The sequence below is a fragment of the Anarhichas minor genome, unplaced genomic scaffold (assembly GCF_050575085.1).
Source record: "Anarhichas minor isolate MPS153535 unplaced genomic scaffold, ASM5057508v1 ptg000010l, whole genome shotgun sequence".
Taxonomy (NCBI): domain Eukaryota; kingdom Metazoa; phylum Chordata; class Actinopteri; order Perciformes; family Anarhichadidae; genus Anarhichas; species Anarhichas minor.
This window is the reverse complement of record NW_027466456.1, coordinates 3,339,903-3,463,462: the sequence shown is the minus strand read 5'-3', so window position 1 is coordinate 3,463,462 and position 123,560 is coordinate 3,339,903. Positions and strand designations below refer to the sequence as shown.

Here is a 123,560-nt window from a genome sequence, read left to right as displayed (position 1 = left end):
CTTAACCAAACCAAGTTGTTTTGTTGCCTAAACCTAGTTTCCTGTAAAGACGAAAGTTTATTTTGAAATATCATACGAACCGTTTTGTGAGGATACTTTTTGAAAGGGTGGAGCTGGGGAAGAGTGAGGCTTCGTGGGAGACGGTCCCGATCCGTGATTCTCGTTAACAACTGTGCTATTAATTGAGATGCTACTTTCGGCTAGCCATAATCATGCTTGTTTGTACGACCTACCGGAAAAACAAGGTACAACTCAACTCATGTTCCGTCAGATCGGTGTATTATAATTTAGAAAAACAGTCGAAGGGCAATTACCCCAGGATTTAGAGAAACAAAATCCCGTTGGAAACTGATTGCGGCGCGGATGTCAACCAGACCATCATCTAACACCCACATATTGGCCAGCAGGAAGTCACAATTAACCGCATAGCAAGTCCTATTGTGTCCGGAATTGCTTAAACAATTCTCCAAAAGGCACCAACACAGCAGAGAGGTACATTTTAGTGACTGAAATCATCTGAGACTACGCCGAGCAGACAGCTAGCGGCTGTGACGGCACCAGCCTTTAAGCCTTAATATGATTTAAACAGGTGAGTTGTATAAAAATGTCCCCCCCCCCCCCCCTGCCCCGTACAGTTGTCATGAACGGGAAAATTTGTTATAGAGACTAAAACCGTTTTTTGTACCAGGCTGTAAACATGTTTCTGCTGTAAAGTCGGGCATTTTAACATTAGAGCCAGCCTCAAGTGGTCACTAGAGGAACTGCATTTTTTGGTTTCATTTTTTTCTCTCCAGAGTTTGCCGCTTGATTTGAACTCGCCACAAACAATCAACTCACCCCTGGACTCATCTCCTTTATCGAGCCTTCACATTTAACACACAACGGTCCAAGCATGATGGGAAATGGTGTTAACTATACAAAACATGAATAAACATTAGATTATTTATTAATTGCCATCCTTATCTCAACGGGTATCATGTGACATATTGAATAAGGCTATGTTCCGAGGCTGCATTTTTAGGTACGTGCCTTATTATAAATGTCAGTGGGATTATGAATGTATGAATCTTTGTACGTCGATGTGTTCGAGTCAAATTTGCTGTTGGGCCCCTGTTGCTTCAGACTTCCCATCAAGTCCAGTGCAAACAGCTCAGGGGCTTTCATTCACATTGGATACGTGACCAGCCTCAAAGGATGTTAGGCTGGATTTTCCACACTGCACAGCCGCTGACGTACCCTCACACTGTGAAGGAACCCCCTCTGCAAAGTCAGCATTGGCTCACAGTTGAGGTGTCCTGCTCAGCGATTGGCTGACGGACAATGACGGGTGACGGAGGAAATGCACAGGATGATGCAAAAGAGTGAAACAAACACAGAGGAGAGACTCCCCCCTTTCCCCCAGCCTGTTCACTCTGCAGTCCGTCAGTATGAAGCGCATAGTGATGTGTATTAAATCAGTAGACTGACAGGGATTTCATAGAAGACAATATTTGATGTTATGAAAATCGAGTTCTTCAAAGTTAATAAATGAAATGATGTAGCTTGAGGCAGAAACAGAGTGCAGACTGTTACATTACACCTCCTCCTTATTGCTTTGTCTGGTTGTTCTTCTTCATTGATTTTAAGGAATATTAAATAATCATTCTTTGACAATTGTAATTAATAACTCGACACTATTTTGGTCAGGATAATAATACACTCACATGTGCATGCATGCATACTGCGTGTAAGAGCCAATTAATCATATTTATATTGGGTAAAATTGTTTGTGTTGGCATGGCATATTACATTACTTTTTGTATTATCCAAGTTTGTATTAAGTTTTAGTAAATAGTGCCATAATGCAGTTTTTTCTGCGCACATGGCAAAAAAAAGGGTTCAGGTTTGGATTGCAAACAAGCTTTTCACCGTGTTTAGCTTGTGGTGACGTAGTCTGATAGAGTGATAACCAATGTATTACATTTGGAACGTAAAGTCGGTAGCGGACCGGAGGAGATGTAACTTTGTCACGTTGTAATGGATCTTAAACAAATCCTTGTTCAGGTTTTCCCTGGCTCCTGTGAGTAAATTGGGTCTTCGCAAAAAGGTTTTAAAATAACTTGAACACGAGTCAGAACTCGGATTCCTTGCAGACTAAGTGACCTATGAACTTGGAGCGTGGTAAACCTTCACCACACTGTGTCTGGGTGACTTTGCTCTCTGCATCAGGAGCAGCAGTCTCCATCTCGTCTACCAACACTCGCCTCAACGTGACCTTGATAAATCGTCTGCATTTCCCTCCTAGCTCTCTTCTAGACTTTGGCCCCGCAGCTCAAGGCTACAGGCCAGTCCGATAGATTATAAAGGTGCAAAGAAGAAGACAGACCCTTTGTAGATCACCGGCTGGATTTGGCTTTTCTTTCCAATTAATCTGGAGGAGGTGATAAGGAGAGGCAGGAAATCAATACGAGCCTAAGCAACAGAGAAAAAATGAAATGAGATTCATGAGAGGGAACCTTATCTGCGATCCGTTCCCACGCCTCGATTAACGACCATCCCCTTGAAATAAAGCGAGTTAGAAACACTTTTAGCTTCATTCATTTATTCACAGATTGGAAAACAACCCTAAAATAACACCTTTTTTTTTTTGATAATTTGGTCCCTCAAGGCTCAATTGATTTGGATCAACAAAAGCATAAAGTCATAAAGAAAGCGCGTCTTTTTTTTTTTCCTTTGAGAAATTAAGCGGTTTACTAACAAGCAAGGAATACAGAAATACTACTTTAAAAAGGGATAAATCTCACAAAATCTCATCACAGCATCCTAGCACGACTCTTAAAAGTACAAAAACCTCTAGTCGTACCAACGTTTCGACTTCTGCATTTAACAAATGAGCAGTAACTATGCATCATTTTTGCACCGCAATTCTGAGAAAACATGAAGATTTTGTACTAAAATGTTAACTCTCATGCAGACCTACACACAGCTATGCATCAATGCATTTGACAGGCTACATGGTTAGTACGCAAACACCATTATTTTTACCACAGTGTCCCCAGTTGTACAGCATCTGTCTAAACCTAAAAGAGGACGTCCATTTAGTCTAGCTCTTGTGACATTGTGCTTGTATACACAGCAAAGTTTAATCTTTGTACACGCGTACGGAAAAGCAACCTTTTGTGGCAATTTCTCTTTAGGTTGTTGCTGTCGTCATCTCGTATACTGACTCAAGACGTTTGATCTGTGGGGAACGCAGCCGTCTTCCCTTTCGTCCAGCCCTGTCAGCATTTGCAGAGTAATTAGTATCATCGGGGACGCATCAGTTCCATCATAACTGAGAGGGGAGGATTTCATTTCCTTTCTGCTGATTATCGCCGTCTTAAAAAGAAAAAGTCGAGCACATAGTGTTTCTTCACGGTGGATTATTGTGATTGGGGCCTGTGTGAAAGAAAGGATAACAAAGAAATAGAAATACAGAACGCTTCCTTCTCTACTCCTTATTTGAGTTCACCCCTTTTTATCTCATGTCCTTGCTCTCCTAATGAGGAACGCAGCATCTGCACTTATCCACAAGAAGAGACTCCTGTCACGTGGCGGAGAGATATCTAATCTGGGAAATCATCATCACACCCAAACAAAGAGAGGAGGATAACGTTTGTTAACCCCCTTCATTTTCTATTCAGGGATTTCAATTTACTGCGAGGTAATAGCCTCAAAAGAATGAGGAGAGCGAGACGGGGGATGAAAGGCGGAAATCCTTCTCCTCACGATTAATATTCAACACCATCTTGTGCAGTGGCTTCCCTCACTGCACGTGGGAGAGACGGAAAAGCCCAACAGCCCCTCTGAGAATGAGACCTTATGAGCGTGACTGGGTTACAATCAACCTGCTGCTGCTGACGACGTAAAAAGCAGAGATCTTGCGAGCAAAAAATGTAATTCTGGCTTTCTTCGCCCACAGGACATAATCTGCTGTCCGGGTTTCGTTTGAACGGCAGCAGCGGTTTGTTTGAAGCCGAACAAGAGGCAGAAAAAAAAACAAGTGGGCTTAACTACAAACGTCTTTGTTCGGTCTGGTTTTATAAGCCGACAGGAAGCGAAGCCCTCGGCCCCCCGAGGGAGGCATCTACTGCACTGTCAACTTTCTCAGGAGACGGAGAGGAAGAGGAGAATGTCAGATGCGGACAAATAAAGCCTGTTCTCAGAGCCCTCATGCACAAGAAAGCATGCCTCTCTTATAAATTCAATAAACACCAAACGTCTGTGAGGGCAGTTATCTCGTCTCATAGCTTTAATGTAACTGCCCACCTCATGGCTGTGAACTTGTGCACAGGACTGAGTGTGTTCCGCCTATTAGGTCAGAGGTCAATGTCGGTGATGCCCAGAGTACAAAGAGTCGTAGTTTATGGAGATTATCGTCATATCTGTGACTGATGAAGAGTCATGATACCAGAGTGGGCTGCCTGGTCTGATAGTTCTGAGCCCGTCCTCTTCAAACCTGCCACACTCCCACATTTCATTGTCATTTCAGCAATGCAGACGTACAAAAATATTTTCAAAAAACTGGTTAAACAAGCTAATTAAAAAATAAACAACACAGTTGTCACATAGCTGAGAAGCATTTTTCAGTCGAATAAAAACAACAAACGACCAGTCAGACACTCAATGAGGACAATCAAAGGATAGCTTCCTTTTTAAGAGATCACGTAATTATAACTTTTCTGGCCTTTGCTAACTGCTTCATTCATGTCCCAACTATCTCAACCAGTGGTTCCCAACCTTTTTGGCTTGTGGCCCGTTAAAATCGAGTCCTAAAACCCAGAAATGAGTCAGCATTTTGGCACTCTGTGTCGTTCCCTCGTCTCTCCTTAAATAATGTTTTGTTTTTTTGTCAGATGCCTGAAATAAGGTATGTGGTGAACACAAGCTGAAGAGATTTAGACGTTTTCTTCTACGACATAAAATGCTTCAGTAAATATCCCTCTCGGGAATTTTGACGCTTTTATGCGTCTTTAAAAAGGCGGTTGCTAACAAGCGGATAAATAAAACGACTAAAAGGTCGTCACGCTGACCAATCCACCTTTACTCGTTGTGTTTAGACTCGCGCACATGGGTCTGTGGTGGCGTTTGTTTATAGCCTAACGTTGCATTCAAACGTGTTCGTGTCTTAAAGTTGTGTTTGCAAAAGAGCTTATTTTCTGCAATAATCCAAAAAACAATGGAAAAATCCCATTGGCTAACATTCAGGTTGGCCTACAAAAATACATCATTGCTGCAGCACTGTATGGGCCTAATGCAGCAACACTCTTAAATCTCTCTTAATTGCAGCATCAAAGACTTCTAAGCAATTTAGAAGCTGAACGCACACAATATCGTCCAAGGGGTTTTTATTGTCTAAATCAGGATCAATGGACCAATAATATTTCTTTAGCCCAGAAATGTAATAATTATTATTTAATAATTATTATTCCATTATGTTTTTTTTGTGGTCCTCAAATTTAAAACTTGTGTCCCTGCGATTGAAACAAACAATTTGTGGACTGTGAAAATAAGATCTTTTTTTTTCTTATCTTGGTGCTCTCGACCGATTGTATAATTAGCTTTTAGCTAAGACAAAAGCTAAAATTATAAAACATTGGTGAATCCCAGAATTCAACGAGGGCTGACAAAATAAGAACAAATCGTGGATACGAACAAAAGAAAGAAGAAATTTGTTTTTATATTGTTTCCTGGCTGCTAATGACTTAAAGGCCTCCAACAATTGGAAAAACAATCCACCAATCAGAGGTTTTTTAGTGATTAAGAACTGGGACGTCACTTTCCTGCAGAGCTACATTCAGGAAAAATGGCGTAAAAATTGCCAAAAGATGGCAACAAGCATGGATGAGATTGACGTAGCTATACGGGGTCCGAGGACACAACCAAACCAAATATAACTGCTTGTAATAAAAACATAAATCACTTTAATCATCTCAGACTTCTCTTGGGACCCCCACAGGTTGGGAACTACTGATCTAAACAACCAGTGTGAACGACTTATTAAAAGGACGGTTCCCCCAAAAACCGTTGTGAGCAGTTGCATGTAGGAACTATTTTCTTTCTTCTGAACTACACCCAGCAACCGCATCACAGCGCAGAGGGGAAGCGTGCCTCTACTCATGGACGAGAGGCTCGTTGTTTCCGACACACGGCAACTCACACCAAAACAATCCAGACAGATAAATAACACAACAGTTAAGACGCATACGTCGTTTTCATTTGGGGGTGAACTGTCCCTTTAAATTTGCCTTACAAGGCTTTGATTAACTATTCAGGTATTTTAGATCATTTTGTAGCTCATTAATAGTGAGAAAACTACTTATTTTCCACTAATGCATGATCAAAGACTCGCTGTTGCGTCCAGATCTGAAGCTTTCTACTCATCTAATAGCACCTTGTTTCACAGTGGATCAACAAGCACCGAGGCCATATTGGCGTCAGTTATTCAAACTGGAGAGCAGAGACAGGAAGGCAGAGATGGACATAGACTACAGACACAGAAACAATTAATGAGGAAGCAATTATTACAAAAAGCATATCATTGTTTGATATGTTAGCTCTGTTCGTCTATTATCTTGCATTGGATCTTTCTTCCTCAATGAAAAATGTAACAGCTTTGTAACGGCACGAGGAGAGGCTAGCTGCGTTTCTAGTGGACCATCTAGTAAGATGATTTAAAGCACGCCTCCAATTCAAAACACCATTCAAGCTGCACACAGAGAGACGATACAACCGAGGCGAGACAAATCAAACAGAAAGGAAAGTGTGTATCAGCAGGAGTGAGGGTGACGAGGAGGACGACTGGAGCCCTGCTACACTGGGCTGTGGTCCGGAGAGGCGCGTGCGGCCGTCACCGTCACGCACTCAGCATCTGTGTCCTTGGTCCTGCGGAGGCCCGTGTACAGCCTGTCATCCAGGTTAGCAGTCAGTTTGTCTGTGAGCTCTGCTGTGATGGTCTGAGGGCCGTAGCCCGAGGAGTCAGGCGGCTGAGGGGGCGAGCGCTCGTCCGGGGGCTCGGGAGGGAGTGCAGGTTGTCTGCTGTCCTCCTGAGGGTCGAGGTGCTCACCGGAGGGATGAAGATGTAGTGGGGAAGAGGAGGTGTTGTCCTCAGCGTCTCTGACAGAGACACCCTGCTCCCCGTCCTCGCCCCCGGTCTTTGTGGTGGTTAGCTTTACCTTTGGAGTGTCGGGAGTGCTGCCGGTCCCCTCGCTGGTCTCCTCGTCGGGAGCGCTGACGATGCGGGGGAGTGTGCTGTGGTAGCTTGTGTCCAGCGGGTAGTTCACACTCTCACCCCTCCTGAGCGGGGCCCGGAGTCGGTCGAAAGAGGACTGGAAGTGCCTGACACCCGGGTCGCTCCACTGCTTGTGGCGCTGCCACTGCTTGCGGAGGTGGATTCTGGACCGGTGCTTCTTCAGCGGCGACTCCTGCTGGTCGTACTGAGGGTCGTGGCGGAGAAACTCGTGGAAGAGGGCGTCCGTCTTCTCGTCTATGCTGTAGTCTCGCCGGTGCAGAGCCAGCGGTTGAGGCGAAGGCTGCGCGGCCTCTCGAGGTGTGAGCATCTGACCGTATGGGACCCAGCTCAGTGAACCAGCACCTGTTTCTATGGAAACTCCTCCGCTGGCGCCCAACAGCAATTCGTCCTCCAGCTCCTCCTCAAGGAAATGAGACTCAAAGCTCTCGATAGTGCCGGTTCGCCCCGTGTTGGTAAAGTGGTGCCTTTTTTCGTGGGCAGTTCTGTCCTTAGGGCTGCCGCTGCCGCTCCCAAACAGTCGCAGGTCTTCTGGACCGCGAGATGGAGCGTCTATCGACGCGTAGCCGCTGTCCATCTGCAGCAATTTACGAGTCCCCGTTTCTGCGTCGCTGCCCCCTCGCTCTGATTCAGTGCTTTCCTGTTTCCTCTTTCTTCCCTCCTTCGCCCGCAACCTCTCATCCATATACATCGAAATGTCCTTGTCATCCTCTCCACCCTCTGCCTCGTCCCCTAAATCCTGGGACTGGTAGCTAGGGAGCCCTCCTCTTTCCGTCTCCGTGCGCCCGCCCAGCGAACACACACTCTCAGCATCACTGCAGACGGAGTTCCTGTCATTGTTGCTGCTCTGGTCAGAGGCGGCGTATTGTTCCAGTGTCGCGCGAAGGCTCCATAGGTCTTGGTAAAGTGTCTGGGGGTCCTGGGGATCTGGGGGGTCTGCACCGTCCCTTCTTGCCAGGGAGAGTGCTTCGTCTTGGGGATCAGGGGACAGGCCAATCACCCCTGGTCCTCCATGGCTGCAGCTGGGCTCCACCATCACCTCTACCTCTACCCTGTAGCGTGCACACAGGTGTGGCGAGACGAGATAAAAAAAATGAAAAATAGTTAGGAGAGAAGGAAGGGGAGAAACACACGGACACGCAAAACAAGCATCAATGTCAGAGCATTTACCTGAATAACACATTCATCTGACATATGACTGTGTTCACACCGCACAGAATGGTTTTCATGACTTGCAATGGCTGGTGTTGCATGTCCTTAAACTGAATTTAGCTGAATACTGATGCCATGCGGGCTTGAAAATTCCCAGAAACCCCCTGCTTTCATCAGCAAATTTAAAGCATACACACAGTGCTGTAAGAAACAACTAGAGTGATATCAGCAGAAGCACTGCGGCTTCCAGGAAATTGCTTTTCAGCAACAAAATCTGCAAACATACACAAGAAATATTGATTTTGTTTAATCTAATAGTTAGTGATGTAAATTCTACTAAGGGAGATTGGTTATTTTTGTTTATAACCTCATATTGGGCGGAATCTGCGTTGCTATAATTGCAAACTTAAAATAACAAAATCTCAGTGACCCTTGCCCTTTTTTGCGGACATCATGACATTATCAGACCATGTCAGCGATGGAATGGTTTCCTATGCCAGAATAAACTCTGCGTCCCGATTCTCCACTTCACTCTCCAAATAATAAGTGCACTCTGGGAATCCCCCACATCTGGCTCCGAATCGTGAAAGTGGTTCTTGTTTACAGGGATCTCATTACATGCAAATCAGCCTGTGGTTAAATACACAGTAGTTACATAGCATGTTGTGTTTTGATTTAATTAAATTGGATAGAAAAGAGGACCGCTTTAAAGCATCCTTTTCTATATTGTTCAATGATTTACAGATTAGTTTTAATTTGATTGTATCCCTGCTCATCTGGCATGTTAACACAACCACTTTGATTTTTTTTTTGCGTCATAAAAGCTCACTTTTATCTTCAAGAAATGTGGTGAAGAATTGGGACTTTAGAGCCGTATCTTACTGTATAACATTATCATACGTTTTCTAGCTACAGTAAAGAAAAAATGAGTGCAAGGCAGCAAAGCAGTGAACGAAATGAATGGCAAGGGAATTAAAGATACCTGCCGAGGGAGGGGGGTGGGGTGGAAGGAGTCGAGAGGAGGCGTGTCGATGGGTGGCTGGGACAGTAGGCCGTGTCCTGGGTGCGGGCGAAGTACTGGATGAGGTCTATGTGGCGGGCGTCGTTGTCGTCCTGGTCCATGCTCTCGCTGGCGGCTCGCTGCCGCTGGAACTGCCTCCTCGTCGGAGAGCCTGGCTCGCAAACAGACACGGGGAGGGAGCAGTGAGTTGCACACGTTGCGTTAGCAGCAGGCAGGACTGACGAGACACTTAATTCAGGAGAAAGCTTCCATCAACTGTTGAGGTTTCTGAGGGGATTTTGTGATCTTTTTACTCGATCCCTCGGTAGGATCGGAGGACTGAGCTTGTGGGAAGCGCAGGGAGAAGAAGTGTGTTTGTGCAGGATGAAAGGGGATCGGCAGGGAGGGTTTGCTCAGGGGCTCAAAGTGACTTGGAAGACCAAACTTTACGCCTCTGAGCCATCTGTCTTGTACGTGTGTGTGTCTGTGTGTATTTACGAGTCTTAGCAGCCAAAAAGGCATCTCATAGTTGGTTGCTGGAGCCCCCTGCTTAACGGTTGTCTGTTCGCCACGAGGGAACATTGACAGAAATACTAAATAAATAGAAGAAAATATATCTAAGAAAGAAACTGCCAAGAGAACAACTTTTCTTTTCTCAGTTATGAGAACCACAAAGAATTGTTGCACCTCCCTGCTGCATTGGCACAGAGTGTTTCTAAAAATATGAATATCTATCTAATATATATATAAATCAAGGATCCATTACCTCTGGTGTCCAGACTGGAGGCTCTCTGGCTGCTGTCCAGCTTCCATTTCTTGATCTTGAAGTAGGGACTGGCCCCCTCCAGGCTAGCATGGCGCCGCAGTTTAGTGAAGAACTGCAGCACGGGCCCCTGGCTTCCTGCGCCGCCGCCAGCATGAGGGGCACCGCCGCTCCTCACCGTGGCCCCTTCTCCGACACTGATGCTGCTGCCTCTGCCCCGGGGCCCCGCTCCCATCATCTCGATCTGAGAGAGAGAGAGAGAGAGGGAGAGAGAGATAGATGTGGTCAGAAAGAAAACCTGCCAAGACTGGTGGTGTGTGTTTAATCCCTTCTGACAGTGATGTTCCACACAGGCTTCCTTGTTTACCCATCAACCATCAATCTTGTTGGTCCTCCCTCAGGCTCCATGACCCTCTGAAGTCCTTACGTATGACTCACTGGTTGACTGGCTGCTCGAATAGCCGTTTGGTGTACTGAGTGACTATCTTGAGAAAATTCATCACTCTACAAATGATTAGCTCAACACACTTCTTACACACTGCATTTTTCCAATACACAAGCTCTTACAGGTCATTTGTATGCACACTCACAGTAGCTGTGCACTATTTAAAATGTGTTTCACGAAGAGAATCACTGTGTGGCATGCCAAACTTTAGGAATATATTCATCGTCACTGTTACTTGGTGCTAAATATTTGACAGCAGTTGGAGGCGACTTACAGAGCTGGAGATTGGCTCTTTAGTGCCGAGAGCAATAGTGTTCCCACTGAAGCTGGTGTCCACCACAGAGTTGAGAGCGTCTCCAGGGAGGGCACAGCTGGGATTGACACTCAGGCTGGTTAACGCTGTTTGCGGTAGAGGGCACAGCATCGGCTGAAGAGAAGCACACATAAAAAATAAAAGATCCCTTTTGAGTCAGTTGTTGAACACGCGTGTTATTCAGACTATAACAAATACAGCCAAGCAAGGTAGCGCCGCTTCCGCAGTTTGTTGTCATGTTTACGTGAAAGCTATGAATGAACATCATGTCCAGATCCTTTCTCCAGCTGTCGGCTTTGCAACAGCGATTGAACATCTGAATGGAAAATCAATGTGCACAGCCTGTTGAAATGAGCATGCAGAGCGTTTGGTAGATACATGTTCTTGCCCTGACTTTCTAATTAACCCCAGTCAAGACAATCGATGCATCAGGACTAAAAGCAGGTTAAAGGCCCTCACCTGGAAGATGGAAAGGGCCGACTTGGTGACAGGGCGCGCCGTCATGGTGATGCTGTTCTCAGCCGAGTCGCACTCGTGGATAGTGACTATCTTGAGGCCCGGGGGAGGGATGTGGAGGTGTGTGAGCCGGGCGTTCTTCAGGTGGTGAAAGTCGCCCTCGGTCAGAGTGTACCTGGAGAGAACGACACAGAGTTACAGGGGAAATATCATGCTCAATTTCCTTCCTTCCTTGTGATTGACAGGCCGCTACCTCAGTCGTATACCGTCTCTACGTCTCTCATCCGCAGTCCAAATATGGTCACTTCAGTTCACTGCCTAAAGAAACCAAGATGGCGACGGCCAAAATGCCGAACCTGAGGCTTCAAAACCGCAGTAAACAAACCAATAGGTGATGTCACGATGACTGTGCCCCCTTATAATATACCGTCTATGGAGAAAACCTGTATTCACCTTCTGTCTGAAACGCTCCGTTTTAGCACCCGTCTCTTTACGCGACCCCTCCCGAAAAGGTTATTGATCAGTGCTTTCAGGTTCCTTGGAAGCCCTGACTGCTCGTTTAAAGCACAGTTTCTTAATACGAACTGTGTTCTCCGTGGATGGAGTGTTTTGATACTTTCACAGTATCTATATAGGACCTAGACCTGCTCTATCATAAATAAATACAAAATAAAAAAACACATGGAAATCTCACTTTCTACAATATGTCCACTTTAAATACAAAGCACTAAAATCCGTGAGAAACAAGTCGCATTCACTCTGGATAAGTTTGAAACCATGACGCTTATCCTTAAGAGGCAAACAGCTATGGGGAAATGTCTGACTGCAGACCCATCACAGTTGCACTGGATTCTGCAGTTAGCCTCACAGAATAATTCCTTTTGAAGTGTTTGCACATCAGGCTCCCGGCTTTAAGAGAAAAGCAGGGTAGTGAAATAATGAGAAGGGGTGAGAACTCTTTGTGTCGACAGCAGACTTAATGCATTCTGGATTCATTGTTAACCCTTAACTACCACAGAAGAGAGATGGACGCAGTTAAATGTGTGAATCCTTTGATCACAGAGAGGTGAAGTAAAGCTGGAGTGCACGGATGTCAATGTGAATAAAAAGCATTTTCTAAATGTGTGCCTCTGTGTTCGCTGGCTCTCTAACCTGCGGCCCTTCTCCTTCTCCTGGGCCTTCTTGCCGTGATCGAAGAGCGCAGCCTCGTTGAAGGAGACGCGACGGCCCATGGTGCCCGTGGAGAGGAAGCGCTCGGTCTCCTGGTTGTGAGAGCTGGCCATTGACAGGCAGTCGGACTCATCCACCCTGATGGTGATTTCTACCAGAGACCCAAGAGGAAAGAGACAGAGGAGGCAGACAGAAGAGGAAGAGCGAGAGGTTATTGTTATTAGTGACACGGCTCTGACAATGTTGGTCAATCTGCTCCAGAATGAAATATCTCAACAACATTCATGGTCCCCAGAGGATGAAGCCTACTGACTGTGACGATCTCCTGACTTTTCACTCTTTCAGTGAAATACAGAATACTGACAAACGACCAAAAACCCACAAAACTGCACCTTGTGTTTGGTGCCAGTTAGAGAACGTTACCATGCTAACACTAAAACTAACAGGGTGAACATGGTAAACATTTTTCATGCTAAGCTTTAGCATGCTAGCATTGTCACTGTGAGCACGTTAGCAGTACAGCCTCAGCTGCAAGCACGGCCGTAAGACTCTTAGGCGGGGTTGCACCAACAAGGATTAATAGATTCTAAGATCAGTTCTACTTAGTTATCAAAACTAGGTATAAAATGGGTAAATACAGATTGTAAACTAAGCAGAGCTCTGTTGCCCATTTAAATACCAAAATTAAAGAGTTTAATCTATATGGAGATGTTTGCTTTCCCAAATTAAAATAAATAGATGTATACATTTGTTGGGAACTAGTAAGTGAGCAATAACAGAGGGGCGGAAAACAGCTGCTCTGTATTCCTTAACAAATTGTTACGTTGTTGGTAACTAGCTAGCCAAAAAGTCAGTTAGTTAGCCTAACGTTACTCGTGATGGGTCGGCAGAGAAGCTCCAATTTATCCTCCTTTGAGAACAACTTGTTGGCCGAATCAATGGAGCAATATGGCCAAATAATGGAAGATATAGAACTGTTTTCACAGTATTGACCAATCTTTCTGTTCAGCTCCATCACAGTTTCCTTGCTGAATTGGTATCTTGAGAGAAATTCAATAGCAACATCATAAAACTCAATTGGGTTGAGTCTGTCCCTTAACTTTCTTTGAGAAACTGGATTATTTTGTTCAAACCATCTCAATAAGGCAGCCAATGTAAACGTTAAACCTCCTCAAGTGTAAGTTTAAAGTTAATACTGGATTGCATATTAAATTGGAGTTTAAAGTTTTGGTGCAGCAGAATTAAATTTAATCTGAGTTTAGAGTAAAAAACAAATTGCTTTTTGAACAGAGGCTTAAATGTAATCTTTCTTAATTCTAATTCAGTTTTCGAAGTTTTGTGCTACATGATTTAAAATTACACCATGATTTAAATCGGGTTTAAAAATAATCTTTGGTGCTACCAAGCTCTGCTATTGTTTTTCCACATATTGTATGCCCACCTAATAGGTGATGATTTATCTAATATACTATAGGATTACCATAGCTCTTCTAAAGTCTGTAACTGTGGTTCCCTGGTGACATAAAGGTTCAGGGCACCAACCACGAACCACAACGTCCCCAATTCAGTTCCAGCTGGGGACTTATGTTGCATGTCCTTCCCCATCTCTTTCAACTGTTTTTCATACCCCCCCCCCCCAAAAAATATTTTTAAAAGTCACAAGTGAAGCATCTGACGTTCAGACACCTCTGTGGAGGGCGAATATGGTAATATGGCAAATTGCTGACTGACAAAACTTAACAAAAAGCCTTACAAAAGCAAGTTTGGTGCCAAACTGATGCTTCGTTTTCATAAATCATTTTGCATCCGAGACATTCGCTTGTCCGAAAATGTCAAAATGCATTGCAGGAGTGGCACAGCTACTTAACCTAATTGGGTCGAGATCACAATTTTTTTTAATGGAGAAGACATTACACATTTGTGCTGACGCGCTAAAAATATCCCCACTTCCATCAATCCAATCCCTCCATCTCCCAGCCTGCCCGTCTACATGACTCTTCCCTCTCTCAGTTACTCGTCTCATCATGTGTTCCCTATCCCCCGCTCCCTCTTTGTCCATTTCTCTCTTACCATGGGTGGGCTGAGACTCCTCCACGTAGGTGGTGTTGGTTTTCTCGGGGTCATCGCTGGCGCTGAGGCACACAGAAACATTCAGATCAATGCTGTGACATGATTACCCCCAGAGGTCCGTCGTTCATCTGTTGAAGCCCCTCGGATGGTACAAGGCTTCACGATCAGCTGCGTTACTGTTTGACCGCTCTGTTTTGTGTTTAAAAACCCAAATCATATGACTTGATGTCCACCACGCTGTTTTGTCTAAATGTCTGCCTGGCTGGCTGTATAATCATTGCCGGTAACTTGATAACCCTCGGGGCCACGGGAGCTCTTGGATTGATAAAGCATGGTGCTTTATTGAATTGCACGCTTCCACTCATCTTTAAGGGCACAGAGAAAAAAAAGACACAAAAAAGGTCACATTGTTTCGAGGACGAAGCACGTATACTTCTTTTAGTATCTTCTGTAAACCCTCCGCGTTTCAACTTATTTACGCTGATTCATACAAGCTTCTTCATGCCCAGAATTTACACTATTAGGCGGAAACAAGAAACTGAAAGCTCCTCCCAGATATTTCTCTCTCCATCTGATTTCTTTGTGCAGAGATATGACTTGCATGTGTGTGTATGTGTGTGTGTGTTTGTGTATGTGTGTGCTTGTGAGTGAGTGAGTGTGTGTGTGTACGCGTGTGTGGGTGTGAATTGACTTGAGGGATTTTTCCGTCCACCCAGATCTGTGCTTCTTCTTGTCTTTCATTTCCTCTGTGGCTCCCGCTTCCTCACGCTGTGTGTGTGTGTGTGAGAGTGTGTGTGCGTGTGTGTGTGTATTCCCCGTGCACACACAGGGCTGGGTACCAATGCGAGATTAATCAACGCCGATGGCTGCTATGAAATCTCATTACACTCATCATTTGTACCAGTCTGCCCGATTCTCCCCTGCTCTCCCCCTGCAAGCATCGCCTTTTCTCCGTGCTCTCTGCTTATCTGCATCTAGCTGGTGCGCTCTCATATATTCAAGTGCACTTGATGATTCGTGCCGCTGTGGAGAGGGACAAAGCGTCCTGGAGGGGTAGCCATGTTGCTGCTGAATAAACACAGATGAATCGCTTATAGACGAGCGTGAATGCTGAATGTTTTTCCAGCAAAGTTGGGGGGGGGGGGGGGGGGGGGGTCCTGACACTCAAACAGCTGACATGTCTCGTGAGTGAATGCACTACGTTGTCCTGCATTAACATGTGTCTCTTTGGGGTTACATCATGTTTTCTACAACCTACTGCAATACAGCTTTTTTGGTTTGGGAGCAGACCGGATGATTCCACAGGAAGTTGTTAGCTTTGTCTTCAGCTGAAAGAGCCTCATCTATTATGCAAGTTTACAGCCCTGTCTCCTAAAAATTACGTTCATATACAACAGAGCTGCATTGGGAATAACATTTCCAGGGAAACCTATTTTGGCGTAGATGCTAAAGATAAGGCGTCTTTTTTTTTTTTTTTTTGCAACGCACCTGGCTAAGCATGGCCCTCCTCGACAGCAGCGACGGTAGGCGATGAGGAAGACGGTGATGAAGATCACTGTTCCTACCAGGAAGACGGAGAGGATCACCAGGAGGAGCACGTAGCCATCCTGCTGCTCCTCGGCCACGAAAGGGATCTCCTGGGAGACACAGAGGAGGGCAGAGATGGATACATAGATTATTAGAGACACCTGTTCACCTGCAGTGAAAAGAGGTCTACATATGTAACTTCAGTGCACGGTGCCGACAGGTCTGTTAACTGGTTATTGTACAACTCTGATTCATGAGTAGGCAGAGAGGGGAAGTAAAGTAGATATAACAGGAGGAGAGGTGGGTGACCTCCTGCGCTGAGTTTGGACATTAAGTGCGGTGCTTTAAAAGGGAGAGCGCAAGTAAAGCAAAAAGCTTCCCACATAAGCATCAACTGATATCCTCTCTGAGCTGAGGGAGAGAGGCAGAAACATGTTTAAACTCAACGAAAATAGCCTCAAATTTGAATTCTGACACAATGCGTTAGTCGCGCTAAAAATGCCGCTTTCCGTTTGAACGGATTTAAACTGAAACGCCGTCTGTAGTCAAATTTGGACCCAACCGACCCCGTCCACAAAATCCAACATGGCTGCTCCGCGCATCAACAGTAAAAAAGCTGTCGTAATATGCTGTTTACTAGTTTTCTGTCTTACATGTGTCTCATTAAATCATTACATGCTATGGTGTTTGCACAGGAAAAATACCACCGTAATGCGTTGTTATCAACTAGTATCGCTAACAATAGCTAACCTGGCAGGAGAATGCCCCCCCCCATTCAGTTTTCAGACTTGTACTGGAATGTAGTGAACTCATTCTCAGCTCTGACTTCCAATTTCGGTGGTAAAATGCAGCATTAGCCCATTTATAAGATCTATATATATATATACACACAGTTGTATTTCAATTTAGATTCAGAAGTCACATTTTTGTAAGACAGAGGGACAATCTAATCTATTTAGCAAGATTTATGTTTTTATGAACAAATACATTTCCTCTTAGCCGTATAAATAATGTGGAATTCATATAGTACACAAGTTTATTATTAAATCACCCATTTTCTTGATTTATTTATTTCCTTTAATAAGTTGAAATTTGCTTTTTAATCCAATTGTATCATTGTTCCTTTGTGCAGATGTAGGCAGAAGAGAGATTGAAATGGTTTAAATAAAATGATAGATGGCAGCACGAGTGGGAGAGTAGAGAACAGCAGCACGCCTTGTTCTCTCATGGAGTACCACCAGTGGCGTGACAGCCAACGTTATGTAAAGAAAACAGAGGACCCTATAGTGTCCATAGATCTTAAACAGTTTTTTGCTGAACTCTCACCAAGTGTTGAAAGCGCTAGACTACGACGTCACATTTTAATTTCTCTGCGAGGGGAAATTAAAGCTGAGATTAGATCAGAGATTTAATTACGCCAGGTCCAGGTCAGGATGTTCTCTATTAGCCAAGTCAATCGGCCAGAAGAGAATATGAGGGGGAAGTATGGTTCTGGTGGTGAGCTGGACACAACACACACACTAACACACTAACACACACACACACACACACACTAACACACTAACACACACAGGAAGTTTGAGGATAAGCCGGTGGTGAAAGGCAGACTTACTGTGGAGTTTTCTGGTAGGATGTTCCAGACGGTAGACTCATTGCTCATGGTCCAGGCCAACTAGAGAGTCCCCCTGAGAGATAACACACACACACACACACACAGGAAATGGCTGTTACCAGAGCTGGTTATCAAACCACAAAGTTCACCACCAGAGATATTGCTTTTTAACTGTGTTAATAACAAATCCAGGCGTAATGCACATGTAAACATAAAACAACACTTCTCTGAATTCACAAGAATAAAGCACGCTCTGCTGTCCATTATTGATGCCTGATGCCTGATAACGCGCTGTATGATGCGATAGAAGACGCTTTAGAAAAAAAAAACATCTCACAGTCGTGAAAAGACTGGTGCAGAAACCAAATACGTGTGTGTGTGTGTGTGAGAGAGAGTGTGTGTGTGAGTGTGTGTATACGGCGTGTGCTTGTGCGCATGTGTCGAATCCCACGGAAGATGCAAATGCCAGCATCTCGGCTGCAAATCATCACCCGTAATTCCATATCGGCCTGAAGGCTCTGTACCTACCTCCCACACACACACACACACAACAGAGAGAAACACCAGCTCTCACTAAACGCTGGCTCCAGCAGCTGAGTTCCACTACCGCTGCTGCTATGCGTTTGCTCCTCCACATCATAGCCATTAATACAGCTACTGCTGCACCAAACGCCCACCCACGCACACACTCTCTCTCTCTCTCTCTCTCTCTCTCTCTCTCTCTCACACACACACACACCCTCACACACACACTCTGGATAGAGCTACTCACCCAGCAGGGTAGGAGCAACATGCCAGCAGCACTCAGCGCTCCTTGCTCTCCTGCCAGTCACTGCAGCACTCAACTTCAGCACCACAACCTGTAAGCTATTGCCAAGCTGTTTGCTTCCAACCTGTGTAACTCCCCTGCATCTACCGTCCAAGCATGAAAAACCAACAACAACGAAAAATACACAGTTACGGGAAACACATCAGGCTGTGACCAGCATGCTTCCCTTTGCAGTGCTGTACCACATCCTGCTTTCTACCAGCCCAGCGTCTTACCCTGATGGAGGGCAGTGCGCAGCAGCAGCTCTGGATATGTGTGTGTGTGTGTGTGTGTGTGTGTGTGTGTGTGTGTGTGTCAGGCTGTGGCACAGGAGTCTCCTCCTCAGCTCCCTTGCTGCATCCTCAGCCCAACACCAGCCGACTAAGCAACAGTGTTTTCACGACCCCCCCCCCCCCCCGTCCCCCTGGCCCACCGGCCTCGAGGCGACAGGACGGCAGTGCTGGTGACAAGCACACGGCACAACGATTTGGTTAATTATTCAGTTTGGGTAAATAAGTTTGGCATTACATAAGTGCCTGCTGCATTCAACACGTGCACTTCAAAATATATATATATATTTATATCACTGACAGGCTTCCTGGTCCAGTCTGTTTCAGTGGTGATGATAAAATACTGTAGTTCATCACAAGGAATGACACCAAACAGCTGCCTCACTATATTGATTAAATGCAATAATAAAGTTAGATAAAAAAGATAGAAAATGATCCTCTGTTGCTAGGCTTTAATACATATAAGGAGAAATAATCATATTTGTGAAAAGTGTATTGTAAATCGATGTAGCCTGCTACTTTGTTGAGATTTGCTTACTACCATGGTGTTTCTAACCCTGAGGATTGCTCTCTTGCTGGCTTGATGGCAGATGGTGAGACACGGGGTCCCAGCGATGGATCCAGTCACGCTTAACCACATTTCCGTCTATCTATGCCAGCTGCATTACTGCTATATGTACTGTGTGTCGGTTTCGCTTCTATATTTAGTCCCATGATTACAACACCTCCGTGGAACAAAATATGATTGTTTAATGTTGGAACTTGTAATAACCTGTTGAAGATCGGAGGAAAAAAAAAACTGTTGCACAAAAGAAAACATCCCGTTTTGTATTGCTTGGTACAGCAATACCCCCCCCCCCCCCCCCCCGCCCCGCCTCCCCGGAACAAAATAATGAGCTTCGTCTCCGGCAGCTGTTTCCTCATGGAGGTTTGGCTGATACGATCGTTTGCAAAAAAAGGCAAAATCACTTCACATTGCGTGATGAAATGAAGCCGATGGTAAACTTGGATGAAAACCAGCTACGCTCCGCGCAGCGCAGCGAGGTTAATAAATATGCCATCTTGATACATTTCACACAGGCGCTTCTGATTTTCACCAGTCCGGTGACACCGACAGAAAAAGGTAGATCACGACTTGAATAGGTTCTGAATAGGAGCAGGCATGCGGCAATAAAAAAATAAAATAAAATAAGAAGAAGGTAGCACTCACCTACTCAACTGGCCGGGTCCATGCAGGGTCCGAGGTGGGCAAAGCCAATAAACATGAAACTCCTCTGTGGACACTTTAATGTGGATTTTTAACGCTAAAAGTATTTATGAATGAAACCCCACTGTTTAAGACACGCCCACCACCCAGTCAGAGGCGCACTACGTGACGCGAGGAGTGAGGTAAAGCTGCGTGATTGAAGGGTTTCTCCAAATTAGCCCGATGGTCAAGTCAGTGTTTCGGTGAAGGGAAGCCCGAGTGTCTCAATGAATGTTAACTATATTTCCTGAAAATACATTTTAGCACTCTTTTTTGTTGTTGTCTTCTTTTACTGATTCATTTTGCATTAGGTGTCACTCGCTTGCACGTGTGGAAAAAATGGTGAAGCACACCAAGTGCAGAAGTCTGTTAGTCTGTCTGTGTGTGTTTGTGGTCTTTGGTGCCATTCAAGTGGCACATAAGAGAGCAAAAACTCCCAGAATAAACGAGTGGGTCCCTATTTGTTGCCTGTGTAGCACATAACACATCACGTTGGCGCCATCTACTGGTGAAGTGAGCTCAGTAGTTTCATACACGAAAAACAATGTACATCATCTCTGCCTTCCACATTTTGACAAATGAGCTACTCTTCCCCAAATGTTGCTCCCATCATCTCTCTAAAACAGGGGTGGGCAATTATTTTTCCCAATGGGCCACATGAGAAACAGGGACCGTTGTGGAGGGCCGGACCAATAGAACTCAATCCTGCTCAATATTACTCCACCTCTTTATAAAAAGCAGTACATTGTATGGTTTTGATAAGCTGCGAGTGGTGGAATATAACTAAGTATATTTGCTTAAGTACTGTACTTAAGTACACATTCAAGGTACTTTACTTAAGTATTTCCATTTTATTCAACTTTGTACTTCCACTCCACTACATCTCAGAGGGAAATATTGTACTTGTTACTCCACTACATTTGTCTGGCAGCTTTAGTTAGTTACTTTAAACATTATAATTTTTTAAACCCTTCCTAACTACCCACAATTAACAACAGTGTATAAATAAGTTAAAACGAGCTCCACCTTAAACATCTGCAGCAGGAATAATGATCCAAAAAATATACATATTTAATATCCATATATAATAATAAAACACTGACAGGGATCAGTGTTTTTGTTTTTTTCAAAAGACTACACTACCCTGCATCCTTTGCAACTAATAACCAACCTGAACCGCGTTCATCTCTCAAAACATCTGTTGTTTTTCAAAAGACTACACTACCTAGCATCCTCTGCGCCACCGTAAAGCTTTATGGGTAGGTTTCCAACGTCCTTGTCCTACCGAGCGCACACCGACTGCCTTCACGCAAAGGGGCTTTGAGGATCTCTGTCATTCGCTTGAACTTGAATAAAAATCTGATTTTCAGACATGATGGCAGCAAGATTTCTCCGCCGTTCCCTCCCCGTGCTGAGGCACGCTCGCTCCTACGCCGAGGCCGTGTCCGGTGCCCCGCAGATGTCCTTCACATTCGCCTCCCCGACACAGGTAAGCTAGCTTTGACGTTAACGCTAATGGCGAGGCTTCTGTGGGGCCTAGCTAGCTAGACGGCTAACTGTTGTTTCTCGTTGAAATGCAAAAACAAAAACATGCCTCCGGGTCATTTGGAGGTGTTGTATTAACATGCGGTGTTGTAGTCATTGCTAGTTGTAGTATTATATTTCATGCACGCGTGCAGACAGTCAGTTAAAGATTTAGCTCAGCTAACGTTAGCTAACGAAGTTCAAGCTAGCTGTCATTCACTGTCTTTGACCAGCAGTGAGGCAAAGAATACTTTGCGAAACAATATCACTCTTTTCCAGATGGATAACTGAGTACATCATGTATGTAAATGTTTTAAAATGTGTGTTAGTTTAAGAAGTACTCAATTGTGAAACGGACACTTAGCAACGTTGCGTTTAATGCTCTCTAACCTTGAGGTTCATGTCTCTGTACTAAATTCAGTCCAGTGTCATCTTGCTAACTTAGATCTCCTCTTCCACACAGTGCTGCAGGTCTACTTCACATTCTGCTGCAGACCTGATGTATTTGATCCAGTAAAAAAAACAAAAAACATTACCACCAAAATTGTGTGTATTACTTTGCATAAAACGTAAATTGAAAGGTGACAGCGAGTGGGTTGTATCATTGATGCCGCTCTGTTGTAAATTCTACATTTTGGCAGCTGTATCTGTGATCTGTCACTATTTCTTAATGGCAAACTGTTTGCAGGTCGGTCCATAAGTCAGTGAATGCATCGCTCCATCTTCTGTCTCCACTCTCCAGGTGTTTTTCGACGGGGCCAGTGTGAAACAGGTAGACGTGCCCACACTCACCGGTGCGTTCGGTATCCTCCCCGCCCACGTGCCCACCCTCCAGGTGCTCCGGCCTGGTGTTGTAACGGTCTTTGGTGACGACGGCTCTGCTGCCAAATTCTTTGGTGAGATTTTACTTTCCTAAAACAAATGTGAACGACTAAGGTCAGTTTACATGAAGGGCCTAAACCAAATTTTCCTGCTGGTAAAATGAAACATGTATTCCTTCAATGCCTCCAAACAGTGTAGGCAAACAATAGCCCATAATGCATTATTACACATTATTTTAAAAAGAAACTAACATATCAGATCACCATCTATAACATGCTCTTACAGTAGTTACTATGTTGATCTCTTTTCTTCTATCCAATGTGCCTCTCGGCTCAACATATTCAAATGTCTAATACCTGCTCTGACTAGTCATGAAAGATCTTCGTGATGTCAGTCTAGAGATCACCAAAATTCTGCCCCACTTTCTGTCTAGCCCCCCACATTTTGATTTAAGTGTTTTGTTATTGATCTTTCTGAAAAGCTGAAACATGATGCATGCATTATTCATTCCGTCTGCTAAGCTAATTTCTGAGTTCCGCCATTTTTTCCCAAACAAATTCAACAGTAGATGTCGATGAAACATAGAATGTAAAGCAATTACACAGTAGATGAACAAACCCTCAATGAGAGAGTTCACTGTGTAACAGAAGCCTGAGAGTGAGGCAGGGTATCCTGGCTCTATAATGCACATTGCATCATTGGTTATAAAACACAGTGAAGAAGACTGTATGTTGGCATGTCTAGTTACACTGTTGTGTGTGTGTACGCAGTGAGCAGTGGGTCAGTAACAGTCAACGCTGATTCTTCAGTGCAACTGCTCGTTGAGGAGGCTGCTCCTTTGGACCAGCTGGACATCGCTGTGAGTATAATGTCAACATCACTCCACACTCGCATGCAAACTAGATCGGCCTCTGCGCTAATGTTGGTCAGAATGACCATAAATACCACCAGATAATAAAAATCTGTCTATATTTTCTTTGAATTAGTGTAAACCAACACAGTTGATGTCACTTTTAATATATCTACATTTTTGCTCTATCAAAATGAAATACATTTATCAAACATTACATGTTGTCCATATACTTCAACATGATCTGCACGACTGAGTGTGTCGACCTACATTCATCCACACACAGGAGGAGCTTATAGAGCTGAGACAATGTGCATGTAATGAAAGGTTTGACAGAGGGTCATGATAAAAAGTTTGACTTGTAGATTTAGGGGAGAAGCACAAGTTTCCATGCAGCCTTATATCCATGAAGTTATATTAAGTATGGTGCTTTGCTTCATTTAAACATGAGGGTAAGACCTTGAGTGACTTACTTTAAGCCACCTTAGGGTAAGTCACTTCAGTGTAAGGGAAGTAGTCAAGGGGCTCAACAGTAATGGTTCCCAGTGGCACTAAATAGCCAAACATGCACCCCAGTCACTTCAGCTGTATGTGAGAGGAGATTCAGCTGACTAAGCAGAATCAAGACAGACTGGAGGTCGTCTCTGATAGCAGAGAGGATGGACAAGCTGATGTTGGCATCACTTGAGGGATCCACAATCCAAGACGTCAGCGCTGAAGGGCCAAAAGATCTGTGGTGGGAATGAGCACAAGGGTCCAGATAAGCAAGCAGCCAGTGACTTCCGCGATTAAAATAGATTCAAATACTGTAAAGTATCAGATCAAACTACAAAAAAGGATGTTTGGTAACTGTAATAAAACTTGTATTCTTTATGTCATCTTTTATTATTAAGCTGACATATGACTGCATGGTAACTTTAACTACTCAAAATATAAGGGGATTGAAAATGGAAACCATATATTCAGTTTCGGCAGACACAAGCTGATGCCAGGTCGGCCTCGAGTAGTCATCCAAATGGAGCAGCTAAATATAGTTACAGGCTCCATCATGTACGAGAACATCACAATGAAAAATCAATCCAGAAAAGTAGGAGAGAAGACGATAAAACGTACGGCGGTAAAATGAATCCAAATGAAAAGGCATAAGCACACAGGTTTTTTTTTTTTTGTGCAACCCTGTATTTACCTTAATGATTTCAACCCATGGTGATGGCATTGACCACTGTTTAATGGGCTATGATGATCCAGTGCTACATATTGTGAATGAGGTAGTAGCCATAAATGCAAAGGATCGATATTTGTGGCTTTTATTGAGTCACAACGACAGCCTTAGAACTTGAGGACTGAGAGTCAGAATATCACAGGAAGCCTTCTTAAAAACCAAGAACAGTATCTTCTACATGTATTTATGCTATGAAGCAACAGTGTGTTCACTCAGTATAATATGTCCTTTTTAATCCCGTTTTGAGAAACTCATTCAAACTTTTGATTTCCTGTTTGTTCTATTGCATTTGAAATGTAGACCTTTTGATTCATTGTGTTTTAGAGGCTGGTGGTTTTTGTCTATTTAAAAATAGACTTTAAATTGCTCCTAACCGTCGCTTCACAAAGCCACCGGTGATCCAGCAGCCATTGTCTTTGTACCCGTTAGCCTGTAAGCTCTGTTCTGCCGTCAGCTCTGAACTTTGATTTCACTGCGGATAAAAAGATTAATTTCTCCTTTTGATATAATTATGATGGTGTGTGTGTCACGTTTACACCTGCAGGGTTTGGCTTCGTATCATTCGTTTAAAGAGATGATAGTATCTTCCCTTCAAAGATCATTTAAAGTATATTTTTGTCACAAACTGTACAGAGAAATAATTGCAGCTGTGTTGCATCGAGCAGGGTTACAGTCAATTCTTCATGGATCTTCTAGTTGACTGACATTTGTGTGATTGATGTCCACATCCGATTTGTTGAGGCCTGCATGAGTTCCTCTCATTTTGATCCTTTCTGCTGATGAGCACCTCCCAGCCGATGATTATCCGTCTGATGGCCGCTGCGGTTGGACCCTCGATGTTGAGCCCTTGTTTAAATGTCAGTCTTGTTAATGCCGCGCTGCTTTATTATGAGCCGTCTCTCTTTGACCTCGGGCAGTGCCAGTGTCACTGTCAAGTTGACTCCGTAGCAGTAAATTAGTTATTTCTTCCTCGTTGTCCTCTGCTCTGCGGTGAGAATGCACATGGGCCCACGCTGTTAATAAGGAGGGAAAGGTCAGTCACTGTTGAGTTATAGCAGATGTGTCAAATCCCCACTGGGAGACCTTTAACTCCCAGCTATGTTTGGCATTTCTCGTCTCTAATCACTACCGTGACAAATGGAGCTTTCATAGCAAAGAGGCAGTGGGGATCTTCTCTGCTTGTCTTCGTCCCCACTTTTGACTCGTCGTCGCTCAGCCTCGCTTTTCTGACTGTCACATCACATAAAAAAGGTTTTTAGGATGAGCTTTGCAGGCTGGTTCGTGGCTACGTTTGGACTGCAGGAAAATCCCTTTTGTTTCTCAAATCCGATCTTTAGGACGGGACTGTCCGCTTTGTTCTTTGCAAGTGATTGCAGACTTCACGGGTTGCTGTGGTCACGATGTAGGTGTCAGTAACTACGTAGTGACGCTGATGACGCGGCTTTCCAACGAGGAAGCAGGAGCCTGTTAAACATTGCAGAAAGTAAAAGTGCCAGCAGATGATTTATTTTGCCGTCTGTCCACGAACTGTTGTTTCCCTCCATAGCGTCTGCTATGGAGGGAAACAACTAAAAAAAGAACTGGCAGTCAGAACAGGGCAACAAAACTATATCTGAATTGTAGGCTTTGTCATTTGCTTTCCTGTTATGATTCTCATTGTGACACTTTCTATTTTTAGGCTGCCAGGGCCAACCTGGAGAAGGCCCAGTCCGACATGGCAGGCCTCTCTGACGAGGCGGCGAGGGCGGCGGTTCAGATCAGCATAGAGGCCAACGAGGCCATGGTCAAGGCTCTGGAGTAGACCTGTGGTACGACATCTCGGCTGATCATCACAGACGTGTCCTGTTAATTAGTTTAACCCGACAGCGTAGTGACGCATGTGCTCACAGTTGTTAATGGAGTCGAAAATGGAAATATTGATGACAAATTACACTGAGTCACTGTGTCTCTTTCCCCCCCTCCTCTAGGTAATCTTTTCTCTTTCTTTGATGGAAATTAATGGTCCATCTGTTTCCAGCTCTGTCACGTCAGTGTCCAGAAGAGTCCATGCTTGCTTTGTACAGTGGAGGAATTACAAAATAAATTTATTTGGAAGTACCTGCTGGTGGAGATTGTGGTGTTTTCTTTGCATCTGTCCCTCTCCTGCTGCTTAATGATGATCATATGTACTACTGATGCACAAAGACAACTGACTGCCAGAGAATTGTATAATTCAGAACAGACCCATGTGGTACGAAAGTAAAGCTAATCAGCGTGACTTATAGCAGACACACACACACACGCTCTCTTCAGGAAGCTCTTCTCATTAAGCAGACTTGCCATGGAAAGTAAACGCAAATTATGTGGAACTTCTGCGCCAGTTTGTTTGCTATGTAGTGAATGTTTCTGCCACTTGGGGGCAGCAGATACCCGCAATATATTTCTTTTGCACCAGAGCATTTCAGGTAATCCCATTTCTATTGTGCTTCTCTAACCACAGTTTCGGGGAAGGAAGTCTCACTGTATTTGTCACATAACTACTGCTGGAAGTGATTTCGGGGCAACTCCTTTTTAAAAGAAGCATCCTCTTTCTGAATGCTCTGCTCTGGTGAAAGCTTAGTCACTTTTAAACGTTGCTTGTGGTTAGGGAGTTATTTGGAACTCTGTCGCCGCCTTGATTTAAATGAGCTGCCAGCGCTGGTTTGTTATGAGTGATGACCTCAGGACTCGGTGACAAAGCCAGGAAAAGTACTCCGCTGCCGGTCGTGTGGAAAGCCGGCCGGGGCCTTTCTCGTTTCATAACCACAGGTTTCAGCCCAGACTCCAGGAGGCGCCGACCTCACTCGCGTGCCGACTTGAGGCCGTTCGGAGCTTAAAACCGCAACCGGTTGATTCTGAATGTCAAAACTCTTGAGGGCCTTTTAACAAGTGCGAGCACATTGTGAAGTATCGGTGTTTACACAGAAATGCGCTCGTGACTGCTGCTTATGTTTTCTTAAAGCCGCATTATATGCATTAATTAAGGTCTGACTTCTCACTTCAAAACGGGACGAATCCAAGGAGTTTATTTTCCAGTCGAGGAAGCAAATGCGCCTCTGTAATCAGTGAAGACGAATAACGGCATGTTTTATGACCGTTGAAGTATCCTTTTCCATTGATGGCACGTGCTGTGTAGACTTGCAGGCCGTGATTTAGCTCAGTAACCATTAATAAAAACAAAACAAAGAAAGAACTACTTCTCAACACCTCTTGCACATCCTGCTCTCTGTTCTCCTTTCCAGTCTGTCTGTCTCTTTCATCAAACCCTGCTCACCCCAGCTGCACACACACACACAAACACACTCATCAGTCAGCCCTCGAGGGGCCTGGAGACGTGAGTAACACTTCAGACGGAGGAGATGAAACGGGCCTGTCAAAACCACCAGTTCTTTAATCCAGATTCATGATACGGGATGTTGAAACCAAGCGCCACTCCATTCTCTCTCTCTGCTCGATGCCACTCTCGTTGAAAGGCAGATTGGAAAATGACCATGTGCTTTCCACACTTCCACATGCGTGCTCTTGTTTCGCTCAGCTCGAGTTGCAGGACTTCCACGAAGATTCTGTGATTGAGGAACAAGGCTGCTTAAGTGTGCGGCACATCCAGATTTAGTTTTTGTGTACTGAGTGCATTTGTTTTGGGACAAGGAAATGAATCACTATATTCATCTTTTCCTCTCAGCTGTTTCCATCAAGAACTGTCACAAGCTGCCTCCGCCACGCATCCCTAATGAAGCCAACATCTCATAAACGAACCGTCTGACCCGAGAGCTGAAGTGCTGTTCACTGATATAGAAGCGATTAAGTGCTGTACATTGATATCGGACGATGGGTATCCTATGAGGGCCCTCACTCCGGAGCCACTTGTTGCTATTTCAGGGCTCAAGAGGCCTGCAGTAATAAGTCACCGTCTATCTCCCGTGGATGGCCACGTGCTGTAATTAAAAGGCCTCGCCGGGAGTGAATAACACGATGCACGTGATGACAATCCACGTGTCATCTTTAAATGGTACTCTCAACACAAAGCCACTCCCAGCTTTGCGAGAGCCTCATTGGGCTATATTTACTGAGTCGACCATAGTGGGAATAAAGACCGGCCCGTGTGAATCATCATCATTTAGGATGATAGTTCTGAAATGATGGCTGAGCAGCGTGTTCACCCGTCTTTGAAAGAGGCCACGACCATAAAGGTCTTTGGTGTCACCGGCAGCTGAACAATTTAAAGCTCAACAAAGGTAGTGGTGTGGGGTGGAAACAGTTTGTGGATAAGATGCTTTATTGTTAAACACAACTACATTTGGTTTGGCACCAATCCACTCCAGGTATCAGATAAATATATTAGAAAGAGGGGAAAATATACACGTCTACATATACATAATTATGTAAATATACACAGAAAGAATGACATTCCCATCTGCCTCAGCTGTAGCTTGTGTTTTGTGCTAATTAGCAAATGTTAGCGTGCAACCACGCTGAGCTAAGATGGTCAACGTGGTAAACTTTACCTGCTGTCCATCGTCACGTTAACGTTGCCTTTGTGAGCATGTTAGCATGCTGATGTTAGCATTTAGCACTGCTGTGCCAAAGTACAGCCGCGGAGAGCTGCTAGCGTGGCTGTCGACTCTTATAGCTCCTTGACAAACGATTTATCGATTATTTAAATCGTGGGCAAATCGTTTCACCGCCGCTCATAACAGGCAATCTGAAGGTGTCTCCTTCGGGCTCTGGGATGTTTGATTTTCACTGTTTTCTGACATTTTTTAGACTAAATGTTTATTCAATTAAACAAGACTGATGATAAAAAAAAATGGCAGCCCAAAAGGAGCATAACAAAAATACGACAAAATACAGTAAAAATTAAAATAGAAAATGGAAGTAATTAAAAACTGAGCTTCCCCGTTCATTAAGTCATCAGGGGATAGTTGGGCTTGTTCCCAGGCATCTGACGCTGTATCGTTAAGAGCTCACAGTCAAGTTGTGGGCAATAAAATTAATCATAAAGCCAACGGAAAGAATCGAGGCACATTTTTCTTTCTGTACCAACATGAAACACACACACACACACACACTGGCTGTGAGACAGCGTGATATTTCCCTGCATGAGCGTCTTGATGCAGGCTTAGTCACCGGCTGTATGGATCGGGGGGTATGGAGCGGCTTTAACCTCGTCAGACTTGAAAAACAGATGAGAGTCTCTTTGCGGACACTCAAAAACCCAAAATCCTCTTCATCTCTTTTATATCGATGCTCTTGTTAGCCTCGTGAAATCGTGGGACACACTCCACACCCACCCCCGTTGACATTTCACTCCTCGTGTTAATGATAATTCATGCAGCTGACAGCATTGGGAGACCTGTTAATTTATCAGGCACGATTATGTAGAAATTAACCAGTGTAATAGGTGAATAATAAGAGAGTTATGCATGAGACGGGGAGTGACAGATGACACATTATGATAGGGATCTGTTTGTTACACAGGTGCTGTGACTTGTCAAAAACGCATCAAAGGCACCTTTGATTGAAAACAAAAGGTATGAGGTCACATATCGGGTTACTCATTTACAGGAAGCGATGTCCTGTTCGATCAATCAGCAGGAAAAACTACTTTTTGCAGCGGGCCTGGTTTGTCCTGTTTTTCTATTATCTGAGCTGTTTACACGCCCGCTTACTACTTGTCACGTTGAATAATATTGAAATTGAAATTTTTGATCATTTGCAGAGAACATAATTCCCAGTGGTATGCAGGTGGTAGGACTACGGGATATTGAGAGTGGCAAATTACAGACCTAAGACGGAACTGAGAGGAAATTAAAGATCTGGAAAATTGAAATGCGTAGAGCGACGAGCCAGCTATGACTTTGGGGATGGCAATTTTCCACACTCTGAAGTGCACCAAAATTACACATATCATCCAGCGCGCATAATCATCTGCCTTGGAACTTTAATACCCTGTGGATGTCACATGGTACGGATGCACAGACTCTTTTCGTGGGTTCTTTTTTTCTGTGTGCGAAAACTGCATTTCCACCCGCGAGGTACGGTCAAGCGCGGCTAAGTGTGCATCAAGGGGGCCGAATTGAGGCTCCGTGGCGGTAAGGCAGGAAGAGAGGCGTCCAGAGAGCGGAGCTGATTGAAGTGCTGACCTTTTGGTGGGACTGTGTAAAGAGGGGGCCTGCAGACTCTCAGTCAGCTGTCAGATTCTGCATCCAGCCTGGTAGTAGGAGTAGGGCCCTGACACCAGCCTCCCACCACTCTGCCCTGCTTGTGTCATCCATCCCTCCATTCTTACAGCCTTCCATTCCACACAAACACCCACCCACCCTCGAAACACACACACTCACAGACACACAGACACACACACACGGCCAGGCACCGCCGCAAACACTCACCCAGACGCAAAAAAATCCACACAAACACAAACATTTTTCAGCTTGTGCCAGCTAGGTAACATTTCTACAAATAGCAGTGTGGGCATTTGGGAGAAAATCGCAAAGCCGCAAACAGAGCCTGCTGTAGGGGTGAGATAATCAGCTCTGTGGTAACAGCAAATGGCCCCTGAGTGGCAAGGCAGGTAATCATTGCACCGAGTGTTTTTTTGTGGGAGAGGAGAAGAGTGCTTTTCCAAACCTCGTGCGTGTGCCCATGCATATTCACACAGAAATGAGCAGCCAATTTAAAGACATGCTGGTATAAAAAACGACCAGTATACTCATCTGTTCGCTTAATTACCATGTGCATACATATGGATGGTGTGTTACTGCATATCTAACACCTACACCGGCTCTACCCCAAATAACAGTAAAAAAAACAAAAACAACCCAAAATATACATTTATGCAGCGATAAAACATGAAGCTGTTCCTGTTTGTATTACCGGTACAACTCTAAAGAGACACAAAAAGGTCTCTGTTGTGTTCAAAGCTGCTCTTCAACTTCCTAGATTTACATAAGCGGTGAAGAAAAAAGAAAAAAGCTGCAGATTTGCTTGAATCATGCTTGGAGCTATTCCATAACTGGTCTGTTTCCAGTTTGGAAATGCTTTGATGATCTTCACTCAATTACACATTACCAAAGAAAAACATCCTCTCTTCCATTTTTTTTAAAAATTGTAAATTAAAGGCTCTAATTAGCAGATTTGCGAGGTTTCACGCACATTTTGGAACATTACGCATATAAATGGAAACTAAAAGAAGCAATGGCTGTCAACAAAAGGCACTGCAAGTGGAATTTAATCTTCCCTTGATTGAATAACTTGAATAAAGAACATGAAAAAGATCATGTGAGAAAATAGAGGATGACGCGAGGCTGACTCCAGCCCGAGACAGATGTGTAAAATATGTGTCTTTTCCAAGAAGTTGCTGACAATGGACAGTGTGACTGTTGACGGCATTCCAACAAGAGGTGCCACATGCTCGAGGGTTCAGAGGAGTGCATCAACAGGGTGGGACCCAACCTGTGTGTACGGTTCACCGTGAGGGTGGAAAGCAATGATGGCGCCGATAGAAGTGGGAGATTTCAAAAAGGAGTGTCGTGGTAGAAGGCAAGACAAGGTCAGGCACACACACACACACACACACACACACACACACACACACACACACACACACACACACACACACACACACTCACTCATACTGGTGCTTCAAGGAAGTGAGATGAGAACAGCGTGGCCTTTCATGCCCCTGCTGACAGTGTGCACAGATCCATGTTTAGTCAGAAGGCGGTCACGAAGAGGCTCACTTCAGTCTGGCTTTACATTTCCCGTGTGTCTCTCAGCAGGAGTTCTACTTACATTAACAACGCAAATAGCTTTAAATCTGTTGCTCTTCAGGTTCACAACAAGGGTTTGTTGGCGTTCTTGTAAAGCAGATGGTAATGTCTTAATAACCAATAACCTTAGTAACCAATTCATTTGAAAGAATCTAAATTATAATTTCGTCCCTATGTTGAGTCCGATAACACCTGATTGCGACTTTAAAGAGTGCATGAAAGCTAGTAAGCAAGCCATCCGAGAAGCTGAAAGAGTGATGGATAAATAGTTAGCTTGAAGTAACAGTGAAACAGTTAGCTAAAAACAATGGATAAACCGTTAACATAGTTAGCCAAAAGTAATATTAAAACTATTTAAATGGTTAGCTTAAAGTCACGGATAAATAGTTAATATTCTTAGCTTAAAGAAACAGTTAAACAGTCGAAATATGTTAGCTTAAAGTAACGACAATTAAAATTGTTATCTTTATGTAACGTTAACAGATAACAGTTGAAATTGTTGGCTTGAAGTAACCGCTAAATATTTAAAATATTAAAAAATCTTAAAATAACGGAAAAACAGTCGAAATTGTTAACCTAAAGAAACGGATAAGCGGTTAGAACTGTTCGGTTAAAGTACCGTTAACGGACAAACATTTGAAATGGTCAACTTGAAGTCATGAATAAATGGTGAAATAGGTGAAACTATTTGAGTTGACGGTGCTGCGGTGTTGCATCAAAAAAGGTTGTGAAACACTGCTTAACATGATCCGCCAACCTAATCGTCACACAGAGAATGATCACCGTGGCAGACAGGTGGTCCACTTGTGCAACAGTTCATGTTAAGGCGCATGATACACCCCACAGCCCTTGCACATGTAGGGGGGGGTGGTGGGGGCACCTGGGGCTGACAGCTGTGAACCGAAGCTAACAGTAGCACCAGCTGAATGACGCTAATCCTGGCGCAGACGCTCGACTCTTGCCAAACAAGGGACCAGAAGCCGATCCCTCAGTTCACATGATGTCTGATTTCTCCACTGTCCTTTTGCGGTGGTTAGTCATCTCTTGATGACACACATCTCCCTGCGGACTGTCTTGAGCTGGGTTAAGTTGCTCTGCCCCTGTTTCCAAACATCTACTGGATCTGCCCGGGCACGTGAGAGCACATTACATGTACACCCCATGATGAAAGTGCAGTCGGTTAATTATTGACCTTCTAATTGCATGGGAAGCACAGGTCAGGGCCCTGTTATATGCCAGTGTGTGTGTGTGTGTGTGTGTGTGTGTGTGTGTGTATACACGCTCAACCACAACATGTCAAAAGAGGAATTGAGACAGATTGTAAATAACAGCAGAGGAGCACCTCCGGGTTTCCTTTCCTTCCTCTTGAGCCGTGTTGAAACATTCGTGTCATCGTATCTGTTCTGCCACCTGTGCTGTTTTGAAACTTCCCAACTGACACAGAGTTTCTCGAAATCTCGAGGCTGATGTCACGTTCCCTGAAAGCAGATGTAACGTCAAGATAATTGCGTCCTTCAGGATGTCCCTTCAGCATAAAAAGGTAACTGAGTTCCTTCATGTGCGGTGATGACACCGTCAAACGGTGACCAGCTTGTGGCATTATGTAAAGATCTGTTGAGTCACACACACATTAGACTGAAAATGACACACGGAATGGGTTAACCTTTACAAATATGGTCTGGTATATGGTGGAATATTTACATCAGGGCTTGAGCAATGAGAAATTCTCCTTCACTAATTTACGTACAGTATATAAAACAACTTCCTCAGAAATGTCCATCACAAAGCCCATAACTTGTCAAAACCTATGTGACCTATCTTACCGCCGTGTTATATTTACTGTCACTCAAAAGAAGTCATTTGGGAAGCAAAATGTAAGACCTTCAGAATCAAGTTGCCATGTAATGCTATTGGCCTGCTGTCCTATTTTCATTCACAGCTAAACAGATCATGTCACGGTTTGACAGAGTGAACTTTGCAACGGAAACTAAAGACTAAACCAAAACACAGAAAGGAAATAACATGCACACTCTGCAAGACGACTGGTGTTTACGAGCTCGCCCTTTTAATCCCCTCTGTGCCGGGTGACGCTCGCTCCTTGTCCCCAGAGTGACCGACAACTCATCGTCGCTTCACGGTCACAAGCTTCTTTGCTGAGGCACTATAGGAAAATATGCTAGCTACTTTCCACCTAGGACACCAGAAGCAGGCAGGAATAACTCCCTTAACAAGCGCCGGACCAGCTCTGACAGGACGAGGCCTGGATTCCAGCACCCATGGGTGGGGTGGGGTTCAACAGAAGAGCTTGTAATGGTCAACAGGTCACTTTGGAGTACAAACAATGTGTGGGAGATGACTTTTAGGCGTGCGATGCTCTTGTTATGAACATTGATAATGGGGTCGTCAAAGTGTCTTATGTCACAATGATCCATAATCTCGACTAAAGCTTTTAAAACCACCATAATTTGATTTTCAGCATATGCCATTTTTCACAGATAATACGCTGCATTCTGTTGTTGTCTTTTTGTTTTTGTCCCTCTCCCTTAATCCCTCTATCTCTTCCCTCTTCCACTTTGGATTTTCCAGTTTTACAGCATCTGGGACAGCACAGCGATTACATAATGTTGAATAATCAAATGTCCACAGTATAGCGTTACACACAGTGTCATTTACACTGCAGATGTCCGAACCTCACCTCACCCCATTTCACCAACAGTAACCTTGCTTTTCGACTGACGGTGTTGCAACGTGCAGTCCATGCAGCAAAATAGCTCCGAATGCACGAACGTGTGTTTGGAACGAGTTCATCGCGGGTCAGACATCCTCAGAATGCAGCTCCTGACTGATTCCACACGTGGCGGCTTGGGAGGTGGCGTTGTTCCATGACTCCAAATAGAAAGCCAAAGTACTATTTGAACAGCTCTGAAAAGGTCAGATGAATGGATTCCAGTATGGAAGCAACATGAACTATTTGAGGTTGTGATGTAAAATCAGAACGCAGCTTTCAAAGATCCAGCAAATTCTCAAATATGTAACATTTGTACACAATCGTCTCATCTAACTCGGCAAAAAAAACATAAAACTATTCCTTTAAGAGCGATAGATGAATTGAATAACAATACTATGCTACATGCACACACAGACACCACTAATCTGCATTATTTTAATAAAGTTTTGTAACTACTAACTGATCAAATTAAAGCAGAATTCTCGTAAAAAAACAACAACACATTTTACTGCAACCAAATGCCCAGAAATGTAATTAACAAGCCTGACTGAATACATGCCTTTAAGTATGTTGGCTGCGTGACTAACCATCCAGTTAATTATTAGTACGGCAACAATTCAGGGGTCAAGAATCACACTGATGGTTGTTAACATCGTGGTGAACATTAACAGTAAAAGTCAGGGAGTTGGAGGGAAGCAGGCCACTAAATGTCAGTTGCAGAGAAGTGTTGGGAAATGTGAAGGATCATAATCATTGATCTAATCAAACAAAGGGTCATGAAGGTCATTTTCAAAGAGCCCATTATAATACTGATTAGCTTTATCCTCTGGATTGAGACACACTCGATTTATAATTATTCCCAACTTTGATTGCACACCGAAAGGATTTCGTGGAAAATACTGGACACAAGCTGGAATACATGACAGACGTTTTCCATCCACAAAGGTCAGAGACTGAATTAACCTGATCTGCTGATGATGCCGCCTGACAAAATACTCTATTTTATGATGACACACTATGTAGCAGCGAATTACTGCCTCCGCCCCCGTTTGTAGTCTCAAATTATCCTTCAAACTGCCGCTGAACATCACAGCCAACCCACCAAGAAATGTGTCCGATTATGTAAAGATTCCCTTTCACGTTCTCGCTTTTGTGCGACAAACGCTGGTGAGTTGTCGATAAACACATCCTTAACAAGCAGTCAACACGTCAGCTGGTACAATATAAATAGACTCAATGCTGACTAATTGAGCTTGAACTCAATAGTTGGCGGATCGAGTAACATCAAACAGAAAGAATAGACATGACTAAACATAGACAAGGCCAAAGCCTGGTGGAGTGAGCGGATTGAAGTTAGTTAACATCTGGTTTATACTTCAGAGCTTCAGGCATGTTGATGAAGGTTAAGAGCACCGTGATGATGACGGACAGGAAAGAGGATGACAAATAACTGGAGTCAGTTGAATATGAGCTGATGAGTTCTGTCTGTTGTGGTGATTATTCTGGTTCTGAGCGGCTATTTTTAAATGCCTCTGGTTCCTGACATGCCATAGTGTCAGACAACCAATACAGAAAGAAGAGTGATTAAAGAGTGTCTCTTTGTTAATGTGTTCCTGTTTTGACACAATTACAAGGGTTATGATCTAACGAGTGCTTGTGGCTCTGTGAGGCTCTACTTCGGTGCTTTGAGCTATATGCTAACGTCAACAGCATGCTAACATGCTGTCAATGGCAATGTTAATGGTAGAATATAAACCATGTTCACCATGGTACATGTTAGCGTGTGAGCATGCTAACATTAGCAACCCATCCAATGGTGTGTGCCAAAAGTGGCGGACTGACCGACCAACGCTGACATTTACAGAAGCCAAGAGAAATTATGAGTTATAAATATGTGTGTTAGTACACGATGCGATTATTTTGCACATCAATGTTTTTTTAATGAGTACTTTCACACAGAATGCAAAATTAAATGGCGAAAGAGCACATAACAGATCCACTCCTTCTGTTCTTACCTTTCACAATAAGAGCCCCAGACATGCACTGCTTAACTGTTTGTGAGAGGGAACTCAAATCTTACTCAAAGCTTTTTGCTAGAAGGAACTTCAATAAAATAGCTTATAGGCTATAAAACAATTGTTTCTTTCTCTGGGTCAATGGGATCCCGGTTGTTGGTCCTCTGCCTGAATTAATCTATTCAAACCTTTTATTAAAAAAATGTTCCAACTGCTGCAAGTTTTCACTGCTGGTATGAATAGTTTTCATACGAAATATTTGCAGCCGAGTATTTCGCATTTAAGTGACATTTATTCATCACGCCCTGGTGTGTAAAGGCTTTTAGAGTACCAACGTTTGCACTGCTTGTTTCCACGTTAATGGCATTTTGAATGAAGGATTATAAATGCCCTTGCTGTTTTGTACTGGCTTGTATTAGCATCTTAAATAATCCTGAGAGTCATGTGGTTAAAAGGCATCGTTTAAAATGCTGACGCATGAATTTAGAACTCTCAACAGCCATGGGAATTGCCATAGTCTTTTGGTATCGCTTCCTGGTTTTATACATTTATGATTACGACCGCTTCTGATGCGTGTTTGAGAGCAACAGGATGTCGCTGGTGCGGCCGGAGCTGTCACGGCAGAATAAACGATACCTGGCTTGTAGGCGGGGTTAAAACTGAAGCCTCTCCTTTAATCATTAGCCACATAGATACAGAGGGTCAGCGTTGCCTTCCCATGTGTGACTCACTTTTCCTTGACGGTATTCCGCCCATACACAGTAAATATTTAACTACACGCTTTCTGTTTTTCGGCATCCAAATGCACCTCTTCTCCGAAATGGCTGTGGCATTTCAGTGCTTGAATTGTTTTTTTCTAGCGCTGGGCAAGTGGTGGCTTGTGTAAGGCCGCATTCGTGTGCTTGTTATTGTTATAATCTTTCAGATGAAACCCTGAGTGGAGGTTTCCCTTGTTGCGCCTGTTACGGAACATGTTTTAAATTTCAGGATTACGGTTAGAAATTGCTACAGAGCAATCAGCGTAAAGTACAATGAACTCTCTTTTATGAAAATGCTGCTGTTATCGAGAAACACAAACAGTGAGATGGCAAAGAGGAAGAAAAAACAAAGAGGGGGGGTGGGGGGGAGTTGGGGCAAAGCCTGGAAAGTTAAGAGGAGGAGGGGGTGGTGGTGGTGGAAAAAAAAGGAAAGCGAAAGGGTAGAGAGTGGGGAGGAGACGCAGAGAAAGAGTGAGATAGCAAGAGAGGGAAGGGGGCGTCAGAGCCAGAGGGAGACGGGAATGGATGACGTCGTCAGTGGGGACGAAGGGCTATTTTAAGGACGTGATAGGAAGCCGGCCGCTGCGCACTCTTCTGGGCCGACGTCACAGATGAGATCAACTCTCTTTGCGACCTGCCAGCTCGAGCACGTGACCCGTAATGACCTTTGCTATCAGTGAGTGGATAAGTGCATGTCAACTGCAGAGCAGAGAACTGCTGTGGCGAGCAGATAGTGTATCTGCTCGCCACAGCAAAGAAAACAACAGGAGAAAGTAAAAGAAAGCCCCAAAAAAATAAGAGAAAGAGAAAGAATCAAGAGAGCGGAGACGGATCTCTTGAGAAAAAGAAGTGGAGGGGGTAAAAGATGGAGAGATAGAGGGAAAAAACCTAATTAAGCAAGAGTGTGAGTGCAAGGACCAAGGGTGGAGAACAGGAAGACAACAGGACAGAGATATAAAACAGAGGAGCACCAGCCAAGATTGAATTAGCCCGCAGCCTCGGCTACCCCTAAGCCCAGGATGGAGGAGGATTAGTGGGCAGGGATTCTGGAGTGTGTGTGTGGGTGTGTGTTAGTGGAAGTTTTCAACTGTGTGGGAGGAGAGCAGGGCGATTTGGCAACTTTGAAAACTTGCTTGCACCAACAAAGGAAATGCCTGCATCTGGTATTCATCACTGTGTACTGTACGCGCACATTCCCTGCTATTATCTCCTATCTGTTGTGCTTTGGTGTAAAAGTTCTGGGAGTGCTGGTGCACGTCAACAACATATTGCTCTGAAATTGAGTTGGTGGTCTCCTCTACAATCGCTGACCTCAAAGAACTAAAATATTTTACTACTGATACTACTCAGTGAATGGGTGGTGCCATTGCAAAAAAACAAAACATATCTTTGTTTTACCAGAAGTAACTCGCAAGACGTCCATCCTGCATTGCCAAAACCACCTACCCAGCCACCCACACTTCCTGCCCTCTCTCTCTCTCTCACTCCTATTTTCTCCCGCCTCCCTCTCTCTCTCTCTCGCTCACTCACTCGTACTGCTATGTTCTATTTTATACACTTCGCGCTGACACCTAACCTTTGTCGGACCACCAGTCCCTCTGGCACTACGCCGTGGGCTGTCAAACAGACAAATACACAAACAGATAGAGCTAACACCCTCCCAGCTTGGCCGAGTTTCACAGCTATAAAGGTTCTTATCGTGGCCAGCTTGTGTCTTGTGGGTGGATTTCATTAGCTTATTTAGCACATTCAGCCTAGTTCCAGGCTGAGTCCTATTGTGGGCCTTTTCGTGTGAGCAGACCGGCTCTGTTAAAGGCTGCAATTATCAGGTCCACTTTGTGGGGGTGTCGATTTTACACCATTTGGATTCGGCTGTGCAGTAACTGGTGGACAGGCCCGGATCTGGGGTTTGAGAGGACAGCGCGCCGCCACTATGAGTCGTGCAGCGTCACGACACAAGAGAGACTGTGAACAAGACAAAAGGTTGGCCGCACATGGACAGAATATGGAACGGAGTGTGAAGCATCGTGTTACAAACGTGATAGGCTAAGCTACAACAGTACATCGTATTCTCACAGGATCCATGTGGAGGCTCAGCTCACAGTGCTGTGCTGATTCACATTACTACGCTACTACAAGCCAGTAGTTGTGATTACAAATATTGCATTATAAAAGGTGCTTAAAACGGAATTCAGAGCATATCTGTTGCCTCCTCGCGGCTTTCAACATGGCGAATGCTGAGCCGGCGGCTCGCAGCTAACGGTGCTCACGACACAAACAGCAACAGCGCTGACAGAGCTAACAGTGTTTACCTGAGGGGATGGGCGCTACGCTTCCGCGAAGACATCATGCAGAGCGGCGGCCATTAGCTAGCCTCAACAGAGAGACTCACATGCACTAAAATGGGCGTGGGGCCGACTTAGCTATGTAAACAAAGCACGGAGAAGCTCGGAATACAACACACACAAAGGGAGAGCTGCTCAGGGCGCCATTACTAGACTATATCTTTACATAGCAAATAGTTGTTTGCTGCTATATTAATCCTCTGAATCCCATATGTAGAACCTTGAATGAACAGTTTGACATTTTGGGGACTATATTTCCTTCATGGGCAAGAGTTAGAGTAGAGGATCGATATCGTTCTGATGTCTGTACTAAATATGAAGTAACAGCTCCAGCTGTTAGCTTAGCATAGAGACTGGAAACCGTTAGCCTGGCTCTGTTCAGAAGATAAAAATGAATACACTTACCAGCATTTGAAATTTGGACAGAGCCAAGCTAGCCGTTTCCCTTAGCCTTCACTCTTTATGCTAAGCTAACTGGCTGTAGCATCTCGTTTGATGGGCATGAGAGTGTTATCGATCTTCTCGTCTAACTCTCTGAAAACAGCAAATAAGCATATTCAAACTTTTCCTTCTACCAAACAAACAAGTCAGCGTATAAACTCCGAGCGCCACTATGCAGTAAAAGGACTGACCACTATTACATGATTTAATCGCTTCCTATAACCGGTGGTTAAGTTGTTGATGAACACACTACTCGTATCAAAACATTCACATGCCAAGATGTTGTCACAATTGTATCCCGATTACACACTTGGTACTCAAAGTATGTCTAATTGAAACATTACTTGACACTTCGGAATGTGTTGACTAAGGACGGAGTGACTAACATGTTCTAAATGTTATATAGAAACAGAACACAAACAGCACATAATGTTACTCATAACTACACACACACACACACACACACACACACACACACACACACACACACACACACATTAAAACTCAGCCATATGATGAATGTTCCATCTGTAGAGGATGCATACAGCGAGCTAGATTGTGAAACGTTTGGACAGTCTCCAGTGTGCCTCTGGGCGCTGTTCAATCTACCGAGGTTGTTGGGTTGAGTCATCGCTCACTCAGCAGCAACTGAAAAAACGTAAACTCGGCAGACTGAACCCAAGCTGATGTTGTGATTCATGTATCAGTCATTGATCACCACGTGTGGAATTTGTAAAATGAAATGCTTCCCGAGAGTTTCATTACAAACTTTTCAGGAGAAAAAGTCGTGACTCGCATTACTGGAAACGGGGGTCTGGCTGAAATGTCCCTGTCTTAGATGTCCAGAAGTTACTGTAAACTGTGACTGTGACTATATCAGAGTCTGATGTGACACTTTCTTTTCTTGTCCTCTTGTCATGGCACGTTTTGCACATTTTCTCTCCGACACTCTCTGTGTGGCACGTTGTCTGCTTTGGTGTGTACAGCCGTGGAGCTCGAGATGTGTCATCAATCATCTGTGCTGTGAGCGAGCAGCACTTCAAACAGGGGCTCCTTCTGCAGGTGTGGGATCAGAGGCCCCCGTCCGCACGGAAGCCCTTCCCACTCCCACTCGACTCCTCGCCCCTCTGCTCTCTGAGGACTCTTTTTGAACTCCATTCCAGAATGTAACGTTGATCCCACTCCACAGTTGCCACTACTGTGACCAGGAGATATGTTTGTAAGATACGCCAGAATGCGTATCTGTTTGACGTAGCTACAAAAAAGTACTGGCAAATTCTATATATTTCTTTTGGCATTTTAGAGGCAACACCAGATTCAAGATTACATCATTTCTGACTTGTATTTGTGTTTGAATTTTTTTTTAAATTACAGTTACTTTGAGGAACTTTTCACTGGTTATGAAACAGTCTCAATTGAATACTGATGCCTCTATAGTTATTCTAAATGCTTGCCACCGGGTTGGATTCAGCACAAAATCATATTGAATCATGCAGGTTCACCAGAAACCCCTTCAGCTCAGACTCCAGTAAGGCCTCCGGCAGCGACCAGCACAGCGTACCGACCCAGATCCGGCTTTGCTGCCTCCTTTGACCTGCAGTAGGAGGCTCCGGCGGGAAGAGGAGAGCTCAGCGCCCGGCAGCAGCGTCTCCTCCTCCCGCCAGGAGCAGAGCTTCACCTCTCTGCTCCTCCGGTCCCCGCTGGGAGTCAACACCGACACTACGCTGCTGGAGGCCCAGGCCGTATTGTTTGGCCCTGCTGGAGGGAAGGGATGCATGGGAGAACCAGAACTAGGACTGAGTGGGGCAGACGCTCAGACTCTAGTGCAGTAAAATTTGAAGTTTTCTAAAAGGACTCGGAAACACGTCTACTTCTGTCCACAAACGTCAAACTATTCCTTCACAGTGCAGTACTAAAAGCCTTGGTCTTTTCTGTTGCTTTGTCATAAGCTTGCCTATTGAAATGTACAAACTGTGTGCTATGTTTGTTTAGTTTGGCAAAGTCAGCACAAAAATTAAAATGGATTTCAATGACATCATCCTATACTGCTCATCATAGTGATGAGTCAGCGTGTGTATTATCCCGTGTGTCAATACATGTAGGATTACATCATACATGTGATTTGTAGTGTAGGAGGTTATGCGTCATTCAGACCAACAGCCACATAACCGTCTCGGTTTGCTGACTGGCAAAAACGTTGTGGCGTTGTGAAATAAAAGTGTTGTTTGGATTTGAGACATTTAGAAATACAAATGATTGGAATCAAATAAAAAAGATCAGCAATAAACAGTTATTGTGAAATGATGAGTTGAGTCATTAAAATTGACGGGATTATGGATCACAACTGGATCACAGTTTCATTGGTATATATTGTATCTGTATTTATTCAGTTATTTATGTCATTGTGTCTTATTTGTTTTATTCATTTATGTATTTGCTCATATGCATATATATATATATATAAAGGAAAACAAGTTAAAATATATATATAAAATATGAATTGTGTGTGGTTTATGAGAATAACTCAAAAAAATCAAATCAAAGATTGCATAATTCATCAAAATTTTAAGACTTAAAAATACTTTGAAACGTTCTGTAAAGAAGCGCAGGATAAAACATGAGTTTACAAAGCTAACAGAAAAATGTATTTTGGATTCGGAGAAAATTACTGATCTATTTCTTTAATATTGAACATTTCTCTCCAGATTCACATCCCATTGAACAAGTGCAGAGGTTTTGCTACAAGTGTAATATTTGAAAAAACACCTCCTGTACAGAGAAAAGCACGGAAATTCATCCTATTTCTGTGTTATTTTGGGGTGTATTGACTACTATGTCCTCCGTGACCCTGTGTCCCCTTATCGCTCACTACCAGTAACATGTTCCCATATTTCTGAATCCAGTTTAATGTCTTTTAGTTTGAAATGGACTCCACAATCACAATTCAATCTCATTCGCCAGTCTGCCCCGTTACAGATCATTCAACGGGCTGAACGTCCGCGTAATCCAGAAACGTTATCCACTTACAGTAACGAGGCACTTAGGCTGCAGTCAATACCTTCTCAAAGATAACGCGCGAATCAAATCAGAGGCACATAAAAGATCTGAAGCCTTACTTTAGTCAAAACCAAAAGCGAAGGCCGGGATAGGAGCGGGTCGGTCAAATCGAGACTTTAAATGATGACGCATCTTCCACGAGACAGTAACACTGACTGAACTTGTGCCTTGTTTCTCCGCCGTTTGTAGCGCACGCAAGGTATGCAGGCCTCGGTGTGTGTCAGCTTCCTGTGGTGCGGTGTTGTGAACGTGGCGATGGCCCCGGCGAGGTGTGTCCGTCCCACTCACAGCCGCTCAGCGTCAATCAGGGAGGAAATGGTGGCAGGAGAACAACAGCAGCAGGCTGAGTGCGTCGGGCATGGTTCATTTTTCTCCCGAGGCAGAGGGCGGCCCACTGGTGACTTTGATGGATAGGAATGCTGCTCACCCACACACACACTCACTCACACACATACACGCCCACGCATGTCCCACACACTAGCAACGTGCTCACATATACAAATTCGGGTGCGCACACACACACACACACAATCACACGCAGGCTGCTCTGTCCCACCAGATCTGATATCCAATGAGAAATGTTTACGACCCGCCCACACGGCCTTCCTCCCTTGTCAATAAACTCTTCCCAGAAGTATGTGTGATGCATTATCATGTAGCTGCATATGGGGTCTGCTCTTGCATCACTCCATCACAGGCTCACCCATGTGCATCTTGCTGCACCATGCAGCACGCAGGGGGGAAACATTTGGCTTGCCGATGATAAATTTGTGCATTAACGCCTTTGTTTTCTCAATCAGATTGTGATTTGTCACATTAGCGCAGATAGAATGAGGGGACATACTTTACTAGCTGCTGTGGATTAAAACAAACGAGATGATGAAATTAGGTCTCCACCCAAAATACATAAAACATTTGCAGGGGGCCTGCTCTTTCCTAGAGATCCAGGACTTTTCCAGGATATTTGTAGTGATGATCTAGCTGGTACGACAGACCGTGCCAATATGTTCCTTTCGCCTAGCGTAGCCAAGGTTTAGCCGGAGTTTTGGGCTCCCATTCATAGTTTTGACCTCGGCCTCCCATTCATTATCATCCAACTCTCTCAACACGTTTAAAATCCATCGCATTTTTTCTCCAGAATGAGAAACCGACACTCTCAGGACCGACATTACATGTAGTGAGAGCTGCACCTTTGTGATAAAACATCAGATTGTCTGCTCAGCTACGAGGTCTTAACTCACTCAAACAAGGTCAGAGTGTTCTGCACGACCGGAGCTGTGCTGACAGCCAGACCTGCTGACAGGCACAGCCAAGCCGTCTCACGGCTGAAAGAAGAACTTGACTCTCTCGAGGCCGGAGTGACAAACATCAACGCACATTAGCTTCCGCTGTGCACTGAAACCTCCAACACACACACACACACACACACGCACACACACACACACGGGTCCCGTATTGCACTCCTGCCAGCACCACAAGCATCAAAACAAGCTATGCGGAGCGTGATTATTCAAAAGCGCAGCGTTTTTTGACTCCTAACAAAGGGTTGCGTTGCAAAGCACAGGAGGGAGTTTAACCAACTCCTTTCACTTTGTTCATCTGAGTCAGCATCTTCCCCCAGAGAGGGGGAGAGAGAGAGACAGAAAGAAAGAGATGGAGACAGATAAAGCTGTTGGTGCTGGGCAAAGACAGGGACCTTTGTCTGCTTACTCGTGGAGTCTCTGGGAGATGTTTCTTTCGAACACACTCTGCTTTCTCTATCTCTATCTCTCTCTCTCACACACACACACACACACACACACACACAGACACACACACACACACACACACGGATGATTCAGTTCTCAGACAGTGTGATAACACGGTGCCGGGCCCCAGCGCCCGCTGCACATTGTGTGTCTCTGTAATCAAGACGGAGAGTCAGTGCTGGTCCTGAGGCTTGAAGAGAAGGGCGGTTTCATGCTGCATTGGTAGCATGTATTGCGCAACATCTCTCTTGTCCTTGAGGTGAACCGTATGGCGATGGTTATCACATATCTGAGTTACATGGCCGTGATGGTAACACTTTCTATGACGCCCGTGTCTGCAATGTCTCCGAAACATGCAAAAAATCATGCAATCTAAAACGGCACTGATTGACCTGTAATTATGAAATATTGTGATTCTTGACTTTATGAGTCATTATAAAATGCTTTTTAATGTTTTAATGTAATAAATCATCATGAGTGCTTATAAATATGATTATACAGTGCCATAAGCAGATAATAATACAGTAAAATATGTTTAAAATAGTATTATAATATCAGAGTAGCAGTAATAATAACCTATGGTCATAATTAGTTATTTTACTTTTAATACTTAAAGTACATTTAACTGACAATACTTAGATAGAGTATATTTTGTTTGTACTTTTGTTATGTTGTATAAAAAGGAAGTTGACAGACTGGCTTTTTCCCTCATGTTTTTGACAAATGCCCATAAAGATCCCCAACAGATGCGCACAGTTCCCCGAAAACACAGAAACAAATTGTGCCAGAAAAGTTTTTGTTTATCTGTTGGACGTGTCCTCGTCTCCATGGAGCCTGTTTACCTGCTCTCTGTTGCCCGGTGACATTTCTCCCTCTTGTGTCGTCAAACACTGGCAACGCCCCTCGCGCCGCCGAAGCGTCCGCTTCATTAACTGTTTTGTTAAGGTGGAATAAAAACAAGACCAGCGGTGTTTTGTTACTATTTAGATCTCCAGCCTCCATTAAAAAAAGCCTCCGCTGCTGCTCAGAGAGCCGCGCGCGCATTGACACAATTGTGGGTATCTTTATCTATTGCGGCTCTGCGTGGACACGTTCTGTTCCCAACGGACGGGCACGCGGCTGAACTTCAGAGGCGGTTACTGGAGGAGGGGAGGAGGGGAGGGGGGGGGAAGCGAGGCCACCTTAAATCCCATGCTGACATAACAAGAACACTACACTCCGCCCATATCCGAGAAGAGTCGGTTAAAGAGGTGTCTCACCTTCCCGTGCATGAGCTCTCTCACAACCGAGACAGACACCAGCGCGCTCACAACGCAGAGGACGTAACCGCAGCTCCCTATTGGTCCGGAGGTCTGGTGCGTTGCCGGACACGCAGAGTGGATATTCAGGTGTTTGGATTTATCTCTTGAGTTTTTTGTTTTGTTTTTTTATCACCACTTGGGTTTATTTTACATGCCAAAGCTGGGGGAACGCGCTGGAACACGACACACTTCTGCGCGAAGCTTTAAAGTTCTCGCCACAATAATTGGTAAGTGCATTTTAATATCAAATCCAACTTTATGTTTTCTTCTTTTCTTGAGTCATTTGAACAAGTGTCTGTTATCCGTTTTGACGTATTGTGTGGGTTAAGAAATCCATTTGGAGACAAGCAGTCAATCGCGGATCGATAGAAGCACGTTGTCAAGTGATTGGACGAGCCACCTTCCATGTAAATGCCACGGACATGATTAACTTAATAAGAGCCGGTATCGACGACAGGAGAATGTCACCGTTACTGTAAATTATAATTAGTATCTGACAGTAAGTCGTTGCTGATGTCGTGTGTTTTAGAAGCGCAATAAGGACCTTTATTCAATTGCACTGCGGTGGTGACAACCGTGCTAAGAGCATAATGAGCTCATTTAATGATCGATCTCAAAATAAAAACTAATTAAAATCATATCCCTGACGGGTAAAAATGTTTGCTGTAAAATTCAAAAATTGCATTATGCAAAAGTGAGTCACTTGCAAGTTATCGAAGTTCCTCCTTCGGCCACTGGGTGGAGACCGAGTATCTCCTTCATCACGTTAAAGGCCCGACTCACTCTATTTCGGTAATTACCAATCTGTCCCTCGTTGTGTGTACGATCCTGTGCTTAGTGTTGTCATCTCAGCAGATATTTATTGGAAATAATGAACATGTGCAGCACTTCATGTGTCATATGTATATTATTTGCTTTTCACTGTCAATGCAACAACAGGCCTTCTGATGGTTTATATGAACCAGTGTAGAGATCACTGGTGTGCAGGTGCTTTAATGATGAATGCTATTTGTTCCCACACAAGATCAAATAAATAGCACTGTATACAGCTGGTACCTGAAATGAAAGAAATCAACTAGCAGGGTAGTTCGTAGTTATCGATTTACTTCGTAGTAATAAGTAATTAATAGCGAGCAAGTTAGTAAACAACTCGTCTTTATCGCTCCGTTACCTCAAACGCTCCAGTGACCTTCTAAAAGGACCACGGACCTCCGCTTAGGCCCCGCTGCTGCACGCTCCCGTGGTACGGGGCTCATATTTTTGTCCTATATGCTGTAATTTATTATGAATGGCCTAAACTCGCCTGCCCTCCACGTGGGTGTGGATCCCTTCTCACCATTGGCTGAAGTCAGTCAGCGTTTCTAACGGAGCTCTCCTGTGATTGGCCGGGCCGGCTGTGGGGCTTGTGGGCGTTTTTTCAGTTTTTTTTTTATAGACGGTGGAAGTGGGATACTTTGTGGACAACGTTCATTGTCGATATTTCACAGGAGCCGCCGTGGGTACGAGTGCGCAGCGGAGAGCCTCTCTCTCTCTCTCTCTCTCTCTCTCTCCACGAACCGTACGAGGCTTTTGCAGCTCACGGACTGTGTGTTTTCTCATCTAAAGCTCGCAAAAAGCTCACAGAACACCGAGAGGAATTTATATTCTTTTTTTTGGTATTACTATTAAACCTCCCCGTTTGTGTTTTAACGGTAACCGCCTGCGTAAATGAGCGTCCATGGCATTTTCTTTGTAATTGTTTTTGCTGACAACATACTTGCGTTCCTGCCTGGCGTTCACCCATCTATGTAGCATTTAGGAAGACTCTTGCTTTGCACGTTGGAGAGAGCAACAACGAATAAGAAGAAGGGGAAACCGGTGTAGCAAAGAGAGAAGGGAGCCTTGTTTAGTTGACTTTCCTGTGGGAATATTCTCATGATATCGACCGGAGAGAAGACGGACCGGGTTGTATTCAGACTCTCGGAGCTGCCTTTGAACAAGGGCCGGTAGCCGAAGCGACGGATCCGCTTCACCATCCTCCTCCCTACCCCAAAACCTCGCTTCATCTCCGGCTCTGCTCGTCTCCCTTCCTCCCCCAAACACTTCCCTCTAAACCACAGGTTATCGGATGGACCAGCACCCCAGCGCCCGGAGCTGCACCAGTCGCGGGGCTTCGTCCTGTGAGGCCGTCCCGACGGAGCCCTCCATGAATCTGTACATCCACTCCACCACCGGCACACGCTTCGAGCTCTCCCTTCCCCAGGAGGAGACCGTGGACGGACTGAAGAGGAGGCTGTCGCAAAGGCTCAAAGTGCCGAGAGAGAGACTCGCTCTGCTACACAAAGAAACGTGAGTAACTGGAATCTGTTTCCTAGAAGTGCTGCAGCCTTTCTATATATGGTAAAGACCATAAACATGTGTTCCCCCTTAAAGGGCAGCATGGATCTGTGCAATACGTTTACCGTAATGTTTAAACTATTGCGCAGTATTGTAAAAAAACAAAAAAAATGCGAATAGATCCGCGTTCACCCTCCGGGCATGCAGCGATATTCTTTAATCTATGCTTTCGGATTTATGGAGAGGCCGAGCTCTCGGGAGGCTTCAGAGGCGAACCTTGGCCGCGACGTTCAAGGAAACCCACCGACCGTCAGGACGCACGGGTGTTGGAATTACGCACCGGGGACGCACCGGTCACTGGCACCGTATTGACGAGGCGATCTGCAGACTTGCATTGATTCATGCCTCCTCCTTCGTTATAAACACTGAAGCCTGACTGAATTACTAATGCTGTGGGAATCAGACCTGTTAAACATTAATGAGGAAAGTCACGGGGACTTGGTAGCCTGTAATTTATTTACCGTGCTGCTGCTGCTGCTGCTGCTGCTGCACAGGCATATATATTGTTTCTCTTTAACTTGTCCCTGTATAAAGGAAGGTGGACGTGTCCTGCATGTGGTTGGGTGTTACATGGTAATAGCCAGCAGCTTCTGAAGCAGAACAACTCCTAAAGTATAGGTGGTATAATAGTGCAGGTGTTATGTTAAATAGAGAAGGGCGGTTTGTAGCGCATGCAAACAGTCAGCATAGTCCCCCCCCCCACCCAATCCCCTCCCCTCCCCTCTACTGTAATCACCAACTAAATCACATCATCCTTTAAAACCTACCCCCCCCCCCCCTTTTTTTTTTTTTAAATCCCCTCCTGCTCCTCAAACATGGAGACCTGCAGCACGTCGGGGCGCTGAGGGGCCTTTGTTGGGCTGCATGGGGTGAGATGTGGGTCATGCCTGTACAGCAGGCTGTCCTGAAACATCCCTCACAGTGAGTCAAGGCCCCGCGAGGGGCTTCGCTGCATCGTGACCGGCTGGGAAAGACCACTTCCTCATATAGAGCAGACACTCCTGCTCTGCACCAAAACATGAAACAAAGCAGAGCAAGAAACGTATTATGGAATCAACTTTCTCCAGAACCAGCCGTCGTAGTACGACTCCATTAAGAACAATGGACCTGCAATGGTTGATAGAAGGGTCATGCCACGCTGTTTGCTTTTGTTCCCTCATAACTAATAAAAGGACTGCGGTTCTGGTTTTGGAGTTTCTGCTCCTCGTTTGTGCAACTCGAAACAGCGAAAGAAAATACTCACCTCCACTTAGGCAAGTGGCACCGGTGCCAGATATCCACTGCGAGCGCTTGTCAAGCTCCACTATACTCCAAATTGAAATATGACAGCTCAATCAATACTTCTCTTTCATGGAGCTTTTCACCCACGGCTCTTTTCCAAACTAGTTTTGAATTCTGTCTAAACCCCCCCCCCCCCCCCTCCCTCCCTCCCTCCCTCCCCTGGCTGAAGGCTGTTTGTGTGTCTGAAGAGAGAAGATATTGTCAGCACCGTCTAATTATCTTGTTCTCTTTTAACCCTTCAGGCGACTAAATTCAGGCAAACTCCAGGACCTCGGCATCTCCGATGGGAGCAAGTTAACACTTGTACCAACAGTCGAAGCAGGATTAATGGTGAGGCTCACCTGGCCGTGTTAGCTTGCAGTCCAGATAACCAATATGAGCTTTTTTTTTTTTTTTTCTTTGCATATTTATTACTTTACAAATCACCATTTTTAGTTTGTTAAAATTATTTTTTTTAAATATATATTCTTTTCCTCTCTTTGCAGTCTCAAGCATCAAGACCCGAGCAGTCAGTTATGCAAGCCTTGGAGAGTCTCACGGAAACTCAGGTAAGAGACTGTTTACGCAATAGTGCAACATGGTTGCAATACAAACTGAGCTGTGGGTCTATTGTGTGTGTGTGTGTGTGGTTCTGCGTGCGTGTGCATGGGGATATGGGAGGTAGCTTCGGTTAAGTGCAGAGCAACAGACAGATATGACAGACAGACAGAGAGAGAGAGGCGATGAGCAGGCTGCACAAGCCTCTTTGCTTGTCTAATCTCAGCCTCTTAAACAAGCCAAACTAGACATCCAGCGTGAGCTGTTGGGATATAATAAGCAGCAACACCCCTTGTATCCTAGTAACATCTGTGATAGTGTGTGTGTGTGACCAGCAGCACATATAACACTCACTGCCACCTTTCTGTTTATACCTTTATCTGTAATCTCGCTCCACTCCTCCTGTTTTCATGCTCTAACACACATTCACACACACACACACACACACACACACATGCACAGGCAAGTTTCCAGGAAGTGTGCTGTGACTGCAGCATCGTCTCACTCACTCATACACATAGTGCTGGATCATCAGATGACAGCCGTCTCGCTCAGCATTAGCATAGGGTTCCTGGAAGCCTTAGCGTGCGCGCAATAGGGGGCCTGTGCTCCTTTTACTTACAGTGAAACGGCTCTGTAGGCAGGCCGGCTGAATTGCAGGATGCATTTGAGTCAGAGTGACGTGACTCGACCAAAAAAATGATAGATAGTGAGAGTAGAGCAGAAAGAGGCAGAGAGTTCTCAGGCGCTGGCCGCAGAGAGAGAGAGAGAGAGAGAGAGCGAGCGAGAAGAGAGGCGATAAGGCTGAGTACACACACACACAAGCAACGGTGTGACGTATGAAACACTCTGCAGCTGACTGACTGACTCACACCTACTTCCTTTTGTGGCGTTGGGCAACACTGAGATGTGCGTAAGTGCATCGGTGATGCGCCGCCGACTGATGTCAAAACAGGACAAGATGGCGAAATGAGTGATGCCTTTGTCCGAAGAACGATGCTGTGCATTAAGTCAGATTTTTTTTAATCAGAGGATGTGGGCTGATTGGAGATAGAGTGTGGATTCGCTTAACTCCCTGCTGATCATTTTGTGGTGGAAATCCTGGCCTTGTTTTGTGTGTGTGTGTGTGTGTGTGTGTGTGTGTGTGTGTGTGTGTGTGTGTGAACTGAGCATGCGTCTCGTAGCGCCGACAGCCGACGACTGCATGTGTGTAGGTGTGTATAAGTGAACGTGTGCGCGCCCATGCCCATCATGTGGGACACCTTTTGCTGGGTCAGCCAATGAGTGGCCGGCGTTTTCACCAGAGGCAGACAGAAGAGCTGATTTCTCACCTTGCCTCTTGTCCCTCATCATGCGTATGGCCGCAGTGAAAATGTTTTTGAAAAGCTAAATGTCATCAAATATGGACGGAAGCCGAGTATTTAGTGTTGCGAATTGTGGAAATGATCTTATTTCAATACATTTTTACCTCTTACTGGGGACAATTACAGCGAGGCAGAGAGGGTGGACGTTGTAGGCTACTACTAAAGTTATTCATTATAATAATGCTAATGTCAGCATTATGAAGGAAGCTTTGAACTATTCAGCCCAAGCCGGATGCTTTTTCCTTCAGAATTGCTTATCGTGTGTCACTGTTGCGTTCATATTTATGTGATATTAATTGTAATCCTGCCGCGGCCGTAGAGAGAAGGGCACCGTGAGGCGGACAGCAGGGTAAAAGGTTAAGGAAAAAAACCCGGCATAAAGCTGCTTTAGTGTGTTTTTATCCCGAGAAATTGATTCCTCTTTATAATTCATGAAGCGGGATGGAATGATATAGATTGCGGAGAGATTAAGGATCTGAGTAAGATTAGAAAAATAGGAACACAAAAGCTTTCCCTCATTTCCTCTCCCCGCCTTCCCCCCAACTCTGGGGCTATCAAAAATCAATCAATGCACTTAGCTCTTAAGAGTGTCTGACATGATAACTGATATGCCCATACACCCAAAAATAGCCTCGGGGAGATGTGGGGTGGTTGCTCGCTGTGCTAGCCGCTGGAAGAAGCGGGTGTCAACCCCTGGATCTCTGATAACCCCTCACCCCCACCTGTGTTTTGGTCATGTGAGGTCTCATTTTCCAGATCGGGTGTTTTGGCAGGAAGTGTGTGTGTGTGTGGGTGTGTGTGTGGGTGTGTGTGTGTGTGGGTGTGTGTATTCATGGTAGACCAGGGGCTGAGCGGATCACCTTATGACTTCTCCTTTTATCAGGAGTCTGGGGGAGTTTTCGCAGCTAGCTAGCCAACCGACCGAGCAGAACAAGACAGCTTCCAGGGTTGTTTCAGACTTTTGTGGAGCGAGTTAGATACAAAAAAAAAAATGTTTTATGGAAATGGAGCCCCTGCAATTATCGAAATGGGATTTTTTTTTTTTTTCTTCGCTCCATCTCCCCCTTCTCCCTCTCTTGTTTCTGCTTAACAGCTCTCCGAGGGCCCTATAATTTAAATGTGCTGCGGTTTGCATGTCCGGCTAGCTGCCTCGGTTTGACCGTGATGGCTGACTTCTTTAGCAAGGACAACCCTGGGCTGCCTTAAGTCCTCCTCTGGCATCTCCCTAGGCTTTTTTTTTTTTTGCATGACATCTAAGCTGTATTAAGCCACGGCCTCGCGACGGCCCATCAAAATACAGTTGCCAATACAGTTGCCCGTGCTACTCTCTTCTCCTTCTGTCTGCTAAATAGAGGTTGTGTGTTCAGCTCACATACGCAGTCATGCGTGGACACACACACACACACACACACACAGGAAACACCAGAATTGAAAGGATATATTTAAGAGGATTGAGTTCAGAGAATGAGAAAATGTCTGATCCTAGTAGTGAAATGAACGTACACTCTCAAGACAAGCAGTGAAAGGGAAACGAAAGCAATATTCACGATTTCTGGCCATGTGCAGACAGTGACATCGGCTCTCCATCTATTGATCTCGGTATTTGACAGAAAGAGAAGGATTATGTGTCCCTCTCAGCACACAGGGACTATTTGCTCATTGATGCACATTGATGTTAGAATAAAAGCCAACCAGGCATCACTTCCCCCCCCCCCCCCCCTCCATTGCCCTTCCCCCAAGCAGCCACCTCTTTGTTCCTGTCTTAAAGCATAAGCACCCAACCTGCCCAGCTGACAGGCCCTCAAACACACAACAATGATTGAGGGCCACTCTTTAAGTTCGTCTCTCTCTCTCTCTCTCTCTCTCTCCCCCTGGATCCCCTTTCATCCTCCACACATCCATAGGCGTCAGCAATGCCCAGTCGAGTGCAGCTACAGCGGAGCATACTGCTTTTTAAAATCAATCTCCAGCCGGAGCGCGCGGCTCAGCGGGATGCACATTTAGCCTTCAACACTAACGCCGATTTCTTTTGGGGGGAGGCTGGGTGTTGCCATTCCAATATGTCCCCGTGGAATCATGGGGGGTTACGTATCTGCGCTACTTTTTTGCTCCTCCTGTCCTCATCCACTCCTCCTCCTCCTCCTCCTCCTCCTCTTCCTCCTCTAGCAACGGTATGGCACAGTTTTGTCATTGTGTCACAGGTGGAGGAGAAAAAAGAAAAAGGAGAGCGTTGCGAGAGTTATTCTGTAGTGCGTCAAGTAGGATGTGCAAGTTCCGTGGGTCGGTCGGTAATGGGGGAGGAGGAGCTCATGCGCTTGGGTAACTCGCAGATGAAGAAATGCGAGCGAGCCTCTAATGGAAGGAAGGAAATCAAGACAAAACGGCGGAAGATGTTCGGCTTAATAGTACGAGAAACTGCAGATGATGGACAGTGGCGGTGTGTGTGTGTGTGTGTGTGTGTGTGTTTGTATATGTACAATCAACTGCATGTCCGTGCGCACGTGACTGTGTGTAAAACAGCTCAATGCAGATGGTCAATACGTTTCTTTTTTTCCAGTCCTGTAGAACACCTCATCTAGATGCGAGTTAATCAGCAGGATTGACACTACTGGAAATCATTGGAGAGTAATTGTATTGAGGATTTGAGAGTGCAAGGAATTGAAAAATGACTCGAGTCAGTTTGTTGGTCAATATGAGAGGATCCTCCTCTGTCCTTCCCACTGCCATTTGAAATGAAGGCTTTTTAGAAGCGTGCGGTATAAGAGAGGGAGTGTTTGCTCTTTAGAATGTTAATTTCTTTTGTTGCCCCCTAAATGAACACGACAGAAATTCATTTAGCTGCAGGACGTGTAAATCGAATCGCGTATGGAACAGAAGACAATGCTGATCCAAAGGCCTACTTAGTCCACGCTCGTGTAAATCCTGGCCTTGAAGATTGCATTAATAAGCTGATCACGCAGTATTTTTGCACCTGTGTAATCCCCATTGTGATGCTTAAAAGCACAGTGGGGGGGATCAAGGTGTGTTGTGGAGCAATCAAGGGATGGATGGATTTTTAGGGGATTTCATTGTCCTGTTGAGTGTATGCATCTGTCCATGTACGTGTGTGTGTGTGTGTGTGTGTGTGTGTGTGTGCGTGGCAACATCCATTTTTAATGTCCGTGTCTTTGTGTGCTATCTCGCTCAGCGGCCAGGGGAGTCTCATTTCTCCATGTTTGAGTTGTGACCGTCATTGCTTTCCATTCCCCGGGCGACTCTGAGCTTTTGTGATTTAAGTAGCAGGCGTCGTGACTAGTGGGGCCACCGCGTGGGAGGACGGGGGCCAGGAAAAGTCACGTCTGATAGCCACCACCAAGTCTAATTGAGTCAATTAGCCATATACGCTACCGGTGAAACGGAGGTGGCCGGGGTCAAAAATAGCCAGGTCGATCCACAAAGCCACACAGAAACCTTCACAGTAGTCATCCCGCCTCACCTCCTGTACCCACTTCATCCCAGACATGAGATGCTTCCTCCCCCTCTCTTTGTCGGTGTTGATTATGTTGTTTTTACAAGTATCCACACATTTGTCTGGCTGGGCACAGACACAGGAACCCGATTAAATTGTATAAAGCGCCAGCAGGTATTGAAGGCAGAGCGTGAGAGCAGCAGGCGAGCTAGCGAGAATGAGGATTTCTTCGCTGTTGCCCGCCCCGAATGTGGAGCTGATGCGCGAGGCCCGAGAGACCCGAGACCCGTGTGGGCATGCGAGTTGGCTCGGCATAGCCGGTCAGTCGTTGGCACAGTTGGCGTGTGAGGAGTGGCTTTATCTTGGGAACCCGATCGTCCTGGACTTTGCCATTCTGATGGCCAGCTGGTCCTCTTTTGGCCCCTCTGTTTCTTATCAGGCAGTATTACAGACGCCGTATCTTTCTAATAGGGCCTTTGAAGAACCTCCTCCCGGCTGCATTGATTCTTTTTTTTTTCTCTCTCTCTCTCTCTCTCTTTTGAGGGGCTGTTATTGCATCTTTAGCCGGTGTTTGTCTGCAAAGGGACTATCAATAGTGTCCTGCTGCGATCAGAACATCTAGGTCGATGGGCGGGTTAAGGAGCAGGTTTTTGAACCGTACTCTTCGCCTGGCGGTTCGACAGGTGAGCCGCTGCGCCGGAAACCAGAGCGGCTTCCTCCTCTCAAGGCGGCCCTCTCTCCACCCTCCTGTCCCGCCCTCCCAATCCTCTCTATCCTCTCTGCTCCGGCACAAAGCTGCTCAGTTGTTCATGAATGTCAGCTCAGTTCTGCCAGCGCTCTCTATCTTTCTCCTCCCCTCTCCCCCTCCCTCAGCCTCTCTCTTCCTGCCTCACTCCTTATCTCCCTCCCTTAGTTCGCTTAGTGTGCAAAGGAAGAGCGACTGCAAATGAGTTCCTTGAACCACGGGGACCCCAATAAATAAAACTGTCAGCCAGAGATGTCGGAAAAAAAAAAAGAGGGAAGGAGCCAGAGGCACGCTCTCACTGAATATTTCATCACCCACCACCACTCTGACACCCTACCCCCATCGCCCCCATCCCCCCCACATCACCATCCTTTCTCCTTTCCTCTCTCATGCCACCCACCCCCCTCTTTTTCCTCCATCTTTTCTCCACCCCTCCTGGCCCTTATCATATTCTCCCCCATCGCTGCATAGCAACCAAAGCCGCCTGCTAAACAAAATAGCACCTCCCTGACAGCTAAAACAAAATGGTTGATGGCGCCGGCTGTGGGGTCAGTCGTTAAAGAGGAGCAATTAAGTGGAACGGCTCTTTATCAACACCTGTATGTCACCGAGGTGGGCTCTGCCCGTCAGATTTCTGATGAGTATAATCAACTCATGCGTGTTGTTCACCAGCACACCTTGTTCTTCAGGCATGAGCTCCTCTTCTCTTTGCATACCGCTGCTGCTGCATCAGAAAGGGAACAATGAATGGCTGGTTTATGCCCGTGAGCCTTAACACAACAAAAGCCGGGCCCTCCACTCTCGCCGGCTCCCACAGCAAACCACCACAGACGGCCGTGAGACAGCTCGCTTCTCTCTCGCCGGCTAATTTGTAGCCTGCCATGTGGTGTTGGGAGCTCAGTAGGAGTACACGGATCTCAGCTCGGCGGTTTTGAATAATCCACAGTAGTCATTATAAGGGTAATCAAGCCTCCTCTCTGTTTCTCCTGCTGTCGCTCACTGTCGGCCTTTTTCCTTTCACTTTCTCTCACGTGCTCGCGCATAAAAAAAACAGCAGTGAAGCAAAGGGCCTGTTCAGACATGACATTGGATGGCATCTTGGATGATTCCTTCACAGGAAAAAAGCTTTCTCCTTTGGGATTCAACATGTGTACTACAGTGACCATATTCAGCAAGATGATTGTCCAACACACAACTACAGACGGCAACGCCAGCCTGCACTTGACTAGCAGCTAACGGTGCTAACAGCAGACAGTGCGAACAGCGCTAACAGTTTTAACCTGGGGGGGTGGCGGGCGTTACGCTTCTGCGACCATACAGTCCCGCCACCTTGACTCAGGGGACAGTCTATCATTTATTTTTTATTTGACACTACAATTTTGCCAAAAACAAGCTGAAGCACCATGTCAAGTAGGCCAAACCCGACTGGAAAACAATTTGTAAATATTTGTTCGAACCCGGCACGACCTGTCGGGTAACCACAGTCTAATGTGGATACAGGATCGGAGGTCTGAACGGCACCATAACCAAACAGGCACTCACTTCCCGGGGGTGTTTTGCCTCACATCTTCCTTCCTCCCGTTAACTAAACACTAGTCTCCCTCGGGGGCCTCTCACTCTGTATGCACGTTGTGTGTGTGTGTGTGTGTGTGTGGGTTGGCAAACTGTCGACTCATTCTCTTGACAGCTGTCAGTCACAGACACAGTCAGCGACTCCTCCCACTTCTTTTCTCTTTCTTTCTCACCCCCACACACTTTTAGGATTCCGCCTCCCCCCCATCACCCTGAGGTCTCAAACACACACACACACACACACACACACACGTCTTGTCTAGCAGGTGACCTTTTGTACACGGGAGTTTCCTCAAGTCATCTCAGGTAGCACCCTGCCCTGTTCTCCTCCTCACTTCACACCGCGCCCTGCTGAGTTTATTGTCTAAGCACGACAGTGTAAGCATGGGTGTGGACTAGACTACCAACAGGCCATTAGTAGCTGAGTTAACACTCTGAAAAGGCTGAGTTTCTGTTTATCCGGCAGCAACCTTTTATGCTGATTTCTGCTGCTTTAGCTGTTGATTATTTACACGTTATTTACACAGCCATCAGATCGCCCCCCCCCCCCTCTTGTCCTTTCACCTGCCTCTCTCTTCTCCCTCCATCCTCTTTTTCCACACCGTGTCAATACCAATGTGCAAAGGTCACCCTGGCAACAGAGAGGCAGCGGTCGATAGAGAAATAAATAAGCAGAAGAAAAAGGGAGAGAAGTGATGGAGGGCAGGGCCCGGTGAGTCGCAGGGTTAACTACGGGCCCCCATCTCACGAGCACACTCCAAAAGGCTGCAGGGTCTTCGGGGGAGTGAGGCCTCTGCTCTCCTTTGCCGTCTTTGTTTTGTATGCCTCTATATTACTTGCTTTCTTTGCTTTGTCATTACTCTTTCACTCCATCTCCCGTCCTCTTTGTGCTCTTTCTCCTCCCCTTGTGTAGCTCTTTCGGTGCCGCTTCTGTCTTCCCGTTCCCCCCCCTCCGTGCCTCTCTGGGGGACTGAAAGCACACAAGGCAGTAGGGGTTTGTTGAAACCTTTTTGGACAGAGGCGTCACTTTGTATTCCCCAGTGCCGTTTGTTTCTGTTTGTTTCTATTTTGGGGAGAGCCTGAGCTTTCATTATTGCAGAGTCTTCAAGACCTAAGGCTTCTCTGGCCTGCGAATGACTCTCCCTAGAAAATAAACACGCTCACGCGCACCTACAAAACATGCTCAGACTCACAGCAGTGAGTGGCAAATCACGCAGCAACGGAGCCGCAGGCATGCAGGAGGGGAGGGGGGGGGGACAAGAAGACTTTTGTTGTTTAGTGTGAATCCTCCGGCCAAGTCGTGACAACTCCGCTATCCTGTGTGTGTGTGTGTGTGTGTCCATCCGGGCCACGGGGTGGGACAGCGAAGGCCTCCACACTCGGCTCCTATCAGTCGTTGCCAGAGCTCCAAAAAAGGGCAGCCCTTCCAGATCCGCCGCGGACAATCATCCATTCTGTGTTGGAGAGGCAGGCGGGGTGTATTTCCTGGACGTGGGACTGATTTTTCAGGCCCCGGGCCAGACAGAAGGGTGGCCTCTGTCTCCGAGCTGAATAACGCTGCTGACTAAGAGCGGACCGAGGGGCAGTGGGAGGCGAGCGGGAGTGGGCGCTTATTTGTGTGTGTTTTCCAATAGGTCTCCTCATCCACTGCTCCCCAGCAGATGTAAATAGGCCAGTGTTACAGAAGAGTTGATTGATCGCATGATGGGCTAATGTGGTGTGTCTGTGTCTCCATGAGACGGGGAGCTCAAAGCACTGTTGTGTTGCATTTCAACTGCCATCCATGGTGCAGACTGTTCATTTACAAAGGAGGAAGTCGATAAGCGTGGGGGAGTTTTTTAATCTCTTTGAAAGGCTTTGGCATTCTGTACATAATGTGGATGCAGAGTTTCTAACACCTCTGCGCCAATAAATCATGTAGGATTTGCTTTTTGTTGTTGTTAGATTTCTATTCTGTGTTTCTCAAATTCTCCTCTTTGTCTACCTGCAGGTCAGTGACTTCCTGTCCGGCCGCTCCCCCCTCACCCTGGCACTGCGCGTCGGTGATCACATGATGTTCGTCCAGCTCCAGTTGGCGGCGCAGCAGTCCGGCGGTCCCCAGCTCCAGCACAGACACCTCATCACCCGGGGCAGTGCAGAGACCCCGATGGGGCAGCCCACAGGGCAGCCCCGCGTTCCCCACCCTCACCCGCACTCCCACCACCCACACCCCCATCACCCACATAGCCAGCCCGGCCCCCACTTGTCCCAGCCTCACCTGGGCCCTTCCCCTCCTTCTTCCCCGGGCTCCCCTTCCTTCACGCTGCCCTCCACGCACCACCAGCCGGTTCCTCCCATGTACCACCAGTCGCCCTCCTCTCACTGTAGCCCCCCTACTCCCCCGCCCCAGCCCCACTCCCCTCACCCGTCCAACGTCCCCGGAGGTCTTTTCCGCTCTCCAGCCAGTCCCCACCATCACTACCACCAGCCTTCCTCAAGCCAACCCAGCCACGACGTCGGCCAGGCCAGCCCCGTAGCCCCGGTCCTCTGCCCTGAAGTAAGTCTCACAAATATTGTCAGGGACCCATATTTTATTTATTGTTTAGGTGCTACGAATACTGTGGTAGATAGTGGTACTTTTACACAACTGAAGGTAGCATAGGCACTTGGCCCTCTCATGAATGAACAACGGCGGGGATGGGGTTTTGGCCGTTTGACCCGGGTTGCCAGGAACGCAACTAAATCATCTTCAATTCAATTGATTAGTGGGATATCCCAGCAGCGTGAGGGTGATCCCGTGGTTTACTCAGGTCTGAAGGTTTGTGTGAGTGTGTGTGCTTCCAAACCACAGTGCACTTAGTTATCACTGCAGTGCAGTGTGCTTCCCAAATACATGCAAACAAGCCAACACACACACACATAAGTCGGGGCGGCCACGGCATCCCTATGACCTCATCCTGCGAGACGCTGAGGGGGAAAGGAGGGGAGGGGGTTCAAAGAGAGGCAGGTTTTATGAATCAGAGTTGGGTTTTTTAATGTGAAGACTGATCATTAACCTCAGGGTTGTCAGCCGTTCATCGTTAGCCTTTTACAACCGTTTACTTGAGATAACTGCGAGGAACAGCTGCACGCACAAACGCACTCGCTTGTCTCCACCAACCAAATTTGCTGTTTATACTTTCTCTACCTCCCCGAGCTGCAGCCTATGGAAAGCGAATGAGAACCAGATGTCAGCGGACTATGTGGGGGAGATGGTTCACAACAAGAATAACAGAAAGACGGGCCAGTGTGGTAGTGAGAAAAAACGGAAACGGCTATTCCTCATGAGGCTTTCACATGCGTAACGCACACAAACACGGAGGCCTTTGCCTGGGTTTCACTTTCAGGTGTCAGTTGAGTGATCCAAGTTAAGCTAAGGTCAAAAAGCAGGGCTGCTGAGTTTGGTCTCTCTCGGGTTTGAGGTAACAGGATGTCCTGGCTGATCTGGAGCTATAGGATGGCAGAAAGCTCAGTTTTCCTGCTCTAGCTCTCAAAGTATTTCCAACACCCTGACGTAAAGGTCACTTACAGAACTCATAAACTCGAGACAGAGCTTACATCATATACTGTGTGTGTGTATGTATATATATATATATATATATAGATATATATAGATATAGATAGAGGGGTAGGGCTGCAACATTTTTTAAATGTTAATCGGAATCTCGATTTTGAATTCCCGCAATTAAATGAATACGATTTGTCCCTCACAATTTCAACGTTTCCCAGCTCACAACTAATGTATATGTTATGTATGATGCATTATGTTAACACAGTATGGGATGTGATGGGATTGTGTACATATGTGTTCTTTTTGCACCGCTTTCACCATGGCCCGAAGCCTCACTTTATGCTATTTAATGTTTTTCCTCCAGGCTAACTGCAGCACCAACAGCACCAACAGCACCCCCAACAGCCCCGACACCCCCAACAGCCCCGACAGCACCAACACCCCCAACAGCCCCGACAGCACCAGCGGTGGCAGCAGTCCTTCAACACGCTCCCGCAAACCTGGTGCCATCATTGAGAGCTTCGTCAACCACGCTCCCGGAGTCTTCTCAGGGACCTTTTCAGGTGAGAGGACACGAAGCTTCCTTTAAGATGCTTTGCTGCTCTAAGCAGTGAGATCAAAATAAATAAAATAAATACTTTCTCATTCAACACATTCTCCTTTGTCTGGTCTCAGGGTTTGTTGTGGGCATGTGTATAGGAATGACCTTGAAGGCTTTCACTTTTCTGTTGTTTTTTTTGTTGTTAACTCGTAGACATCTCGCGTAACGCTTTCTCCATCTTTCTTGCTCCCTCTCTTTAGGCACTTTGCACCCTAACTGCCAGGACAGCACTGGGCGTCCCAGACGCGACATCGGTACCATCCTGCAGATCCTCAACGACCTCCTGAGCGCCACGCGCCACTACCAGGGCATGCCCCCCTCCCTCACCCAGCTCCGCTACCAGACCCAGTGTGGTTCGCCCACCTCCCCGTCCCCCTCGCCGCCTCCCTCGCCCCAAGTCGCCGGCATGACGGGCCTCTCTCCCAAAGCTACCTCTGTGCCCGCCAGCAGCCCTAGCAGCCCTCCGCCGACTCTCCATCCGCTGGTCCAGTGCCAGAGTCAGATCCGCATGTGCAAACCCCCCGGTGAGTGACTCCACACCGCACTCCCTCTGCTCATGCGAAGCATGTGAGGAACACAAACAGAAACACACTCGTGCTCACACACACAGCAAGCCATTGTGCATCCCTCGAGGCAGATGTTTCCTCAGTCGCTACAGCTTTGCAGGAGTGTGTGTGTGTGTGTGTGAAATGACTGCAATCTAGAACCTGTCATTTTACTGAGATCTGTTCTTGTATTGTAATTTACCAAAGAATTAATTGTCGTCTTTGTGTCTACTGTCTCTATTCTCATTGCACGTCGCGTGTAGCTATCGGTTCTGTTGGGATTATTTTTGCACCATTGCCTTGTTCAACAGCTATTTTTACCCTGAAAATACTGTCAAAGCAGGAAGATAAAAGTCAGATTAAAAGAACAAAAACAGTCATACGTACATCTCTCCTGGGTTTTTGAGGCAGAGGAGAAGAGGAAGAGATGGGGAGGGGAGTCTTAACGTCTAATGCAATACAAATTTCTCCAAACCTGTTCAGTCAGGCTTCACTTGTCAGGCGGTGGAGATGGCTTTGTTTTTGTGTGCCAAGGAGATAGGTTTACCCCCTTCAAGCCTGGGCTGAGCTATGTTTAGATTAGATTAGGCTTTGGGTGATTTAACCTGCCTCTTAAAGAAGGGCTGCAGCTGGGGCAAGTACGGGCCGGACAAAAAAACCTCGACGCACCCCTGATGCCCAGAGGGCAGGTGCTAGTTCAGATGATACTGTTTTAGAGTCTGGAGTTTTGGGTGTTTAAAAAAAAAGAAAAAGCTCCTTTCCTCGCAGAGACACAGGATGTCGAGTGTCAGACAGATGTCCAGAAGCGATAACATTCAGTCAGTGTTGTAAGGATAGCCTGGCTGTGCTCGGAGAAACAGCATTGTCCTTATCTCCCGTCGAGGAAATCGAGCTCGCCTTCGGTGAGCGGCTGGTAAATGTTTGTTGAATAGTTCGGTAGGGAGGGTCCGCCGATTTGTGTCTGGAAAGAGCGAGAGCATACGTTGCTATTGTCCTACCCTGGCTTCGTCCTTTGTTTTATGACCTTCAGTGGCAAACAGAACGGAGTGTTTTTTAGTTTCAGCAACTGCGTTCGGATTGACCGGGGGAATGTCCAGTATTCCTTTGCGTCACCCTGGGTGCCCTTACAAGTGTCTGGTGAACAGTTGGATTAACACAGGCTTATTTTCTTAACTCAGGGAAGCCCGAAGACCCCCCCTCACCCCCCCACTCCTGTCATCTATCTCTTCGTCTACACTCGCCGCTGTTTCCCCCATTTGCTGTCCAAAAACAGCCCCGTCTGTAAAATCCATCTCCCCCGTCTTCCTCCCTCTCTTTTCCACGTCTGTGTTGCGCATCAATACATCGTCTGTGTTCATTTGGCCTTTTAATAGATTTATTCCGAAATGCAGCTCTGAAAAAGAATTTGCTTTGTGAAGTAGAGGGCAGTGAGAGGAGGAGGAAGAGGGGGGATGGTAAAACCACAACACTAAGCCTCCATTTATCACATGGGTGTTTATATCCTGTCCATCAGTCTACCGACTGCCCACTGATTAACCAACGGCCAAGTAAAAAATGAAAGGAATGGGTGACGGAGTAGCCCGTCTAATGTCCTTTTCCCGACTTCGCTGCCTCCGTCCAACTTCCTGCTCGCAGTGTACGTCCCCAACCAAGCAGTTTGGCTCGCGGAGACAACGAGTGGACAGACGCCGCGTGTCGACTTTGTATCCCGTTTCCACACGGTGTCCCGAGGAAGCCGTTGACTAAGCTCTCTCAGGTGGCCTTATCAGCCCGACACCTGATGGAAGACTTACTGGACTTAACACCGCGGCTTAACTCTGCTTCACAGAAACCTGCCTTCATTCAGCTACAGGAACAACCCGCACTTCTCATCTGCCTGAACGTGTGTGTGTGTTTGTGTGTGTGTGCAGTGAAACTCTTGAAAATGTCACATAGCTGGGCCGTCTCCTGAGAGCCTTTACCCTTTTCCGCCGCAAGTTCATGTGCAAACGGGGAGAAGGCAAGCGTAAATAAAGAGTTTGAACATACTCGCATGCACACTCACACACTCACTCACACACTCGGCCGCAAAAACGCCTGGTTTAAGTCTTCGACTAGCCGGGTTTCATGGCTTGTGTGGGGATTTGTCCGCCCATGTCTCGTTCAGGGTTTGAACAGGAGGGGGTTTAGCGTGGCCCGGCAGGCTGATTGTTAGCTAAATTCCTTCACTGAGTCGGGGTGGACCTCCCCGGCACCCCCTCCCCTCCTCTCCAGCCCCTTCAGCCCCCTGCCCAGCCAAACCCATTGTGCAGGGGCCAGAGACAGGGGCTGCATACAGGGCACCAGGCTGAGCCATTGTGGGGCAGAGGAGGGGAGGGCTATGGGATTATAGGGCTGCCTTTTAGTCCCACTCCCACCGCAGCTGCCTTAGTTCAACACAGGCCCACAGAGAGGGGGCAAAGCAGCGGCAAAGTTAGCTCTGGAAGCTTCCCCAAGCAACCCCCTTCCTCTCTTGTGTCCCTTCCACGTCCCTTCACCCCATTCCCGTCCCCTTTCGGCTTGTCAGATCATGTTAGCTTCGTGCTGGCTGGGACTGGGAGGAGGGAGGGTGACGGGAGGATGAGAGAGAGCGAGAGAGAGACATGAGGGGGGGGGAGCTCCTACGGCCTTAACCTCACAGAGTCCCGTGTTCAAGCCTCGACCCGCTTGGTCGAGGCGGCGCGCATTATCCACTGGTAGGCTTTACTCTGCTGTCGTCACACAGGGGGAGGGTTCGTCGCCACACACGTGCACCGGGAAACTGAGCAAACGCCCCGGCGACGCGGCGCAGAGCTATCTAGTGAAGCCAGCCAAGCACATCAGGTGCCCTTTCATTGTCGACAAGGAGAGAGAGAGAGAGAGGGAGAGAATGCAAATGAAGTCTAAAAGTCATTGAAGAGCTTGTGTCCCTGCAGGGCCGTCAATGCCCTTTCACTGACTGTCAGAGTGCTCATATTAGCTCTGATTTGATTGGCTGTTTCAGTTTGTGTCTGATTAGTTAGTTTACATTTTTTCTTCTTCTGGTGTTTAACTTGATTGGCGTTTTTTGTCTCTCCAAAAAGGTCAGGTTTCCTAGTTTACCTGTTGACATCGAGCTACTGGTCTGTTATGAACACATTGAGATTTTGAATACCGATATCGAGATAACGCTGCGTTTATTATGGTGCTGTGAGTTTTGACCCCTCTATCGTTAACCCGTGGAACGGGTCGAGAGAGTAATACTGGAGGAGATTAAGGGCGACTTTGCTGCAATGTGATTTTCTATCACTCTCTCTTCCTCTCCGTCCACCCCTCCCCTCGTTCCCCTGGTTCCCTTGATGTTGAGCAAACAATGTTCTCTCTGCAAGATCACAAGACTTATCAAGGCAAAGAAACAAACAACAGCACTAAGACGACTGCAAATGAAGGCCAATCTTTGTACAATCAATAAAAGGAGAAGCTCCTTTAATCTCCTCGTGCGTCCCGCACACTGCAGCCCTCCTCCCCCCTTTTTTTTTTCTTCTCTACCTCCATCCTCCTCCCCCCACCCTCCCGTGTGCTCCCCTATCTCAGTCCTTGCTGTGTTGCTGGGCTGGGCTCAAAGGCAAGGAAAACTGACTGACGCATCGATTATTCATAGATCGCCCCTTCTTTCTGTCTCTCTCTCTCGCTCTGTTTTTCTCTGCAGCGCTCTGTGTATTTACAGGTTCAGTGTCAAAGTCTTCACAGAGGAGAGTTTGGGGGATGGAAAAGTGTGCTGCCAGGGATTGACTTTTAGTGTGATTGGTGGGGGGGGAAAAAGATAGGAGGTATAGGAGACTGGCGTTTCCTTCCTTCCTCACTGTGTCCTTGACCAAGTCTTCTGTTTGATATCTTCCACTGCGCGTTTCCAGAAAAAAAGATCTGTGTCTCTCTCTCTCTCTCTCATTCATTCCCTATGTCTCTCATCCACCTCTCTCTGGGTCCTTCAAGGTTATTGTGCTCACATCAAACCTTAGTCTCTGCATCCAGGCTTTGGGCCAGCCTGTGTGTATCTTAATGTGTGTGTTTTGTGTGTGTGTATAGTCTGTCCTTCTTAGCCAGCCCTAATAATAGCCCTTCTGTCATAAACATAGTCTGGAGATCCTTGCGGCCAGCTGTGTCCGGCCCAGCCGCCCAGGGCTCCGGTAGTGACGCTGATGAATGGACACACACACACACACACATACACACCAGGTTTGGTGTAGCTCCACATTGTCGTAGATCTTGCCAAGACAAAGGCCAAGACCTGCAGCCCCACCAAACGGCCCGTGTGTGTGAGCGCCTGCTCTTAAATACTGTTGGTGTCCAAGTAGATTTAACTGTGAGGAAATGGAGTATTGAATGGTGCTACCCGGGTTAAATAAAGAGACAAACTTCACCAGACAAACAGATCGTGCATGTGTTGGCTTCGTGCCGTTTCATTGCGTACAGCCATACTTCGATGCAGCCGAGGGGTGTTTTATTATAATTCTTTTTAGCTTGTAGCTAGCAAGACCTGGGGAATAAGGGGAAGAGGGAACAAAGCCTTGCGGCAGCGTATGTGGATGTCACATGGAGCTGAGGCAGCGGAACAATGGCTCTAATGTAGGAGAACCCCCCCCCCTTTTTTTGGTATACCCCCTGTTTTCTGGAGATGACACGCTGCCCTCACACAACATCTGAATGCACACACATACGTTTGTACCGGGGGCAGAACACATTGGCAGGAAGTGGAAAAAACCCATTCTGTCTGTGTGGCTGAATGTGAAGAAGTATTCTTTTTTTTTTCTCTGTTGGCTCGGTGTCACTATTCGCTTCCTTTCTGCTCTCAAAACGCAGCATCAAGGCTGCTGGATGGCAGTTTACTTCTTTAGTATGCACTGCCAGGCAGCGGTGAATATTTATAGCTGGAGAAAAGGGTCTGCGCTGCTCGACCCGATAAGCAAATGAGGGAAAGAGGGAAATGAAGCCCACACAGAGTCCGGAATTCATTCCGATGGAGCAGAGGAGGGCACGATCGATTCGGAAAACTGCCACCTACGGCTGATCCTTTACCCTCCACCCTCTTCCTCTGTCCTTTCTTCTATCCCCCCTCGCCCCTAGGGGAGGAATTCCTTAACCCATAACGCCCCCCCCCCCCCCTTCTCGCCTCCTGCTTCTTCACACTGCCCCACCTAGCTGTCTCTGGGGAGACATGGGGCAAGAGCTGGGGGAGGAAGGAGCTGTGGGGTGAAAGGAGGGAGGAATTAGAGAGGGAGAGAAGAGGAGTTGGGGGAAGGGGAGGGGGGGTTGTTGGGTCAATGAGCTGAGAGTGGGGAGCTACAGCCATAATGAAGAAAAAAAATAGCAGAAGAAAACCCAATCTCTCTCTCTCTCTCTCTCTGCTTACAATTTCCATTCGCTTGCATTTTCTATTGAAAGCCAATAGCGTTGTCCTGGGCCCTGAGATGGATGGCTGCACTAGAGCTAAGGTTTAATCAATAGGTCTTTTTAATTTGCCATCGATCCACGTTAAAAGCTACTGCGGCTGTGTGTGTGTTTGTGCGTGCGTGCACCCGCGACCTGCAAAGTTTGTGTACACACGTGCACGGGCCTACACATTGTGTACGTGTTTTTTGTGCGAACACATGATGTGCTCGAATGCGGATTGGAGTGTGTCTTTGTGGGTGTTCTGGTTGTGCGGCAGAGGCAGAGATGGCCGCTGCGCTTCGGTTTATTGACATTCTAGCCCATTATTTAATTATTTAATTCCCAGACAGATACTAATGGAGCCGGCTAATAGATTGCGGTTGCCTTTCTCTTCCTTCCAAGTCCCCGAATATACGCATAAAATGGAATTAGGCTCGACTCGGGCCACTGTAGGAAAGCATTCACAGTGCGACGCCGAGCCTCTCCCTCGAGACCGGACGCTCCTATAGGCACATCAACAGCTAGCAACGCACTTAGCAGCACTGCCAGTCACTGAGGCATGTCGTCTGCAATTATGTGCGCAGAAATCATAGGCAGCTATCCCAATAGTGCCTTCCCTCTGGCTTTGTTTGTACGGTTCTGGCCTTGCTATTGGTCCTCAAGGAGATTCAGTTCGACGAAGGTCTCCCCACTCAGCGATAAGGGGATGAAATGGCACTGAGGGGAGCTAATGAGGCTCAGTGGGGGAGGTTAAGCAGCAAATTCCACATTGTGTGTGTGTGTGTGTGTGTGTGTGTGTGTGTGTGTGTGTGTGTGTGTCAGAGCAAAGGGAACGTCAAGGCTGTGTTGCTTTATCTGCTGCGTGCTGAACACACACACACTAAAACACAAAGACATATATTGACAACCTTCTCAATACTGGTTTGTTTGTTTTTTTGATGAGAGTTAATTCTGCTCGGGTTGAAACAAACCTAGCCGACACCCGACTGACCGTCCCTCCCCTCTCTTTCTCGTTTGGCCAGGTGACCGCGTTCGTCAGACCGAGAACCGTGCGACCCGCTGCAAGGTGGAACGCCTGCAGGTGCTGATGCAGCAGAAGCGCCTGCGCAGGAAGGCCAGGAGGGACCAGCGCTCCCCTTACCAGTGGCTGCCCAACCGGAAGGCCGGGCGCAGCAACAGCAACAGCAGCATGTCCAGCGAGGGCTCCCTGGACCTGGACTTTGACGACTCGGTGTGGAAGCCCGACGTCAAGGCCGACTTGAAGTCCGAGTTCGTCATGGCCTGAGGCCGAAGCGTCTGAGGCCGAAGCGTCTGATCCCACGCGCCGCGGGACGGATTCGACGATGCGCGCAAAGCATCGCTCGAGGATTTACTTATGAGATATATTTGGAGGGAGTGGATCGGCAGGAGGGGGACACAGAACTGCGCATATAGAGGTATCAAAGTTGTCCTCGTGCCTCCCTCCTGGCAGACTTTATTCCCGCCCCGTCCCTTCACAGTTGACCGTGTGAAAAACAGCATCAACTGCAAGAGAACTTTCCTTTGACGCTTGGATTTGGACGGGCAACAACCGGACTCAACAGTGTACAAAACTTTTTAACGGTGCGATTACAGAGACGACACCTGAACTTTGAGCATAGCAGAATTCAGTGGGTGGTGGTGGTGGCGGTGGTGGTATTTTCTTTTCTAAGATTTGTTTTTTTTAAGCGCACTCTGGACAGCAATGAAGAGATCCACACTGGACTTATTAACAGGACAGGAGCACCAGAGGCCTCAGTGTTTCCTATTCACAAGAATGGCAGAACTGCCGAACAATGGATTATTCCAACGGGCATTCTTATCGATCTCAGAACTCACCAACCAGAGTCTAGTTTTGACCTGTTACGGGGTGGTTAAACCTTTTTCTTTTCTTTTTTTTTTCATTTTGAAACATATTATTATATTTTATAAACAAAAACAAATATGTAGCATTGTTCACAAAGCATTCAGGTTTTCATATAACAGTTTAAAGTAGTTGTTGATTTGCACATTTTCTTGATTTATAACAGCTGGTCAAAGTGTGCAAGGACGAGGAGGTGGGGCCTGAAATCGAATAAAATAAAAAAAAAAATGAATATGGTAGTATTGATATCAACCTCAGTGACATAGGGTATCGATAGGAATGATTAATGAGTAAACAAAATGAATTAATATTAACAGAAAGTGCTTTAGAGGATTTTAAAATCTTTAAAATGTATATGGGAAAAAAAAAAATCTATTTTTAATTTCTCTTCCTATCTGCTGTTTTCAAAAAACAACAAATACGTCCATTCAATCACTCGTTCATTAGCTCGTTCATGAATTATACTGTAGTCGTCCAGCCACAGCAAATGATACGGAAAGTCAAATTTCATCCAGCCCACCTCATGTCTTACAGACCTGAATGGACGAGGGTTTGCATTAGTTTGTGTACATAAATGTGACAATTGGCAAAGGTTTATGAGGGTGTGTGTACGTTTTGACTTAAGTGTAAATTGATTTAGAAAACCCCATGTTTATGTCTGAGCTGTCTTCTCTCAAATAACCCCCGTAGTTTCTCAGAAATCATGAAGATCAGCTGCAGTGAATGCATGGGTCCCGACTTAACATCCCGACAGGATAAAACATCAAATTTCGAAGTTCCTTTACCACAAGTCCTCATAGTAATGGCTATTTTTTTATTGGCAAAAAGGGGGAGAAGAAGTGGGATCTGTATCCAGCATCATTATCTAGTGCCTCCACCAGTACATCCGTTGACATATCAGGTTAGGCCTTTCACAGTTTTGCTGCTACACATGGGGACTTGGAAAAAATAAGAAAAAAAAACGCGAAAGGGGGAAAAAGTGACTTTTTTCTTTGCATGCAGAAGTGATAATTACACTGATCTTTTTTCTATTGATGGAATAAGAAAAAAAAGAAACTGGTGCTGTGGGAATGAAGGTTAACAACATGCATGAATTTGTGAAGAAAATTAACAATGCTGCTTTTGTTGATTAGGTTGTTTTTTTTTGTCATTTTTGATTTCCTCAATGTTAGAACAACGGTGTCCTGCTAAAAGTATTACGACGCAAAAAAAACAAAACAGATGAAGTTAAGTGTGGACTCGCGTCTTGCTCAGCACTGAACATTCCTGTTGTGTGTCAATGAAGATGATGATGAGCAAAGACAGTCTCTCTCCACTCCCCCCCGAGCGCTTGTTTCACCCCCACCGTGACTCTCTAGGACCCAGACAGCCCTACGAACTGTTAAGCCACCAACCCCCCCCCTCCCCCTCCCTCTCTCCCCCCAGCCTGAACGCCAACCGAGGCTCGCGTGGACGTACTCTGGCAGGGAACTAACAGACCGGGGCGGATTTTGCAGTTCTGTCCCGTCAAACCCGAGAGACGCATCCGGTCTGTCTCTTCATCCGTCTGTCTGTCTGACCGATCGACCACCCTACCACAATTGCACTCCCAGAGATTGCAGTGAGAGATTACCCTTTTTGGTGAACCTCATCTTTTTTTTTAAGTGGCCTTACCTTTCACTAAAAAAATGAGACACTTGGGGACAATGGGGGCGGGAATGTTTTTTTTTTGTTTCGTTGTTTTATTTTGGTTTTTAAAACTTTCTGTGTGCATCGTTGTCGGACTTGTTGTCATCCAGGCGCCATTTTTGTCACTGAGGACACTGGGCATCTGTCGTTTAGTGCTTTTAGCTGGTGGAGTCTCTATTATGTCAAGGCTTCTGTGCCTTAAAAATGTTGCCCTTGCTGTGTCGGTGTCAGATTTAAGCTTGTTTTCATTGGTTGATACGCAGGACTGCAGTATTCGCATCCACGAGAGTCGTAGATTTTTAGGGGCGAAGCTTGTTCGAGTGAATCGACTACTACTCAAAAAGTTGGTGTTGATCCTCAAACACTGCCTTCGTCCCATTTCTTCATTGTGTTGCCATGCTTGTTGGTCTCCGTTGTCCGAAACCTCACGTCCCTCTTAACTCAGTCCTCCCACCAACAAGCTGCAAAAGGCTACAAATCTGTGTAACGTATGTTAACTGGGGAAGTTCACACCGCAGTACGTAGATGGCAAGAAACAGCCCTTATTAAGAAATGTCCTCTGAGGACTCCAGACTACACGCACTTCCTGTTTCCTTGGATACAACATTATTAACGGACAATTTATCCCCCTGCCCCTCCCAAATTTTTATTTAATTTTGTTTTGTATATGTATGAACTATACTCTGTGTGTGCCTCACTTCTGTGTGAAACTCAAAAAGATGAAACGAAACAAAAAAGATGACAAAAGCATTACAGAGAGGATAAAAAAAAACAGTATGTTGGTGGAATTCTGATCACGTCATTTAAGTTGCCTGTTCTTTCTTGTAGCCAACTATTGAAAATAACAGAATACAATTTACAATGTTCTAGCTCTAGACCGGTGTAGCACATGTGTGACTGTATTAATTTATGAAACCAAAATGGTAACTGTGAATTATGTATTTCTTTGTGCATTTTTTTTAAAAAGCGGGGGAGACGGACATAGCAGCAGCTGATGCTCGTGTCCGGAAAAAAACTTTTTTTTTTTTTTTTTTGGTGGAATATAACGGGAACATAACATGTTTCCGATTTTAAAAAAGGAGGAAAAAATGAAAAAAATAAGATAAAAAATGAGAAAAAAATGAAAAAATATATGAATATATTTTTTTTCTTAAGCAATACATTTCAGTGTGACTTGTGATAGAACATTTTCTTTTTTTAGGTAATAAATAAATAAAAAACAAAATGAGTACGTCAGGTTGTCTCCGTGAGTGTTCATTACTTGCCCATTCAATAACATTGAGTGAAAGCTGCTATTCAGTCTAATATTTCATGTGGGAATCTATTTCATGAGGGAACATGATATGAGTGGCATATGAAAAACCAGAGACGCATTGAATTGCATTGGTGAAATATTGCCTTACTCTATATCAAAAGCTAATGTAATTGATGATTGGACTGAACCATCTCGGCTGCCTGAGGGGTGGACAGGACCTACACATGGATTATTATGAGCCTACTGGGTAGAGGCCCAGGGGGTCTGGGGAAAAGACAAAGGAAAGCCAAAGAGCTCACACAATATTGAATCCAATTAAATATATTTTGGTACATTTTTTTCCAAATAATACATCTGCACAGAATACTGAAGTACAGGTGCAGGTTTTCGGCAGTTTAGACATTTGCTTTAACCTGCAAAATGTGACGGGAAAGATGCAGGGACCATGGGTTTGTGTGTGTGGAAGGAGGTTGAAAGGGAGCTGGCGGGGGGGGGCAGTTCAGTGAGTGCAGCTCAAGATGAGACAGAATATGGAAGTGGAGTGACAGATTGCTAAAGGAGAGAGAGAGAGCTGTGCCTCATGTGAAGCCCCCGCTTCCTGACACATGTACTTACAGCAAAAGGTAGTTTTTGAAGCGCCACTTGTAGCTCCCCGCATTTGTAGCCGGCGAGGCTGAGAACGGGGCTCGACTCGGAGCATCCAAGAAATAGCTGAGAGAGAGAGGATTGAACATGAAAGAGCGCAGCTACTGTATGTCAAAAAGCACTGCTCGGGCAAGGCGCCAATAACAGGATGCGCACACCGTGAGAAGCTGCAACGCAGCCGGACGACAGACCACTGCATCTGCACTTCTACATAGATGGACATGTTACACGTCTATTTGTTGCAAGAAAAAAATACCTGTTCAAATTGCTGCAAATTCCACATTGAAAAGCTATGTGTTCCTCGTGTTGTTTACACCTCTATTCTGATAACGGCCAAAGGACTAGAAACGTGTCCCTTGGCCTCCCTTCCTCTTTCTGCAGAGATGGTTCTGGTAATGAAAGCCTCCTACACAGTGGCCTTCTGCACATAAGCGAGCACGCCTCCTCTGTGTCAGTGGCCTGTGGTGAACCCGGGGCCGGCAAAAGGTTTGATAAGGGAAGCCAGATGAAAGGGGGATTATCGATGAGAGCCCATTGATTAGCTCACCAACAGCCAATAGTCATGCATTTCCCTGAAACCACACGCTAAATACAGAGCAAAGCTATTTCATCTGTTTTCCATGCTGGTGAGTCAAACCCAAGCTCTCTGAAGTTAACATCTGTGACTTTGTTATTGAACCTGGTACAATGTTGGTTGGCAGCTTCTGGCCACAGTCACCACGTTTACTTTCGACACTAAAAGCTTTTTTTGCCATTGAGCTACACACGAGCACCTCTGGAGTGGAATCTCAACAGAGATATGGATGAAATGTGAAGGTTAGATGTTAATAACCTAAAGAGGCAAACGCAGATTGGGATCTAGAAAGAACCAGACTTAAAACATTTGCATAATGCAGAAGAGGACGGTGCTCATTTAATTCTCCCACAGAAAAAGGGTTTTGAACGCTTGATGGGAACTCGAACACATCTTGAGATGCAACTCTCAACCAGCTAAGAGAGTTTCACATGCTCAGCACCGATCGGGCAGCTGTGCTAGCGGAGAGTGTAGCGTTAGCCAGAGTTCTAAAGAGAGTTCTATGGCATTCATTATCTGTATGTATTTGTTCAGGTTTTACAAAGGGTTTAACCTTCTGTTTTTAACACACTGGCACCGGATTGGTTCTCAGCATCAGCCGATACGCAGGCTCAGGTATCGGAATTGACATCGGGAAGGAAAAAATAGTATCGGAGCATCTCCAGTAAGGACGACAGTGAGACTTAGCCACAGAGCTTCGTACCAAGGTTATTGTTGTGACCACCAATAACAACCAACAAGGAAAAAAGATGAACAGAGCTTTGAGTTGGGAGGTTTTATCCTTTACATAAACTACGTAATGAAGGAACCTGTACAACAGTGTGACCTATTCAACTTGTTAATCGGATCAATTCAGTGTTAGAATTCATCTTTTCATGGAATTTGTGGATGATAAGAAAATTATAAAATATCGAAAGCCTTAATTTTTACATGTGATTTTTTCTTTATTCAACTTTTCCCTTAATTTAAAACAATTTAAAAACAAAAAGTCGTGAAACAGAGAAAGAAACAAACTGTTAATGCTGCCTTGGGTTTCTGCTTCATTTGTCAGTTAGGCGGGACTCAAACAAAACAAACCACAAGTGAGAATGTTGACATATATTTACAGTGAATATTGCAGGTGCACCGAACAGACGGCTGTCATACCGATTCTGTTCTTTTTTTGTTTTGACTGTTTGCTGGAACAGCTTCACATGTTACTGGATACAACATGAGCAAGAAGTGCAGCTGATAAATTGTCATGGCTTTCCAGTAATACTGCAACTTATCAAGGGCCTCTTCTGAGAAGTCCCTGCCTATTTCTGACTCCAGCCGTCTCAGCCTCCACACTTATCTGCTGCTTTCTGCAAGCTGCCTTTAGAGACAGAGAAGAACAGAGAGAGAGAGAGAGAGAGAGGGAGAGGGAGAGAGGGAGAGAGAGAGGCTCAGCTGCCACCGCAAACTGAAACCCTGTGGCTCTGGGATCGAGAGGAGTTCCGCAGAGTTGGGGTTTCACACGTCTTTGTGTGATCTAAGATAAGTCACGCTCAGCTGTATCCTTCCTACACTTAAAAATACTCACACACACACACACACACACACACACACACACACACACACACACACACACACACACACACACACACACACACACAACGGAAAATATTCCAGGATGTCGTGCTGCACGAAAGCGAGTATCGTATAGCCTCTTGTAATTATGAAAGTTCACAGCATATATGTGTTCTTATGCGTCTGTGTGTGTGTGTGTGTGTGTGTGTGGGAGCAGCATGTGTTATGTCCTTGTACTTTCATACGTTGGTTCAACACCACTGACAAATAAAAAGGTATTTCTTCTGAAAGAAGTAGAAAAGAATGTTAGGATGTGAACATCTCAAAATCGCGGTTCCACTACGGGTTGCAGGGACAGATCATGCTATTTTTACCGTTTGCTCATCATTTAAACACTCGAGGGCGTTAAAGAAATAGTTTGACATTTTGGGAAAATACTTTTATAAACTTTCTTGCCGAGCGTTAGATGAGAAGATGGATACCACTCTCATAAGTGTGTGCTAAATGTGAAGCTACAACCAAGGAGGCGGTTAGCTTAGCTTAGCACAAAGAATGGTAACAGTGAGAAACACTGAGAAATGACTCATGACTAACAATGCCTACTCGTAGTAGCTGTAAAGTTCACCAACTAATACAATATATCTCATTTGTCTATTTCTTACGAAGGCTGAAGGATAAGAATGAAGCTAACCAGTTGCCAGCAGTAAGATACCTTAAAACCATCTTTCTCATCAATCTTCTTATCTGAATTCCCCAAAATGTTAGACTGTTCATTGAAGAAGTGTCTATCTTTTAACTTTTCTGCATCGTACAATCATCCATGGAGACACATTGTTTGGTGCTTTAGCTGCTCTTTGTCTCACAACGTGTGTGAGACAGATTAAGACCATTACAGGGATACATTTGTAGGCTAAATATTACTTTCATTTTCAGATCAAAAATCCTCTTTCTACCTTTAGTTCTCATGCATTTCGGTCTCTTGTTTAAGTACATGCTTTTATCCCTTTTACATAAGGACAACAACCGTCCTCTTTGCTCTGATGAAAGTCCATCTGCACGAGAGAGCAACGGAGCGAACACACTGAAGATGCATTTTCTTCAGGTCACGACATAAACATCAGAGCTCGGGCTCGCGGTCTCTTCCTCTGCAAGACCCAGGGCTGCTCGCACGGTCAGCAGGGACCTTGTTGTCTTTTGTCTAGTTTTTGTTTATTCCCTGCACAGTTGAAAGAGAAGAATGACTCTCTGTTTGAAACATTACCTGATGGATATTTATGCAGCTGTGAGGCTGTAAAGAGGACCTTTGATATCTTATTCAGGCTTCACACACACATACACACACACACACACACACACACGCACACACAGATAAGTCCTCTGTGAAACCCTGAACAAGCCATCAGTGGACCACTGCCGGACAAGTGAACACACACACACACATACACACATCACACTTGGAGGTGCTCTGCTGTCCATCCCCATCAGCGTGGGGCCGACCTCGGAGCTTGACCCCGTGACCCCGGGGCTCGGAGTTCATGGTAAAAATAAACCCTGTAAACCGGGTAAACAGGATGTGTAAACCCACCCAGACATATGGCATCCACTAATCAAATACCACTGAGCTGGGAGAAGAAAAACAAGTGGAACTCATCCGTCATCGAGCTACGAGCGCACGGTGTTAGCACTGTAATGTATAAATGGATCAAGCTGCTTAGCAACAAAACCACTTCCCGGAGCTGAGAAGGTGTCATCAAATGTACATTCATTTATTTTAAGACAAATACTTTTGAGACGGATTTTTATACGTCAAACTACAAGTTCCCTGTCACCAATCACAGCAAAACTACAGTATATTGTGCCTCCTATTACTGCCTTTGTTCATGTCGGGATCACTAATATGTTTGTATATTTCCAATATTACTATTATTTATTGCAATTATTTTTATCTTGTAAAGTGTGTAAGGATTTGATAATCAGACTGGATTGCCATTTTGGTTCACTTCTTTCACGCCCGCCGACATTGTGCTCACGTTAGCTGATTTCTTCTTGGGAACGAATGTATTTTGTTTATGTTTTTGCGCTAACCAATCAGAAGCAGGGGGGAAGTAACCATTTAAAGTGTTACAGCTGCATCTATCTCATCCACACTTGAACCAATCAGTGTTTTAACTCCACCTTCTAGTATCCGCTCAGTTCGCTTGAAACCTCAACCATGCTGGCACTTAAGAAAGTACCGGGTAACAGTGCATTACTTTTGGTGAAAGAAACGATATTGTCGATTTAAGTATCTTAGCATTCATTTAAGGAAATGTATTCAATATAAATTCAACTGGATATACTGGACCCCTGCTGTAATAATGACGGGGCTTTCTCAAACTCCCTGCTGTCCCTTTGCACTGGCCTCTGCACTTTGAGTGTTGCTGATGCTCACAGATTTAGCACTTGGGAGGTTTCTGGCAACTGTCATATGTCAAATGCTCTATTTGCTGGTGTAGTCCACCTCTCTCTCTCTCTCTCTCTCTCTCTCTCACACATGCTGTGTTATTTCCTGTTAATCTCCCCTTGACAGCCTCTGTAGCACATGACACATGGCACAAAAAAGCCCCGACAATACGAGCATCAAACCTGTCCAGTACAGCCTGGGGTGGTGGCGCACTGCAACCCTGCAGGGCTGTAAACGCCCCAACTGGCCCGGACAGTCCAACATTAGCAAACCTGGTCTCATCCACATTAACATGGTACAGTTTGAAGTCTCCAGAGCCGCACACCTACAGCAGATACTCAGGCTTGTTGCCTAATTAGGCCGGTGTCTTGAGTTAATTGTGAGAGGTGTAGTGTTGCCGCTCCGTGCTGACCGTGCTTGTTGTACAAACGATGGGATTCCCTTCGCTAAGCGTTCAATGAAAAAGGGCAGACCAGCGGTTTGGATGCCCTCCAACAGGTATGCACGGCAGCCAGAGTAAGAAGGGCCTGAGGGGAGGAGGGAGAGAAAAGGAGGGCTGCAAGGCAGATAAATGCACATTTCTTCCCTCCTCCTCCATCCCTCTGGCTCCACTTATTCAGCGACCCTACCATCCATCCCTCCACCCCCCCCCCCCATAAGTGAATGAATGTGGCGCTGTGAGTTATGGAACGGCTTAACAGTGTGCCTGAAACAGCTGAGGTCATGGATACAGGCGGAGCGCACGAATGCTCTGAATGTAAATGAGTTGGCCTTTCTCCAGCCAGGAGCTGAGCCGAGCTGTGCGCGATCTCGTCTTCCCCCGTCTCTCCGAGACCCCCCGGCAGGGCAGGGATCTCTGCTCATCAGCCCCAAAGTATGTGGGACAATACTCAGTGTTTGAAAAAAGGTCAGAGAAAAAACGAAACATTTTGACAGCCGTGTCTCTCTCTTGTCAGTCTCGGGGCTCTCTCAGTCTTTCCCCCTCTTTTCTTGTTGAGCACGTAATGAGGAAACACCCGCTGTATGCGTGGGTTCGACATAGTTTCCACAGAGAAAAGGTGAATTTCAAGCCTCCTCCAAAAGAGAGACGAACTCGACTGCAAAAAATGTCTCTGCTAATGGTTGTTTGTTGAACGCTGGCTTGTTAGCATCAGAAAAGTAAAGCTGGCTCTCATGCTGTACAACAGCCCCGGCATAATTAACATTAAGATCAAATAACAGACTCCAACCTAACCTGTTTTATGCTCTATCCCTTTGTTCCACACTCCCTTGAAATCCCATGTCAAGTAGCATCCACATTTACATTCCATTTAACTGTAAGTGGAGATAATTGTGTGCAAATGGGTGAAGTTACGAATGCCTGATAGGAGCATGGCACAGGGCTGTGTGTGTGTGTGTGTGTGTGTGTGTGTGTGTGTGTGTGTGTGCGCAGAGGCACATGTGTACCGAATGCGTGTAAATACTGTTAATGGTGTTTGTTTGACTTTTGGGGGAAGCCCTGTGCCCATTGTTCATAAAACCCCATATATGGTAATGTAAACACAGCGCTTCGTAACTCCTCTGGAGCGTGCGCACACAAAAATGAATGAACACAGGAAGACCCACTCCGGCAGGAAGTGGCAGCTGCTGCCATGGTAACAAACTGAAACCCGAAGCAGCAAAGGGAGCGAGAGACTCGCCTTTCTCGCTGCCTTGACGTCATATCTAGTACGCTAGGGCTAGAAAGGCAGCAGCTGCAGAGCAAACAAAGATACAGGGAAGTTTCGGCTGCTTGCAGAAAAATGACAGAGATAAGTCATTTTGCTAGTGTTGTCCTTTCAAGGAAATCATTGCACTGGAAAATCCCCCATATGTTCACCGCTATCAGGGAGAGTGATTTAAAAGCAGCACTGACAGCAGCAACAATAACAATAGCATGTTATCAAAAGTGTGACTGATGAATATGCAAATGTCCTCTGTGCTTATGCCAAATAAGCAATATGGTCGCACGACACATTTTCAAACTCTAGCAGTGTCGCTTTTACAGCTTGGTGGCGTGTGAAACGGGTGCAGCTTCTATTGTTTACACAACCGCTGGTTTAGCAAAGCTGTGCCTCTCAGTTCTGGGCCGAGAATGCAAACCAGTTTGATGCCAGCGCAGGATTTTTACCAAATAAATGATAAAGGGAATATGTGAATATGTGGTTTTTTTAGCGAAATGATGTTCCGTGTGGCTCCAGAGGGCGAGATGCGACGGAACAAAGCAATTATCACCACCAGCTGGAAGGGCGCTGAAGATGGCGCAAACTGGGAAATGGATGAGGACTTGCGGGCGTGCATGCATGCATGCATTAGGGACGGAGCAAAAAATAAAAAATAAAGCCAGAAGCGTACATCTCATGCTGTCAAATTTTTTAGGTCATGGCTCATGTCATAGCCCTTGATGCCTTCAGGGCTGAAGCAGTTCACTGATTCCTTTAACTCTCTGCAGGAAAGCTTTTTCCTAATTATTTATAGCAAGTAATAGAAAGTAGCTTTGCTGCCCTCGACTAAATATGTTTTGCTTCTATTAGTCACTCTGCTGACCCATTTAGGGCGAACAGTCCTTGTTGTTACGAATGTAAAAACATCATAGAATTCAGTGTATAAAACAGGGACATTGCACACCGACTACCCAGGCTGGTGATTTGTTGCCAGTCAAAGAGCAAAGTGTCCTGGGCCAAGAAAAGGACTCCCTCGTGGGCTTCCCTCGCCTTTCACCCCCTCGCCACCTAATTAAAAACTCTGCATCCATACAAATTTATCCAGCTCCGTCTCCACAACAGTCCCTCACTCATTAGCCTTATCCTTTGCAATTAGCTGTTGTTGCTTAACGCTGCTGATGTAAACTAGAATTGAGGTTTTAAGAAAGGGGGTCAGATTTCGTTTGGCCCTCAAGGCTAAATCCATAGACAACAAACCTCTTTGAAATGGGGGTAGGGGAGGGGGGATACAAGTGTGCGTCTACACGGTGGGTGTTGGTGAAGTGGGGGGAGGGGGGTGCTTATAGGGAATGAGGCACGTGCAAGAGGATAGGGGGCTTAAGAGGAGGTGTGTATGCATGCAGATGGGGAAGGTTGGGGTAAACCACCACCACCCACTCTGACCCTGTGTGGTTTGTGCGATGGGATTCCCGGTTTCACACACACACACACGCACACACCTTCAGACAAACATCTGATTTTTTTGGCCCTATAATCATCCAGACAGATTTGCCCCCGCCCCCCACACACCCTCCACCTCTTCTCAAACCCCCCATCATCCCTCTCTTCCTACAAGCCGAGGGACAGGTGCTGGTGCCTCGTGGGTTTAAGCTCCTCAGAAATGGTCTTCCACTCATTAGTCCCTTGCACATACCACCCCCCCCCCCCCCCCCCCCACACACACACACACACACTGATGGAATACCAAGCTTGTTATTCCATGTCTGTCAGTGGTTATGATTTATGATTGTTAATCTCTCAGAAGAGCCATACGTTGAAACATCTGTGTCTGTGTCAGTAAGTAGCATTCCGGGGTGTCAGCAGTTGCGTTGCCAAACTGTGCTTTTGTTGGAAGCATTTTATCTCAATTTGTTCGGTCAGTGGCAGACAAAAGACAGTGTACGGTTGTACATGTATGTGTATGTATGTGTGCTTTAATGTTAAGGTCAAGAAACCAAACGGAAGCGAGAGGCAGCCACACCGAGGTCATCGTCCTCAGTATTATTTCTGGGAATTTGGGGGAATTTTAACAAACTAGAAGTTCCTGTTTAACCCTAATATACAAATTACATGTGGTGTAAGTCTAACTCGAGTCCAATGTTTTTAAAGGTGCTCAATACGAAGTTGAGAGCATTTCTAGTGCCTCCACACGAGCCAGCGGTGCTAACAGGGCTGACAGAGCTAACAGTGGTTTCCCAAGGGGGAATATCTTTTAGCTAATGGTCGTTGGCTGCTATATTAATGCTCTAGATATTAATAGAGAACCCATACATGTGACTGTTTGTTGGCAGAACATGAACAATGAATGGATTCATTTCTCCACCAGAGTTAAACTCTTGGAACTGTGAATCATTTCTTAAAATGTCATCTCTCAGGAGATAGAGACTATAAATGAACAGCTATTAATACATCCAACAAGAAAAGATCAAATTTGCAAATATTTCTCAGAAGACTGGAGTTTGGATATTTACACTGAGGGCTAAGAGGCACACTGAACAGCTAAGTACAACGACAAATTTAAATACAAGTCATGTTGTCGATATTCAACGGTCTAATTCAGTGTATCAGCAACCATATCTCCTGCAAAATACGATTATGCACTGCTCATCTCCTATGACTAAATATGCTTGGGAGGAATTCCTGTCTCGATTACATCCAGGAAATTTGTCTTACACTGTGTGGTGTGGATAATTTGGCCCACAACTCTTTATCATTTCAACAACAAATAGTTATGATATTTAGCAAGTATTACCATCTTTTCCGAGCCTTAAACAAGCGCGTTTGTAGCTTTAGCCTATAGCAACATGTTCACACAGGACACAAATCCTCCAGCTTCAAAAGTGTACTTCTTATTTTCTTAGTATCTAACCATGACCATGATCTTTCCCTAACCTTTAACCAAAGCTTTGAGTTGCCTAAATATAGCCCTAAAAACAGCAATCATGCATGAGTTAAACACAAAGATGTAATATATAGTCTACTCTGTGCCTCCATTAAAGATGTAGTTCATGTATCGTGTCGTCCAGCAGCAGAGGAGCCGTGAGTGACACATCACCAGCCCTCCAGTAGATACCACTGAGTGTGATCCAATTGTCCATGGTGGGATCAGTGGATCATCCGGGACCCCCCTGCTAGGTTGCCCTCCCTCCCGCCCTCCCTCCAAACAGTGAGGGGCCTCTGGTACTACAGGGGGGCGATGATCAATAGGGATTTTGTGTGTTTGATTGTCTGTGTGTATATATGTGGGTGTGTGTGTGTGTGTGTGTGTGTGTGTGTGTTTGCCGTGGAGGCTTGGTGTCTGTTTGCCAGTCTATATGTGTGTGTGTGTGTGTGTGTGTTTAAGTGAGGTGAGGGGGAGGGGGTGAGTGTGTCTTTTAGTTCAGTGCTATGGTTGTGACTGATAGGGTGGCGGGCCCCAGCGTGTGGGGGCTCGGGGGACCGGCTCTGTATTGGCGGACTCTGTAGAGAGGCTCTCTGTTCCCCCATCGATCCCAACATGTCAATTAGACGGATTCAAATAAATGTGCCCTCAACCTCAGCAGGCCGGCCGAATGCGGAGCCTCCCCATGTAAACGACACCCACACATCGGCCCCCGTGTCACCGGAGCCGAGGCGATACCAAAGGGCCTTCTGGGTTAGAATTGAACGAGAGCTTTTCAGCTGCACAGATTGTTTTTCACTTTGACCCCGGCCTCTTGCTTGCGAGCAGTCAGACGATGTGTGTGTGACACCGCAGACGTCACTGCAGGTGAATTATACTTTAACGGCGCTGACTTTCCCTTTGGTTTCTCTCGAAAACCACACGGCCATTCACAAATAAAATGAAAGTGAAACAGTGTTTTTGTTTTGCAGAAAGAAAGAAAAAAAAGATAATTTGCCGAACAATATGTAGAAACCTAGATTGGATGCGCCTGTGAAAATCAGTTGCGATAATGTCTCTCTGCAAAGTGCAGAGAGGTGTTGCTTCTGCAGAGGAGGTTCTTTTAATCATTATATATGTAAATTACACATAATCGCAAAGGAGAAAAGATCCTTTTATTAGAATAGTTTTATCATGCCTGATTATTCGATGGTTATTAACATAAACACGTAGAAGAGTTCAAATATATATATATATATTAGGGGTGCAAAAGATCACAAAACTCACCGGGACACACACCAACGCAAGAGCCCAGATGAGACTATAAAACTGACTGTGTCCAAACAAGCCCACCATTACAGAGACAGATCGGGGGTGAAGCCTCTTGATGATAATGACGGGGAGAAGTGAGTGACCCCCTGACTGGTGGTGATAAAACCGATACTACCTCCTTCCCTTCCCCTCACTCCATCACACCTCCCGGTCCATATTCACTCCTATCCATCAGCCATACTAAACCCGACTCTTCACGCCTCCTTCCCCTGAGCGGACACGCCCCAGCGAGAGGACGCCCGTCCTCCGTATACCAACCCCCTGCTCCGTACCCTCTGCACTGATCAGTAGGATTTACTGTGCACCCGTCCACAGTTCTCAGCCAGTCACACACGCCCTCTGGGTCGATCCAGGTCGAATTCAATTTGTAAGATATTATGTATTGATCCCTCCGTCCTGGCCCCCTCCCCACCCTCTGTGCAGCCCTGGCAGGCACTCATTGACCCAAATGCACGATTCCTTGGATCATCATCATCATCACAGAAGTGTGGCAGTCTGAGCCAGTATTAGGGTCGGCGGCCTTAGGCCTTTGGTGGCGACCCTCTGTTACATCTGGTACTCCTGCACAACACCCAACACTGTGACGCAGGAGCGGGGATGAAGGTGCCGCTCTGGTGGAAAGAATGCATCATAAAATGTGTTATGACAGCTCCGTCAATGCTCAAGAGGCCTCTTTTATGAACATTTGTCAGCGTGAAATGTTTGGTTGAATCAGTCCAGTCTTCTTGGCCTTTGGTAAAAAGTATATTTTGAGAAGCGACTGAAACAGAAAACAGATGGATTTAGCCTCCGTTCTGCCTATTTATATAACTCTGCTTTGCATATATTTACGAAGAAGAGATAACCAGACCCCCCCCCCCCTACGCCGCCATTTAGCTTAGCCAACAGGCTCTAAATCTTTCAGATCAATAGTTGCTCCCCAGTCTCTCCATCAAACCCACGAGTAAATGATTCAAATGAGATAGTTAAGCCCCTTGGAATATAAATTGTGGAAGAAAAAAAATTCCTCATTGTGATTTGGACGTGGGATTTACATTCACCGTGGTGAGCTGGGGTCGAAGAGGAAGGGGCCATCTATAAATTTGCAGGTTAAATCAATGACTTTAACTGGATAAATTGAGATCTGAAAAGCTTTTATGACTTTCCTATTACATTAACATCAAATATTCAGGAGGCCCCGGATCACTTTCCCATTAGGCGGATCGCGGTATTACACTGTTGTCAAAACAAAGCAGCAACCACACGTTCACACACACACACACACACACACACACACACACACACACACACACACACACACACACACACACACACACACACACACACACACACACACACACACACACACACACACACACACACACACACACACACACACACACACACACGCGCACACACACACACACACACACACACACACACACACACACACACAAGCATTGCAAAGCCTCAGACCCAGATTCTAACATATTTTGGTGAGGCACAAATGACTGACACATAAACAGATGAGCGGAGGTCCTGCATGGCTGCCACAGATAAGAGAAATAAGGTCACATGCTAACAGGGGAGAAAGCGCTACGCCAAGGTGAGCAATGGCTGTGACATTTCACAAACTAGGCTAATTCCTCTGAAAATTTAGAAAGGGCACGTTGCACGTTATTGCACCACGATGGCGATCGTGTTCAAAGCATATCAGAGTTGCTCTTTTTCTACCTCCTTTAAGCTCTTTATTAAATTTTTCTCGCCATACCCAGTAACATTCCATGTCAGGGAGACATAAGCCATCACAACGAGAGTGCACACATAAATTAACCCTGCTTCCTCCTGTGCATTCTAAAACAAAGCTCAAAAAGTGGATATCCACAGAGGTTACTGAATGGAAGAAAGCTAAAAAAAATCTTTAAAGAACAAATTGCGGTATTCTTATCTCTGCCAGACGCTGCATGGCAATCCATTGTCTCAAGCTGAGGACATAAGGGACCCTGTGCATGCACATGTGGACTGAAGTGGGAAGCAACGCATCCATGCGTGTATGTCTGTGTGTGTGTGTGTGTGTGTGTGTGTGTGTGTGTGTGTGTCAGAGGGAGAGAGTCCCTGCGGGGTGAGTGTAGGACGGCACTGTGGAGTTTCCTCATCAGCGTGTGGGATTCCCTCTGTTTACCCCTCCACTTTCTGTCCCAGCAAGGAAGCATGAAACACACTCTCTGACTCCCCAGGCAGGAAACACGAGCCCGCTCTGCTTTGTGACTCACATCATGACCTTCAGCCAAACCCTCTTCACACGACAGTTTGAGAGGCGCCCGGGGGGGGAAATTTAAATGCTCCAACAATACGAACGTGCATGCTGACGGTGTATTTATGCGTCCCCATCAGTGTGTCTTTTGGCCAAGGCCCTTTAACAATGACACATTACTCTGGGGTTAGATTAAGCCGCTGCAGAAAATACCACTAATCTCACGTTTATACAAACAAAAAGAAAATATTGTCAGCAACTGTGGGCTGATGCAGAGCTGTGGACATGTTGACAATATGACGATTCAAATTCATCAGCGTCGTATCAACAGCTCAGTACACATAATTACTACACTTGTAACACATAATACTGTTACTCAGTGGTGAAACCCAATACGGACTCAAATATCTGGATCAGATATCGGTGACAATGGTGCAATCTGGTATCCGATACCATTATATTAGGGAAAAAAACATATGCAAATGTTAGAGTAACTAGTGGCTATAAATGTAGTGGAATTAAAAAATTTGTTTTGCAATACAATTGTAACTGATGATACATGAAAAGTCAGGGGATCACCAACGTTATGACTGATTATCCTGAGGGGACCATGAATATCTGTACCAAATTTAATTCCACCCATTCAATTCAGACATGGTGGCGCTAAAGGCAAAGTCAGGGGATCACAAATGTCGTTGGGATTCATCCTCTGGGCACCACGAACGGCTGTATCAAAATGTTTAGCATTTGTGATGTTGAGATATTTAACAGGATAGGCAAAACAATTGACCTGCTAGTACTAAAAGAATAGTATAGAGATCACTCAAGTTATGAATATATTCACGGAATATCTCTGCCATATGTGATGTCAATCCATCTGACAGTTGTTAAGATGTTTCAGTCTGGATCAGGGTTCGGACGGATCGTCACTCCCACACTAGAGTCATACTGCTAGCATGGCTAAAGAGCAAGACTTTAGAAAAAAGTTTTCCTTGAATAGGAGGATTAATTTCTATTTTTGTAAATGGCGAAGGCATCAAATCTATTTCCATTTTATCTCTCTTCTGCTTTTCTTCTCTCCACTCAAAACAACTCGGCAAAAACCCTTGAACTGTGCCACAATGTATAAGCTCTGACTGAGTGATGACTGGCTGTTGTTTTCCTTTTCGGAGTTGACTGTCTTGGGAAGTGTGCTTCCTTCCTTCCTGCCCTCCAGATTTCTGCCTGAGTTTGGTGTCATGGGCCGACAGTCAGAGACGGGGGGGCCGGCGGTGAGCCTGGACTACATCAAACACAACACCAGACGCTGCAGCCGGAAGACGAGCAGGAACCGTGAAACTCTGCTCGGTTCTGTCACTGTCTCCCATCAGAAAGCTGACCTAGAACGGAGCACTGTATAGGTGGTGGGGGGGGGGGAGTGAGCCAACATCCAGTCTGCTTTTTGTCAGTGTGTTCTTCTGCTCAGCCTCGTCGTAACTTTGTGTATGGGGGGGGGGAGGGGTGTCAGAGCTGATGTCAAGTGGCAACTGTATCCTCATTCTTTTTTCTTGGTGCGGGGCAATTACAAAATGCAGTACGTGCCAATTTTTCAGAGCGAAAAGGTTATTTTCAGAGGATGGAGATAGACTTTGCACTTGACCTGCGTATAATCAAAGAGCATAACAACGAAACCAGGTTCTCTCTGTGGTTTCCCCCCTTGCAGCTTTTTGACATTTAGCAGAGCTGTCTTTTGACTTTATGACTTGTGAATGAAGAGAAGAGGTAACGTGTGCGACTGTTGTTGCATTCATCCAATCCTTGCAGCCGTCTTTCATGTTGTGCTGATTTCTATGTTCGGAACAGACAGATGTGGAATAAATTAATGGGTTCCGGCCAAAAATCTGCGAAACCTTTTATCAAGAAAGAAAAGCATATTATATTTTTTATGTTATTGTATGAGAAATGATGTGTGTCCGTGTGCCTTTAAAAGTCAGTACTTTTTAAAAATATTGATTGATGAATTGGAAACTGCATTTGTTCACAAACTGTAAAACATTTCAAACTGTAATCCTAACATGTCAGACCTGAACAAGACCAGACAGGACTTAAACCAAACCAAGCTAAACTAAGCCGATCCGCGACCAGAGGACACTAGCCCAGACTGGACCGGATCAGAGCCGTCAGACATCCATCCCTCTGCACAGATCGTCTGGAAGTATTGATCTCTCCGATTGATCCGAGGCTCTGTCCATCTGCCTGATCCAGACCTTTAATGCCACAGAGTACACAGGACGAAGAGGGTGGGGTGGGTGGAAAACGGATTGGAACGATAAACAGATAAGAACAAAGATAGAATGGTACACCAGGAGCTGTGGGCAGCGTAGGAGGGGGACCGAGAGAGTCTAGCCCGTCTAGTCTGGACAGCTGGTGTTGATAACCAATCTGCCCGTTGCTGGTGCTTTTTTGTAAAACACGAAACCCATGCAACCCGATAGCATGAATTAATAAATGAACAATTTCTCCTGCAACGGGGCCCCCTGTTCCATAGGGGTTTCTTTACACGGACACAATAGGTGCTTAGAGGGGCCCACAGGGGTGTTCATTCCCTCAAGTGCTAACTACACAGACCACTGCATGACTGAGAACCACTTGATCAAATAATGACACAGAGAGCTGATATCCTCGCCCATGTAGCCTTCGGAGTATTAAGCAGTGTGGGATCTGTGAATAGCGCTTCTCCGTTTCTTTTTTCCGGTTGTTTAGAGCGGGGCCTAATAAGCAGTGTGGGTGGTGAATGAGGAACCATTAGCTCAATAGCTCGAATGAAGCGAAAGCTCTGCCTCCTCTGTGCTTTCTTTGCTTTTCACCCCACGGCAATGGGAACACCTGCACCGAGACGAGGGCGCGGTGGGAGGGGCGGAGGGAAAACAGTGTCAGGGTTAAGGGGTGGGAAAGACTAAGGTGAGCAGAGAGACTCTTGTCTCTTAAATTATAAGGCTGCAGCTGGTTAGCTTAGCTTAGCATAAAGGCCGGAAACAGATGAGAAACAGCCAACATGGCTGTGTCCAGAGGTAACAAAATCTAAAGATCACTTATAAATGATGATAAATTATATAGTATTTTGTTTGCGTTAGAGCCAGGCTAGCTGTTGGATTCCCCAAAACGTTGAACGACTTACTTCCTGGAAAAAAGACTCATACTAGACGTCTGTTTCGCCATTGACAGCTGCAATTGATGAAACCGATGACGAAAGGTGAAAAGAATGAGACCAAGGCATTGTGGGTGCTGAGTGAGCCTGTCAGAAGGCTGATGTATGGCAGGGCAGATGCAGCAAGGGGTTGGGTTGAGTGGGGGGGGGGGGGGGGGTAATAGGCTTTGCTGAGGTAAGCTGGCAGGCGGGGCGCGGAGCGAGGAGAAAGAACACACACAGAGAGAGTGAGAGAGAGAGAGAGAGAGAGAGAGAGAGAGAGAGAGAGAGAGAGATAGAGAGAGAGAGAGAGAGAGAGAGAGAGAGAGAGAGAGAGAGAGAGAGAGAGAGAGAGAGAGAAGAGGAGCAGGCATGCAAGCTATGTGATGATTATCAGAGAACACAGGGGCCGTCTGTTCTCCACCCTGCCCGGGCTGGGAGGCGCAGGGCTGGGTCCCTGAGCAGGTGTGCAGGGGCCGGGAAACACGGGGGAAGGAAGGGGGGAAGGGAGACAGCCAGGGGAGATGGAAAACTAAAGTAAGAGTGAGACGGATACGAAAAGACAAATTGGAGAAAGACAAAAAAGGAGTATTGATAAAAAATATATAAAAATAAAGCATGAAAGACAGACATGAGGTCCTGACGACATCGCGGCCGTACACCGAAGATGAGAACAGAGGTAAAAATAGGTGGAGGAGAAACGACACGCGGGCTTCGCTGAGAGCTATCCCGCTCAATAAAATAGGAGCTCAGACGCTGGAAGACTGTATGCCTTCCAGCATTCGTCTGAATGGTTAGATGTCAATATAGAAACAGCAGTGCATCTGAGGAATCGGAGGGATCAATGAGGAGAAAAGGTGAGTGTAACCGGATCGCTGTAACCCTCTGCTGACCCTTCATCACCAGGACAGACGGACACTCACACACACACACACACACAGTCACAGACCTGTCACCCCCAGACACACACTTACTCCTCTCCCTCCCTCACAAATGCACATGCACACACACTCAATTGACCTCTCACCTCATCGCTTTATTGTCCCACCACCTCTTTCTTTCATATTTCTTTCCGTCAGTCAGGACGTATTACACCGATGTGTGTACAGCAGAAGAGGAAAAAGAGAAGTATACGCCTTCACACTTTAATTTCAAATCCCAAACTGTAAGGGTAGTCAGCGGAAGTTGGTATTTTAGATGCGATCTGTGGCAAAATCGACTGGGCTAATGTACTTTTGCACCTGTCACACTACTAAAATCACAACCATGAATGAATAAAGTACACTTGTGGTGTATCTGTGTACACTGTCACAGCTCGTCCGTGTACTTTAGGGACGCTAGAAATAGGCCTCTCTTGTACTTCTCTTTCTGAGTGCACGTGCAAGCTTTGAAAAGGGCAAATAATTGGCTAGTGACTCCGCAGCGCAACATAATTAAGCACAGATAAATCAGCAGAGACCAGCGTAGGCCCTGCCTGTGTACACACACACACACACACACACACACACACAGATGCACAGCCACTGTTGCCTTGTCAGCGGCTGCTGCTGCTTCTGGTAAAGAGTGCAGGCTGTGGGAGTGCAGGGACATTTCTCGCGAAGGGAAGTGGTGGTTTTTTTGCGGCCTCGTTTTAGCCCCTGCGTGTTGAGAAATGGCCGAAAACTGCTTTCATTTTGAAGCCGAGAGGCGTGCAATTACACTCTGCGGGTCACGTGACCGAGACGGCACGGCTTTTTACTGCACCACCGAGGCCCTCCAAGGCTGAGATGCCGAGAATGAAAAATAAGGAGTTGACCCACTCTGCTCCTCCTCTTGCACGCATTAAGATACACACACACACACACACACACACACACACACACACACACACACACACACACACACACACACACACACAGGTCTCTTGCCCTCTGAATGGCTTCCAGGCCCATATGTGTGCGCAGCTCATCTTTGCATTTATCAGTCTCACGGTATAATGAATACCTCCTGCTGGGATGAATGGATTCGCCAATAATGCTCCAAATGTTCTGGAGCTATTGTGGCCCCGGCCCTTAATGCTCTTATTGTTCTCCGTTGTATTTCCTCCATTGAAAAAAAAAAAGATCAATATCCAGAGCGAATAGATGACCAGCAGCATCAGATGAAAACAACACACACTCATTTAATTGGTGGAGAGTTGTCATTAATCTAGACCCGCGTGTGCGCCTCTCTTTGTCTGCGCACCCTCATACTTTGTTTGAAAGTGCTCGATTTTATTTTTCTTCTCTTCTTCTTCCCCTCTCAACGACGGGCAGCGCAGCTTTTTCTGGTCTGGGAGGACGTTGATGAATTGCCCGCGAGGCGAGCCGGAGAAGCACAATTAAGATTCCATCAGGATAAAGGTAAAGGTAAATAATTTACATTAACAAGAAGGCTCAGCTCGACCAAACATTCCTCCACAAATGGAGGAAAGCAAAAGAAGAAAAAGAAAAAGGCCCCCCCACCCCACCCCACCCCTGGAAGCTGGAGGAGCCGGGGCCCCGTAAATTGTTTGTGCTTTTTAATTAATGAGCCGGGCAAATGTTTGTGTGTGTTAGGATGGGGTGAGAGTACTGAGGGGAGGTAAAGAGGAATGATGTGGTGGGTGGTAGAAGAAGGAGTTTGCTCATTAAAATGGCCGGAGAGGCACAGACCGTCCTCTCCTTTTTGAGGTTTTTCTGTGTGTTCGACTTCACTTATCAACTTGTGATTCAGAATCAATCAAATTCACCTCAGAAAATTCAGTATCTGAGGAAACATTTTTAGAGTGCTACTTTTGTAAGCAGGGGTCTCGAGGTTAACAAATTCTGCTCATCTGTGTGCAGTTATTTTGTAAGAATAATAAAAACATATTTTAAGCTGGAACTTCAATTAGAAGGGAAAAGGTACAACATTGACACCATTTTATATATTTAACAATTATTTACAAAATTATTATTTAAGAAAATGTCACTGATGTCACTGAGCTTTGATACTCAAAGCAGTAAAGTTTTGGTCCGTAAAACCAAAATAATGAGCTCAAAGTTGCTCTGTAAAGCTGAGGCGACATGGTGATATACTTATGATATAAACGTATTGGTCATAGCTGCTTTTAAGTTCATTTTCTGGCTGCAAGGCACGGGGAATGCTTAGGAAATAGTTATGGTATAATAGTTCCAACTGCAGTCACTAAAACAATAAAACTCTTCGGAGAGATCGGGACACAAGAGAGAAACTAACATGGAATGAATCAGAGACATAAACACGTCTGCGTGAAGAAATGTCACAGTGGAAAAACTGTCTGAATGTGAAACATTGACGTTGGACTGCATTTGTTTGGCAAGTTTCCAAACCAAACTTTTCCTCCCACGTGACACTTGGATAACATTTCTAAATTGACAAACTGCATAACAATTAGGTTTGTTGGGAATGTACATTATTGCAAACGTTTATGTGCTTCCTCAAATTTCTAATGCTGCGCCGTCTCCTTTTGATTTCATTCAGTAACGCTTGAGTGGTTTTTGGCAGCACGCAGACTTCAGCTCCTCCTTTTTTTAAGCTTACAAAAAGGGAAACAGGCAAAGGGGAAACTGTTTGAGTGAAGCTCCATCATCTCAGCAAATATGTACAGTCACTCCCCTCCCCTCCCACTTCAACGACTATTTGCCAAATGTTTAAGAGCAAGAAAATTGCATGTTTGTCCAAATGTCAGCAAATATTTAATGAGTAAAAACCCTTTGTTTCTTAGTTTTTTTCTACTTTATTAATTATCTCATGACCCACTCAAATGTTTCCTGTGGGAGGCTGGCCCCTAGTTTGGGAAGCACTGGATTAAACTACCGTACTGTATTTAGAACCCAATTGACCAGCTACAACAGTGAAATGCTCCTTACAAATCAATACATCACTAACGAGAAAAAGTAGAGCGCTGATCTCCGTCAGGTGTGTCTGCATCGACCCCCCAATCTATTTTTCACTGGCCTGTCTCGCGCAACAGATACGCTCATTTTAATCGATGAAGCTGTTTGCACTAAAACTTCATCTTAACAGAAACTGTCAGTCCTGCTGTGTGTGTAGTTCTGTTAGCTTCAGCTGTATTAGCCCCAACGGCTGCTGACAGCTAACTACCTCACCTCCTAACGACGTACATACATGCATACGTACATACATACATAAATACATGCATACATGGATGTCATTGTCTTACCAAGGAGTGCAAATCAAGAGAGGAATCTCCTGGCTGAGATAATAATATATTATATAATAAAATAAGATTCACATGGGACATTTTTCTTTTGTCATGCACGATTTTGAATGAAGGGATGTTACTCGTAATGGAGTACTTTTCCATTGTAATATTAGTACTTTCACAGAAGTAAAGGATACTTATTTCCAAAACTGCTGCATCATATCCTGCATCAAGGTACAGTGCAGCTATGCCATAGATGTTGCATTGCAAAGCTTCAATGACGTCTTTAAGATGTGATCAGACCTCAGTTGGAGTTTGTGCCCTCTTATCCCTCATCACTGATGCTTGATTTGCTGGCAGAACGATGCTGAATGCCACATGACTCCTCACAGGCAGAGGTGCCCTTCACTTGATGGGATCAATCAAACAACATGCCTCGGAGTTTCAAGTCGTGCATGTGTGTGTGTGTGTGCAAGCACGTACACATTTCCTCCGAGTGCGTGTTTGCACATTTGCACAGCTGTGTATGTTTATGTACGCCAATGTATATGTGTGCCCACGCTTGCTCAACATGAAAGTTCAAATGTGTGTGCGTGTGAAAGAGAGAGCCGGGGAGAGAGAGAGAGAGAGTGAGATGGTGTGTGGGAGGGATACGTTTTGACAAAGTTCCCCATTTTTCAGAAATAATCACTTGTTCCCGTTACAGAGACAGAGTCGTGTGACTCCGGGGCTGCTTCGAGAAGGCGAAGCCAGAAAGAAACTCTCTGGCTCCATCTCCGTCTGTCTCTCTCCCTCTCTCGCTCCCGGTGCACCCGACCCTTGTCCTTGTGGCTGCTAACGAGGGGGTGTGGCTGTCACTGGAGGCGTTGGGGCTAAATTACCATATTAATTAGCTCATCCTTTGACCGACAAACACAGAATTGAAATGTCACCACACTCACTTTGGCCATAGGAAACACAATTAGTGGAAGTCATTTTTGTTTTAGCAATGCCCTGTGTTTCTCACTCCATTTCCTGCTTCTCCGGTGGTGGAAGAAGTACTCTACTACTTAAGTAAAAGTAGAAAATACCACAACCTCAAATACTTCATTACAAGTAAAAAGTACTGAATTCAAGATGTTACTTGAAAATACTGCGAGGATCTTTTTTGTTGTTGTTTTTGGCGGTCCCTGTGGACAAAAGCAGTAGTTTTTCCGAGTACCAGAGTCCCTTTAGAGAACCAAAGCCTCCCCCGAGCAGTCCTGATACTGGTTCTCCAGTGCATCCCTTTCCTCCAGCAAACCCAGCAATATGGCCTGTCCCTTGTCTGTGTCTGCATTTGGGTCCACAACCACAGCCCGTGACAGAACGATCTGGCCCGAAATGGACTCAATTTGGTGCGTGGTGCGCTACAAGCCTCTAGCCTGTTCCTGGGAACCCACCTGGTCTTGTGAGGGCCTCGTAGTTTCCAGTTCGCTAGCCATAAGTCGGTAAGCCTCCGGTCCAACCCCAGAAGGAGGCATGGGAAAAGGAGAGGTCAGCTCCCCAAGCTGCCCAGCGACCCAAGGTCTCCGCTGCTCTGCTGCAGATCAGATGCCACTCCAGTTCCTGCGGCAGCGGGCCGAGAAGATGATTCTCCTCTTCCTGTGTTGGTGGTCCGGCTGACTCCCTCTCAACGTGTCCTGTTGGCGGTCTGGCCGACTCCCGCTCCACGTGTCTGGTCGGCTGACTCCTGTTCCTGTTCCCGCTGGGCCCCAGCTTTCCCCGGTTCCTGTTGCCGCAGGGCGCTAACTTTCTCCTGTTCTAGCTGCCGCCAATCCAGAACTCCAGTCTCCGGAGTCCCGACCATTCCATCACCGTCCTCCTCCTACTCTCTCTCTGTCTTTGTCTCTTCCCTATAAGCCTTGCTGCTTGTTTGCATTGCGAAGCTCATACAGCAGCCATGTAGGATGGAGTTAGTAGTGTTCGTGTCTGACGTGAACACGCTGCTAAGGCCAGCATGCTGAGCTAAAGTAGTATCCTTCACTCACAAGTCTCAAGAGCAGCAGTGAGGTTTCACTTCCACAAACTAATGATGTCAGGCTGAGCAAAACTGCAGGGATTTCTATTTTGACAGGCGTGGTGTGCTGCCTCCGAACCAGCCAGTGTGTTTTTTTATCCTGACCTCTCCCTGAGCATGCCCTCTTCTCCCTGCACCACACACACACACACACACACGCACACACACACACACACACACACACACACACACACACACACACACACACACACACACACACACACACAGCACGCCACGTTTCCTCCCAAAGCACCAATTACACTTGGATGGTATTGTTGTTATTTCATCTCAAGATGACAAGATGCTAAGAATATACTTATTTTTAGCTGTGAATTTTGAATTGGCGGTAACTAGAGAAAAATGACACATCAGCGACGGCAGCTTGTGACCCTGAAACGGAAACGAGAAAGTGTGCGCTCAGAATATTTTTTTTGTATCCGTTATAAATAAACTCGTTTCCGTGCTTCACCCTTATTAACCCTTCCATACCTCATCGGAGTGGTCTCACCTACAGGACTGGGTTTCACCAGCTATTCATAAAAGCATAACTTTTATTTAGTCCTGCCTACGTTCTAAACAAGCTAGTTTGAAACTAGTGATTTTTCTTCAGATGTGTTGACCGTATTCAATTCACTTTAACAGGGTTATATGTTAGCAAGCTTAATGAAATTTTTTTTCCAGTTAGATTAGTCAGCTATGCAACAGTCATACCTAGCAGTTCCCGGGTGCTAAATTCCAAATTGAGAGTATATTCTGCTTCCACACAGCTCTCAACATGGCCAAGGCTAGGCCGGCTGCTCGCAGCTAACGGTGCTAACGGTGCAAACAGCGCAAACAACAGCAACAGTGCTGACAGTGTTTACCTGAGGGGGAACCCGAGGGTGGGTGCTACGCTTCCGTGACGACGCCGTCGGTTCGAACAACGTTATCAGCTGCAACCGCAGGGCGACGGCCGTTAGCTAGCAATTGGGGCACGCTCACATGCTAAAAGGCATGTCTGGACGGACCTAGACCTAGTTTGTGTGATGCAACCTGCTTCATAACTAGACTAAGTTTGAACCAGAAACAGAAAAGAGAGATTTAAAGCTGTCTGCATGCCACTGAGACAGAGTAACTCGTGTGAGACACTACCATGTGTATGCCATATGCATATTTCTTTTGATCCAAAAATCTGCAGTGTACTGCAGCACACCCCCTCACAACACCATTCCTCTTTTGAATCACTGTCCATGTCTTTGTGAATTCCTGGTGCAGGCATGAATAAGTTAAACCAGAGGGGACTGTATGGCTCAGATGTCCTCCTGTGTAGATCTGACCCTGCCTTTGTGTTCTTCTATGCTCTCAGAATGCTCTCATCATTTTGACATCAAAGACGCTGTCCAGATAGCAGTCTCCTCACTTGGATCATAGCTGGAGGTAATCTTGGAGCTTCCTATGCATGCCTGCAGGACAGGCTACACGTGTCCGTGTTTGTGTGTGTGCCGACGATCCCTTTGGTCTTTGCATAGGAGTAGGAGATCATGTAATAGAGCAGATGAACACTGCAGTCTAATGCTGGACAGGAACTAGTTTGTCTCCTGTCCTAATATCCTGCAGACAGACCTTTGTCTCATTTAGCTAATGGATGAGTGGAGTAATTAAACACAGATGTTGGTTAGAAAAGGGTGGCACAGGAGGAAGTCACTGTACTAGTTGTAGTAACTGGTGTATTACCAGGCGGAAATCTAGAAATATTGACTTGCATTCTTTCTACGAGCCATCAGGGGGCACCTCAGGTTGCAAAATAAAAGTCTGATTGTGTTGAAGTCTATGAGAAAATGACCCTATTTCTCACTTGATTTATTACCTCAGCAAAAATTGTTCACACGAGATTGTGGTATCAATCACTAGTTTCAAGTCTTCGTCAATACAGCACGATGTTTATTTATTAAATTATAATCCCATTTAGAGTCAAATAGAAGACAAAGCCACGTAAGCTTTAGGATGTGGCTGCTTTATGATTAACAGGTCGCTACCACGACTTCTCGTTTTCAACATAACCCTTTCATAGTGCGTTTTCAGTTCATGAAAGTTAATTGTAACCGTGGTGGTCGCCCAAAAATGTCTTCTGGAGCGTTTGGTTGTTCTTAGCTCCACCCTTTCGTGTCACATCTGGTTACAAAAAAACAAAATGGAGACGGCCAAAATGACGAATTCAAGGCTTCAAAACCGTCATGGTGACTACGTCCATTTCTTATATACAGTCTATGCTTTTAACCAATGCAGCCGCACAGAGGTGGGTGTTTTCTCACTAACTGACTAGCTCAAGATTTTTAAAGTACTTATCACCTGGATTGTCCTTAAACCTGACTGTTGAATTTCTTTGCTTGGAAGTTTATGAAAACCATTTTTTGGGTCATGACCGGAAGAGCGCTTTGACCGCTCAGTTAGTACGCAGCACGGACTTGTGACATACAAGCTGCACATTTCCTCTTTTACACACACAGAGGATTCCACCACACATGTTAATACTAACAAATTGTGTCATGATGAGTCCTCGAGTCCTGTTTTTACGCCTCGTGTGGACACACGCTTCTGTCTGCGTTCAGCGTCACCTCTCCTTATGCCTCTGTGTGTTCGAGTGTAAACGTACCTCAAAGTCACGTTCGAGGGCCCTCTCCCCCTAAACGGCAGCGTTTTGAGGCCGCTGTCTCGAGGCATCACCCACCGCCCGGCTGCAATTGGTTTAATTAAAGGCACTACATTTAAAGGATTCTGTTATTTTGCAGTATTCTTGTTTTACATTTCTATTTTTTTTATTGAATAAGAAGCATTTCCCAGCTGTGTTTTATGCATGAGCTAATCCAAATACCAAAATTGAAAACGAACAAACGGAAAAAAACGAATAGTTGTATATGTTGTGTTTATATGTGCATTAGGCTTAAATCCCTGTCAAGTGCAGAGTATTCACCTTCCAGAGGAGCTACAGATGCTACTCTTCATCGATGGAATTATTAGGTATCAATAATGATATGTTTTATTCATCAGCATATGTTATCGTGTGTACGCAGTCATGTATAATGTAATGTGTTTATGTGTGCACTCTGGTTCTCCCGGGGGCCTTCACTCGGGCCCACCGGTGTAAGAAGTGGGTCAATCCCACAGCGTCGAGCGGTGAGAGTCAAGCCGTGACGGGTCTATGAGAAGCTGAGAGAGGGAGGAGGAGCAAAGGGCCCCCGTGAATCAGAGGCAGCATCGCATGTAGCAGTCAAAGCATCCGCCGGACACATGCGGCGTGTGCGCAGTGTACACTCTGCAGGCCGCCTATGTGGGTGGACTGAGCGTCGAGCTAATCAGATGTGTTATTTGTACGGGGCAAAAGCAAGGCTGCTCACAGAACATGTGAGAAATCTCGTCTTTGACCTTGAATCTCACTTTCACGCCCGCCACGCTTGACGGCCCGTCACACACGATCCGATTCAGACACCTTTTGAAGGACGCGTCGAGGGGCCGAGGGAGAGCGAAGCCTTCAGAGCAACACGGCGATGCATCAGAGATATTTCATGTCTGCTATAGGCTAATATTACAGCCAACGCTGATTCACTCTGTTGCAAAGTTGTTTTCTTTAAAGATTCCAAATGCGTTTCACAAATACTAAACAAATCTGATACGACAACGCTGTTAAGTTCTGAGCTACGGCTCTGACTTTGATTCGGTTTGCACGGTGGGGGTGTTGCTCTTTTCTTCTCCTCTTTCCTCTCCATCCCGAACACAAGATACCGTCAGAAGTCTTCTCCCATGGGAAGAATGCGACAGATCCCACATTGTTCATTGTTGTTTGTCTCTTCTTGAAAAGAAAGGCAGAGAAAAAAATAAATAAACGTCTCGATGGTGTGGGCCAGGACGGGGGGGATGGAATTACAAAGATCATATTTTCATCCTCTTTGATGTGATGTGTTAAGAGAGGGTTTTGGTTGAGTTGGTGTGCGCGTGTATGTGGGGGGGGATGACGATGTTTGCATGAGTGTGTCATGACAGAGAGTGGGGGGGAAGAAAAAAAAAGTGAGAAAGGGACAGTGGGGGGGGGGGGGGGGGGGTCTACAGTGATGAGAAGCTGTCCTTGAGGGTTTGAGATACATAAAGGGAGGAGATGCTCCATACAGCAAGAGTGGGCTGTTTATTTACTGCAAAGAAGCTGTCTCCCTCCAGGGCTTTCCAGGGGAGCTGGTCCCCATCGCTACCACGGCTCCAGCAACTCCCCTCCGGCTAAACCCCCCCAGTTAAGCTCCGCCCAGCCAGGGGAGACAGCAGAGAGAGAAAAGAGAGAGAGAGAGAGAGAGAGAGAGAGAGATTCTCCTCCCATAGCCCTTGGCCGCGTTCTCTCCGTCTGGAGCTGAAAACGGGGGTAACCACGCAGCGCCTCTGCCTCCGCACCAAGGAAAACAAGCACACTCCTAATGCCAAAGAAGTGCTTATTAAATCACAGACAAACTTGCAATTGTGCTGTGCAGCCAGTCAAAATAAGAAATAGTTTGTTGTTGGTTTATTCATTCCACATGCTTTCTTAACCTCCTCCGAATCAGCGCGGGCTCTCTGTCTTCTCGGTTTGACCCCCCCCCCCCCCCCCCCTTTTCCCTCCTTTCATCTCTCTGTTTGTGAGAAATGGCGTGTGGCTGAGGCAAAAACATGGGACATGACAGCCAAGCGGCAAAAACACATGCAGATGTGACAGTATGAGAGGGCCACTGGAGGGCAGAGAGAAGGAGGGAGTATTAGGGAGAGAAAATGACAGGCACAAACAGAAAATCTAATAGAACCGAGTCGAGACATGGTGAGAGAAAAAAAAATATTGTGCAGGAGGGAAAGAGAGAGAGAGAGAGAGAGAGAGAGCCTGAGGGAGGAAATATTTGAAATAGTGAAGGAGATTGTTAGTGTGGAGAGGGAGGGAGGGAGGGAGGGTTGGGGTACACTGTGAACAGCAGATTGTGGGGGCGCATGTTGTCGAGGTGGCCTAGGTCCCTGGTGCCCTTCTGTTTCATGGCTCTCACAGCCTGTCAGTGAAAACAGTCCAGCCATGTAGACAGCTGTGCTCAGGAGGCTGCGGGGGCGAGAGGAGAGGAAGAGGACGAGGAGAGGAAGAGAAGGAGAAAAGAAGGAGAGGAGAGGAAGAGGAGAGGAAGAGGACGAGGAGAGGAAGAGAAGGAGAAAAGAAGGAGAGGAGCGGAAGAGGATAAGGAGAGGAGAAGAGAGGAAGAGGACAAGGAGAGGAAAAGAAGAGAAGACGAAGAGAGGAGAGGATATGACAGGAAAGGAAAAGAGACTAGAGGAAAGGAGAGGAAGAGGATGAGGAAGTGCAGAGAAGAGGAGAGGACCTTTGCTCTTCATCTTCAATGTCCTTCCATTTTTTCCACCCAAATGTCTGAGCTCTGCCATATTTGTTCTATTTATCTGCAAAAGTCCCACAAAGGAAACAAAAGCCCTGACAATATTTACTTGTCTGTTTGTTTAGTGTGCGTTTGTTTTTGCCGCTGTCAGTCACCTCTAACCATGCAGACTAAAATGTCCCCCCTCCGTTGTCTGCGCCCCGTGTTAACCCACTTCCTTGAGGCTATGGTACATTTTTTTGAGAAACAAGTGTGTGTGTGTGTGTGTGTGTGTGTGTGTGTGTGTGTGTGTGTGTGTGTGTGTGTGTGTGTGCGGGCATATTAGAGGGGAAGAAACCAGAGATGGAAACATTGCATTGAGCGATAGACGGGCAGAACTGCCACGCTGCCACTTCCACTCGCTGGAGATCAATCACAGGTTCTATTGGCCCCAAAAAGTCCTGGCCACGGGCTAATGGGACGGATTCATCTTCACTCCCACAAACAATACATCTCGCGACGTGGAGGCTTAAAAGAATATGACAGCTTGTCATCCAGAGCGTCTCTATGCGTTAGTCCCTTTTTGTGTTCGCGTCCTCAACATCAGAGGGATCACACAGATCAATGCTCTCTCCTCTTCCCTTTGAAGGGACAAGTGCTGTCCCTGAGGCCTCCCCTCTCCCTCCCCCTGTCCAAACCCTCACGAAGGCCTCCGCTTACCTCCCCGTCTCCCTCCACCTCCTAACCGGCTCCCCCCAGCCCTTCCTGCCATCTCGGCCTTGTTTACGAGCCTCTCCCCTGGAAGGACAGGTTAATATAGGACCTGGCTCAGCTCAGGCCCGCCTGGTTCTCGTTCGCTGACTAATAAGACATTTCATCTCCTGCCTGCCAGCGGCAAACCTCTCCCCAAAACACCATGTCCAGTATATGTGTGTGTGTGTTTGTGTGAGCAGAGTGCCTCAGCTTTATGGTGGCCTTGAGGTGCCAAACACTGTGATCACAAATGATCACATTGCACAAAACACCTTGTTATTTTACACACACACACAATTTTTCAGAAAACAGTCACTCTTTTACGGTTTTTACATTCTTTACATTGTTTCGTGTGTGATTATTTTACAAGAGAGCAATAATATTTGGCCATAAATCTGACTTTTTGCTGCAATCAAGGGTGAAAAGATTCCTTGAGAATCGCAAGGATTCCTTAAATTTGATCGTGACGTAAAATGTAGTTTTTGGCAAGAAACTTGAATAAGGTTGTGTGAACGAGATATTTTATATAGATGTGATCCCAAATCCATTCAGAATTAAGAGGGTAAAGATGGTGAGTAGCTTTCTCTTCTTGTTTGTTGTGTGTTATGTTTATGTACATTCTGACCTGTTTCTCACTTTCTCCAGTGCTCATTTTTTTTCTTAAATGTTGTGTTTTGCTCCTCTGGGCCACCGTACTCCAGCCCGCAATCAAACAACAGACCAATGAAAGTCGTTACTGAGTAACAAGGTTACTCAGTAAATCAGCTCCCGAGGACACAATAATAACCTCCTGAAGACACTGAAACACAGGGACTGTGATCTTTTTACTGGGGGGGGGGGGGGAGACGGACGAATGAAAGACAGGAACTGGAGGAATGGGGAGCCAGGCCTGGCCCGTAATGCCGGGGCTTTTGGTGGTTTAAATCACCTTGACTGGCCGAGCACTAAAAGCAGGCCGACTTCCTCCCGTCCAGTGGGAGACCAGGGAGGCTCGGTGTCCGTTAAACAATGTTCACCTCACCCTCTGGAACCCTGGGAGGGAGAGGAAACGGCATGTCCTTGGGGCTTCAACTTTGACCCCTCCTCCCTGATGAAATATGGGCCCTGCCCTGTGGTGTAGACTTTTTGAACTCAGGTCCCTAATGGGCAAAGGGTGTGTGTGTTTTTCGTTGTGGCCTTTGTGTTCAAGCTTCTTTTTGTAAGTTGTTCTTTTGAGTATAATGGAATACAATTATATGATTGCAAATAACCATAAAAAAAAAAGACTGATTTTAGTTTAGGAGACAAACTCGAAAAATTGTTAACTTCCTATTGCAATAATACGGAACCCAAAGGAATCTAATTATATTTCAGAGAACTAATGTTACTTTTATTGTTCTCTCTATGCAATAATAAATCTAGGAGAAGAGCATTACTGTTTTATTAGTTGTCGTGCTTCATATGCAATCTTCCCAACTTTGTGTTTTTGCAGAATGAGTGAGTGTTTACACAGGCCAAGCTGATGCTTTGATAGATGTGCCGGGAAATGACCTATGTGTAATACCAGTTGCTCTGTTCATTCATATTCGATATGATACTTGGCACATGATCCATCAGCAAAGCACAATGACCTTTACCATACTGGCGAGCAGCTTCTCACTCGGTGTTTTAGATAAGGGATTTCTAAAACACCGAGTGAGAAGCTGCTCGCCCTCTGAAACCACTGTATTTGGAGGCGAACTGTGACATTGGTGAGGATTTAAGGGCTATTCTGCCCGGCAAAAAGTCAGGCGTATAATTCAGACCTCATTTCACCTCATTTAATCTATTTCTGCAGGCTGGTCTCATCCAGCATTCGTAGCAAAAGCTAGGAAAAATATTGCGCCGTAATTCGTAGATATCCCACAAAATTATTTTGTATGTTATCCACAAATTGAGGAAGTATAAAGACTGCAAAAGCACACACAGGACAGACGGGAGGTGGACGAGGATGGGTCCAACAAACAAACTGTTCGCTCCGCGTGGGGAACGAAAAGTCAACGTTGATGTTTCTGTCACGTAACTTGCATACTTCAGTAACGGCACTTCTGTGGTTATTTTAACCCAAACGATGATCGTTTCCTCAACCTTACTAAGTAGTTTTGTTGCCTAAGCCTAACTGAGTATTTCCCGATCTAATCCTAAATCTAACTGACTATTTCACGATCTTTTCATAAACCTAAGTATTTCATGATCTATTCCTAAACCTAACCAGTAGTTTTGTTGCCTAAACCTAACTGAGTATTTCACAATCTATTCCTAAACCTAACTGAGTATTTCACGATCTATTCCTAAATCTAACTGACTATTTCACGATCTTTTCATAAACCAAAGTATTTCATGATCTATTCCTAAATCTAACTGAGTATTTCATGATCTTTTCCTAACTTGCATACTAACTGAGTATATCACGATCTTTTCATAAACCTAAGTATTTCACGATCTATTCCTAACTTGCGTGCTAACTGAGTATTTCACAATCAATTCCTAGACCTCACCAGTAGTTTTGTTGCCTAAACCTAACTGAGTTTCCTGTGAAGATGGACTTTATTTTGAAAAGACGGTATGCTTGTAACAAGCTGAAATTCTTGGCTTGAGGAGTAACTTTGGGTAGGGTTTCATATGAGGATACGTTTATATCTGTGAGGACTTTCTCTGAGGTACAGTAAGATAGGTTGCCAGTATTGTGCCAATAGCGCAACAAAGCCGAAGATGGATACATGAAGGGTTTATATAATTTTACTGCGGGGGAAACGTTGTTTTTTAATCAAACGTTAACTCATCTAACAGAAATACCCACCAGGCAATAAGGCGTTAAAAATAACTCCATGTAATAGCATATTCGATGTTGCCTCACTGATGGGCAACGAGCTCAAATTGACATTGATGTTCACTATGAATAACAGATGCACATGAGCAAACAAGCAGGATTTGAGATTTTCCACTTCCCTTCAAATCCTCCTGCTGCGGCTGTTAGTCGAGGTAATTAAGAGTCGTCTCTGTTTCCACGGTACATCTGAAATACAAGCCGCCTTTGTACAAATTGATCCGTAGGACGTCCCTCATAGTGCGCCCCAGTGTTCCCCTAATTGACAATGCATGTGTTTCCATTTTTTGCTATTTTACATTTCAAATGATGGATGAAAGCGGAAGGCTGCCTTCTGCCGACGCAAAAGAAGCACCTTCAGACTGTGGATGTAACCTAGCAACCAGGGAGTCACTGTGTGAGAGAGCACGGAGGGAGAGAAGAAGAAGAAGAGGGGCTTCCTCTTGAGGAATAAAGAAAACCTTTAAAACTCATTCTAGTTTATTCATGCCTTTGTTTTTGTTTTGTCTCTAGAATCTTCTTTTTTTTTTTTTTTTACATTTTAGCTTTCATTTGAGGGAGGACAGTGTAGACATCAGGGGACAAGAGACAGCAGGGTATGACATGCGACAAAGGTCCAAATCGAACCCGGGACGTTGAGGTTACTCGTGCTGTAACCACTCAGCTACCAAAATCGCTGCTTGACGCCTTTGTTTGATCGGCTATTTTAGGATCTTTGAGTATTTCTCTCTCGCCCAAGGATTCATTTATTTTTAGGCTCAGCTCATGTTTCCTGCCTTTTTCTTTGTGCCTGCTTCATTTGTGAACAGCGCTTCACCCTTTTCTATTTCTGCCGTGCTGCCTGCATCTGTTGCACAGAACCGCATGGGAGGATGGATTTGTGGGGAAAAGGGGAAAGGGAGGACGGTGGTGTGTGTGTGTGTGTGTGTGTGTGTGTGTGTGTGTGTGTGTGTGTGTGTGTGTGTGTGTGTGTGTGTGTGTGTGAGAGAGGGCTCAGGAAGAGGGGAGGAGGGACAGAGGGAGTGTTTTCCATCTGCTTTTTGGCTGAATGTATTCTTTTTGTTTGAGGCCGTCATGCTGGGCAACATGTTTGTTTGTGAATATGGCTGTTTCACCATCTGGACTCGTACTTACAGAACACAGTCTTTGTCCTTGTTTATACTACATTTGTGCTAGCTGTGTGCACAAACTCCTTTCAGACGTAACACAATTGTATGTGTAGTCCTCTGCAGTTCACGCTGCAGAAACCCAGACTGGTCTTGAGTGTCAAGATGTATCAATGTTACCCTGCTGCTACTATTATGATGAAAACCACAATTTTTCAAGAGCGAAGAAAATCACTTCTTAAAAAAGGTTGTCATTGTCATAAAGCATTGTCCATGAAACAAACCCAACAATGTATTATTCTGTCTCTCAATGCTTTCCGACTCATACGTGACAACACATTTGTTGCTGCCTAAAACAAACATCTTTAAATGAGAACTCCACAGATTTAGCATTGCACTCCTATTACAATTTTTCTTCTTCCCTGTCAAAACCTGGCGCCTACATTGCCCACAATGCAACGCAGCCAAAGTCATTCAGAGTGTTTTATGCTAGTAGCGGCTAATGTAGCCTTTGTACAACTTGTTCACATATGCCGTAGTACTCCCCTCACATCCCCTTTTTAAAACAGGCCACACATATACAGTATATATACGCAACACAGATGGTGACGGCTGAGCCAACAAACAGCATAAACAATGGCAACAGTGCTGACAGAGCTAACGGTGTTAACCTGGAGGGGAACTGGAGGGTGGGTGCTATGTTTCTGCGACGCTGCCGTGGGCCGGGACGGCGTTATCAGCGGTAACTGCCGTATGAGCGCAGTGCAGAGTGGCGGTGATTAGATAGCCAGTAGGTCACAGACACTGGGAATCACATGCACTAACATGCACTAAAAGGCCCGCCAACCGAGAAGCTCGGATTACAACACACACAAAGGGAGAGGAGACTCCACTATACGTTTACATGGCAAATTGTTGTTTATAGCAAATGTGAAACAGGAGTAAAAAGTGTATTTGTTGGAGACGACTGTCAGCGGTGGATTGTGCGAGCAATTATTTAAGGCAGCAGGATGGTTTGTGTGGGATCGGTGCCCATGCTCATCATGACGAAGAAACAAGTCACTCAGTGCAACAGTGTGGGTCATTGCTGTGGTTTTATTCATTTTCGGATCAAAATGTAAGGCTGAGGCAGAGAGAGATAAGATATATCAGATGTTGGATACACAGGTATTATTGGTTTGGCCTTTTCATTAAATATGTTGCCAATAAAAAAAATATAGAAAATCACAGTTTTTTAATCTTGACTGCACAGCAGTTTTTAAATTCATCCAAATCCAACAATCAGAGAGCCGTCTTAATCCAGCGAGGGTCATGTGATTCTTCTATTACACAAAATCTAAATTGAAGATAGAAGAAGGTTTTCATGGGACACCACTTGTGTTTGAAACATAAAGCGTCTCGAGTCCCTCTCTGTTGTTGTTCATAAAGCATCAGCATACACACGGATGAGCCTCACGGCCTGAATATGAATCGATTTCTTCTCTTCATCACCCTCCTCTCCGGCCTGCGCCTCATTCTCTCTGCCCCTTGAATTTGCATAGTCAAAGCTGTGATCATTATGATGGCATAGGTACAATTCATCTCAGTCTGAAATGGGGTGGGGGGGGGGGGGGGGGGGACAATAAATGAGAAAATCATAGAGGGGTGCTCAGTGGCTCAGTGGTGACGTGTAGCTTTGCGGTGGCAATGTGATTTTTACCGTTATTGGCTGGAGAAAGGTCAAAGCAAAGGCGCATTGGAATAGGGGAATAAATAGGCAAGCATACTGCAGTGCTCGGGGAGAGTCTGCCTGCCAATGAAGTCCCAATCTATTCCCCTCACGCTCCCTGTTCACTCCCATTACAGACCTCATCAGCATCAAATCCCCACTAGCAGCAGCAGCACGCCCTCCCCCACAAACAGTATGCTGCCTCTTTCTCACGGACGCACAAACAAACACACACACACACACACACACCTCATTTGCAGGCCTTGCAAAATAAGGAGGGCAATTTGTTTAAATCTTGCGGGCAGTCTCTCTGAGTGTACATGCATTTTAGTGTGCATGTATTGTCCCCGACTCTGACCTGCAAATAACGGCAGCCATTCAGATTGTCACATCAGTTTTCATGGCGGTCATTATCTACAAGCTTAATAATGCAACAATCTGAGCATGACAAAAAGCCTTCATTTCTCAAAACAACCTACTTTTTTAACGTGAGATAAACCTTTATTATGTACATTCATAGCACACATTATGTTAGATAGTTTCAAGCCAATGCACTGTGCTCAGAAGCCTGCAGTTCAGTTGGAGGTTTCGCTGAATTCTTGTCACGTGACTGTTGGTCTCCAGCAAGTTTTTACAGGATCTGGTTAGAACAGACGGTTTATTTGGAGCGAGTTTTGAAAAAAGACCTGTAGAATAAAGTGTTTTTGATGAAACATTGCAATTTTAAGCTTTGTTTCGGCTGCTTTTTAGGATGGAGGCGTTCGACACACGTGATGTGTTCAAGGATCGTCGTAAAGATGAAAAATCTGACGATAATAGCGTTTTGTTTTTACAGCTTCTGGTTATGACAAACAGTGTTGAAGATTGTTTGTAGAAAAACTTGCTTTTCAATCCGAGGATACAGGCTTTAATAAAGAATATAATTAGAAAGAAAAACATGATGCTTTCATGCGATAAATGTGATTGTTGGTTATTTGCCTTATGATGATGACCGGCTGGAGGTCATAGTTTATATTAACCGCTACATCACTGCCCTTTCTGCCCCGTTCCTCCGTCCTCCCTACCTCTTCCCCTCCTTCTCACACCTCCCCGTCCCACCGCCCTGAGGCAGTGGACCGATACCTTAGCTACATCCAGATGAGACACACCCCCACCACCACCTCCACCTCCACCTCGCGGTCCTAGTCCCCTCTCTGTCCACCTCAGCTCAGCTCGGCTCAGCTAACATGACAGGCCGGGCAGATGATGATAAATGCAGAGGAGGAAAAGCAATTACTGGATCAGTTAGGTGTAGTAGGGAGCGCTCAGGGCACTCATTACCAACAGACTGTGGAGTTCGGGATGCGCACACACACACACTTTCTCACACAAACACACACACATGATGTGCATCTCCACCGGATTCGATGCATCAACAACTACCGTTCCTCTCAGAGTTACATCTGACAAAGTGATGATGCTACTGTCCTTATTTTGTTTCATACTTCCGTTCGTCCAAGTGAATTAAACCATGAATCATTATCCATTTAACGCTGCGGCGTACAAACATATATACAGAACACTAATGGCGACAAAAACAAGATCAAAAGTGGCAAGCGGATGACAAGAACGCTGTTACGGACGCACAGCATGAATGGGTGAAGAACAGCGCGGCAATAATGGGCCGTGCGTTTGTCGATGCGGACTATAGAGTTGTGCGACGAGCCATCTGCACACCTGTCAAAGCCGAGGAGGCCGAGGAGGATAAGGCAGCCTCGGTGATTGACAGAAGCACAGAGGTTGTCATAGGGATAGCTGCAGTCCTCGCTGTCCCCCGAGGAGGATGAGAGGAAACATTAATAATAAGGGAAAGACACAAACACACAGAGAGGGAAAGAGAGAGGTTGAGGAAAAGGAAGGGATGATTTGTATTTACCCTGCAAATGCACACAGCCACACACACAGCCACACACACAGCCACACACACACACACACACACACACACACACACACACACACACACACACACACACACACACACACACACACACACACACACACACACACACACACACACACACACACACACACACTCTTTCTTGCAGGCTAAAACAGAGGCAGTTGCCCGCACTGCGTGTCTATGCGAGTGGTGGGCGGTGAGATCGCAGGTCAGGCCCACGCAGTCCCCATTCAGCCGTACAGTTTGCAGCACACATGGGCTGCACAGAGGCCAGAATGGCAGACGGAACAACAAAAGAGCTCATGCATGCATAGATGCAAAAAAACAGAAACACACACCACAAGGCCCCACCCTGTTGCACTCTTTGCTTTTACATTGCTGCCCCCTTTCAGCAAAAGACATGATTATTGCTTCATCAATAAACTGTTAAAAAAAGCTAACTGTGTTAGCCTGGTTACAGTCAATAAAAACACAACACGATAATGCACATGCATTTGGTTTAATAGGGAACGGTTTTACTTTCACTGCAGCGCTTTCCAAAAGGCTAACAAGAGTTATGGAGAGAAAACAAAGAAACCTGTAGCTGTGGACAGTATGATGAGTGGTGTTTAGAGACCGTTTGTTGCCCTGAAAACTTTCCTTTTTCTCAAAATGTCCAGCCACAATTGCATAAGAGTCCGTGGGTCATAATTGTGGGTTTCCTTTACCACTACACACAGCAAACATGTGATTACAAAAACAGCTGGTTTCTGTTGGACGTCTAATCGCTGGTTGCATTGCGGTTCGCCGTGATATCACTTTCCTTAACCTTAAGTGTCAGAGGAGGTGTCTGTTTGACTTTGATAATGGGCATGTTTGCTTGTTTCACTCGGAGGGGCGTCGTGTCACATGTCAGACCACATATTGGACCGGACAGGATGTCCTAAACTGAGTTCACGCTCCGGCGCCGCTGGGAGAGGATGATGTAGCTGCACCGTAGGTGGCGGAGATACATGGAGTCTCAAAAGTGTGTTTGCGTTGGCATCTGTGTGTGTGTGTGTGTGTGTGTGTGTGTGTGTGTGTGTGTGTGTGTGTGCGTCAGTGCCAGAGTGAATGTTTGTGTATATGGGCGAGTGGGGGTGGCAGGGCTATAATCTGCTCCAAACTGCTAGCGGGCAGAGGCGAGGTGGGCGAGACAGTGATACAGAGAGAGAGAGAAAGAGAGTACACACTGCTCACCTCACCTCCCCTCCCTTACTCTCTTTCTCTCAAGCAAGGAAGAAATGAGTTGGCAAGAGAGAAGAAATACAGAAAGAAAGAAAAAAAAATAACAAGGAGAGAGGGAGGGAGGGAGGGAGGGAGGGAGGGAGGGAGAAGGAGAGGTGAGCAGTGTGGATTCGTACGGATGCTCTACAGCTACTGTACCCGCTGTCCTCTCCCACCCATTGTCATGCCGGGGCTCCGTGGGCGCCGGCGAGGCAGCTAATTCCTCTGACATTTATGCCGCTCTCTCTCAGTCCTTCGGTGACGCAAGCCTCGGCCGCGGCCCGCTGTCACACGCACAATGGCCTCAGGTGGACGAGGGAGACGCTGGACGGTGCAGACGGCGGACCCTAACCGGGGCCTATACGCAAACGAGGAAGCCCCCCCCCCCCCGAAGAAAGCCGAGCCAAGGTCCTGCATATTGTGTTGTATTTTACAGTATGTCTTGAATACAACAAGGATTAGTGTGGGTGGAAGAATCAGGCAACGGAGCAGTGCGGAGGAGAGGAGCGGAAGGAGATGAAGGAGAGGAAGAGGAGAGGGACCGGAGACAAAGAATAAAAAAAGTAGGAAATTGAAAGTGCAAGGAATTTACAAATGTTCCACTCTTCCATGCCAAAGTATGCACTTGGGTTTTAAATGAATTCACTTAACAATATCAAGTGATACTTACAAACAGAATACAGCAACTTTTCAGGAGTTTGGCTTGTTCATCTTATCTGACATCACCACACGGAAAATAAGTATTTCACTATTCTAAGTTCTGCATGTGCTGTCAGGTCAAAACTCACTGCTAGGTTGAAGGAATATACAGTAAATACATGTCTCACTATACGAACACAGTGCCAGCTACCAACGACAGCTACCGTTTGTGTGGGTTTGGCCTTGTGTTGAGAGTATCGCGGTGACCAGGAACGTGAATAAAAGGTTCAGGGAAAAGTTAACCTGACGCGCCAGATGGTTTGTTACACAGAAACCATCCGAGAAGCCGTCACTGGAAACTGTTTGGCACATTCAAAAAAGATATCTACTTGGCAGCTGATTGGGTGAACCATCTGTCAATCAAACTCTTACCCAAGCCAGTGGGGGGAATATCGCAAACATCTTCTCCGTCGTGAAAAGCCTTTCAGTGCCGTCTTTTGTTCTTCTTACGATGACAAAACACTCTCCAGCTCTGATGTAACTGATGCTGTTGCAGCATCCGCACTAAGAGTAGACGGAACCGCTAAAAAAAAAGTGAAAATCCATACACTACAGTGTTTTATGTGGGTTTACTAGTGAAGGTCCACCACAGCAACTTCCGCCTACAACTTGGATTTGTCTATTTGGAGTACTTAACTGCAGGATAGGCCTACATATGTATTATGATTAGTTTTGATGGACTAGCATTGAGGCTCACACTGATCTGCCCGTCACTGTGTGCGTCTTATCTTAATGTGTGTGAGTTTTTAAAGTTTACTTGTGCTGTAACAGGGCTAAAAGTTAACTTTTCAAAGTGGTTGCCAGATTAGCTTAGTTGCCTTTTTTTGTCCCCTTATACATTGTGTAGTTACAATACTATACAGTTATAGGTCAGCTTAAAGGAATACCCACAACATGGCCATTCGTATATCAACTACTTGATATCAAGTTGTAACAACATGTCATGTGTTGCTGTGCAGTATAATAAAGCTTAAGACTCCCGAGACTTTTTGTTTTTCGTTCAGGTTCATGTGGTCCGTTGTCAGTTGAATCACTTTGCACTTGCTTTTGTTTGTGGTGTCGACGGGTTAGTCAAACTTTTCACTCCACATTCAAACAACTTCATTTGCTTCACCATTGTCTCTAAAAACAAAAGCCTGTGGACCTGCGAGAAAACGCACGCGCAGACGTGTCTGGTTCCCGTTCTGACTGTAACTGCAATATTTAAATATCAGTAATGCAACAAATACCAAGAATGTATTTATGTTGGGGTGCACGTTTTGCTGTTTGCTGTCCCTACTTTTAATATACCAATTTCTAAAAATGGTTGACAATGGCAATCCTCACTGTCTAGCCCTTACTATGGCCTTTATTACTTCAAAAATCCTCAATAACCACACAAAACGTATTATCAAAAGAGACGACTTAAACAGGATATCAGTGGAACACATCATTTCAGCCGTGACAGCAAAACACTTTCAGTATTTTCTGTGCGTGAGCTTCTCCTGTGAGAAATGTGTCATCCTTAAAGACACTTGCTTGTTACATGTGTGTGTGTGTGTAGCTATGAACTCAGCACATACGCAGACAGGATGTAAGAACCAATCGCCATTATTATTCTCACTAAAACTAATTCCCACTAAAAGGTTACACCTGTACTTCGTTTGTCACGCAAACGTCACTTTTACATGTCCACTGCAAATATATAAACAAGATCGTACTGCACATTTTGCCCTTTTGTTGTGCTAACATTGTTACATCATACGTGAGTTTTGGACCCAGACTCCAGGGTGGAAACCGCAGGTTTTAAGTGTCAACACATAAATGTGTGTCATTATCTGTCTCCCTCTCACATGTGGGAGGAACTAAATGGCAGGTGTACGTTTTAACCGGTTGTGCTCATAGTCGTATAACGTGCAGAGTCCTGTGTCTTCGCAGGACGGCCTTGGGGCCACGGTTCCACTCTTTCAACAATATCACACCTTTTTACCTCTACGTTCTCGTGTCTTCCCGTCTTGCACTCTGCAGGCCGCACCGATAATTGAACATAATTGAGGAATCAAAAGGTGAACACACTCGCAGACACAACCCTAAGCACCTTACACAACTCCCTAACATGTAATTTAAGCTGAGACAAAGTGGAACGCACAATCAGGGGCATGATGGCACCAGACACGACACCAGTTAAGCGACGAGGCGGACCCCGAGAAAAAACCCAGAACTCTATTTTGACAATAGACAGGAGGTCTCCTTCCGTCGCAGCAGACACTCTCGTCTTTCCTAAATTGCCTTTGCAAATGACTGTAAACAGAATGCAAATATCTCTTTGTGGGTTTTAACGCTCCCAGCTTAAACATGCAAATGATAGATAGAATCCATTCTCTCGCAGAGGGTTGCTCTGTTGACTGTTCCAGTCGCTGTCTGCACAGTAACTCTTTCTCTCCCTCTCTTTTAAATGTCCCACATGCACTGCATCAGAGTGTTTGTAAGAGTGGCATCACATGCTGGTTCCTTCCATCTTCTTATGATCCTTCTCTCTCTCTCTCTCTTCACTCGAGCCAGCATTGAACTCACAGACCAGGAAGATGAGTGTTATTGCCGTCCACCGGTCACTGATCAATCCGAATGAAAGTGCTCTTCTTGTTTCTTTCTCTCTGATGTCAAATTTTTGAGTCTGCAAAAGGCCTCGGTTCAAATAGAGTTCACGGTTGGAATGGAAAAGATCGGATGATAGGAGCGGCACTCACCGCTCGAAATGGTGAGACGAGGAGTGTAAAAGATTGATTGAAACCATCCCTTTAGTCATCGGGGAGTGATGACAGGTGCTTTCAGAGAACCTGAGAAGAAACAATACATTCCACTTTGTCACAATACTACTTATAAAATCACTGAAGCAAACATTTTCACTAAAAGAAAATCTGTGTTTTCTTTTCTTTTCATATCAAATTATAGACTATTATATTTTCTAATGCTTTCTGTCTGCCAGTACCGATACCAGTACCCTTAAAGTGATCCCAACACCAATAGAGCACAACACTCATATAGCGGTTACCAAAGACAACGCCGACCCTTGACCCCGCGGTGTTTATTCTCTCGCTTGCCACCGTAGCGCGAGCCTCCACAAGGTGACGCGCGAACACGAAGGCGTTTATGCCCAAATCGCTGTTCGTTGGATTATTCTCCGAAACGCCAGAGGGCGAACAAACTAAACGTACTGTGAACAATCAAGAAGACAACGAATGTAACCGGCAAAACGCCATAAACCAACCTACACAATGCAGAGGAGGAATTGTAATTAAATGTATAAGCAAATATCTCATATTGATGGACTACTTTATTGCCTTTGTACAAGCTCTGCTAAGAAATAAGTTCAGTGTTTAGTGCATTACACTGAAATGAAGGTTGAATATCCTGTAAACAATTTGATTTGGCCGCAAAAAAAACCCTGAAATGTATATTTTTAAGACCTCCGGTTTCTAATGCATTTAAAAATAGAAATCTTTTAAAATCCTCAGACATGTTAATAGCGCTTTTATCAGTAAACTTTGATTGAAAGATTGAAGACAAGGTCCCTGTGATTGAGCTGCAATCTGTGACCCCCTCCCTGCAGCCTCCGGTGCTCACCCAGACAGATCTAAATGATATTGACAGTTGAATAAATTTTCTGCATGAAATCATGTCAGCTCGAGCATGCCCCCCCCCCCCCCCCCCCACCGCTACAACCCACTGAAGTGCTAAATAATTACATTAGTTTCCAGAGGCTAATTTGACTGAGAGCAATAATGCTGGTCCCATACCGCCATAGCTGTTTACATACATCAAATATCGGCACGGTAAATGAAAATGAACCATAGGTTAGTACCGCTATATCCTGATATGTTGAGTGGTGATCATCAAAACTTTGGAATGTGTTGTAGTCATGGGAGATGTTTGTCTCCAGAAGAAATTAAGACAGGTAATTATCTTGGTACTTTGGTATTTCACTGGAAGAACTGCCATAGCAACCGCGTTGATGAATAATCAGCAAACCCTCCAAACACAGTTGCCTGTACACAGAGAGAAAAGAATTGCCCTGCGCAATGCAACAACTAGATAACTGTGCCAAGCGTTAATTAACAGACATTCATCAGGGCAAATGTGCCCAGGATGACACCAAATAGAGTACACACATGTGCTTTGACATGCAAGTACACATGGGATACGTAGTTCAACATGGTCAGCCTTGCCTGCCAAAAATTGAGTTCCCATTAAAAGCATTGTGAACTGGATTGTTTTTGACGTATCACAAATACGTTAATAATCATGGTCCGCGGATGTCTGCAGAGGGAGGAAGTAGTAAAAAAAAAAAAAATCTAGACAAAAGATCAACATTGTCTTTATTTAATATGTGTCTGTATGTTAAATAATGTAACGTAATGTAGTCATTTTAAGCCAAACTATGATTTTTTTTACTAAACCGAACCAAAGCAGATTGTTTTGCTTTGATTTAATTTCCAACTTTAACCATAAGTCTTAAAAACTGTTTAAAACTGTGACCGTAATCCAGGAGAAAATACGTTTCCCTCGAAACATAATTCAGAATGCAGTGTAGCTGCTGACGGGGGTTGAATGGTCGTGCCCCAGGTCCAAACAAATAGGAAACTCTACGAATACAACATCACAAAAACAGCAGAAATCAATACATAAAGCAAAAAGGAATTCAACATAACGATATAAATATAAATACACATTAGAAGCACTAAAAGTAAAGTCAATCATGAGTAATGTCTTATCTGACACTAACAGACTTCCAATAGATCCATTCATCATGATCTGTCTGCAAAACAGTGCAAAGTTATGAGGCTTATACGGCTTTTATGCCTGTTTAATGGCATATTTAGGGCCGGTAATAGTCACTGTTTACTCCTTAGGACCCGTTTCCCATGGAGCTACAATAACATTGTAATTTATGACTTTGTGAGATATTTTATTGCCGTTTAATGACACTGCAATTACAGAAATAACACAGTATCAACATGCTGTATAATGGTGTGTTTTTAACGCCGGCAAACGCTTTGACCTTTGCATGTTAGCAGGCTGCAGTACAGTGAGGCTGTTGGGCTGCAGTTCCCTGAGACGGGTTTGTGTGTTTATGGTGGAAGACTGTCTGCGAGTGACGTGATGTAAGTGAGTTGGGCCTGACTGGTCTTTCCACTGCTGGAGTTTCTGCCCCCTGGTATTTGGAGCAGCCAACGTCTGATTCCTGCGACTACAAGACTGCATTCTCTTTATCGTGTGTGTGTGTGTGTGTGGAGGGGGTTGATCTAAATGCATTATAAAGAGCAGTTACCTCATCTAAGAAAAAGAAAGAATCCTCTCTTTTCCTGCAGTCAAAACAAGACACTATTGGATGACTCTCCATTCGTGGCAGACTCAATGTGTTTCTCTCTTTTTTTTTTAAAGTAGCCACAGTGTGTTTTCATTGTTAGGTCATTATCACATAGATTTTCTAGTACAATGTCATATTTTCTTAGAAAAGTTGCCTTGTGTGAAACAGGAAGTACAAGGATTGGAGAGCGGACAAAGGTCATTGGCTGCAGGGTTAAGGCAACACGGGTTAAGTCTCCTCTCACTGAACATCGTGATTGAGGACAAACAATTCCCTGACACACACATTCAGTAACACACACACACACACACACACACACACACACACACACACACACACACACACACACACACACACACACACACACACACACACACACACACACACACACACACACACACACACACACACACACACACACACACACACACACACACAGAGTGTGCTGATGAGAGAGCCAGGGGGTCACCCTGAAGGATAAATGCTGATAATGATAAAAACAGTCCTTCCTCAACACAACTCTAGATAAACACACACACAACTAAACAAAGACTTTGTCTGCACAGCAACAAGAGTTGTGGCTTTTGTGTTTTTAGGAACCAAAACTGTTCCGAGAGTCAAATGTGTTTCCCTGTCTGAAACTTAGACACACATGTTCGCTTCCCCTCGCCGCTCATCATCGTTCCATCGCGCCGTCATTACCCCTGACCCCGGCCCTCAAAGTAGCTTTTACCCAAATTTGCCTGTCGCCCTCATCTCATCTGCGCTCCCTTTGGCAGCTGTGTCAACACCCACGGGCCTCCAGCCTTAAACAAACCATCCGCACAACCATTGTAAAGCACGCCACTCCCCCTCGCTGCAGGAAGGCCGCACTGACGACTCTATAAACGCTGGCAGTCAGTCCCTGAACAACATTGATTTTGTTCCAATCAATCCGTGGAGATTGCAACGCATGGTAAATGGCACGGCCCGCGCGCCACAGCATACGTTTCAGCATTAATTGTTGCTGGGCAGACTCTGGCGGGCCAAACGGCCGGTTGGTCCCGTGAGTGTTACGACAGCGGGGAAACATCGGTGTGCTGTCTGTTCGCTGGAGCTCTGTGGGAGGCCCAGCTGTCAACCATAGCTTAACCTCGGACCGGACAAACTTGACCCCTGTCTTACAAAGAAGGCCTTCACCATTATTCCAAACACTGCATTCAGCAGTAATTAAGAATTAATTGAAAAACTTAATTTAGCTGATAATGGTAAACAATTTTCTCTCTTGCGTTGATCTTCTTTTCAACTATATTTGTTGACTCCATCCTTCTGGTTGGCGATAGCTAAATCATGGGACCGCCCACCCTCCCAGGATACAAATCCCAATGCAGTCTACTAACAGAGCACTGCACTGCACACACACACACACACACACACACACACACACACACACACACACACACACACACACACACACACACACACACACACACACACACACACACACACACACACACACACACACACACACACACACACACACACACACACACACACACACACACACACACACACACACACACACACACACATCGATTTGATTGGCTCCCTGGCTTTGGAGTTAGGCCTGCTGTCAGTGTTGCCGACTTGCGAACTTTCTTGATTTCTTGAAGATTTAGCAACTTTTGGAGCTAGTGCTGCTAGCTACTTTCAATAGAAAAGAGTTGGCAACATTTAGCAGAATTTTTCAGTTGGGCCTTTTAAAAAAATATATAGCGTACTCTTAACTTCTCCAGATTACCAACCCTAGCTTTAACAAACAGGCGAACTTTCGGCAAGACAGCTAGTAAGCATATGTTAAACCATTCCATTAATCATTTCTTTGGAAGCAGCATTTCCTTGTCCACCTTATGAGCTTTTGATTGCTAACATAAATTGATATTGCAGGCTCTTGCCGGAGGAGCGTACGTACGGTCAAGGAACTGCTGTGTGGATGTTATTCTAGTTGTCAGGCTTTGTTTACCTTTCATTTGAACATTTTCCTGTCTCTCATTCCTGAGTTTTGTATGTTTTCCCTTCACCCCGCCTGTTGTTTTGTGTCATAACAAAGTGAGTTATATTCCCTCCTCCCGACAGTTTCCTCATCCTCTCTCTCCTTGTGGCTCATTCTGCTGTTTATGTTTCCACTCCATCATTTGTCTCCCCTCGGACGGAGCAAAGATGCGACGAGACCTGCTATTCTGCTCCGTGTGATATGTCTGTGAGTGTGTGTGTGTGTATGTGTGTGTGAGTGTGGTTCTGGCAAGGGGCATGTTTCAGAAAGTATGTCAGGAGAGGTGCGAGCTTGCGGCATGACGTCCGTGACATATCTCTGCTGATGCATCACGGTGCATTTTATCTGCCTCCGTCTCTATGGACACAGATTATAAAGGAGAAGGGGGGGGGGGGGGGGGGGGGGTCCTGTGCTGACAGCCAACCTGCTGCTTTAGGAAAATACTAATATACCAGTGAGCAGGAGCACTGCCAGCACTCTCGTTCTCTCTGTGTCAGTCCATGTCTGATTACTGACAGACTTCTAGTTTCATGAGGTTTTGCTGCCGGACCTGCCGCGGGCTTGGCTTAGGGCCCTGACAGGGATCAGAGTGACATAGCAGCACTCACACCGGGTCTCTCTCTCTCTCTCTCACTCTCACACACACACACACACAGTGGAGAAAATGTGTCTGGTTATAAAAGTGAATCATGTGTTCCCTCTTCACCCTCCTGGGAGGATTCTCTGTCACCGAGTTGGCCATGTGTTGTGCCACTGGCTATACAGGGAGATTCTGAACACTGGTCACAACACACACACACACACACACACACACACACAAGCATGTTAAGACTAAGTACAGACAACCTGCTGACAACCTGAACAGCCTTGGGCCAGCGGACAGGGGATTAGGCCACACATGAGCGGCTGCCTGGTGAGGCAAAGGGCACCGAGAGCAGATCTGACGTACTGGTGAGGACCCAGTGCGTCGGCTAATGACACACGACAAGAGGAGCTGGCTCGGGATAATAAAGATAAACAATTGCTCTTCAGGTTATTTCCCAAGCCTTGCGCTACATTTAGACTTGGTGACAGCCAAGTGGCGTCTCACCCAACCTGACCAACCTGTGGCTCTGAGCCATCGCCTGGCTCTGACCTTTCCCCCCCCACGCTCGGCCTTTTTCTCTCTCGAACAGATATGATCACCTACAGTGTTCAGACCGCATGCCGACACAGACACACACACACACACACACCCGGAGAAATCCAAGGACAGAACGAACGATACCTTATTAATCACTGGCCAACGAGTGCACATGAATGGATGCAGAGTAGAAGCGGCAACAGAGAGAAGAGTAAGAGGGAGAGCGGACCTGAACAATGCTCCTTTGAGGTGACAGTTGTGTTGTGAAAGCAGCCGAGCAGCAAGAGAAGAGAGGTACTGTCCCCGTTGGTAAAGAGCGCTCGCTGCCCTTTGTGTTCGCTTTAGAAGAGGAGGGGTAACTGCTGACCACATCAACCACAGGCCTTTAACTCACGGCGCAAGCACTTTCTGCATGACCTTCACATTAGAGCGGCTTTAAACTGACGTCTAGAGTTCAGTGCAAAGAAAAGAAAGGAGAAGAAAAAGGTAGACTAGATTTGTAGCTTTAGGAGGACAAAAGCCTGACACTGGGGGCAGCACCCCATTAAAGTACCTTTACCTTGTTGTTTTTCTACCTCCTCCATCTGTACTTTGAAAATAACTATGATGTACCTTTAAGCAATCTTAAGAGAATGTTGAGTGGTGCCCTTTTTTTGTATTTTTCTTTGGAAGACAGAGGAGACGGACCAACCAGAACAAGTAGCTAGAGCTGCATTAATGACATCGTCCTGCACCGGCTTCCCACTGGTGAAGGAATTTCCCTGCGGTGATAATGATTCGCTCAACAGCGCAGTATAATTGCCTTCTTTTTTTTGCTTATTACTTAATTTATATTAATTTAAGTGTTATACAAATTCTTTGGTTGCGTCTGGATGCGAGGACACGGAATATCCGCAGAAGTAGAAATGTAGGCACGCGTTTCACCAAAAAGATGAACATTTTTCAACTCTCGCCAACCAGAAAAAAAAAAAGCCCCAACCGTGCAGCGCTCAGCTCCTCTTCACACAGCTGGCGTTTGTAGCATCGTGTAAAGAGAACGCGGTGCCGCCATTGCAAAAGAATTCAAGAAAGAACACGACGTTAACAGGTTGCGGCGGTTGCTTGCCATCCCCTGCATTTGGCTTGTCAACGTTGCGGTTACTGCAGCAGCCTTCATAAAGAACATTAAAAAAGTATTATTCAGTGTTGCTCTGAATGTTCTAGTTCATGTCAGAGTACGACAGGCCGACTGGTCTTTTCCAGCAACTGCACGGCTTTGACAAGGCGGCGTCTTCTCACCACTGACTGTGTGCATTTAATAAACAGCGGCCTGGGACTGATTACCTCCCCTCCCTCCTCTCTGGCTCCCCCTGTATACGTCTGCTGATGTTGTTTAGAGCAGTGCAGACCACTTCAAATCATCCTCAGCGTGGAATGGAAATGCCGGTAATCAGGGGGGGGGGGGATTGTTGCAGCACATTCTTGTGTCACTTTTTTTAGCAAAAACACAACAAGCGGAGCTCTTATTCTCTGTCTCCGCATGGAGTTTGCAGTGTGGGCAGAGGGTGATGAATACAATGGAGAGAATATAGAGGAGAGGAGCGAGGGGGAGTGGGGATGGAGTAGAGTGCGTGGGTGAGCAGATAGGACTGCCGATGAGGGGGAGGGGGGCAGGTTAAGTTGGTGCCTACACAGGGCTCTATCCCACAGGCTCTCTCCTGTCTCCCACGCCTGGCCCCTCTAACCTGGCCTAGCTTCCGTTTAATGTCTGGCTCTGTCACACCTCGGCCCACTCCCTAGAGATCTGCACGTCTGCGGAGTAAAGTACATTTCAAACTAGTTCTCCAAAGGAGGGAGAAAAAAAGAAAAAAAAACACACTGGAGAAGCCTTCAGCGTGGATTTCTTTTTTGGGCCTTTCATCTCTCAGGCAGCTTCTGCTGGGCTCCATCTTTGGCTCGGTTTCCTCTTGTTGCTCTTAAGCTCTTTTTTGCTTTCACTTCTGTTTCAGCTCATTCAGTCGTCCGTCTACCTCTAGCGTCTTCCATCACAATGCTCACGCTCTTTTAATTGACATTAGCTGAATGTAAATGAATGATAAGTTATATTTACAGTGGTGGGAAGATTCACATTGTTTCATTGCTGAATGTGGGCCTGTTGACTGTCACTATATTTACGTTCCTTTACTCACTATCACAGGGAGTGGGGGTCGTTTGTAGGCTTTGCAAAGCGTGTGATAGTGAAAAGGAGCAGCTGAAGGGTGCTTTCACAGACTGCCTTTTTTGAAGCCTTGAGTTCGGCGACTTCGCCATCGCCATCTTGGATTACGGCCGTCGCCATGTTGTTTTTTGCAGCCAATGAACGGAGGTTACCATATTTGGAATATATTTGTAGTGACGCCATATACGGCTCTGGTAGCGACAGCGACCTGTCAATCACAGTAAGCCCGCCCTAAAGCATACTCCACTTGATGGTATTATATATTTATATGTCATGAACATTAAGCTGCATTGAAGCTAGCGATTGAGACCATAAACTCATGTTTGCAATGTTTACAGAGGTAATACATCAGGTCAGAAGTAGGGTCATTTTCTCATAGACTTCTATGAAGAAATATATATTTTATCGCATCGCTTAATCTTAAGGTGTTTCCATTTCCATGGTTCCAGGATCGCTCGTCGTGCATGTAAACAAATTCGATGTCTCGCTCTGAAATACTCGTGGCAAATTCTTGCCAGCACGAGAGCCTGAACAGGATGTTCTGTCTGAACGGCGGATTCCCTCCTCGTTGCTTATCATTTCCTCGCGCTGGCCAGGAAAACAGGTAATACTTTATCAACCGACGGTCTACATAATCACTGAGATATTCAAATCCACATGAGGGCTGGATGAGCAGATTAATAGTATTGACAAATCCTAATTAGCGTCATGCTGAATCAAATGATTAATGTGAACAGTTGTTAAGGAGGCAGTGTGTGTCTAAATAGACCCAGAGGCTAGATCATACGGTAATAGACTATGACTCACACTAGCACTGTTTTAATGAGAAATAGACAGAAACAGACTGGGAGAGAAAGAAAGGGAGAATGACAGGAAAACAGAGAAAGTAAGAAAATGGAGGCAGAGAGAAAAAGACAGTGTTTTGTGTCTGCCTGCCTCCCTGCCTTCCCGCCTGGCTGCCCGCAATGTTTTTACACCTCGAGTTTTAAGCAGCGATGGGATTAGTTTGTAGGATTGTTGGCTCGCATTGTGTGCTGAGAGGATAGGCAGCGAAAATCCCTTTTTCAGCCGCCACTACTTATCCTTGTCACTGTGTTGTCTCTTTCAAACAGAAGCGCCTCGCTCTACATGCATGTAATCTAGGTGACAAGACAGAATGAAAAGAGAATTGAATGCGTATGAAGGGAGTGGAAATGGGACGGCTGACAGACGGAAGAATGCAGCGAGGTGAGAGGAACGGAGTCGGGAGGAAAGAGGGCGGGAGTGTGGCTGACTTTTGTGGTGCCCAGGTAGCCCCCTTTTTCTGTGCTTTTAAAAGCGGGGTACAGGCCCATAACGCGCGCGGTGCATTTATGTCCGACATCGGCGTGTGAATAATTCATCCTCAACTTCGTGCGTGAATTATTGATATCTGAAAGAAATACAGAAAGAGGCAGCAGAAAACAGCGGTCTCGAGGGAGGGAGCATGATGCAAGACGGAGAAAAAAAATTATGATTTCATCATTATTTACAGTTTCATTCCAAAGATGAAAAATGTGACATTCAATTAGAT

The 123,560-nt window shown here is 45.6% G+C and overlaps 3 protein-coding genes and 1 long non-coding RNA gene across 8 annotated transcripts; 2 read left to right on the top strand and 2 right to left on the bottom strand.

The window, feature by feature from the left end:
• Positions 1-5,679: 5,679 nt before the first annotated feature.
• cbarpb (CACN subunit beta associated regulatory protein b) lies at positions 5,680-18,789 on the bottom strand. Of its 2 annotated transcripts, XM_076087586.1 has the most exons (10): positions 18,548-18,789; positions 17,776-17,848; positions 16,125-16,273; positions 14,637-14,698; positions 12,549-12,717; positions 11,400-11,571; positions 10,902-11,054; positions 10,186-10,426; positions 9,402-9,591; positions 5,680-8,319 (listed from the first exon to the last, which is right to left on the bottom strand). In XM_076087586.1, exons 2-10 carry the CDS (start codon positions 17,821-17,823, stop codon positions 6,831-6,833), a joined length of 2,673 nt encoding a protein of 890 aa, XP_075943701.1. In that variant the 5' UTR covers positions 17,824-17,848; positions 18,548-18,789; the 3' UTR covers positions 5,680-6,830. The 2 variants fall into 2 exon arrangements, with proteins under 2 accessions (XP_075943701.1, XP_075943700.1); XM_076087585.1 differs by lacking the exon at positions 18,548-18,789 and having other exon boundaries at positions 17,776-18,398.
• Positions 18,790-21,373: 2,584 nt separating this feature from the next.
• On the top strand, positions 21,374-26,634 carry atp5f1d (ATP synthase F1 subunit delta). 2 transcript variants are annotated; one of them, XM_076087583.1, is made up of 5 exons: positions 21,374-21,608; positions 22,386-22,539; positions 23,236-23,324; positions 26,216-26,345; positions 26,505-26,634. In XM_076087583.1, the coding sequence occupies exons 1-4, from the start codon at positions 21,492-21,494 to the stop codon at positions 26,336-26,338; spliced, it is 483 nt and encodes a 160-aa protein (XP_075943698.1). In that variant the 5' UTR covers positions 21,374-21,491; the 3' UTR covers positions 26,339-26,345; positions 26,505-26,634. The 2 variants fall into 2 exon arrangements, with proteins under 2 accessions (XP_075943698.1, XP_075943697.1); XM_076087582.1 differs by having other exon boundaries at positions 26,216-26,634.
• LOC142946393 (uncharacterized) lies at positions 23,385-73,937 on the bottom strand. Of its 2 annotated transcripts, XR_012953072.1 has the most exons (3): positions 73,828-73,937; positions 73,542-73,637; positions 23,385-24,046 (listed from the first exon to the last, which is right to left on the bottom strand). It is a non-coding gene; the product is annotated as an uncharacterized LOC142946393 (long non-coding RNA). The 2 variants fall into 2 exon arrangements; XR_012953073.1 differs by lacking the exon at positions 23,385-24,046 and having other exon boundaries at positions 72,259-73,637.
• Positions 46,645-72,907, top strand: midn (midnolin). 2 transcript variants are annotated; one of them, XM_076087581.1, is made up of 9 exons: positions 46,657-46,771; positions 46,878-46,944; positions 48,817-49,045; positions 50,617-50,704; positions 50,860-50,922; positions 60,031-60,576; positions 61,934-62,132; positions 62,371-62,694; positions 69,144-72,907. In XM_076087581.1, the coding sequence occupies exons 3-9, from the start codon at positions 48,825-48,827 to the stop codon at positions 69,404-69,406; spliced, it is 1,704 nt and encodes a 567-aa protein (XP_075943696.1). In that variant the 5' UTR covers positions 46,657-46,771; positions 46,878-46,944; positions 48,817-48,824; the 3' UTR covers positions 69,407-72,907. The 2 variants fall into 2 exon arrangements, with proteins under 2 accessions (XP_075943695.1, XP_075943696.1); XM_076087580.1 differs by having other exon boundaries at positions 46,645-46,944.
• Positions 73,938-123,560: the final 49,623 nt, after the last annotated feature.

Coding starts and splice junctions, on each gene's coding strand:
- midn (XM_076087580.1), top strand. CDS start 46,869: ATGCCAAAGCTGGGGGAACGCGCTGGAACACGACACACTTCTGCGCGA. Junction 49,046..50,616: donor GCTCTGCTACACAAAGAAAC/GTGAGTAACTGG, acceptor TTAACCCTTCAG/GCGACTAAATTCAGGCAAAC. Junction 50,923..60,030: donor AGAGTCTCACGGAAACTCAG/GTAAGAGACTGT, acceptor GTCTACCTGCAG/GTCAGTGACTTCCTGTCCGG.
- cbarpb (XM_076087586.1), bottom strand. CDS start 17,823: ATGAGCAATGAGTCTACCGTCTGGAACATCCTACCAGAAAACTCCACA. Junction 12,718..14,636: donor GGAGTCTCAGCCCACCCATG/GTAAGAGAGAAA, acceptor GGTCTCTGGTAG/AAATCACCATCAGGGTGGAT. Junction 8,320..9,401: donor CCACCCCCCTCCCTCGGCAG/GTATCTTTAATT, acceptor TGCACGCTACAG/GGTAGAGGTAGAGGTGATGG.
- atp5f1d (XM_076087583.1), top strand. CDS start 21,492: ATGATGGCAGCAAGATTTCTCCGCCGTTCCCTCCCCGTGCTGAGGCAC. Junction 22,540..23,235: donor CTCTGCTGCCAAATTCTTTG/GTGAGATTTTAC, acceptor GTGTGTACGCAG/TGAGCAGTGGGTCAGTAACA. Junction 23,325..26,215: donor TGGACCAGCTGGACATCGCT/GTGAGTATAATG, acceptor TTCTATTTTTAG/GCTGCCAGGGCCAACCTGGA.